The following is a 144,179-nucleotide window of genomic DNA, read 5'->3' as shown; positions in this document are numbered from 1 at the left end:
ACAGGGTCAGGAATCTGTGCCCAGTACATTGTGGACTGATCCCTGGCTTTGCAGACTAGTTTTGGGGCTGTGGAACGTCACCTGTCTTGCACGAAAGGAGCCGTAGCATGTGTGGGAGGTGGAGCAGTAACGACTAGATAGAGTTGGGCTCGCCTTTAGGCACACGGCTCTGGCTCTGGAACCATACCCCTGGAGAGAGGCTGGACTCTCTCCTATTCCGGAATTACCCAGGGTGAAAGACATCAGGCGGGTATGGGGATACTCATGAGCCCCCGGCTGAGCGCGCCATGTTGAAGAACTAGATGGTTGCCTCAATGTGGCTGCAAGTCGCTAAGAGGAGGTCTCTGACTGTTGTTTGTATGTATGCACCAAACTGCAGGTCAGAGTACCTGGCCTTCTTGTTGTCTCTGGGCAGTGTACTGGAAAGGGTGCCAACCGGGGACGCCGGTCTCCTGGGGGACTTCAATACTCACGTGGGCAACAATAGTAACCTGGAGGAGCTTGATTGGGAGTAAGAGCCTGCCCGATTTGAAGCTGAGAGGTGTTCTGTTATTGGACTTCTGTGCAAGTCATGGATTATCCATCATGAACATCATGTTCGAGCATAGGGATGTTCATAAGTTAGTTGTATATTCAAGATTGCAGCCGTGCAGATGCAGCAGCCCCTGTCTGTCCTGATAGTACATCGTTTTCTTCTTTTATTTCTGATGTAAGTTTACTGTGTTCATCTCATTTGCTTCGTCAGTTTCTGTCATGCATTAACAGAGCAGAGACACTCAAGGAACTCTGACTACTTTGCGGGCCCGCTACAACACCAGACTCGACTCCTCCTGCAAGAGGAGATTCCGCAAGCGGTGCGAGAGGAAGCAGAGGAGAGGCAAGCGCGAGGGCATCCGGGCTAGGCTAGCGGCGGACCCAGAGACGGACCAGAAGTTGTGGAGACATTCCTTCAGCTGACAACTCTGCAAGTGCTATCCCCAACTCCCAAGGTTTAGACTCAGCACTGCTGCTGACCACCAGCCTGCTGGCCACCAGCCCACTGTGACACCCCACATTTGCACCACTTTCCCACCAAAATTAGCATGTGCACGCGCCTTTCTGTCAGCTTTTGTGTGTGTGTGTTGTTTTGTTGGCGTGTCCATATGATGTCACAGACAGGCAGGAGAACAGGTAAACAGTAGAAAGCAGCAGGAACAGAGGTCTTTGAAAACTTTTCAGTGGTTTCTCCTCTGTATATAATTTCACTTATTAAATCTCTCTTTCAAACTTGGTGTAGATGTATTTGGAACTGTGTTATAGTGCTACTTAGGAGGAGACAGATGGTAATTAGTGACAGCATATCATTGCATCTCACCGGTTAAGGAGCTAAAATTAACGCATTCACACAGGTGTTGTATTCCCATCATGCCAATCAGACCCGGGGATGATAAAAACCTTTGTTTTCTGCTGAGTCATTTGACCCAGGTGTGACTGTCAATTGTACACATTCCCACTGTCATATGTTAGTGGGTGTTAACATTTTTTTTTGCAGTAGGAATGAGTCTTTGGTTAGCAGGTTAGCGCTGGCTGAATTTGAGTTATTAGAGCGGCAGCTTTAGCTGTTTGGTTAGCTGCAAGGGCAGCTACGCTGACCTGCAGGTGTTTGTGGGACATGCTATGGACCTGTTAAGGAAACTGTTACTGTTTAGCAGGAGCTACTGACCTCCTGGTATTTGTGGGACAGGTTCCAGATATGCTAAGACAGATGCTGCTGTTTGGGACAAGTGCTACTGACCTGCCTGTGTTTGTGGGACATGCTATGGATCAGCTAGGGCAGATGCCGCTGTTTGGGACAGGTGTTACTGACCTACTGGTGTTTGTGGGACTTGCTACAGACAGGTAAGGCAGATGCAGCCATTTGCAACAGGTGCTGCTGACTTATCTGTGTTTGTGAGACATGCTATGAAACCTGCTGAGACAAAATATCTTCTGTCTGATGGTCTGTTTGTATTGTATATGCAGCTGTACATGTCTTGTTGAACTGTATTGTAGCTTTAACAATTCAGTGAGTAAAAGCCTTAGAAGCAAAGCAGTCTATCATCCACCTGTCTTGTTCAAGCTGAACAAATAACCAATTGACCTTGACTGTGTTTAGGTGTGTAAACAAAAAGGTTGACAAACATTATAGAGACATTATAGAGACATTCACCAGAGACTGCTGCCCCTTTAAGAAGCAGCAAGGCAGCTGGCACACCTGTCTCCTCTTGCTCCAGTTGCCCTCAAAACAAACGCCTCTGACTATTCTGTCAGGGCCCAAGATAAATGTGACTGGTTGGTGATCCCGGACTTACACTTAATGGTGGCCCAGGATTAATGTGACTTTGCGGTGGTCCTGGACTATCATTTAATGATAGGCCCAGGATTAATGTGACTTGGTGGTGGTCCTGGACCAACACTTAACAACATCCCAGGATTAATGTGATTTAGTGGTGTTCCTGGACTAACATTTCACGATGGTCGAGTATTAATGTGACTTGGTGATGGTCCTGAACCAACCAACACTTCATGATAGCCTAGGATAAAAACACCTGGATAACCCCTCTTATTTTCAATTCACATGCATTAAGTTGCTTATCCTATTAAATATAAAATCTATTGCACATTTGTCTGTCCTGGAAGAGGGATCTCTGAGGTTTCTACTGTTTTTCCCCCTTTACAGGGTTTTTGGGTTTTATTGGGGAGTTTTTCCTTATTTATGTGAGGGTCTAAGGACAGAGGAATGTCACATGCTGTAAAGCTCTCTGAGGCAAACTTTGATTTGTGATAATTGGCTTTATAAATAAAACTGAATTTGAATTGAATTGAATTGAATTGAATTGAATTGAATTGAATTGAATTGAATTGAACTGAATTGAATTGGGATGAGAAGGGTTTAAGCACGCATCGCCAAGGTGTAGGTATGGTCAGCAATGTCAGTAATGTCAGTTAGTCAGAAAAATACCACCAGACACAGGCAGTTCCGATACAAAACATGTCAGCAGTAAGATGCCTTTTAGACCGCTTATCTTATTTTATCTTATAGAAGGTAGAAGGTAGATTTATTAGTCATTTTTTAAACAAAGTGTAAAAAACAAAATTTCATTTGTCTTTGACCCTGCCACATCTTTGGAATCGAAGGATAGGTTGATTAAAATCAGCAGCTACTCAGAAGATTCCATCCAGTTGCTTGGGCATGTTGCTGCTGGTGGCATCATTTAATTCCTACAGTGCATTTTTTTAATTTGCATCAGACACTTGTGTCCTTATGGCTCCCAACAAGGTCTGTCTATCCAGTGTAATAGTTTGATCCAGGATATTAGGGGTTAACCATATATCTGTAAAGATGGGCACAGAGTGAGCCTCAATCACATCTCATCCACATTATCCTCCCACAACTGGGCATCAGCCAGAAGAAGGCTTGGTAGAGGAACAGCTCTTGTTCCAAGTTAGGTCAGCCTCGCCCTGATGCCAGCTCTCCTCCTTTTCTTCATCTGGCGCTTTCGGGTTTGTTTCTCCCCTCTGGTCTGACTGGCTGATCGGCGTAAGCCACTGGTGGGGATGCTCTGCGGATTTGCTGCATTCAGTCCAAACTCCACACAACTTTCCCGATTGTGATAAGTAATTCTCTATTGTAGAAAGGTCATGCTTCAGCAGATGGGGTCATGGTGTTGAAAAAATAGAAAAATATAGCAAAAAAGTAGCAAGGATTTTGAGGAACTACAGGCTCCTGAATCTACATGCGCTGCTGTTGTCATAGCATATTTTATGTTATCTTAACTTAGCTTGGCTTAGCTTAGTTTAGCAGGAAGAGCTAATGGGTTAGGGTTAGGGTTAGGTAGCATCTGCTTTTCACACATTTTTTCCCAATTAAATACAACCCACAGAGGTTAAAGACATATAGTATACATATAATAATTCCCCAACCCCAAACAGTTTGTTGAGGAAGCTGCCTTTTAGTCTGATTAGCTTGGCTTAGCTTAGTTTAGCAGGTAAAGCTAGCAGGAAGCTGCCTTTTAGCCCACTTAGCTTAGCAGGTAGAGCTAACATTACCTCATGTCTAATAACATCCTTTTTTTTACACATACTTATTTCCCATTAAATACAACCCACAGTGGATAAAAACATAAATTATTCCCCAACCACATAAAGTTTGTGGAGGAAGCTTCCTTTTAGCCTGCTTAGTTTAGCTTAGTAGGAAAAGCTACCCTTTAGCCTGCTTAGCTTTGTTTAGCTTAGCTTAGCTGGTAGAGGTAACATTACCACAAGTCCTGTAACATTTGTTTTTCACACAGATTTATTCCCCATTACATACAATCCACAAATACATATATAATTTTCCTACCTCAAAACAGTTTGTAGCCTAAAGGAAGCTGCATTTTAGCCCAGTAGCTTAGCTTAGCTTAGCTTAGCACATAAGGCCATTTCTTTCTCATTAAATAGACCTAACAGAGGTTAAATATAAATTTAGTAATTCCCACACCCCAAATATAGTATCTCTGTGTGCAGTTACCACTGGAATAGCTTTAAAATGGGCAGTTTCTTTTTTCTTTATTGGGGGTTATCTGCATGGCGCAGGATGATTGTTTGGTTGTAATGTGAATCAAGGGGCATCACATACTTGGGGATATCAGATCATGCGTCTCAAGCATGCCCATTTGGACTGTCAGTTGGTCAGTTGACCTGGTCCGGCCTCCAGTCCTGTCCCTGACCCTTCCCCAGTTCCGGATCTGCCCCCTGTCCTTGTTCCTACACCTGTAACGCAGCCTCTTTGGCCATGTTGACTGGACCGTTAGCCGGTGGCTGTTTTTCACTTTTTGTTATGATGAATTCTTGGGGGGCCTGTAAGGTGACCTATGTTATAGAGACATTATAGAGACATTCACCAGGGACTGCTGCCCCTTTAAGAAGCAGAGGTCAGAGTTGACAGAAGGGGATTCTGGGGGATGGAGTTAAGAGGGCTTTGTTGTAGTCTCCCTGCTGGTTGACTGTGAGTTTGTCCTTAGCATGTGTTGTTGCTGTTTTGAAGTGAGAGTAAACTGACTCAGCTCAACTTAGCCTCTTCATCTCGTCATTCCTGCACTCCCACAATGCAACATTTATCCTGACCAGATCCCATTTCTCACTCACTTTCTCACTTTATCTCTGTCACAAAACACACACACACACGCACGCACACACACATACACACAAACAACCACTGTGTCCTTCCACTATCATACTGGAATGTATAACAAGGTCCCAAAGACCCAATGGACTTCAATGTGATTAATTAGTAGAGAAAGCCAGTTGTTGAAAGAGAGAGATGGTGCCAGAGAAGCAGCAAGCAAAACTTATGTATTTAGCCTATAAAGCAGTTTAAAACACAACTAGAGACACTTGGTCCCCTTTCAGTGCTGCCCTGGCTTTTCATCCAGTACCTTCTTTAGGTCTTTTGATAGCAGCGTTTTCACTAAAAGCTTGATTTACTAACTGTCTTACTCCTGTCTTGTTGTGCAACAGTAACTACACATCAGGGGGGTATACTACAAAGCAAAATTAGTGCCTTAGCGAGGTCTGTTGAGTCTAAAGCCATGGTTTCCTGTACTATAAAGGTCTGTCTTTTTTAACTTGGCTGGATCACCATGGTAACTTATTAACCTGGCTGGGAGCAGGTTATGATCTGAGTTTCAGTTTGAAAAACAGCTTTCACAGCTTCTCTGAGAAGTGGCACTTTATCAGTGTCAGCATATGAGCCGAAAACATTCTAAATACACCTGATACACCTCATACCATACTGTTACCACTTCTTATGTTTAGGATATGCTTGGTTCCCATTTTGCCAAAGTCCATTTTTACACTGCTAGTAGCCTATATTACAGCTGATACGCTGTTATTTATCACAGATATTATTCAATCCATAAAAATTATTTTACTTTGATTTGTCCAAAATCTAAAGGGATCTATATGTCTCCTTCTTTACGGGACAGTGTCAGACCTGCTTATAGTTCTTGATTACAATGTTTAAATCCACTACATGAAGTTTTAAGTTTCAGATCTGCAGAATGAGCAGCTGTCACATTAGAAATAATGGAGTGATAAAACAGCTGAAATAAATCGCCAACACTATCATTTCTGTCAGCTTTGCCTCAATTAACTTTTTTTTTATGTTTAGCAACAAAACACCAAAAATAAATAATAAAATAAAATCCAAGCTGAAAATCAATTTGAGTACCTTTATCCAGAGGTGTGAACCATGGTCTTTGTTCAGCTGACATGGAAGTGATTCAGTTGTTTTTCTTGTTTTGACATTTTTGTCTAACTAGGTTACTATTTCACACTCAACAAGAAAACAGGCCACACAAAATGTAAGCCTCTGCTATAATTCAGTATAGTTCATGCTGTAATCCTATAAACACACATAACTTCATGAATAATTATTCAACATAAAGCATTAACTTATTGAACCTGGAACATTTGTCAGGAATAAACACTGTGCTCCTTTGACTTTTTGTTTTTGTTACTGCCCAGAAGATTGTTTCTTTGTCCAGGCCATTGGTGATAGCTGCTAAAGAGTTATCATGTCAATCATTAACTCACAGGTCAGTGTTTGAGGAGAATCTATTATCTGCTGACAGCAATGGGGAAAGCAGCATTAAACTCAAAACAACAGCACTGAGAAAATGACCAGACTGAATTGTCATTGAACCCAAATGCACGGAACCTGGTATCAAAAGTCAAAAACACTTTTTTAAAGGCAGCAATAAAGTCTTTTACAAAAACAGAAGCAAAATTCAAAATCACTCCGAAGAGGAAAAGTAACAACAAAAAATCTTTCCGATGAGGTAACAAAGTAACAACAAAAAATCACTCGAATGAGGTGAATGAAAAAACTAGAGTTCACAAAATATCAAATGAAAATAGGTTTCAAACCTGAATCAATGAAATTGAGCAAGGAACAACAAAAACTTGACTTGGGCATAAACATGGCGCTGGTTCACTGGCAGACAAGACAAGACGAACTGGCACAGGACAAAGGGAGATGCAGACTATATATACACAAGGTAAGGGGAAACAGGTGGAGACAATCAGGGTGGGGTCGACAATCACATTAGTGGGAAAACACACAAAGGGAGGAAGTAGGTGACCTAAAACGAAAGGAGAGTTAGGATTTCAAAATAAAACAGGAAATCAGACAAAAAAACAACAACATAATTTCCTACACATGACAGAAAATGTAATGTCAGAGCTTATTTTTTAAACAATAGGCTGAGACAGTAAATTATGTAATAGAAAAAGTTATTTCTTACTTATGGATGTAATTTAGGTCAATAGACCTGGGTTTCTGTTTCTGAAGATTTAGATTACAACAAGAAAGACCACAGTGTACTGTGTACCTCATCCAAGGCAGCACTAGCCTCTACAATTACCATTTTAAGAAAAGCAAACGTGCAAAATGATTTACAGAATGTATAATGGGAATAGGCTACTGAGGGTTGTTCAGTGAATTGTACATTATGTCCAGCCAATCAGATTTAAATAAGTCACCTCATGAGCATTTGGGTGTAATTGTGCAAGTAACTGATTTTGCGAGAAAACATATTAATAGCCAGTTTATTAGCTCACTAAAAGTAATGTGTCTACATATCTGAGACAAGCAAAACTGGACCAATAAATACAAAGACCGATACCATGAGCAGCTAGTCCAAGCAGCCACTTTTTGTCTTGATGACAGCCTCCAGCTCTAAACATCTAAGATGCAAGAACTCATTATCGTTTTCAGGCACAGCCCCCTTCCTACACACATCTAAGGGGAATCCATAGCCATCACTGACTTACATGCGTTCTAATTTTTCTCTTAATTTGCAGTGCATTGAGCTCTCAGGGCCACCATTGTTATGAACCAAGACATAACGTTACTTATAAAGTGCTTTATAAATAGCCTCAAGGAACTATCTGCATTACAACCACAATTGTTCTGCCCTCGTTTGTGACCCTTTTGATACATTTTATTTAATTATAACAGTTAACTTTGTAGGTATGTTCCTGTGTGACAAAAAAAGAAACAGTGGTATCTTTTGTCAAGTCATGTCAGTTTTTACTTATATAGTGTCAAATCATACCAAAGGTTATCTCAGGACACCGAGGTTAGAGTTAGGGTTTTGTCTTTTAATCTATTAATTTCCTTGGAAATTTCCTGAAAAGAAAAAAAAATCAATTTGATACTTCTTAATGGGAAAATATACATTCCCTCGAAAGCTTCATTTAATACTAAATAAATGTTGATTCATCATTATTTTCTTATTTAATACTTGTTTTGTTATACTTGCACAACTGAATATGCAAACTTACTGACATATTTTACATTTTTACATGTATTTCTACATGTTGATATAAATAAGTATTTGAATATACAACTCATTTACACTGACAATTATTCAAAATGATGAAGCTGGAAGTGCACTGTACTGACTAAACATGGCCTCCTTTTTATGTAATTAGTATAAAATGATTTGTTTTTTTGACAAAACCTTTTGGAAACTCTGAACCTGTAAAATAAAATTGGGACATGCTCAGCTTTCAGTTCTTACTCAGTGATCATACACACTGGGATTACAGGAAATGCTCCACAGATAGTCATTAAATAAGCTCTCTGTGTGGCTCTGTCTCTTCTGATGGGGCTATACAGGACTCTAATGTTTATCCATATGACCCCAGCTGACTACAGCACAAAAGCACTTCCATCATCCAGTAACACCGCACTTCCTGGTAAAAGCCCATTATCAGGCCATTCATATGCTTTTAGTTCTCATCAAATCTTTATGGCAGCCGTTTGCTTTCTAATTGGAGCTTCACATGTACACATTCACATAAATGCAGTTTAGAATGCATACACTCACAGACACAAGCAACTTCAGCTTTCCAGTGAAAAGCTACAAGTCAAGGCATCTGAAACCAGACACCTCTTGTGGGTGTGTGTGTGTGTGTGTGTGTGTGTGCGTGTGTGTGTGTGTGTGTGTGTGTGCGCACGCGTGTGTTTGTGTGGCATGCCCCTGAGGCCTTGTGAGTCATGCTGTGATGAGTCTGTCAGTCATGCTGTGATAAGAGGAACTCAGACTGAAACTCTGTTGAAAGAGTTCCTCCAACTCATCTTGTGGTGGGCGGAGGACCTCTCCCATTACATGTCTTCCATTGTAACAGATGAAAACCCCAATCACCCTTCCCCAAAGGTCCACCTCCCTCAACCTCAAAAAAGAATTTAAATATTGTTGCTGTGGTTACTTGAGAATTAATATTCATGAATAAGCTGTTGACCTGAACTATGTTTGAGGTGTCCCAATGTACAATATTTATATAGTTCAAGCCAATCAGAAATATACATTTTCCATGGCCATTATGATAGATAAGAGACAAAATTGCCATTTACTCTAAATACCACACTAGATGCGTGTTTGTATTTTGTTTGTTTATATTTTTAGTTGCAATGGCCTTGGAGACAATGGTATAAAGCCAGCAGTCACATGACCCATAATTTCATATACTGGAAATGTTGATTCAAACTGCATGACATCAGTCAAGGAAGTCTATTGTAGATGTACAAAGTAATGGCCAGATATGAGCACTTTTTTGTTTTCAAGCCCATAAACCCCTGAAGTACAGGGTTATTTCCCGTAATGTGCTGTTTAGTTGGACATCTGGTTTACTTTGTGTGCTTTTGTTGATCTTTCAAATAATAGCAGCAAAATTCACTGGACAGTTTATTATACACAATGCCTGATAGCTAGCTTAACACAACACAAAAAGACAAAGGTCTGTTACTGTTCTTATAAAAATAAATTACAGACAGATGTGTGAAATTACAGATGTGTGTGTTTAAGTTTTGAGTTACCTGGAAATTGAACTTTGAAAAAGCTTGACGTTGACACATCACTGAACCACACTGTTACACTCAGTGTGATCGTTTTACATTTACTACCACAAGCAGACACGCTGTAGTTTATTTTGACTTGATTCCATGTTAACTCTCTGCCTCAAATACTTTAATCCTCCTGTCTGAGTAATGTTTGTTAATAACTACAATAGCCAGTTGTACAAGTAACTGAGATTTTTTTAAAGTGAAACTATATGTTTATGAGTTGTCAAAGATTTAAATCTTTAGTGGGAGCCAATGGCCTCAGACAGGCAGTATAAAGTGATAATGAGAGCACCACCTATTGGCACAAGAAAGGCAAAGTTTTACAGTAAGATGTTCAGCTCCTAGCACGTTGACTCGATTCATCTCAAAATGGTCTCAAAAAATCTTTAAGATGCTGATGATGCTTGAAAATGAATATTGAGAGTTTTCATTGAAAGGCGTTGCGGAAGTCGGGTGGACAATTTCGATGTTTAGACATGACATCAAAAACTGTTGTAACTTCACCCTAGATGGTCAGATCTTTACAAAATTTTACAGATTTGATAAGAGTCCAGGCCTGAAGACATCTGCTGTGCAATTTTGAATCTTAGTCATAGCGCCAACTATTGGTAGCAGGGAGTTACTTTTTTTACTCTTTGATTTTTCCCCTGTAGCAGGTTAACTTAATTGAGCTAATATCAAATTAGAATACTTGAAAGACCTTCATGATGCACAGAAGTTACACTTTTGAATTTTTATCAAACGTTGTTGCCAAAGTTACGCATTATTGGCCATAAAATTGGAAGAATTTTTTGAGAGGCAAGGCATGCACCAAAACTCACCAAACGTAGCACACACATCAGAAGTCCTCAGTAGTGTAGGTTTACCATGAACGCTGTTGCCATGGAGACCCAGTGGTGGCAGCCAAAAAGAAAGTTGTTGTAACTTCACTTTGCATCAACCGATTGGTCCCAGATTTCACAGTTGTGGTCAGGCTTCAGCCCTTAACACATCAACATGTCCTTTAATATGAGACTCACTGAGCCACCTACTGTGAACAGGAAGGATGCCTCGTACCACAACTATCCTTTGATTTTCATGAAGTTTACATGTTTTGTTCAACAAATGATGTAGACCAAAATGCCACAGATTTTGTGTGTCTAAAGGAAGTACTTCACCATGTGAAATATCTCCCTCAGGGGTCCAAAGTCTTCACATACTTTTTCCAAGTTTCACTAAAATGGATGATTGCATCACTTGAAATGAGTCCCTTGACTTGGGGGTGCGAGGGCCCGTTCATCGCTGCTTGCAGCTTTAATTGTTTATTGATTTTACCTTGTACTGCTTCATTTTACTGCCCTGATCTGTTTTTACTCTTGTATTTCTCCCTTATTATTCTCACTTCTTTTATCTGTCACATCATTTACAGTCCTCCAGGTCTGAGTTCATGTTGTTTGGGTTCTTTTGATGGTTCTTCTTGTAAAAGTTGGATTAACAACATCAGATGGATTTTATCATTATTGTTGTTGTTGTATGTATGTATGTGTGTATATGTATGTATATGTATATACATATGCATGTATATATGTATGTATGTATGTATGTATGTATATGTGTGTATATGTGTGTGTGTATGCATATGTATATGTTTACATGTATGAATATATATGTTAATATATCCTGTTGTTTTGTTTATCTGTCTGTGTTTGGGTCTTTCATTCTGTTTTTGCTTTCTGTCAAAGCACTTTGTAAACCTGTGTTTTTAAAGGCGCTATATAAATAAAGTTATTATTATTGTGATAATTCTCCCTCTAACTCCTGGAAAGGTGAAAGTTGCCTGAGGATAAGGTCTATCTGTTTTTTTACCCTGAGAAAGCATCTGACCACACCCTACACCTTAACCTCTCTCTTTATCCTTAATGTGTGTGTTTAACTACTATTCTATTGTCATGACTCTTTGAGTGTAGGCGTGGTTCCTCCTTGGAATTACAGTCATCGACATTGGTAAACACAGGGAGCAAATCCACCTTCAAAACAGAAGGGACTAGGGCAAGCATTACACCTTACTCGTAATCTACAAACTGATAGTAATATATAATAAGACTGACATTATTCCCAGTAAGGTATCAAGGTCTAACCATGTATGGCTAGCACTCTCACTCTTTTGACTAAATTTCCTTAAGGCTCAGACTCTCTCCAACAGTAGAGCTCGCAACTAAGCTGGGTGGGTGGGGCATCTTCTCTTCCAACACAAATAATTTAGAAGTAATCACACTCACATGCACACACACACACACACAAACACACACGCAGATGTAGGAAGATGTCTTATCATGTCCAGCAATGTCACTCAAGCTGCAGCAGGCAGTCAGGCAGACTGCAGGAGGCTTTAACCAAGAGGCCTGCTTGACGGGAACCAGTCATTTAAACACAAAGGAAAAAAGAAATAAGAAAATAGTGACACCCTTGCTTCAGCTGTAACTGCAGATCTATTCCTTCTTAACTGCCTGGAGGCATAAACAAATGAGGAGCAAGCAAATAACATTCAGTAATTCAGTAAAAGCTACAACCAGCAATGATTGGGCCCATGCATCTCTGTACACACCAGAGATACAGGTGGGACACTGGTTGGTTGTGCATTTCAGTGAAAACTGGACACTACACACAGGAGTTAGATGGAATTTCCTGCAGGGATTGCAGACACTGAAAATGGCCTATGGCTAATTTTTTAAAACTTCTAGAGAACACACATTAATGTTTTGTTCACACTAGTGAGTGAGACAGTAACAGGCTACAATAGAAGCCAGTGACATAAAGCATCACCCGACACTTGACGCTGCGGACGGTCTCCAAATAAATGTCGAGTTGGCTTCAACTTTTCTTAGCGCAGCCAATCATATGGGGTTTTTTTTAGCTATGTTGCTGTGTCACAGTTTTTCACTAAGGCACTGTCTGTCAAAACAAAAAACAAAATCAGGCACACAAAATACAAAATATCTTACATCTCTTGCAAAAGTAAACACCGCATTCAAAACTAGATAAACTCTTCTCAAAATGATACTTTACACACACAAACACCAGTAATTAGAGTATTCCCCCACCAGCTGCACATTGCTGTGTTAAATCTAAAACACTTAAAATATTTCTACTTTTCTAATGATATTTGCTAATTCGAAAAACACTACAGCTATATGTCATTGTATAGCATGCTGGAAAAATGAACACAAATGCAATGGGGAAACAAATCAGTTTATTCAATACTCAGTACACCTCTTCCTCTTTCTCCTCTTCCTACTTCTCCTCTTCATCCTTCTCTTGCTCCTCTTCCTTGTCGTTCTTCTCTTACTCAAATACCTCTTCCTCTAACTCTCCTATTTATGGTGTTTAAGTTCTAATTTTTGTGTGATCTGATTGATTACATGTTTCTTACCATGTGCCTTCTAGGTGCAGGTGAATGCTAATTGAGCATGGTGTTTGAGTAGGAGTGTTATAACACACAGTGTTTCATTTTTGATGTGTAGAGAAGTGTGTTTGGCATTTCACAATACATTTTACATACAAGTGCAAATGATTTCACTTCCTGCTGCCAGTAGGTGGCACTATGAATATAATAATATATTGGCAATTTAGATGATGACATAAGGCAGGGACCTCTACGGACATGAGGTGGGGCAGGTAGGAAAATGTATTCTCACATAGCAACAACTTACTGTTTTATGGCAAAACATGCAAAATGGCCACCATGCCATGGCAACGCTGTTTGACTAAAGCTCACAATCTTTTCAATAAAAAATTATTAAGTTTTTGAAATAGATGTAGTCAACTTTGTAGCAGAGGTCAATCAGAATAGACAACATGTCAATTCCTGTTGTCAGTAGATGACCTTATGACTATAACTAGTTATTTGCATCTAGATCTCTTCGGGTTGGGACTATAATCGAATATTGGAAGTTTAGACGATGTAAGTTGTAGTTTTAAACCACACATTTGTTAGCTTGCCACAGCATGCTTTTATGCTCAAGTATTATTAGAGCCTAGAAACTGTCATGCCCTGCTCTTGGTTAAGTTTCTGCTTGTCATAATTTCTGTCAGTTCTTGCACTTCCTGTTTTATTTTGGTGTCTCACATCTCCTTTCATTTCAGATCCCACATCCTGTCAAGTTTCCCTCCCATGTGATTGCCTGCCCTTCTCTGATGTGTTTCACCTGTGTGTCATTATCTCAATTGCCCCAGTGTATTTAGTCTCTGTCGTCCTCCTCCTCTGTGCCAGATTGTCTGTACCATCAGTGTGAGCATTCCAGCGTTCTTCCTAGTGTTCTTTGTGTCTTAATATTGATTCTTGCATGTTTTTGACTACTCTTTTGCCTGCCATTTTTGATACCTTTGCCTGTGGACTGATTAACCTTGTACTGACCTTGTTTGAATTGAATACCCTGAACTGCAACTCTGCCTGTGCCTGCTTTGTGGGTCCTTCCTTTGTTTGTGCCTGACAGAAATGATGAATGAGCATACAAAATGTCATAAATTGAGGTCATTCTTATCACAGGTGTTATGTCATTAAGTTTTGTAGGGGACACTAATGACCCATTTCATCATGAATAAGAACAAGATCAAAAAATATAATAATAATTTTACCAGGTGCATGTGTGAAGGTTAATTGATGTTAGCCCCCTTTAGCATTTGTGTACATTTAAAGCAGATATATGTCATGGATGTATTAAGTATTGAGAATAAGCATTTTTCTTGACTGACCAGCTGGCTATATTTTTCTTGTCATGGGTCTTTTACGTTATTGATTAATTACCAGGTGACACGATCAGCGTAATTTCTCATGGCCATTATAGATATCAGACAGTTAGTACTTAGATTGTAATTAAAATGTTAGATAGATAGATAGATAGATAGATAGACAAATAGACACATAGATACTTTATTAATCCCCAGGGAAATTCAGATGGTCAGTTAGCTGCTCACATTCCATTCAAGCAAACAATAAATACAGAAGGTTAGATGCCCAACCCCCAAATGCAAATCCTGCCTGTCTACAAACCTCTCATACAGTGGCAGCCAGCTGTCATCTGCACCCAGAAAAGATTGTCCAAGAAGGCCTGGGAAACTTTCAAGGAATGTTTTGATTAAACAATGTAGGAAGTTTTTTGTGACACCCATGGGGAGGACATTGATAGTCTCGCACACTGTATAACGGACCACATCAACTTTTCTAACAACAAACCCTGGATTACTGCTGACATAAAGGCTCTCCTAAAGAAAAAAAGATGGTCTTTAAGGATGAGCTAAAGAGTATAGAGAGGAAACCAAGAAGGAGGATCAGAGAGGGAAAAAACATCTACAGGAGTTGGATGGAGGATCATTTGCAGCAGAACAACATCAGCAGATTCTGGACGGGCCTCAAAACCATCTCTGCTCACAAGGAGCCCAACTCCCAGCCTGCACTGACCGAAAGAGGGTGAATGATCTGATCTTATGCTTCAGTAGATTGGATCAGTCTTCTGCCCCTCCTTGTGTCTAGTCATCCTTGCTGCAACCCTCATCGTGTACACCCCCTGAACAAAGACAAAGTAAAAAGTTATCCCACCTTTCAGCATGGTGTGTTGAAAAACTGTGAGCAGCTGTGCTCTAGTGATAGAGATGCAAAGATCACAACAGATCCTCCATCCTTTTGTCTCAAATGGGTCCCAAATGGACTCAGTGTCTGTTAGATGGTCTGAGGGGGAAACTATAGGGCAAAGTAATAATATAATGTGCAGCACAGGGCTTAAATAATTTTTCTTAAAATATAATGACTATATTCTGGACTTTTTGAATGCAGAAATGCAGAAATTTCACTAGAACATATATGAACACATGACGTCCAGGGGTTTATAAATTGATTACTACAGTGGCCAAGCCTATACTTAAAGCCACTGAAGGGCTGCCTAGACAGGCTACTGTTTGTCTGGTGAAAATAAGAATCCCCCTTCTTCTTGTCTTTGATCCAGTGAAACATGCAAGAACCCTCCAATCTGTGTCCATAAACATTATACAAAGAGCAATATTTCACAACTACAATCAGCATGACACAAGCTGACACTGAGGTAAAAAAAAAAACGTGTTCTCCATCTACAGTACCTGTCACTGCATGACTGGTTCCTACCTATAATGACATACCCGCGACATTGCAGTGACCCCTACAGGACAGTATAGCATCCTACATGCATTTCCCCAGGAACAGCTTCCATCATTGAATTAATGTGCCACAAATACTGTATGTGCCACATGAACATTTTAAGAGGTTACCTCTTCAAACAAAAGACACAAAGGAAGACTGAAGAGTAAATTCTGGCTGCATGCGTGTTGACTGAGATTACATTAAAAAAGGTAATTCACAGAACAAATATTTGAAAACAATAAAGAATATTTGAGAGTCTCACTGCATTATATGCTATTACATTTGAATTGTCATATAGAGCCTGTGTCTTCCTCTACATGTAAAGAATCAATTTTTCACATAAATGCATGCTTAAAAATTCACCAGATTACAGGAAATGAAGTGTATGACACCCAGAAATTGTTGGGGAAAGACCCACTGACCCCACCTTCATATGTGTAGAATTGCTGACACAGCATTCTGCCTTTCCTCAAGTACACACCAATGCCAAATTACCGCTCTCTGACTGTTGCATTTATTTAAAACTCAAAAGTATAACTTCTATTCACCTGGCTTTTTGAGTCTCCGCAAAGACTAATGAAAATGATATTCCAACTGATAAATGAAATCTGCTTATTGGTGTTCAATCACATAATACAGAATAAGGTTGGGAATGTCAAAAAGGTTTTATTTTTAAAAACACTGGACTAAAAACTTTAAAAACATGACATTTTGGTGTTCATCCAAACATCTTCATCAGTTGAAATGTTTGCAACAGGAACTTGCTCTGGCAAATAAATATGCACAATGAAGTCACATGACAAGCACATGGCAAGAGATCACATGAATTGTGGGAGATGTAGTCCACATGTGTGTTTCTGGCTGGATCCCAAGTCCCTTAAATTGCATCCTTGCTTCCCTCACTTGTGTCTTTTCCTTGGGGCTAAGACCCGCCCACCAGGGGGCCATAGAGAAATTCAAGGAAACCATGAGAGGAGATAGGAAATGAATACAGATGGTTTTAAGAGACATGAAGGTTCCTTTGAAATCACAGGTGAAGCAATGCAATTTCTGATGAAGGTGGCAGTTGATCAGCAAATTGGTCCACTGCTGGTTGTTTGGATTCACCAAGCATGATGTGATGCTCACATAGAACAGAGAAAAAGTCACAAAACTTTACAAAAAGCATATGTGTTCCACTACAGCAGAACTGCAGAACAGGCATTTTTCAGCAGCTGCTCTGCAGAGTAACACATGTCGCGACAGCAAGACCACTGATGTTTCTATTTCACTGATGAACGCAGGTATGTTTCAATGAGCTTAAATGTCATGTCATGTGCTGTGTTTAATGTTCATGATAGATGATGATGATATTGGGCTGTTTTGGTGTGCCCTCTGAAGGAGTTTTTCTCTTGGTTGCTGCAAGTAGAAAAAACTCTCATCCTCCCAGGGTGAGCGCTATGTTCAGAATTCTTAAAAGCAACTCAATAAACAGTAAATAACTGAATGTCCACACAGAATTTAGAATTTTGAATCCAAACCTTTTAGTGAATCTTTTCAAGCAAGCAATGAGCAGTTACAGAGCTCTGGATCAGAAATGCCTCTCCCTAGCCGATAACATCAGCTAGTCAGCCTGCATTCTGACAACCTGTCTTTCCCTGATCCAGTCTTTTATACTATTTACAATGAGGAAATATAAATGAAGGTAGAATCATCTTCTGGTTGGTTCCCCTCATTATCTGGCTCCCCTTTCAGCGTGGCATCATCTTTGGATTGGTCAAATTCAAGGGCAATCCCTTATTAGGAATTGTTTTTCTCTTCTGTGTGTCCTGTTGAACAAAATCATAGATACCACACATCCACGCCCTTTTGACCCACTTCCATCTCCTCCTCTTATCTCCACATATCAAGTTCTCTTCACATCATGCTCCCACTCTCACAACTGACCCTCAAGGTTAGATTATCATCCAGGACACTGATCATGCAGAAATATATCTTCTCTCTTATCCTATTTGAACATTATGTTTCATCTTTCTTTAAGGGGTGAACATGAACACTGAATCATATACTTACATACTCCAACATAATCCCTCTTTTGAACTCAGCTCACCTGAGTTCAACCTGTAAAACGAATACAACCTGTGGAAAAAAGTTTACACTCCCTCTTTTGAACTCAGTACAACTGAGTCCACAATCATAACACAGTAGTTAACTTGCGATGGAGCAGATATGTCTCCCCATCTCTGACATTGAAACCCTCATCTACTGAGTTCTCTTTTATACTTGTGAGTCCTCCCTAAATTCGTTCAGACTATCTTCTCCATCTATGCCCAGTAGGGAATGGCGTTCCTCAGTGAGGACACACATTTGTCCGTACGGCAGTGGAGGTCCATAGGTGTCCTTCTTTGTCAGGGCTGTCACAATAGCTTTTTCAGTTAGAGTATGAGCACAAGGAATACAGCAACAACCACAAAATGCTAAAGCAACCACAACAACTATGCAAGAAGTAAATAATGATACTATAATGTCCTTATACTTGCCAAGCATGCGATCCAGCCAGTCATCCAGGGGATTCCAGACACCCGAGTGCTCGTGCATGGTGGCTGAGAGGGACCTGAATTCTGAAAAAAATGAAGCAGGTTATAGACCACATGATTTACCTCTTTTCAGGTCCTCCCTCCTTTTACAGATTACACAGGCACTCGGGCCTCCGGGACGAGTGGATCTGGTTCCTAGATCTGACACACACAGAAGAATACTTAATGGATTGATGCATAGGCTTACACACAAACTATCATGTATTTATTTGTTCTCAGCTCCTTCCTCCGGACCAGTGGCACTCAGAGCACACTGGGAGAGGTGATACCAGTTGTTACCCTTTCCCGCCAGTTTAACTGCTGAGTGAGTTCTGGCTGTCACTTTAAAAGGTCCTGTCCAGAAACTCTGGAGGTCCTTCTGGTCCCTTCTCTGGTTCTTGTTCCCCTGTGGAGGTATTTTCTCCTGCTGATAAATCTGTGGGAATAGAGAATTCTGACACCAGAGCATTTATTTTCACATAATATGGCTTATACCCCATATTCGGAATTTCTCTTAAGGAGTGAGTTGGACCAGGTATTTCTCTGCCATGATATAACTCAAAGGGAGTCAAGCTAGTCTCCCTATTCACTGCAGCTCTCACTCCTAAGAGGGCCAGAGGCAGAGCTTCCGGCCACTTAAGCTTGTAAGTCATTACAATCTTCAACAGTTTGTTCTTCAATGTTTGATTCATTCTTTCCACCTTTCCCTGGGACTGAGGGTGATATACTGTCCCATATCTAAGCTTTAGTCCTAAAGCTTTTTCAACTTTCTCCAGGTCTTTGTTTTTAAAATGTGTTCCGTTATTTGATCGAATTAACTTGGGGAAACTGTGAGTGGGAATGTAATGGTTAATCAAACATTTGATTACTGACGTGGTGTCCTCTTTCGCTGTGGGATAGGCCTCAACTCACCTCGAAAAGGAGTCCACAATGACCAACATGTAACGATTCCCATTCTCACGTTTTCAACATGTCTGTAAAATCAATGGTTATCTCTTCACCTGGAGCTGTCGGTTCTGGGTATTTGCCAGCTTCCACACTAAGAGCTGGTCTTACGTTGCATGTTTGACACACTGCGCACTCTTTTACAACATTTCTGAGTGCTTCATTCTTCCTGTCAATCCAGCAATGTCGTAAGTCATGAATCATCTGTCCAATGTTCCTGTGATCAGATCCGTGAGTCTGTGTCAACATGCTATTAAGCCACTGTGGGGGCATTATTACTTGATTATTTACATGCCATATGTCTTGGCTCTTCTGTTGCCCCCCCTTTTGACTGCCAGTACTTTTTTATTTCTTCAGAAATAGCTCCTTGTGCTTTTTTAATTGTTTCCAGATTTACATTATCACTTATTGGTGGGTCTGAGGCTATCATTATCATATTTACAGTGTATCCTGCTTGCAGCCCCCAGTCTGGATGTCTGAAACAACACCCATCTGTGTACAACTCTACTTCTGGGTTAGTCAGCGGAGTTTCACTTAGATCAGATCTTACTTTAGTTTTATCCTGAGTTGCTGTTATACAACAATGTGGGGGTCCTTCCAGTATTTGATCTACCATATTTATACCCTGATGTACAAATGTTATGTGTGGCTGTGTCAGCGTTTTCAAAATTCTGTCCTGTCTTAATGGTGTCAGTGTGAATCCAGAGGATGTTACAAACGCTACTGTGGCGTGTGAGGTCAAAATCGTTAGTGGGTGATGCATGACGACGTGTACAATTTTTTCTAGTAGTTTTGCAACTGCTGCTGCATATCTTACACATGGAGCAGCTCTTTTTTCTTGTACGTCAAACAATACACTACAGTATATCAGCACTTTTCTTATCCCCCTTTGTTTCTGATAGAGAACACCATATGCAGATGCCTGTCTCTCAGAAACATCCAGAAAAAATGGTTGAGTGTAGTCTGGGGGTGCTAGGGACGTGGCCTGCGATAAATCTTGTTTAAGACAGATAAAATCAGAGTCTGCTTCAACTGTCCACTCTAATTTATTACTGAGATTACGACAACCTTGAGTTTTTACCATTGCACGCAAAGACTCAGTCCTTCCTGCGTAGTCAAGCACAAAATGTCTCGAGTAACCTGTCAAACCCAGGAAGGAGAGCATATCTTTAACTGTTTCTGGTCTGAGATGATTCAGGATAGAGTCCTTATGCAATGCAGAGATGTCGGCTCCTGTACCGGAGACTTCTCTTCCTAGGAAAGTGACTGAGGCCCTACAGCACTGAAGTTTAGATTTAGAGACTTTGTAGCCACATGCATGTAGATGCAAAAGGATCGATTTGGTGAGCTGTAGGCACACGTGGGGGGCTGGACATGCTATTAAGATGTCATCAACATACTGAACAACCAAACATCCTTCTGGAATTACTAGGTCAGGTAATTCCAGAAGGATGTGACCAGTCAGTAAGTGTAAGTGCCTGTTTTACCATGGGACCCAATTCTTTGGCTTGATGCCCTGCATAGAGGGCCAGAGAGACATGTGGCACAGCGGGTGTTGACATTTTGTACCAAGTATTTCCATATTCAGGTAATACGACGGCTGCTGCCACACCCTCTGGTCCCACATACAGGCCATCCGTTTGTATAGTCCATGTCTGACCCTCAACCTGTTCTTCAAACTCGGTGAAATAGATTAGGTCATCAGTTCTATCATAGTACAACGTGCAGTGGGGAGGATCAGGAGGGGGATGATAAGAGGTGAGGGAATGTATCCACGGGGCCCATAAGTTAAACTGATCTATCAAGGGATTGTTTTCTGTGTCTAACAAAACCCAGTATATGTCAGCTGGTGGTGCAGCAGCAGTATACGGGGTAGAGGCCCCCAAAAGCATCTGTCTGGGAGAGGTGTCGTAGGATGAGCCACAGCTGATGACAGTTCCATCAGGAAAATGCAACGAGGTTCCCTGAGGTGCACATTTCACAGCCACTCCAAGGCGAACCGATAAGTCTCTCCCATTAAGTTCACAGGACAGTCAGGTGCATAACAAACGAGTGATTCAATGTCTGATTCCCCACAGTCACAACAGTCTCTTCAGTGAACAGCAGTTTTTGCTCAGTGCCGGAAAATCCCAAAACAGAAACATAGGTGGCTGAGTGTCTGCAAGGTGGATCAGTCAAGGTTGAGTAGCGAGCTCCTGTGTCCACCATGACCCATTTGGTTTTCCCATTCACCTTTAGAGAAAAACAGGGGGCTGCCAAACCCTGTAGTTCTTCTGTCGGGGCATCCCTATTGTTGTGGAAATTGCCCCCACCCACTGGGAGGTGCTGGCCATCCTCCTGGTGCCATATGTGGGTTGGGTGCTTGTGAAGGTGCGTTTCCTCTTGGGGGACCTCCATTCCCTCCCTGCTGCTGACCATAGCTATTATACGGGCAGTTTTTAACCCAGTGTCCCGTGTCTCCGCAAATAAAACATCCCTTTTTGACCTCTTTCCCTGTCCACCTGTTCTTTTATTTCCTTTTTTATCCAGCCACTCCTGAGTGCCATTTACTCAAGAACACAGATGCTGACTCACCCGGTTGCGGGTGGAACATGAGATTATGTCGTTTGTGTGCAGGAAAGTGAGATTATGTCGTTTGTGTGCCGGGAACCGTGCTCTAAGTGCGTCTCCAAATACAGAAGCATACAAACTAAATGGGGTGTTATCTGCTACTAGTTGTGTTCTTGCCTGTCTTTCTATCGCGTCACTTTCCCAGGATCCACAGGAGTGGCCTAGAAGGCCTCTCATATCTCCCATGGTGACAGTCTGCCCTTGTGTGAGTTGTGAAACCTTGTTCAACCATGGCTGAGCTCCTTCCCTCAGGGGAGGTAACTGATTTACTAATGCTGTCATGTCACCCAACGAAAACTTTAAACTTTAGAGGTTTATATTTGGTGGGGAGTTTATTTGGGCCTTCTGCAAACAGGGGGAGCTACAGGTCTTGCCATCTCTTACCTGTATGAAATCCTTTCCCTGCTCTTTCCTTCTCCTTCAGCCTGTACGAGTTTCTTAACCCACTTCCTCTTATCCTTACTTCACTAATCTCCCCCGTTATCTCCTCTTCCTCATTTTCACTACTTCTGTATCTGCCTGGCTTCCCCTAATCTTGTCTGGCTTCCCCTAATGAACATACTCTCCACCTCTGTCATGTCTGTCCCTACGTTGTTTATCCTTTTATCTTCATCCTCCCACACTTCTAACCTTTCCCTTCCCACTGTCCTGACATGCTGCATTCTCATATCTACGTTTCTCCTGCTCCCACCTCTCCATTTCTGGGGCTTGGCTTGATGCGGACTTTTATCTGACTCTTTAGATGCGGACTTGTAGATTTATGTCTGTCCTGTGGTAAACGTCTCCCACTCCTCCGTGTGTGCTGGGTTATAGGGAGGAGGATTGTCAGCACAGGTGGTGTTACTGTGAGCAGGAGAAGGAGGGGGGAGGGGATTTTTTGTGTGAGAGACTGGATGTGAGACTGAGGATTAGGTTTACATATCCCATGTCCTGATCTAGCTCTTTGATTTTTTTTTTCTTAGCGTCTCTCTTTTTTTTTCGAAAACCTCCCTGCCTCATCTTCTTCCTTTTTCAGCATCTTTAAACTGCTCTTTTTTAGCTGTTGAAAGAGCAGTCAAGTCTGGAGAGTCTTTTTTATGTCATCCTTGCAGTCGTCATGAGGAAACCAACCTAGTCGTCTTTTTGTCCCGTACCAGTCCTCTAATTGTTTGAATATTTTTCCTTTCCTTTTTTCTGGTTGGCACACTGAGATGTTATGTTTTATTAATTCCCACTTCCCTTCCCCATGTTACAGGGACACCTGATTGTTTTTTCAATGTGGGTATATCAAATTCTGCTTTTTCACGATCAAACTCGCCTTCCATCATTACAACTTGTTGCTTTTGCTTTACAACAGTTATTTTATCTGGTGTTACACAAGGAAATATCTCATGAATGACTCCTGTAGGTCAATCGGGGCTGCTGAGAGACAAACTTCTACAGATTCTCCTAGAGAGAAAACTGCGGTCTCTCACTGGGTGTTTAAGATTCACACAGTATCCCGATCTTTTAATTCATGAAATAACTTTCCTTCCAAACCACCCAAATACTTAACCTTCTCGCAGATGTGTGTATGATCAGCATACACCAGGCCCTCCCCACAACCCTCTATTATCACACACACTTGGTGTAGGCTTTTAAGGCCAGAAGCCCCCTAGCACGTAACAAAAGTCTGTTCTGTAGGCTTTTAAGGCCCGAAGCCCCCTACAGGAACTCTCACGTGTAGGCTTTTAAGGTCCGAAACCCCATACGCCGTGAGGACCCGTGTACATGTACTAATAACACTAGAAAGCAGGTGTACATTAGGTCCGAAACCCCCTCTGTACTTCTAGGTTATTTATTTCCTACTTGTTGCTTGCTTTTGCTCAGATTACACTACAAAATACTAACAGGAGGAGGGATGAATCAGGTCTCGGAGGAAAATTTGTCAATGCCCAATGTGCACACTTTTGTGAAAAAGGTGGTGCTTACCTTGTTTGTGAGGATTGATCCTTTTTCTCCTCCAACCCGTTCACCTGCCTCCCGTATCAATCGTCCAGGCGCTGCTGGTTACTTTTTAAGAATCACGTCGGGGTCACCAAATTGAAGGAGTTTTTCTCTTGGTTGCTGCAAGTAGAAAAAAAACTCTCACCCTCCCAGGGAACCAGAATGCGTTTATCTTATTTAGGAGGTTCATTATTTGCATCTACAGGCTATTTATTTATTTTCTGATTGAAAATTATTTATTTAATAACCCAGAATGTGTTTCATGGTGTCTTTTGAACACTAGAAATTATTTATAGGGCCAAACCCCGATCAGGGATGATCAGCCTGACTTGTGACTGAATATAAATGAGAGTAGAAAGTGTTGTATGCTGATAGAAAGACTCTCTTGGACTTTAACTGTCTCCATTATAAAGATAGATAGATGGGCCAAATCGATTGTTTAAAAAAAATGAAGACAGTTGTTTTTTTTTGGCCCTTTTGTTGTTCTGTTTTTTGGATAGTGAATCAGGAGATAAATGAAATATCAAACTTGGGAGTCATAAATGTGACTGTAGTCTCTGATCTATCTTCACTCCGGTGTGAAACTGTCAATCAAGGACTGACGGGGGATTGTCAGCCGAAAGAAAAAAAAATCTGTTAAGACTGCTCTCAAGTGTCCTCGTTCACTCGCTGTTCAGAGGTCCCTCCTCGATCCTCAGTCCTCAGACTGAGCTTTCAGTGATTCAAATCTCCCATTATGGAAGTGATAATAAGAAGTAATAATAAGTAAACTCTAGTTATGTCCACTCTTTGCCAAAATAGAAAATTTGGTCCTATTCCTTGTGCTAAAAGCTCTGGGTTGTATACCAATGTCATTATAACATTAAGTGGGCAGTGTTTTTGGAAATGTTCCTTTATTTTCATGTCAGCATATTAGTTATCAAAGGGTTTTTCTTAGCAATTTGTGGTAACTCATTAAGGTGTTTACCCAACAGGTCCATGGGAGAGAAGGATTTATAGATCACTGACTTCAACTCAAGCCAATGGGCTAGCTATTTTATTGAAATCACAATTACATATGATTATTTAACATTAAAAAAGATGTGAGCATAGCATAGTCAAAGGGTCACCAAAACGACTTCAATTTATCCTGAGGGAAGCATGAACGTCTGTACCACGCTGTGTTTAGACTAACTATTCAAAGGGCAGGGAGACAACAAGACACAATTGCAAAGACCTGGAAATGTAAGACCTGAAACAAAACAAGTGAGTATCGCAATAAAACAGGAAGTATACGACAATGAAACATGAGGGGAACAAACAAGAAACTTGATTATTCTAGACAAGAAAAGACACATGTCATCACAATCCATCCAAAAGTCGTTCAGTCTGGACCAGAGCAAGTACCCAGAGACAGAAACAGGCTCCAACATCCACATGACATTAAGAACGACTGCTTGCAAGCACCTCTTGGCATTGCAACCTATTAACACTAAATTCAGCCAGATGACAAGTCCATGAAAAATGGTTAATTTAATTAAATATTTCACAATATATCAATTTATTTAATAATTCACTTATATTTTGCTAATATAAAAAACAATGCTAAATAATGTTAATAACTTTGATGTAACTTGGCTAAATGAGTGTTATAGAAAGGTTATAATAAACACTTTCCCTTTTTTTATCTTTTAGCTATCATTACAAGACATGGTAACCCAAGTTTATCAAACATATGCCGACGTATTATCGCCTCTAACCATCAGAAACAATTTCATCATTGGAGCATTGAACAACAACAAAGAGTCATCATGCATCCCAGGGGGTGTGGAGGTGCAATTAACTATCATTAAAAAACAAGTTTACAACAAAATATGACAGGAGAATATATCAGCAAGGGACTCTATAGATGTATCTGTTTGTGGCATTATACACTAGCATAGGTCATATAATGTCTGTCAAAGAACCAACAGCGTGCACCACGTAATTTACCTAATTTCATCTACAAGTGTACTTGAGTGGATAGACAAGACTACAACAAAAATAACATCAAGGGATTAAAAAAGCAAAACAGGGACTCAGTCTCCATTGGTTATTATTAACATTATTAATGTGTATCCTTAGGCTAGTCAAGATTCAAAGCAGTCATAATTAAGCTGAGAGAGTCTGTGTGGTTAATGCCCCAATCTTGAAGAACAGATTCTGCTGTCTTCTGGGGGCATCCACCAGCCTGTCTTCTGGGTATCACCCCCAATCCAATGGACAGACTGAAAGGATGAATCAGGAGATGGAGACGGCGCTCCGCTGCATGGCTTCGACTAATCCTGCCTCCTGGTCATCGCAGCTCTTGTGGGTGGAGTTCGCCCACAACACCCTTCAGAGTTCCGCCACTGGGCTCTCCCCCTTCCAGTGTGCGTATGGGTACCAGCCTCCTCTGTTTCCCGCCCAAGAGAGGGAGAAGGCCTACCCCTCGGTGGAGGACTTCATCCGTCGCTGTCGCCAGACCTGGACCCGGGCCAGAGCCACGCTGTTACGGGCCGCGGGTCGCTACACCTCGGCGGCTAATCGGCGCCGTTCCCAGGCCCCTCCCTACCGGATGGGTCAACAGGTTTGGCTGGCTACCAGGGATCTTCCGCTGAGGGTGGACTCCCGGAAGCTGGCTCCCAAGTTCATCGGTCCGTTCCCCGTTGAGAAGGTCATCAACCCCGTGGCGGTCCGTCTGAAGCTGCCTCGTGCCATGAGAATCCACCCCACGTTCCACGTCTCCAAGATCAAGCCGGTCCGGGAGAGCCCCCTGCAGCCTGCCTCTCAGCCGCCTCCTCCCCCTCGGATCATCGACGGGGCTCCGGCTTACACGGTCCGTCGGCTCCTTCGGTCCAGGCGCCGCGGCAGAGGTCTCCAGTACCTTGTCGATTGGGAGGGGTACGGTCCAGAGGAACGGTCCTGGGTCCCGGCTTGGCAGGTCCTGGACCACCAACTCATCGAGGATTTCCATCGGCTCCATCCGGACCAGCCGTCCCGTGCAGTTCCCAGTCGTGGGTCCTCCGTTCCTGTCTGTCCTCCTTCTCCTGTCCCTGGACCTTCTGGGTTGGGGTCCTCCTCCAGGGGGTCGGAGCCACCGCTGGGGGGGTGGTCCTCCTTCTGATGACGACGCCGACGACGATGTTGATTCAGCCGGGTCCGAGGAGTTCTGACCCTCCTTCCGGGCCCCCTCCGCCCACCCGGCTTCTGTGACTTTGGGTTTGGGATGTCATGGGCCGTCCCTTGGGGGGGGGGGTTCTGTCATGGTTCCTGCATTCTCCTCCTCCCCTTCACTGCCAGTATTTTTCCATTCACCTCACTCTGACCTGCTCTACCTGCCAGCCACGCCCACTGCTGCAGCCTGCTCTCTCCCACAGCTGCAGCTCATCATCAATCAGTCCAGTATTTAAGACACTCCAACACGTTCACTCACTGCCAGATTGTTCCTCTGCTATGCATGACTCTCCAGCGTTCTATTGCCAGACCTCCTGTTGCCGACCCAGCCTGTTCCCGACCAGCTCTCTGTGCCTGCCACCCTGTGTACCTACCTGCCTTCTGTCCCTGACCACGTGCTTCGCTTCGGCGTTCAGGAAACCTGACGGCTCCACTGGCAAAGACCTCCCCGCTCGACCACGACGATCCTCCTGCCTGCTCCTCGACGGTACCGTTGCATTCTCGGACTGTTCTCTCGGCTACGGATCCTCTGCCTGTCCCCGACTGCGGCCCAGCGCTATTCCCGACAACATTTCCACACGTGTTGTCGGCTCATCGAGCTACGGGGTTTCCTGCTCTCCAGCCACGGTTGGTTCCAGCTTCGTGTCTTCACTTCGTTGGATTCCCAGAGACATTGTTTGGGTTATTCACCCGAAGAACGAACTGACTATCTGTGAGCTGAGCTTCTATGTGTTGGTTTTAATAAAGGTTTTTACCAACTGTTTCTAAGTGTTGGCGTACTGCATCTGGGTTCATACACACCCCGTTTCAATTGCATTAGTTAAATATAAAATAACATCATCTGCATACATCAACATGTTGTGTTCTTCGTGTCCTATCTGTATTCCTTGTATATTATGATTGTTTCTTATTTTTTTTGCTAGTGGTTACATGGCTAAAATAAAATCAAGGGGGCAAGAGGATCCCCCTGCTGCGTACCTCTTAAAAGCCACTTAAGACCCTTAAGTGGATGCCATTTACTCGAGTCCTCGCATTTGGTGTTTTATACATCATTTGTAACCAGCTAAGAAATTTTTCATTGAAATTAAATTTTTTACACGTTTCAAAAATAAAAGGCCACAGTACCCTGTCAAAGGACTTTTCAGCATCGAGTATTAACATGAGTAGTTGTTGCCTCGTCTTCTGAAAGTATTTCATTATATTTATAGTTCTTCTCACATTACCACTTAAATGCCTGTCTGGGACAAAACCAGACTGATCTAAATTCATAATATTAGGTGTTAGAGCTTCCAACCAAAGCTCATTTAGTCACTGATTTAATATTGGATAACCATATAGATTTATTATGACTCACTGAGACCTGGCTTTGTCCTGATAAATACGTTAGCCTGAATGAATCCACTCCTCCTGGTCATATAAATAGTCACGTTGCACGGGACAATGGCCAAGGAGGGGGAGTCGCTGCTATTTTTGATTCAAGCTTAGCAAGTTTAACCTCCAGATTCGCAAATTGAAACAAACATCACGAAAATTTGAAAGACACTGGCGTTCAACCAAACTGGAAGAATCCCGTTTAGTCTGGCTGGACAGTCTTAAAGTGTATAAGAAGGCCCTCCGCCATGCCAGGGCAAACTATTATTCATCATTAATTGAGGAAAACAAAAACAATCCCAGGTTTCTTTTCAACACTGTAGCCAGGCTGACTCAGAGTCACAGCTCCATAGAGCCTTGTATTCCTTCGGCCCTAGGCAGTGACGACTTTATGAATTTCTTTAATGATAAAAATTATAACTATTCGAGATAAAATACATCACCTCTTGCCCTTACCTGACCTGACCCCGGACGCAGATAGCCTGGATATGGCAGCAAGGCCTGAAATCTATTTGGACCGTTTCTTTCCATTGACTTTCATCGACTCTACATCTAAGTCATCAACATGCCTGCTAGACCCCATCCCAACTAAGCTCCTTAAGGAAATTTTGCCCTTATTAGACAACTTTTTTTTAGATATAATCAATGCGTCTTTATTAACAGGCTATGTACCTCAGTCTTTTAAAGTAGCTGTCATTAAACCTCTTCTAAAGAAGCCCACTCTCAATCCTGAGATTTTACCTAACTATAAACCGATATCTAATCTCCCCTTTATTTCTAAAATCCTTGAGAGAGTGGTTGCTCATCAACTCTGTGACTTTCTCCAAGATAATAGTTTATTCGAGGACTTTCAGTCAGGCTTCAGAGTTCATCATAGTACAGAGACGGGACTTGCAAAACTTAATAACGATTTATTTATTGCTTCTGACACAGGTCTGGTCTCTGCTTTAATCCTATTAGATCTCAGTGCCGCATTTGACACCATTGACCATCAAATCTTACTGCACAGACTGGAAAATTTAATTGGCCTTAAGGGAATGTCACTGGCCTGGTTTAAGTCATACTTATCAGATCGTTCCCAATTTGTTCACATCAATGATCAACCCTCCGCACATACTAAGGTCTGCTTTGGAGTGCCACATGGTTCAGTGCTTGGACCAATCCTTTTTACTTTATATATGCTTCCTCTAGGCAACATAATTATAAAACACTATAAATTTCCATTGTTATGGTGAGGATACGCAATTATATCTATCTATGAAACCAGATGAAACGGATCAGCTATCTAGACTTCAAACATGTCTTAAGGATGTAAAAGCCTGGATGAGCCGTAATTTCCTGATGTTGAATTCAGACAAAACTGAAGTCATTGTTCTTGGCCCCAAACACCTCAGACGCTTCTTTTCCAACAATGTAATTTCTCTAGATGGCATTACCATGGCCTCTAGCACTACTGTACGGAATCTCAGAGTTTTATTTGATCAAGATTTATCTTTTGCCTCCCATATAAAACAAACTTCAAGGACAGCTTTCTTTCACTTGCGTAACATCGCAAAAATTAGACATATCCTGTCCCAAACAGATGCTGAAAAATTAGTACATGCATTTGTCACCTCTAGGCTGGATTACTGTAACTCCCTATTATTAGGTTGCCCCAACAAATCTCTTAGGTCTCTCCAACTGGTGCAGAACGCAGCTGCTCGTGTTTTAACAGGAAGCAAGAAAAGGGATCATATTTCTCCTGTTTTAGCTTCTTTGCTCTGGCTCCCTGTGAAATCCAGGATTGAATTTAAAATTAACCTGCCGGGGGACTTTCTCTGATACGCTGAGCTCCTTTTCCTTCTCTCAATGCCGCCATCGGAAAATCATGCATGTCTGTTAACTGCATTGCCATTTGCAAGCTTAGCTTTGCTTCAGTAGTTTAGCTTAGCCTTACATCTGTGATAGCCATGTGGTACTCTCACTACCTGGGGCTCGCAATTACAGAGCCTGGGTCTGTTGAATTGCACTACGCTAATCCTGTTGCCTCTTGGAAGCATTCCTGCTCCCTTGTTTCCTAGTTTTCCTGGATCCTGGCCGTAACCTTGACTGTGCCTGACCGTGGTGATAGCTGTGCTGATGCTGCAACCCTGCCTTTGGTTGTGCTCATGCTGTTACTGTACTGATACTGTGCCCCCCACTCGCCCTGATTGTGGTCTGGTCCTGGTTGCGCCGATGTTGTGATCTTGCCTGTGGACACCTCCCTATCAACATATGCATGAGACTGTTATCATCACCCTCAACATCATCATAGAGTGCAATTAATATTTTCACCTCTACCGTTATTGTAATATGACTTGCATCTGTTTCTGTTATTGCTGTGCCTTTCTCCCCCTCTCTCTTTCTCTTTCCTTTTTTGCCATGATTGTATTTCATTTGTTATTTACGACATCTATTGCTCGTCTGTTCGTTCTGGAAGAGGGATCTCTCATCATCCTCTACCGCTCTTCCTGAGGGTTCTTCCTTTTTTTTCCCCAAAAAAAAGAAGAATCATACAGACGTGACAAGGCGTCGGGCTTCGTGTTCTGCGACCCCGGCCTGTAAGACAAGACAAAATTAAATCGATTGAAAATCAGTGTCCATCTCGCCTGACGTGAGTTCATTCTCTTGACTCCACGAATGTATTTCAAGTTCTTGTGGTCTGTCCACACAATGAAGGGATGCTCAGCTCCCTCCAGCCAGTGTCTCCACTCTTCCAGAGCCACCTTGACTGTCAGCAACTCACGGTTTCCCACGTCGTAGTTCCTTTCAGCGGGAGAAAAGCTTCCGTGAAAGGAAGGCACAAGGGTGGAACTTGTTGTCCTTTTCAGATCGTTGAGAGAGGACTGCTTCCACCCCTGCGTTGGAGGCGTCCACCTCCACCACGAACTGCTGGTTGGGGTCAGGAACCGTGAGGATGGGCGCCGTTGTGAATCGTTCTTTGAGGTGATGGAAAGCCTCCTCAGCCACTGGAAAGGAGTCTGTGGAGACGTGAGGGCATGGAGAGGAGCAGCTATGGCGCTAAAGTTTCTGATAAACTGCCTGTAGAAGTTAGAAAATCCTAAGAATTGCTGAACCTTCTTGCAGCTATCAGGTGTAGGCCACTGAGCCACAGTGCTAACTTTAGCCGGGTCCATCTGTATCTTGTATTTTATCTATGACAAAGCCCAGAAAAGATACCGTGTCGGCATGAAATACACTTTTTTCTGCTTTTACATACAGTTGGTTCTCCAGCAACCGCTGGAGAACCTAACGATCATGACACACATGGGAGTCTGGGTCCGGAGAAAAGATCAAAATGTCATCAAGGTATACATAAACAAACTGGTTTAAGTAGTCCCTGAGCACATCGTTTATCATGGCCTGGAAAACAGCAGGAGCATTGGTTAGTCCAAAAGGCATGACAAGGTATTCATAGTGGCCATTAGGTGTGTTAAACCCCGTCTTCCATTCGTCCCCCTCTCGGATACGAATCAGGTGGTAAGCATTTCTCAAGTCCAATTTAGTGAAGATTTTAGCCTGTTGAAGTTGATCGAAGGCTGACGACATGAGTGGCAGGGGGTATCGGTTGTTAATAGTAATGTCATTCAGTGGTGAGTAGTGAATGCAAGGTCTGAGGGACCCATCCTTCTTCCCCACAAAGAAAAACCCCGCCCCAGCAGGTGATGAGGAAGGACGGATAAGTCCCACTTTCAGAGAGGAGTCAATATAATCAGTCATGGCCTGCTTTTCAGGGCCTGAGATAGTATACAAATTGCCCTTGGGTATAGGGGCCCCTGGGATCAGGTCGACAGGGCAATCATAAGGCCTGTGTGGGGGAAGGGATGTGGCCTTACTTTTGCTAAAAACCTCACCCAAGTCATGGGTCATGGTAGCAGCTAGGAACAGAGGACAAATCAGGCATGCTGATACCTGAGTCCAGAGTGACAGAACCAGTGTTGCAAACAATCTTCTCACCGGTCTTTCTGTTAGACACAACACAATGAGACTGACACAATGAAACTTTTCTGCCCAACTCAAGACCCTCCCAGTACCCCAGTCAATGTGAGGGTTGTGTTCTCTCAGGCAGGGAAAACCCAAAATGAGGGGATGTAAAGAAGAGTCATACAAATAAAAACACATTACCTTGGTGTGCTGTTTGTTCAAACAATATACCCTATGATGCAAAAGACAAGTAAGATAACTAGAGATAAAACTAAAAAGTATATTAAGTCCTTAGAATTATAAATACAACAGAAAATTGCATTATTAGCAGGATCCCATTTTTGTAAAAAAATTTTAATCTATAAACCTGTACCATACCCCATAGGTAGCCAGTGCTAAGAAAATATTTAGTGGATAAATTAATTTATTTTCCTCTAAAGTACAGGTACTTTACAAAATACTTGGAGGATAATTTCAAACATCTTTCCCCTAAGTACTCCATACTTACAAAAAACAGAGATAAAGGAGATAACTACAAATCCTCTAAATTACCCTGTAGGTAGCTAGTACTTACAAAAATACTTAGCGAGCAACTTCCTACATCTTTCCTGTATTTTATCCTTCTGTGGTACCCTGTAGGTACCAGGTACTTATAAAAGACTTAAGGGATAACTTTCAACATCTTTCGTCAAAAGTACCTTGTAGGTGTCATGTAAGTGTCACGTAATTACATCGTAAGTGCCACATAATTACATGGTAAGTCGCGGGCTGTATTATTATTAAAGTGCTACCTTTTTTTTTTTTTTTTTGCTTTTTACTTAAGATACTGCTCTGTGTTTTTGCTGTTTACTTATTACATTGCTCTGTTTTTGTCTATTTAATTATAGTGCTCTATATTTTCACAGTTGACTTATTATATTGATGTGTTTTTACTCTTTACTTAACCAATAATAAACAAAGTGCAATAAACTAAGTTAATAGAAAAAATGTCACAAAAACACAGTAAAATAATGAGTTAATAATAGAAACACAGAACAATCTAATAAGCAGCAAGCATCTACCAGTAGGGCTGGGCTATAAATCGATTTTATCGATTAATTCGAACTGCAGAACCAGATACAAACCACAGTCCACTGCAAAGTTTATTTAAAGACTGTTGCTACTAAATGCAGCAGCGACACCACTTTGTAGCAGCTGAGGGGGAAATGTGTCTCACTCTGAGATGCACAAGACCGCGTCAGCCCACAAACAGCTGGTAAAAAGCAATCGACATTAGTGGAAGCATTTTCCTGCTGCGTCCCGTATGATAGGACAGCATCCTGCTGCAAATCTGCAGTGTTTCCCTACAGTGTTAACGAGACTGGAGACCCCCCGCCAGGCCTAACTGTTAGCGAGGTTGGCGTAGGATGGCATAGTACACCGCATCTTTCCCCTTAGGAGGTGGAAGCAAACTTGCCTCCCAATTTCTGGGGACACCCCCGTTTTTCCATGCCCTCTCCTGGTGTCCTCCCGGTGTCCCATCTCTCCCGTGTCACTCTTGATTAGGAGCCCCCGACCATGCCCGTAATTTCCATGGAGGACCAGAGTTCACATCCTCCCCAATATACGCAGGAGTTTCTTTCACAGTGTCATCATTTTCATGTGTTTCAATGTTTTCTTCACAGTAATTTTCTTTTTAAAAGCCACTTTGGACCTGTCCACCACAGAGAATTGTCCCACAACTTATTAACACTTATGCCTCTTGTTGCAACATCTGCAGGACTTTCATTCCCGCTGCAATAAGAATGAGACTCTGGATCTCTCTGACTGGGCTTTCTACAAAAGGTTTCCACTGCTTAGCTAAACTCTTTATCCAGTGCAAAGTTATCACAGTCATTCCACATTTTCTCTTGATTCTTAACCATATGAAGATACATAATAACATATTGACTAAGTCTAGCTCAGATAAGCCGACCTGGCAAGTCTGGGTAACGTAACTTTTTTAAGTGGCGTTACTCTTGTTTTAGATGTTATCAGAGTTACCATGCACTCACCACCTTCAGGGATGACTTTCAGATAAGCAGCTGCGCAGTATGCACTTGTACTTGCATCACTGAAGACATAGACCTCTTTATTCACAGGTGCATTCTTATCTGTGAGTGCCGCATGATAACATCTGGGGATATTTATTTTTCTGATGTTAGGTAATTCCATGCACCACTGCTGCCAAAGATGTTATAATTCCTCGAGTAACTCATTGTCCCATTCAAGGGCAGGGTCCCACATTTATTGGAAAAGGCATTTCGCTCTAAATGTAAAGGGAGAAAAGAATCCTATTGGATCAAGAAGGCGCACAGCAGCTTGAAACACTTCCCTTTCTGTGTTTGTTTTGTTTTCCAGAAAATCCATCAAGCTCCTCAAATCAAAGAGTAAGTCATCCTGTTCAGTTCTCCATGTTAATCCAACAACCTATTACAAACCTATTAAGAACCATTATTTTTCACATCAACATTTCCACTTGCTGTGTTTCCATTTTTTTCATCCGACAGGTTTTTCAGCTCTGCAGAATTTATGCTCCATTTACATGGATTCATTCCCACATCTTTTAAGATACTTTTGGCTTGCATGGAGAGGGGTTAGGGTAAGGTTGCCAGCTTCCTGTACACTGGCAGCACTACAGATCGAATGGTTGCTGCCAAAATAAAGGGACTGGGGGATTTAGATTAGGGCCTGGCAATAAGCAGTCATTCAATGACTGACAACCTGTCGCATGGGAAGAAGCATTAAACACAACTCTAAGCTTTGTAGTTATACGCTCTTCATTAATGACTGCTCTGTGGGGAAGATAGTACATGGATTTATCAGTAACAATATTTTCCACAAGTTTTACTGTGCCCTGACCGATGTACTATGGATGACATCACTGTACTGATCATATAGTGGCACATTAGTTTGAAACTTCTAAATGAGCTTATCAGAATGTCTTTTGGCAAAATAATAAGAGGACATATCACTGTTTTGTGACGGTTACACACACACAATCCACAAAACACCACAGTACCACCCCCTCAACGGACGCCACCAGGCGCCCCACCAGGCTTAAGAGGGTGCAGGCAGTAAAAGTCACGCAGAAGGACTCATCCAAAATGAGCCCCTGAGGGACCCAGGAATGCTCCTCCAGCGTGTAACCCTCCCAGTCCACCAGGAACTGGAAACCGCACACATCGTGGCCGCACATCCAGAATCCGGGACACGGTGAATGCCATGGGGGTGAGGTGGCTGGAGGGCAGAGATCACTGGTGGACACAGGCTTGAGCAGAGACACATGGAAAACAGGGTGAATGTTCATCGAAGAGGGCAGTTTTAACTGCACAGATTGATAAAGATAGATTGACAGGATTGATAATCTTAGTAATCTCAAAGGGACCAACAAAACGGGGTGAGAGTTTATGAGACTCCATCTGCAGGGGAAGATCACAAGCGAGAGCCAGACCTGTTGTCCCAGACGATATTCGGGGGCAAGGGAGCGATGAAGGTCCACCAACTGTTTGTTTCTCTCCGCCATTGCGTTGTAGAACCGCCCGCACCCTCTGCCAAACTGATCAGCCAGAGGTAATCTGTAACCGCTGGAACCGCCGCCACCTCCTCCTGGTCAGGGAACAAAGGGGGTTGATAACCAAGACAAGCCATGAAAGGCGACATACCCGTGGCTGAGCAGGAGAGAGAGTTGTGGGCATATTCAATCCACGGTAGAAAGGTGCTCCAGGAAACAGGGTGGTGGGCAGCGATGCAACGCAAAGCCGCCTCCAGGTCCTGGTTGGTCCGCTCTATCTGGCCGTTGGTCTGAGGAAGGTACCTAGAAGAGAGGCTGGTTGCTGCGCCCGCGACTTGTAGAACGATCTCCACACCTGCGATGCAAACTGGGGACCACGATCTGACACAATGTCCAAGGGTAATCCATGTAGCTTGAAAACATGTTGAACTAGCACATGAGCAGTGTCGAGAGCTGACGGTAACTTTTGTAAAGGCACATAGTGAACAGATTTGGAGAAGTGATCCACAATAGTCAAAATCACCATATTACCCTCAGAGGGAGGCAAACCTGTGACGAAGTCCACGGCGATGTGGTACCAGGGACGACTAGGGATGGGTAGGGGGCACAGCAAACCAGCCGGAGGACGATGAAAAGCCTTGCCTTGAGCACAGACAGAGCAGGTCACCACAAACTCTCTGGTGACCCTCTCCATACTCGGCCAACAGAACCACTGACGCAGGAAGAAGAGTGTTCTTTTGGCTCCGGGGTGACAGGTGAGTTTAGAAGAGTGACCCCACTGGAGAACTGGAGAACGGGTGGACTCAAGAACGAAAAGAAGGATGGGGGGTCCATCTCCAGGGTCCAGTTGATCACGCTGAGCCCGTCCCACCACCTCCTCAATCTCCCACTTAGCAACGCCCACAACGCAGGAAGCCAGAATGATGGGATCAGACTTGCCAGAGTCGGAGGGGGGAGAGTGAATCCAGGAAAGGGAGTCTGCTTTGTTGTTGCGGGTGCCAGGGCGGTAAGAGAGGGTAACATGAAAATGACTGAGGAAAGGGGACCAGCGGGCTTGTCGGAGGTTAAGGCGCTTAACGGAACGAAGGTAGGCGATATTTCTGTGGTCTGTCCAGATGATAAAAAGGGAGCTCGGAACCCTCCAGCCAGTGCCTCCACACCCGCAGACCTAATACCACAGCCAGCAGCTCTCTGTTACCAACTTTGTAATTTCTTCCTGCTGGAGAGAGGCAACAAGAGAAGAAAGCACAAGGATGGAGCTTCTGGGTCTTGGGATCTCTCTGAGAAAGGACTGCCCTCACACCAGTGTCAGAAGCGTCCACCTCCACCACAAATTGCAGGGACGGGTTGGGGTGGATAAGCACAGGGGCACTGGTAAACAGTGACTTGAGTCGTGTGAAGGTAAAGTCCGCTTCAGGGATTTTAATTGAAGTGAGTCGGGTCAGAGGGGCAGCCACGTTGCTATAGTCACGAATGAAGCGACGATAGGCGAACCCAAGGAGGCGTTGCAGCTCCTTACGGGAGGAGGGAGTGGGCCACTCTGTGATGGCCAGGATCTTGGGGGGTCCCGACTGCAGTTGCCCCTTGGCTATGATGTAGCCAAGAAAGCTGACTGAGGGGGAGTGGAATTCACACTTCTCAGGTTTTACGAAGAGTCGATTCTCAGAGAGCCTCACGTGCTGCCTGTGTTCCTCCAAGGTGCAGGAGAAGATGAGAATGTTGTCGAGATACACAAACACAAACTGACCAAACATGTCTCTCAGGATGTCATTTATCAGGGCCTGGAAAACAGTCAAACCAAAGGGCATCACCAGATACTCGAAGTGGCCAAGGGGAGTGTTGAAGGAGGACACAGTAATGCAACAGCACTCAGAGGATTAGGCAGAACCATGGTCTTAATTGCAGTCCAAGGTCGGTACACAGGAATCAAAAACTCACGGCAAAGGTACAAAAGGATCAGGCAAAGCTCACAGGTCTGGAAATTGGTCACAAAGATCATACACAAGGAATCAATATACAAAAATGCTGGGTAGTTTGCTCACAGGGAAGACAAGATGAACTAGCACAGAGGGAAGGGAGAGCTTGGCTTATATACACACGAGGGTGGGGCAGCACGAGACACGGGTGAGGCAAATTAGGGTAATCACCAGTGGCGGGAAAGGGAACAAAGGGAGGAAGTAAACTCAGAGACAACACAGGGGAAGGGGAGAATACAAAATAAAACAGGAAGTGACGGACAGAAACCTCAAACCCTGACAGTCTCCTTTCTTGATGCGTACCTAATGGTAGGCGTTATGGAGGTCCAGCTTACTGAAGATTTGAGAGTGGCAGAGGGGCTCAAAGGTGGGGTTGATGAGGGGAAGAGGATACTTATTTTTGATGGTGATTTCATTTAGACCACGAAAATCAATACATGGATAGAGGGAAGAGTCCTTCTTTTTAACAAAGAAGAACCCGGCGCCTAAAGGAGAGGAGGAGGGGCGAATGAGACCCGCTTTCAGTGAGTCCTGAATATAGGATTCCATGGCCTCCCTCTTGGGACATGAGAGGTTGTAAAGACGGCTCATGGGAAGGGTGGCTCCAGGGAGAAGGTCTAGGGTAGTGAGGGGGTAGGGACAGGGCTAGCTCCTTGCTAAACACCGTAGCGAGGTCATGATACTCAGGGGGCACTGAGGACAAATCAGGTGGGACTGGAGGAGGTACTGAGTGGGAATGGGCCGGTGATGCGGCGAGGAGACACAGGGAGTGGTACTGGAAGCTCCAGCCCGTGATAGACAAGGTCTTCCTATCGATCTGGGGGTTGTGGGCCTGGAGCTAAGGTAAACCTAAAACTACAGGAGATGGGAGAATGAAAAACTTAATAGTCTCGTGATGGTTACCTGACATGCTGAGAGAAATGGCAGAGGTGCAATGTGTGATGGAGGCGATCAGCCTGCCGTCCAAGGCAGGCTTTTTAGGATTCTCCAGGGGCTCAAGAAAGAAGACCGCTCCTTTCAGCCCAGTCATCATCAATAAAGTTGTCATCAGCCCCTGAGTTGATTAACACTTGGGTCTGGAGGGAGTAGCTATTCCAATGGATGGTGGTGGGCAGAGAAACCTGAGGGGAAGAGCAGGAAGTGGAGGGAGAGGAGGTTTGGCTCACCAGTGCACTCTCTGTCACTGATGAGCCCTGTCTTTTGGCAGTGAGGGACAGTGGGTCATGTAGTGACCGGCTATGCCACAATAAATGCACAGGTTGTGGTTCCTCCTGTGTTGGCGTTCCGCAGGGGTAAGGCGGGCACGACCCAACTGCACGGGCTGCTCCAGGGCTACAGGGGGCGCACGAGGCTGGGAAACGGTCTGAGGGGCGCTAGGGACCATTGAAGGGAGGTGTTCTGCGGGAGGTCGAATGGATCTACGGGGTCGACCTACTCTATCCCTATATCTATGTCTCTCCCTGAGGCGATCAATATATATATCAATTTTGATAGTGAGAAGGATTAGACTCTGAAGGGATGTGGGGTCATCACGGGATGCTAATTCGTCCTTCAATTCCTCGGAAAGTCCCCGAATAAACACCCCCATAAGAGATGTGACCGTTGAGGTTCTGCAGGGATTCCATTACTCCGTGTAGCATATCCTCATGGCGTCCAATGAGAGCTCCTTGACTGGAGAGCGCGTCCTTAATGGAGTCTGGATTTGCTGAGTCCATGGTTGGCCAGATTATGTGAGGGGAACTGTGGGTGAGGGAGGACCCACGAGCAAACACATGGACAGGTTGAGGGAAGAACAAGTTGGGGGTTTTGTCTCAGCTATGTTAAGCATGGATACAGTTCCTTGAATAAGCCATCCAAACTTACTGTCCAGTGTAACCAGTGATTCAGAGAGGTGCTCTAATTTTTAAGACACAACTTCCCATAAATGATCACCGCCTATGAGGACTTCCAGTTCCTACATCTTCGTTCCACTTACCACAGTGTCGGCCAGTTGCATGCCTTTGTGGCCTTTCTGGCCTCTCATAATAGAAGAACACACTGGCAGTTCTTCTAAAACTTCTAGATCTACACTTTGGCCATTTCTGATGTTGCTCAATCTTAATTTGCCTTTATTGCAAGTGATTTTTTTGTGGAGAGCTGGAGTCAAATGTTTTGGTTTTAAAATCTCTTCACCTACTTTGAGGCAGGTTTACGGCCTGGGAGATATCTTGATGCATAAAGCTTCGCTGACTCCTCATCTAACAGACAGCAGGTGAGTTGTCATTTTACTGGAGTCCCTTTCCCGACAGTGGAGGTCTGGAGAACTGTTTCTTGTTAAGATTCACTGGGGGAAACTGAAATCATTGCATCTGCTGGCTCATTTTCCTGAGTGAATTCACTTCCATCATGGGACCACAAGGGCTTTATGATGTCGACGGTTACATATTTCAAAAGAAATGCCTTTGGTATGACAGTTCTTGGCAACATGTCTTCCAAAGCACACAAAGCATCTTCCCTGTCTTCTTAATTTGTCTTGTTTTTCAGGCACAAACTTCTAATTATACTGTTAAGACATGTGACTGTGTTTCTCACAGAAAAGGCAAGTTTGTCTGTCCATTTCATTGGAATCATAAAGAGATGATACTGTGATCATATTCTATCATTTGGTGCACATTTCCCATGCACCTGGCATTTCCTTTTCATGTTCCTTACTTGTGCTTTCCTTTGCGCTTTTGGTCATGTTTGCAATGCGTTCTTGGCTGTCCACCTCCTTCTGAATGAAGCTCATAGGTTCTTTAACCTTCCAGATATCATCCTCTTCAACTTGTCTGCCAAACTCCAAAGTCATCTCCTCAGGTGTAAGCTGCATTAGAATGGGGCACAACAGAGTGTCAGAGACAATTCCTATTGAAGCCAAACCACAAATCTGTACTTCTCAGTTATCGTTCAAATATCTGTGGGCTTTAATGTCACTGCCATTATTAACAGGATTAAGATTTATAAGTTTTGTTAAATGTGCATTAATCACCAAATCTTTTCTGCCAAATCTGTTCTGTAGCAGCTGAATGGCGTTATCATAATTGGCTTCAGTTAATGGCGATCCTGCAACAACATTAGTGGCTGTGCCAGTGAGATACCATCTCATTTTGGGCAGCTGTGGCTCAGAGGTAGAGTGGTCGTCCTCTGATAGGAAGGCCAGTGGTTAGTTCCCTGGCTCCTTCTGTCCTTATGTCAAAGTATCCTTGGGCAAGATACTGAACCCCAATTTACTCCCGATGCCGTGTCATTGGAGTGTGCATGCTTATGAATGGTTACTACCTAGTCGGTGACACCTTGTACGGTAGCCTCTGCCAGTACTGTGTGAATGGGTGAATGTGACATGTGCTGTGAAAGGGCTTTGAGTAGTTGAAAAGACTAGAAAAGTGCTATGCAAGTACAGTCCATTTACCATAAAACTGAATTTGTCTGTTTTTGTCAGACTGGGATTATTGTTCACAGCTATCTCAAGCTGTCCCCAAGAGTACTGCGATTGGCTGATGTCTCCTAAATCTTGTTCATTTGCAAGTTTTGGCAGTTTCACAGAATTACACATGGGGTCTGATTCATAGGACATTACAGACATTGGGTCCTTTACAGTACGTTAATTTATGCTTCCTCCCTTCCTACCTTCTCCAGTGACCCGGAAATCGTTTTCCTTCCGTCGTCTTGGAGGATCTTTTAACTGCACAAATGCACTTGGGGGAGGCGAGGATGGAGGAGAGAGGAGGCTTTTGGAGGAGCCCAGAGCGAGGATACACCGGTGTATCCTACACGGAAGTCTTTTATTGAGTGGCGAAACTAAGGAGCTCCCAGAGGGTCACAGAGATTCTTCATTTGCATTGGATCATATATTTGCTGCAACTCCTCACGCGTCTTATTTATTTACACAGTTTATTCTCTCAGCGCTCATTCTGCACAGTCACGAAAGAGATCTATAGATAATATCATAGAACACTGTCACATGATGAAACGTAGGCCTGATTTAATGTGCCATCTAATTATGTGTGATAAAACTAACAGTGAAGAGGTTTTAGGATATTTTAATTTTAAGTGTTTTGGCATCACACATATCAGCAGCTTATTTCACTTAGGCCTTTTTTGTTTTTGATTTTTTTAAATTGACGTTTTAATCAATGATTCATGGGTCAGGTCACCCTTTATTAGAACTAATCTACATGCCGACCCATTAACACGCATTAATCAATGACCTGAACCCGAACCACACACAATGAAACTGTGTGTTTCTACATGGTATCGGCATCAGCACAAAGACAACAAGTTCTCACCCATGTTTTATGTGATTACATCTCCAGTATGATCTTGTGCACACCGCTGATATCCTACAGAGGTTTGTTTATGTGATGTTAGTGTATATTTCATGTAGACTGTTCAGTGTGGACACAGAGATGCGTCCTTGATATTAAAACGTGCTGTTAAACAACCTTCGTATGTGCAGAGGGATTATGACAACAGAAGTTAATCTAAATATGTTGGACTTAAACACTTGTTCCTGCTCAGATGCAGAATAAAGCAGTTAAGCAGCTGATGATGAAGCTGCTGCTGTGTGACAGAGATAGAGAGAGAAGAGGAGGAGGAGGGGAGAGAGGAGGAGCTGAAGAGAGAGGAGAGGAAGAGGTGGAGAGAGAGGAGAAGGAGGAGGAGAGAGAGGAGGAGGTGATCGCACAATATCGCTGTTGCTTTTTTTAATTATTAATAAATTACTTAGAATCCTGCTCTGTCACTTTATGACCCGTCCGCACAAATTCTGCGATATTTTTCAATGAGTTCACCTGGAGGGGAGGGGTCATCACTAACACACATTCTTACACAGAGAGGCTGTGTGGTGTATAACTGTGCAGATAAATAACACAAGGAAACAAATGGCCAAAATAATTATAACCCTGATCCCTATATGAATCAGATTTTAAAGTATTCTTATCTCCCTGTCAGACGGACAGCTGATCAGCTGTGCAGCATGTCATCTGTTACTGATGCCACTTCAGACTGATGCTGTGGGACTGAGGATTTCCCAATTCACAGCTTCCCCTCGTCTCTCCTTGCATCTCCTCCTCAACTCCTCCGGGGACTATGACGTGAGGAAGGAGGGGAGTGGAGGATGCTTGGAGTTGGGTTAACGTATTGGAATGGACCCATTGTGTCTGCTTGCTCTTTCCTGCGTGCACATCTTATTTTTGTTTTCCTCAGTGTTATATGTTCTCTGTACTCTAAAACTCTTGAAACTTAATTTTCCAAATCATCCCTCTTTGTTTCTTTCTCCATTTCACCATCTATTTCGTCCAAGCTTTCCTCTTTTGAGATTTGCTGCTCCAAAAACTCCTCCGGTACATCAGTATCACTCCTTGATTTACCAAGTTTATAATCAGTCTACCCCATCATCAGTTTCTAGTTCAACAATGTCTTGATGACCAGCACTTTGACCTCCTCTGGTGACCCATTTAGTGTGATGAACACCTTACAGTTTGCGGTCCATGTTGATTGCATTATGTTCTGTGTCCTTAGGGGTTGTGCTTTCTAGCAATGTTTGTGTTTTTCTCATAGACTGTATTTTAAGATGAATGACTCACCCCCACTTATCCCCGCTATGCAGAAGTAAGGTTAAAATATCCAAGATATGGGCATTGCCATATGTCAAGGGTGATGTCACTGGGAGCCAGCGTCTGCGCAGTAGTAATATCTGTAGTGGGGGGAGTTTCCACCAATACATCCATCCAACTAATCGTGAGCAGCTCCATTGAATGCAAGTGCATGGATAGGCAGTCGCAGCTGTCAATCATGGCAGAAAAGCCCCCTTTTGTATTATTTAATAACTCATTAAAACCAAACAAATCATAAAAACAAACACTTGAACAAACATCAGGGCAATGACAACTACCATCAGTGACAGAAACCATCTTTGGGAAAAAAATTATTTGGCATGTACTTTGAGTTTTTAGTTTGGCCTATGCCCTATTCACTGTCATGGAGAGGCAGGTCTTCGGACCTATACTGCAGTCAGACACCAGAGGGCAATAGAGGATGCATAGTTACACTCTGGGAGGACTGTCATGTTGTCCATCTTTATGTAGAGAGTACTGCCCCACATTCTTTGTGTGACATGTGGAGACACTTAATGGTGTAAAAATGTAATGCATTCATGTTTTATGTCCCTTTTTGCTTGCAGTAGGTAGCTCAGTTAAGTTTCACTCTGTTAAGAGCACATGTAACAGCTTTACAACCATTTATCCTCTGAAGATCAAAGTCTGTAAGTATTTTTGTGTGTATGGAACTTCATACTGCAGCGCACATTCAAAAAGGCTAATTATGTGTTTTCTGTTAGGTTGTGTAGAGTTGTAAAGGCTGCTAACTGCAATTAGCATCTGCCTTTGATGAACAATGCTAAAATGAGCTTGGATGCTAACTGGGCCTTTATGGTTCATATTTGAGATTGTTTATTTACTTATGCAACAGCTTTATGCTGTATTGTGTTGTTTGCAATGTTATGTGTATGAGCTGTTTGTAATTTTATTGTTTCATGTTTTCACAGTTTTACAAAAGAAAGATATTCAAACTAAAGCCCTCAACTCAACTTCAGTTTCCTGGGTCTTATATTATGGATAAGATGTTAGCTATCTGCTAAGCTGTCCAGTAAAGCAAGAGCAGAACATAGAGTGTGTGGTTTTTCTTTGTGAGATGTTCATTCACATCGACATTGGATCCTGTCAGCTTCCTTCCTTGTCTAAGCAGTGCATTCTTGCTTTTCCAGCAGGTAAATCGGAATATTATGGCCGGTTTGTCACTGCTTTTTTCTCCAAGGGAGAGGATGGCATGCCTTGATGTCTGTGCTGTTGATTGGGGGGGGGGGGGGTCTCCTGTGTTTAAATGTAATTTATAGCAAACTTCCTGCAACTCTTCATCACCTGTAAGAGTTAGAGAGCAGTATAACTTAGAGAATGGGTGAAATCAAAACAGGGCGGTTAGGCTGGGGTACCAGGCCCCCAATATTCTAAATCTGCCCCTGTGAACATGATTTTAAAACTCATAATGTGTAGAATCTAAGCTTTCCACTGATATCACATATGCTCTGTTTAGACATCCAGAGGCTCCGCAGTGGGCGTGGTTACATCATCAATCTCTGCGCATTGACTCGCCAGGGAAACAGGAGTCTGAGCCAAACAGCAAGGGTTGCGAAGGCTTTGTCCCACCTCCTGTGTCCCGATTGGATGGAAATTTCAATGTCCATGTGTGGCTGGTCATTTTCTCATGGTCTCGTTTTTTTCCTCGGAAATTTGAACGCACACAGGGAACGAGACGAAGTGCGTGTGTTTGTTAACATGGAAACATACCCAAAAATATCAGAGTAGCAAGACAGAGCTCAGTACAAAGCAAGACCAAGATGGCAAAATTACGGTAAGCAGTTGAAGAGGCACTGGAATCATTGTTTCGAATGAGCTGCATCGAGACGCTGCAGCTGATCCTCATCACAAACAACTGATGCAGCAGGAGGGGGACAGGCAGGACAACGACCAGTGAGGAGATATTAGGTGCGTGAGTCTGAGTGAATTACATGTTCAAATTCAAGAATATAAATGTGTTACGTACCACATTGGCTATGTCTGCTGTTCAAGCCCGGATATTTGTTCACCAAAGTGACTTTGATGTTATTTTTATAAGAAACTGTGCGACGTCTCCAAAACCGAGTGAAACGAAAGGCGCTATGATCCGATACAAAGGTAAGATTTAAAGAAAAAAAAGCTGAATGTACTGTGCTGAATGGAATTAAACATGTCTATCTAAATGTGTAATGTGCCACATTGACTATGCCTGCTGTTCAAGCCCGGATATTTGCTCACCAAAGTGACTTTGATGTTGTTTTTATAAGAAACTGCGACGTCTCCAAAACCGAGTGAAACGACAGGCGCTATGACCCGATACAAAGGTAAGATTTAAAGAAAAAAGCTGAATGCACTCTGCTGAATGGGATCAAAAATGTCTAGCAGCTATAATATCAGAACTAATTGTACTACTTGCGTTTTCAGTTGCTGGAAGCGAGGAGAGCTGTCTTGACCAAAAAGGAAAATGGATATTTGGAGAAGAATCACAATAGACATGATATCTGATGAGGACGACTGCACCGCTGACAGGGAAGCTACGGATTGTGTGGCCACCATCCTTTAGAAGCCAGGAGCTCTCTGAACTATATGCTCTTCTTGAGGAGAGACTGAAGGGAACCTAAAATATGTAGCAACACACCACAAAAGGCTGCGTATCGTGCTGCCTTCATTCAGACCGGCACCGACAGCATGCGACCCAAAAGCAGCAAAGACTGCATTTCAAGCATCTCATGTAACAACTCTGCTCTGTTGTTTATTTTTGTTCTTTTGTTTATGAAATGAAGCATTACTATTTTCAATATATTCCTGGCAAATGTGTCTTTTATTCTCAGCTGATATTGTGACAGGTGTCTTCAGTAACTGTATAATAGTAATAATAAAAAATAAAGATACAATAATAATGATAATATACTAATAGGCTACTACTATTAATAAAATAATAGTAATAAGAGTAAGTATTATTATAATAGTAATATTAACGGGAGGGTCAAACCACCATACCCATGTCTCAAAGGTGACCAACGAGGGAGTGTTTTACTATCCAATCACAGGTGATTTTCATTTTGAAACGTCTGTGGTTTCATTCAATGGTTGTGTGGGAGACCAGCCAGGTCAGATGCCAGTGTTAGTCAAATGCTAATTAGAACCATTCACACCTCAGCTGTGCAGCGGGGTGTCTATAGTGCCCAAGTGTGTATTTACTGCATCAATCCACACTTTTTTTTTTTTTTTTGAAACACACTTTGTCCAAAGTTTATTCAGCCATAGTCAGTTTCAATCTTATACAAAATGTGGATTCTCTTCTATTGGCGGAACAAGCTGAGTTACAATGAAGTGCATGATGTCTATGGTTGTTCTTGTGGTAAATGTAACACTGTTAAGAACAGTATATCGTTTCAGTACAATGTGTGGAGCAATACATGTTAGTACGGGTTTTGCCTCTATGGTCCTAGTCACAAGTCTTTGCATCTCTCTGGTAAAGAATGAGTGTATCATATAGAATATCCGCTGTCATTAGAGAGACAAAGACTATCATTAAATTTGGGGAGCATGCACAGCTTAAACTATGGATATCAGACAATGAATTAGTCTGAGGAAAATTAGCGACAGATTGTAAGAAGTTATGCTTGAAGTGAAAGCAAATCGTTCTAATCAAAGCCAACATCAAAAGATGGGGGTGGCTCATATTGACAGGGGGGACTAGACACAGTGTTATCATGGATCACCCTTTCTCTTCATCGATAGGTTGATTTTGATCTAAAGGACTGCTCACAAAGCTGTCAAGTTATTTTTATTATTTTAGTTGGTCTTTATGCAGGCTGTACCATAGACAGGGTAGGTTTAGATTTGTTGAAAATGAGCACTTTCTCACCATGATGGAAGGAATTACCAATGCCTTGTCTCAGGGAGGTGGGATGCAGCTTTGTCCAAAGTGTGAGTGTCCTCTAGTTTCTCTGGGCTCCTCTGCCATGTTCCCTCCTCGCTCCACCTGTGTAGTGAGATACTATTAGTTTTCTTCATAAACAGTTCATGCAGTGTGCTGTAGTCTCAGATCACTATAACAATTGTCACAAAGTAAATCTTTAAGATTTGTAAAGGACAAAGAAAACATAAATGACGCATTCCTCAACTGTAACATAGACACATAAAGTGACAAACATCAACAAAAAACAATACCACAAAATTAAATCTTTTGATGTAATCATTCTAGTTTGTTTTGGTGCTACTGGAATTTCTTTCTAGTTGTGTAACCACATTTCCTCCAATTATTTTAAATGTTGTCTCATCAACATTCATTTCTCTGTACAGTTAAAGGTGATCGTATGGTAAGTGATATTTGTTTTACACACAAGAAGTCTCCTGAAAATTGTGTCTTTTGTAATAATGACATTGAAAGTATTTGACATTTATTTTAAGAATGCCCTTGGGTTAAATTATTTTGAATGGAAATGGAACAATTCTTTAAAAACACTAACTAGTTCAAGTGTCCTATTTCCTGTTTGTTACTTGACTGAATATGAAAATATGCTCGATTCATGTATGGAATAACCCCCCCCCCCGAAAAAAAAAAGAATGAAAACAGACAGAATGACGCTGTGGAACCGAGGTTCTCTCATTTCGCAGTCTGGCCTGCTCTCTCCTCCCATTTCTTCCTAGCCTCCGACGCTCGCACCTCCTGTGGATGGGATTAGGACGCGAGGAGAGAAGTCGAGTGAGGGAAGCAAGGAAATAGGTTATCATAATATAATGCAACCCCTGTCTTCTGAAAGCCTTCTCTCTCCTCGACTCCTCCGAGTGAATTTAAGCAGTTGATGTGTTTTTCAGCCCTTCGGTCTTAATCGATTTCCGGGTCAAATAAACGTAGAAAGAGGAATCAAACGAGAATATATGGACGAACCCTTAGTTTTCTCGGTCACGTGACGAGAGAGCAGGCAAGGAAGCAAAAATTGGCATGATGAAGAAGACATATTGCTTAGATGTATTATGTTTGTTGAAACGTAACTTGACTGCACGCTTTTCCACCCGAACTTAACCACTGCCTGTGTAGAACTAGCAACCGGAAGCTGTAATCAGCTGATGGCGGAGGAGCTGCAAGAGAGGTGAGCCATCTTCCCCCGGCAGGGAGATCCGTTCTAACGGAGCCCGGGCGAGAGGGATACTGAAAATCATCTGGGAATCCCGTTCTCATTTTAGGTCAGATAAGATAATAAGACGGCAGCACAACCGGTGTCAGTCGGGAGAAGAGGTATCTGGAGGACTCACTGGAATCTGAGCACCAAAACGGACTGAGGAATAAAGCAGTCCTCATCAGAGAGGAGGCTCCGAAACAAATACCTGAGAGGAAAACAGAAGCTAGGAGCGGGGGGGGGGGGGGGGGGGGGGTTCATATCGAAATGTTAACCGTATGTAGAAAAATATAAAAGTCGAGAAGATAAACATGTAGTACTTCCAGGGCGGAAGATGTAAAGTGTCAACAGTAAATATAAACAAACAGCCAAGTTACTTAAGCTAGCTGAAGTTAGCCGATTGGAGGTTAGCTTTCTACTGCTAACACAACGTTAGCTAATGGAAGGTAGTTGTACCGAGAGAGAACGGAGGTAAACAGACCTGAACAAACTCGTCGTCGTGTTCAAAACAAAATTTAACCTCAATATAGTGGTACGCGGCGGATGACAGCTGTTTGTGTTTTTTCAGTATGCCGTTATTAGCCTAATTAGCCTTTCGGCTAACGTTGCTATGTGTTATCTGCATTATCAGCCCAGCATAATAACATTACACTAGCTCACTAAATGTAGAGCAAAAAAGACAGTTGGCAGTGCTAACGCCAAGTGTTTTTTGACATCGACTCGGTGAAATATTTTGCAATGAAAGTCATTAAGTACTTCCAGGGTTGGTATAAATGTTAATGTTACAAGAAAATCTAGACATTCAGTGTAGTGTAGTACATTGGCAGAAAAGACTAGGACGCCTGGGTGAAGGAAATCAACTTCTTGAAGATGTTATCACATCGCTAGCCTTAGCCAGCGCTGTTCTAACACATGGCTTATTCGCGTTCTTAGCTGCATAGTGGATGGACGTTTTCAGTTTTGCATTATTAGACAATAACGATACTTTTGGCTCGTTTGTCTCAGCGGCAGCGGTCGGCAATAACTCAATCAAGAGGAAGACAGGGCCTTTTGTTCGAAGTTATTGGGTGTAAAGGGAGCCACAACTCAGCTAGGCAATACGGAGTAAATTATTAAATCGATCTAAATAACTAATAGTTTTATTAATATATAGCCTAAGTAACCACCTCTAAACACAAGAGAAGCTACGTAAAGATACTTTGAAATTAAAGTTTTGTCTTGTGTGTATATATATATATCTATCTATCTATATATATATATATATATATATATATATATATATATATATATATACACACACACACACACATATATATTCCATAAGACTATTTAAAGGAGACCACCGCATTGTCAGCTTGTATTATGTAGCTGTGTGTTTGAGGGCCCAGCGGTAAGCCTCTCAGCTGTGTTTTGGTTGCTGGTTGCCTCCCCTCCCCCAGTCTCGAGACTCTTGTTGGACACTGTTTGCAGAGTTTTCTCTTGATTTTACATTAAAGAAAGGCTGTGGCCTCAAGTCGCAGTCCTCTGGACTCAAAAGCATTTTAAAGTGGATGTAATGGAACTGATGTTCGCCGAGTGGGAGGATGGGGAAAGGTTCTCCTTCGAAGACTCGGACCGGTTCGAGGAAGACTCTCTGTGCTCCTTCATCTCAGAGGCCGAGAGCCTCTGTCAGAATTGGAGGGGATGGAGGAAGCAGTCTGCTGGACCCAACTCCCAACTGTCAAGATTAAAGGTTGGAGAAGGACATACTTTAAAAACGCACAAATTTCCATTCTTTTTAAATATTTAAAATAGTCGGTGTATTTTTCCTAAGGAGTGTAAAAGTGAACCAATGTTAACCAGAATCACTTATAGTTTGTTGACACATTAAATAAATTTGACTGTTGCTGTCATAACAGTTAAAAACAAGGACAATAAAGCTAAATAAGGTTTACTAAAGATATATAAATATATAGAAAAGGTGTGTAGACATATATCTATATATCAGTATATGTATGTATGTGAATACGTATATACATACATACATACATATATGTGTGTGTGTGTGTGTGTGTGTATTGTGAGTACACACACGCACACAGACACTTGTGTCTGTGAAATGTGACGACATGACCACAATACAGCACTCCAGTGATCTTTTTTTTTCTGTCTGTGGACATGGATGTTAGTGTCTCCCTGGCTAGCTCATCAAAAAGCCAGCAGGATTTTTGCATTTGATTTTGGGTCATTGCAGAAAAAAAGATCTGTGCCAAAAAATGTTTATAATACCTACATGTTTTGTTCAGCAAGATTATCTTCACAAATGAGCACCTCTTTCGGGAACTTGATGCCAGAAGTAAATGCTAATGTTAGGTTATAAATGAACTACACTATGTCCAGTCCAGGGGTTTTCTTGCGTTTGAGAACATCCTCTTTTGATGCTTTTTTATGCACTCCTTTTGCTATTCACAAACTCTTCAGAATAGGGCTGCATAAAGTAATTAAAATGAGCTGCAACATTGAAGTGATGTATAATATTGTAAATATGTGGTGTGCTCTATCAAAAGCAGCTGGAAGATGAAACCGCTCATTTCTAGATAAGGGAAGTGTGGATTTATGTCAACATCTCGATTTTTGGTCATTTGGGGTTTCAGTGGATCTTAAATAATGTCTTGGCATTCATAATACAAATCTATTATCCCCAAATTTAGCCAATATTTGACATTTTGACGATTATCTGTATCGGCGTATTATTTTAATGATCGCTGATAAAATTAATGAAAAAGTGCAAAGAAATTGTCAACATGGAGGAACTTTTACATTGTAAAACCTTAGGAAGCTATTTTTATTCATTCATTTTTTATTTACATTTTTACTGAACTTGAAAACTTGAAAACAAGTTGCCGGGAACTTGATCATATGATGTTGACTGTTTCATTTTTGGTTAAACATTTGCTAAAGGCATTTGAGTAGGTTTTGTGTTGGAGTTTGTTATATTCCAAATTCTAAATTTTATTATTATTGTAATTGCATATCAGTTCGAATATAGGATATCTTTCTCATTAAGTACTAATAATCATTATCGGTATCAGCTCTGAAAAACCAATATTGGTTGACCCCCAATTTGAAGTTTATAAAGGATGACAAACTAGCAGCCGACTCCTGACAGCTCCACTCTGGTCCTGCACCACTCTCCCTCCTTCCCCGAGGTTATGAATGTCGGCTTATAGTAACAAGGCAGGGTCTGGTGTTGTGTTGAAGACTTTTTCCCGGCTATATGTGTTACCCGTACCCAAACCTGACCCAAACCCTCTAAGGGACATTTATCAGAGGAGGTGGGTGGCTGGGGTGTGACTTTTTGTTTTTAAATTTTCATTTTACCCTTCCTAAACCTATAAATATATTTCCTAATCAGCCCCCCCCCCATAGTATTGGTAGTATTTATATATATATATATATATATATATATATATATGGTAAAACAGAATGAAACAGTTCAACCTACTGTTAAGTCACTCTTAAATATTGTAATACTTCTTATAAGGTAGTTGAGGTCAGTCAGCTCAGTGTTTTTACTAATGTGATAATAGAATCAAGGAAAATTAATGCACAGATTTCTTGTAGTGTTTTGCCTCTCAGCCCACTGACTGAGCTGATCTTCCTCTTTTCTGTGGTCTTCCTCAGATGGTCAGGTGATTCCACTGGTGGAGTTGTCAGCAAAACAGGTAGCATTCCACATCCCTTTTGAGGTGGTGGAAAAGGTCTACCCCCCTGTCCCAGAACAGCTCCAGCTGCGCATTGCTTACTGGAGCTTCCCAGAGAATGAGGAGGACATCAGGTGAGAGCACCAATAACCCAAATTGTTTTTCTTCACCTCCTCTTTGGGATGTGCTGATTGACATTCCTGTGAACTACTGACAGTGGAATTTTATGAATCCCTATCAGCCAACCCATTTACTGAGAGAAGAGAGTGTAAAATATTCTATGAAATGTTTACACACAGTAAGTCTCTGTGATAATCACTGAAAAGAAAATGCCCTGCACACTGACTCCAAATCACAAAACCTGGTTTGGAGTTGGTGTGCATGTGTCTCATTTCAACAATGCTGTTTTCGAATAGCCTTGCAATCTGTGTTATGTGTTTACTGCTGTATTATGTTCCTTCTGTTGTGTGTAGAATCCACAATTGAATGTGGTAATGTACAACTTTTTTTAAAAACATTTTAAATGATTCTAACTTAGTTATAAGTGAGTTTAAACTCTGATATTTTATTTTGCCAGTCGATTCATCATCTGACAAGGTTTCCCCCAAATGCTGAAATCATCATTTGGGTAATTAGTCAACTGGATACTGACTAAACCTCATGATAATGGGGATGTTAATCTGGAGGCTATATAATAAAATATAATAAAACCAAAAATGATATCTACCAATAAAACCAAAAATCATTTTTAAAAGGCCCAAAAGTTATCTTTCTTTGAAATTCTTAATTTTTAAAATAAATTAATAAGTAGTAAGTAAATAAATAAGTAGTAAATGTTTTTGGTGTCATTTGAAAGAATTTATACAACTTTAAACATAGCTCGAACCTCTTCTATTATTATTATCTTGTATATTTAGTGGCAACATTTCTCTTTAAGTATAGTTTAATTTATATCCCGAAACTGCGCTGTATTCCTTTTAAGCATTGCCATAATGGGGGAACTAATATGTGCACATTAGTTATATATAATAAGATGTAATCTACGTAAAGAGAGAGTGTATGTTCACTTGTAACATATTTGATTCCTGCAATGGTGGGATTGGATTGGATGGAAATGGCTAATGGCTCAATCGCAAGTGCAAAGAGTGAAGGTGAGCTTGGACAGCCTTGCTGGCAGCCTCTGGATAACAAGAAAGTGTTAAGACAGGACATAATTTGTTAAAATGTTGGCTTTGGGAGCATTAAATAGTGTTTTAACACACTGAATACATTTCTCTCCAAAGTCCATGGCCTTCAGGGTCTGGAAGAGGAAGCTTGGCTCAATTCTGTCAAATGCCTTGTTTATAGATATTATTAGCATAGGTTTTCCATTCTTTTGGGTAGCATCTAGTATATGGAGTAGTTGCTGCACATTGTCCACTCCATGTCTGATCTTTACAAACCCTGTTTGGTTAGCATGAATTAACTTTGGTATAATATCTAATAGTCTGAGGGCAATTGACTAGGATAAAACATTATAATCTACATTTAGGAGGCTGAGGGACTTGTATGAGTTCCACTTCTGTTTGTCATTCCCTGGTTTGGGGAGCATTGTGATTGTTGCTACTTCCAACGAGTCATTTTTCTATTTTCCAGAGCTTCTTTATTCATATTTGTAAGAGGGGTCAGTAATTTCTTAGAGGAAGGTTTGTAGTACTTAATGGGGAAACTGTCTGGTCCAGGAGCCTTATTTTTTTAGAGATTTGATGGCTCAGAGGACTGCTATCTCTGATATGTCAGTGTCAAGTTGTTTTTTTTAATCACCATTCTATAATCTGGGGAGAGGTATTCCTTCATATGTCTTTTTGCTCAAATGTTTTCGTCATACTGCTCAGTTTTATATAGATCTTTGTAAAAGATTTTAAATTCTACATTTACGGTTACTGAGTCATCAAGTTATCTACCGTCCCCTGTTAATATCGAGTGTATAAATGTGTCAGATTTCACCCTCTTAATTTGCCATGCTAATAATTTGTTCATTTTATTTCCCAAAATCCTGATGAGCGATGCTCACAATTTAAAGTCGATCTACACATAATATACATAAAAACGTAGGAAAACTTCTTCCAGTCGCACATATGTATTTGTGGAAGCAAACAGTTTACATATCTGGCTCAGTAAGCCTCCAAATGAGAGGAGAGCCAAAAAAAAAAATCCAGATTTACTCCAACACAAACTGAGATGAGTAATTTCTGGAAATTGGCTGACAGTACCTGTTTTTTAATTCAAGATTTTGCCCACATTTTTCGACATTTTCTGGACAAACACGATATGTCTGCATTCAGGAGCTTCTCCTCTCTCTGGTCAATGTGTTATATTTTTCTGTTTTATTTATTGTGGTTTTTCAGGAAAATATAAGACAACAGATACACATACAAAGTTTACATAAACAAAAACAACTAAGGCACAAAAAACTAAACAGAACAAAACAAATATTAAAAACACACACATCTCATATGATTCTTAGGTAGCAATTGTGTTGAGTGTCATTACATTGTTTAAATACATTCCTTCATGTTCTCAAATGTTCATATATCTTGGTAGGTGGCTTTCAAGAAATTTAGTAAATTGTCCCCATATTTGAAAGAAACTGAGTATTTTTGAACTTTTTTTTAGCGTAAATCAGTTATTCCATTTTTTTCCAATTAACATTTAGAGAGACTTTTAGACCAGTGTCTGACTGTTGGCATTCCAGTGCTTTTCCAGTCCAGGCTGTTGAAATACAGTATTTAACCTGAAATGACCATCGAGTAACAATCTTGTTTTTTTTTTTTGTATCTGAAAGATTCAGTTCAGGTGGAAAAAGCCCAAGGATGAATGTCCAAGGGCAGACAGGTAGCTTAATTGAGATAATATCAGATGTATAGTGCATGACCTTTTCCCATTTTTAAAAAACGATTTTGGGCAGCTCCAAAGACATTGAAATAATGTACCTTCTTCTAGACCACATTTAATACACAGATCAGAATGTTTTTTTATGAAAGCCATGCAACAGGAAGGAAGTTATATATGTATGAATAATCCATTTAAATTGCATTCACTTAAAGGTATAAATAGTCTGACTTTGTGCATTTTGGCAGACTATTTTCCAGTCATCCTCAGAATTTTCTTCATATGAGTCTCCAGACCAAGCCAGCCTCTTATTGTTGGAGGATTCTTTGGAGTTATCTACAATAAGTTTATACAGAAGGGAAACCTGGCTGTGACCTTCAAGATTGTCTAGTATGTTTTTTTCAAGGCTTGACAGAGGGGGTCTGCAAGGAGATTGTTTAAGTGCTTTGGAGGAATAATGTACTTTCTTTGCAAATTAGTGAAACTATAGAGCATATCATTTTCCTTATACAAGTCCATAATTTTGCTGACCACCCTTTATGCCCACGATGTGAAGCCAGGGGTCATCTCTACCTGGAGAAAATCTGTGGTTTCCCCATATCGGTGTAAAGCCATATATCTGACACTATATTTAAGTGTGCTTGTATTATGTACCAGACTATTATAGTGTTCCTGACAAATGGATAATCAGTACCTTTTAGTAGGTTTTTTAGTGTGTTGGAGTACAAGTACAACTGTAAAGGTAAAGAAGATGTAGTGACACTTTCAGTTGTGACCCAGGGTATTGTCGAGCCGTCTGTGAACCAAAACATGGGTGCTCTGATTTGTGCGGCCCAATAATACTAGAGAAAATTTGGAATTTGGAGTCCTCCTCTTTCATAGGGCCAATATAATAAGATGAGACTAAGTCTAGTGCATCGGTTTTTCCAAATAAAGTAAGTTATTATTTTTTTTCAATTTAGAGAAAAGGTTAGATGGAGGATGTAAAGGAATAGATCTAAAATGTTTGGTAAAACATTCAATTAAAGACATGGGCAGCTCCAACCATCTTTTTAGAGATTCTGATGTGGATAGTATGATTGGCTTCTAGTTCTCTGGAACTAATTCATTTATATCTGGGGTGACCTTTATCCCCAGATAAGTAAAACCGCAAGGTGAATTGTGAAAGGCATCCCCAAATGGTGGACTGTCTTTTTAAGGTAAAATAACTTTGCATTATTGACTTTATAGCTTGAGGAACTCCCAAAGGATTCCAATAGTTCTGTAAGTGTTGACAGAGACTGTGTAAGATTTTTTCGAAAAAGTATTATATCATCAGCAAAAAGGCCGATATGACGATCATAATTTCCAATTGTTATCCCTGTTATTAGCGGATGAGATTTCATTGTCATTGCTAGCGGTTCTATTGATAGTACAAACAACAAGGGTGAAAGGGGGCACCTCTGGCGAGTTCCCCTTGACAGACTAAACGGTTTAGAGATAAAGGTGTTGGTGAGGATTTCAGCGCTAGGATCAGAATATAGCATAGTTATCCATTTCAGAATATTTTCACCTAGGCCAAATCTTGGCAATATTTCACATAGATTCAGCCACTCCACCCTGTCAAAGGCTTTCTCCACAACCAGGGATAGAATGGCTGTGTCTGGACTTTCTTTTTCATTTTAGATAACATTGAGCACCCTTCTCAAATTATGAAATGCCTGCCTGCCTCTGATAAACAAGGTACAAGGTAGGTTTATTGTCATTTTTCTTAAACGTGGTTTGAGAAGAAATGAAAATGGAATTGAGGAGTCTCACAGCCTGGGGAAAGATGCTGCTCCATAGTCTGGTGGTTCGGCAGCGGAAACTTCTGTATCTTTTTCCAGATGGCAGGAGGGGGAACAGACTGTGGCTGGGCTGGGGTGGTTGCTGTCTTTCAGTATCCTTTGGGCTCTGTGCAGACACCTCACCTCACCAAGGTCACTGATGCTCTGTAAATGCGAACCAGTGATGTTTTGGGCAGTTTTAATCAACCGCTATAGAGCCCTCCTGTCCTGGTCTGTGCACGAACCATGCCAGTTTGCAATGTTTCCAGTCAGTATGCTTTCTATTGCTCCAATGTAGAAGTTAACTAGGATCTTGCTCTGGAATGTAGTCTTTCATAAGTTTCTGTAGGAAGTAGAGCCATTTCTGTGCTTTTTTTTAAACCTGGGTGGTTAACCTGGGTGTCCTGGGTGCACCACTCTGTAAAATTGTGGATTTCCTCCTGGTATGAGCGCTGAACGATGATTGTGGTGTCGTCCACATACTTTACAATAGAGTTCTCCTGATGTCTGCGAGTGCAGTCATGGGTGAACAGTGTTGAGCACTACTGCAGAGTAGGTGTGACTGCCAATTTGAACTCTCTGGGGTCTGCATGTGAGGAAGTCCAGTATCCAGTTGCAGAGTGTTGTACTGAAGCCCAGAGTGTTAAGTTTTCCAATCAGCTTCATAGGAGACATTGTGTTGAATGCTGAGCCAAAGTCAACAAAAGGCATCCTGATGTCGCTGTTCTTCTTTTCCAGCTGACTGAAGACTGATTCAGACCATTCTGATCTGCATGTACAAGTGTCGGCAAGAATCTCTCTAACCTCATTGCTGTAACTTTGGCTACAAGCTTAGTATCTGAGTTTAAAAGTGATATGGGCTAATATGATTCACATTTAAATGCTAATTTGATGGTGGCAAGGAGTTTGACCTGAATGTCTCTTTTAGCATGCTTAAGAAGGGGGGAAGCAGCCTATCTTTAAAGGTTTGTGTATATTAACAAGGAGCCCATCTGGGCCTGGTGCTTTTCCTCCCTTCATACATGCAAGGGCATCGTATAGCTTGGGAAATCAGGCTTGTCAAGAAATTTGTTTTGTTTGTAGACTGAGCTGATTTATAGAGCTTTTCATAGTATATTTTAAATGTTTCATTTATTCCATTGGGTCCATTGTAATGGTCCCATTAGACTACTCCAATTTTGGAATAATTTTTTCATTCTGGAGATATTTTTTTGCCAGGCAAGCAGTTTACCCGCTTTTTTCCAGTGGTCGAAAAATTTGTAACGATTGTTTAAGGCTTTCTTTAAAGATCGTTCATTGTAGTCTATCTTAGTATGGTTTATTTATGTTTAAGTGCTGCTCACGTTAAAGTATTCATATTTAAAATTTCACCTTCTAATACTTTTATTTCATTTTCAATTTCTAACATTTGGTTTTTTAATTATTTTGATTTAAAACTGGTATAGCTAAATATCTGTCCTCTAATATAGGTTTTAAAAGCATCCCATCTAATTAATGGTGAAGTTTCAGATGTATTAACCTGAAAAAACAATTCTGTTTGTGAGTCGATAAATTAAATAAGCTCCGGGTCTTGCAGCCACTTGGTATCAAATCTCCACCTAGGAGGTCCATGCAATTCTTTTCTAGTTTTATATTCTAAAGATACTACAGCATGGTCAGAAATGACTATGCTACTGTAACTGCATTTCTCAATACTTGATAGCAAGGTCCTAGAAATCAAGAAAAAAATCCAATCTGAAAGTCTTACGCGTAGTTTAATACCAAGTGAATTCTTTCTTTTTTGGATTATACTTCCTCCAAACATAAAAGTGCAAACTCATTCATATAGTTAATAATTACTTTCCTTGATGGGAGAAGTCAATATTACTGTTTTGATCAATATCAAACCAACCCCAATATCAAAACAACCCCAATATTGACCCCCCCCCCCCCCATAATAATTTCTCCTTACAGTGGGGCAGGTGTTAGGAAGCTACCACTTACACACAAACACAGAGACATGTTTCTTCGTGTGTCGCTGTGTTCTCCAATACAAAGATGCATGTTAACAAGAAGATAACAGATTTAAGCCTTCAGAAGTTTCAGGTTTAAAACTAACCCCCCCCCCCCCCTTCTCTTTCTCTCTTTCTCTCTCTCTCTCTCTCTCTCTCTGACACAACACACTAACACACACACACACACACACACACACACACACAGGCACAGACACACATATAATAAATATTCATAAATATCTCTCTCTCTCTCTCTGCTGTGAATATCATGTTTAGATTTTTAACATTGCTTTATTAAGAATCCCTCTGTAAAGTTAAAGCTGCAACATGAAAATGTCCTAAATACACACACACAGCTGACTGGTTGACTGTGTCTTTGTCCCTCCTTGTCCATCTTTATACAACTTTTTTCTTTTTCTTTTTTTTCTGTGACATATTTGCCTTTACTACTTCTACTACTACTACTACATACAGTAAATGTATAGGTGGAATTTGTACTCTGATCTAATAGCTACTGCTATTTATATTAAGTCTAGAGCTGCAACTATGGATTTTATTTGATAATTGAAACACCGTCTTCTCCACCTCCATTCCTGTAAACAGTCCCCCGGCACAGCAACTCGCATAATAATCACGCAACACAACAAAATGATTATTTTATTAGTTTCCAACACATTTGATAATCGATTATAATCGATTTTCTAGATTTGTTGTTAAGTTCTCAGCGTGGAAGCAGGCTGTCAAATTTTCTGGAGAAATTTTCTAGTTCAGTCTACTATTCTGTTATGACATGCTATGTACATTCCTTTGTAAGCATAACAGCTACAGGACTCAGACATTTTCAGGCTTTTGAAAAAACACTTTCAGCAAGACACTATCTAAAAGTACAATGTTCCTCATCTTTTATGCATTGTTCATTCACCTTTACTGCAATGCCATGTTGCGGCAGCTTTTCAACATTCTATATAAATTCTACTTTTTTACATTATTGCTGTCATTAAACTTTTCAGTAACATTTGTACTGAACAAGCCCACTCCCACTTTACTAAGTACTCAAACTGCTTTGTCTCATTATAATAAATTTAAGCCAACAATGGAGTGTAGTATCAACTCAAACCTCAACACATTCCGCATCTTTTTACATTTTTGGTATTATTTGACTTTTCATGACATTTGTACTCATAATACCCATTTCTATTTATCCCTTCTACTTCACCTCATTCTTACACATTAAAGCCAGCAATGCAGTGTAAATTCAGTGTGTCACTGAATCCTCCCTAATATGATGGTTTTTTTTTTTTTTTTACTTTAAATACATTTTGACATCATCTAAACAGGATAGATGAATAAACAGGACTTACCACTGTGGAGATACTCAGTTTTGTGATTCACCTGCCAATTTGTTTCTCTTTATCTTCCCTTCACATTTTTCTTCTTTTTCTCTCTCTTCCTGTCTCTCTCACTGCCCCTGTCCATTCTCTGTGGGTCCTCTCGCCCTCTCTTTGCCTCTGTCCTCCTCCTGCTGCAGGTTGTATTCCTGCTTAGCTAATGGGAGTCCCGATGAATTCCAACGTGGAGAACAGCTCTACAGGATCAGGGCGGTCAAAGACCCCCTGCAGATTGGTAGGTTTGGATGTACCTCTTATTGTACATAGATAGGCACAGCTTTCATTCCTATTGTAAACTATAACAGCATCGATTATATTTTGCTCAGTATGGCATACCAGTCAACTACACTTCAAGAAGAATTCCAGTATTTTTCAACCTGGGCCCTATGTTTACATGTATTGATGTGTGAATGATTCGGACTCAACACGGGTCTTGGAATCGCTCCAGTAAATCAGCTGAGCTGCGACACATCCTCATCAGTTTTAACGTAATCCTGTGTGGGGCAATTGCATATGGCAAAGTTTCGCCCATCAAAAGTGTTTGTTTTTCTCATTGGCATGCTCATATTATTATATTAAGAGTCGGAGATGATAGTAACTGAGAGTAACCTTTGTGTTAACCCAGAAACAGTCTTGTCCAAGTTGAAGTCTCGCAGTGAAATCTTGATTTACTGCTGTGTTCTATGAGGATGCTGGCGGATGTTGCTATGAAAGGGTGGCGAGTAGAGTTTGTTGCGTTGGAGTTACAGGTATCCAGGAGATATCAAAGAGCAATGATTAATGTTTGTGCATTTTCTAATTGTACCAACAACATGTTGTTGATGTTGCTATGAGAGAGCTGGAGTGTGGAGTTGGTTGTTTACAGAGAAGAACTACAGAATAGTCGTTATCAAGGTCATGGTTGAAGATTTTGCCGATGTCACTAACATGGATGAGCAGTTTGAGTATGATGGCCACCCCTATCTCTTTGAGTCAGAACATACAGCTGAAGAATTTAGAGAAACTGAAGACCAAGCCAGACAGCGAGAGGGGCAAAAGGCCAGAGAAGCAGCTGCGTCCAGAAATTTGGTGGTGTTTGTGTGTGTGCTGTGAGCCCATGGCTACAGCAAAAGAAAGCCTTTGTTGCCAAGAATGGGATTTGTGAAACACCATTGGCTGTGATGTTTCCGGAGACGAGACCACAGAAAGTCCCCCACGTTGTAGCACTGCAGTGGAGGATTTTCCCCTTCTTTATCAACTGGGCTGAACTAGAGACTTTTTTTCATGCGCCCAAAATAAACTGGAAGAGGCAACCAAGACCACAGGGACCAAACAGGCAACTATCTGTTGAGTAAGTGCTGTAAATTTATTTACATGCAATATATATATATATATAGATATAAAAACTGTTTGTGGGTCAACACCAAGGTTACTCTTGGTCACTATCGTTTCTGACTCTTAGTATAACAATAAGAGCACGTCTGAGAAAAACAAGCACTTTTGAACGACAAAACTTTGCCATATTCAATTGCCCCACAGGATTACGTTAAAACTGTTGAAGATGCGTCGCAGCTACTGGCTCAGCTGATCTACTGGATTGATTCCAAGACCCGTGGTAAAAAAGAATCATTCAAATATCCAAACATGGAAACATAGAGTGAAAAATACCAGAATTCCCCTTTAAGCTTGTAGTTGTGACAGGTACCAGTTGAGTAACGTTTGATATTAAGCCATTCCATTCACTTCCGTGGTATCTATAAATTGTATATTGTATAGTTAGTACATTACAAATTTCTGTAACAGCAGCCCATTTCAATAATCAATACATGGTAAATTCATAAAATTTAGTGTGTTAAATAAAACAGTACAGAGTTCAGAAAGTGTTTTTATGTCCTTGTCCAACCCATTCCTGCTGTTTTCCCTAATTCTGTGTTTGTCTGTCTCCCTGTGAATTTCACTGTTACACCAGGCTTCCATCTCAGTGCTACAGTGGTTTCCAGTCAAGCTGGTCAGTCTAAAGGGGCCTACAATGTGGCGGTCATGTTTGACCGCTGCCGCATTACTTCCTGCAGCTGCACCTGTGGTGCTGGTGCCAAATGGTGTGCCCATGTGGTGGCGCTCTGCCTCTTCAGGATCCACAATGTGAGTTTATGTTTCCACAAACAAATTCTATAACCATTTCATCACATCAGTTGATACTCTTTTATCAGCAGAAAACCAAACAAAAGTATTCATTGACCACAGGATGTATCAGACACAGCATCAACATTAGAAGAGAAGGAAATGGGTCAGTCTTGACAGAAAATTGACAACCACACAAAGTTATGGTCAGGGGAAATACCAAAAAAAATGAATAATTGGATAGCATGGGTTTTGGTCATACAAGATAAGCAACTTAAAAACATCACTTTGACTCTCGCTTTGGATTTATGATGGGCAATAATGGTTTTTTTTAAGGAACCTTTAAAGCTATATAATGATCATTTATTTAAGAACAGGACTAGGTTAAAACCTAGTATATGGCTGGACCGTGTACAGTGGTTCCCAACATTTCTCCTTCAGGGACTTCTTTACTTTAATTTTGATTTAGTTATCTTTGCAGAAAGTTATGAAATACTGGCCTACTGTTCATTTTATACATTTTTTAAAGTTTTTAGCACCCCTTAAAATCAAGAAGGCCTTAAGATCCCCAGGTTGAGAACCGTTGGTGTAATAAAAGTGTTGTTGCAGTCCAGTCCAAAGTTCATGTAGCCTAAATACATGTTTAAATGGAGACCAGTACACCTAACGTTGGACACAGTCACACAGCGGGGGAGAGCTGTTTTGTCTGGAGTTGTATCTGCTGACCATTTAACACATCTTCCCTTGTGAATCGTCCTGTCGCCCCTGATAACCAATCAGAATTTTTTTGTCATTATGGCAACACTAACATGTAATATTCACTTCAGTTTCCATCAGTGTCGGATTTTCTTCTTCTCTTATTAAGGCTCAGCGCTACCCGTTCTGACTCTGTAACACGTATTATTTAATAATGCTTTAAATGTAAGGCTCGTGTCTTACAGACACAGCTGCTGCTCAAACAGACTGATGAGATGATCCTCTCTCTCCTCAATCCAAAGCTGGAATAATGACCGCGGATAGCTTGTCAGGTCTCCAGTTTGCTATTTCCACCATGCTGCCATTCTACAGTGGTTACAGAAAATGATAATTAACTTTATAGTAATCCAGGACTGTCAGCATCTGTCAGTCTGTCCACCGTGTCCGCGCCTGTTATTTTGAAAGAGCAATGACTAGTGGGGAAACAGAACGTTACATCATCAGTCACACTGAGCAGTGGTGCAAACTCACCCACTCACTCACTCACTCACTCACTCACTCACTCACTCACTCAGAGTTTCCTATTTAAACGGCTGGCCGTACATGCTGCGATACCTGGTACTTTTTCCAAATGTAAAACTATAAAAAGGCAAGTAGAGTAGAGTAGAATAGAACCAGTACAATGTAGTGGAAACACGCCATATGAGAGCGTTGTTTAGAGGGAACTGTAAGCCTCTCTGGCTGACCTGAGCTTGAGATACAGCGAATATGATGCCTGGGAATGTTAAACTTGTCTTTTATTTTAAAGAATGCGCACAGATATAATGTACTTGTTAGCTAAGGTAGTCCTGCCGTCTTGATGCTCCTAGACCTGTCTGCTGCCTTTGACACCGTAGACCATGAAATTCTCCTATAGCATCTTGAGCATTATGTAGGCATCACAGGCTCTGCCCTCTGCTGGTTCAGGTCCTACCTGGCAGAGCAGACCTTCTCTGTGCGGTTAGGCCACATTTCCTCCAATGTGGCCCCGCTGACCTGTGGAGTCCCTCAAGGCTCCATCTTGGGTCCTATCCTTTTTCTTTTGTGTATGCCACTTGGGGGTGTTTTTCAGAAACATAACATTTCTTTTCATTGCTATGCGGACAATGTCCAAATTTACATCCCACTAAGGTCGCCAGGCAAGGATTCTATTCAGACTTTTCATGGTTAGCGAAGTTAAATTATGGATGAGTGCAAACTTTCTCAAACTTAATTAATCTAAGAAGGAAATCATCCTGTTCAGAGGAAACACCTCCACAACCTGCTCTACTGATATCCTGGGCCCTCTGAGTTCCAACTTTCAGTCCGTCGTTAGAAACCTTGGTTTTATTTTTGATATTTTTGATTTGATAAGCAGATCAGTGCCATTGTAAAAACAAGCTTTTAACAACTCCGTCTTTTAGGAAAGACCAAGTGCTATTTTTCAAAGGTCGATCTTGAAAAGACTGTCCATGCCTTTATTACATCTAGATTAGATTACTGCAACTCCTTGTACACTGGCTTGGACCAGTCATCTATCAACTGCCCTTAGCTTATCCAGAACGCTGCTGCTCGACTCCTCCCTGGCAAGAAAAAGCGCGACCACATCACACCAGTTTTAGTGTGCCTTCACTGGCTTCCGGTCCGCTTTTGCATTGTTTTTAAACTTCTTTCAATCGTTTTTAAAGCCCTCGATGGTCTTGCCCTTCTGTACCTGTCTGAGCTCTTGCATCGTCACTTCCCAACCAGACCGTTAAGGTCCTGTGACCAGCTGCTGCTGGAGATCCCCAAAACCAGACTGAAGACTAGAGGGGACAGGGCCTTCGCAGCGGTTGCCCCTAGACTCTGGAACAGTCTCCCCCTCCATATTTGAACCTCCCAGACCCTAGAGGCTTTTAGATCTTCCCTAAAGACCCATCTTATCTCCCTGGCATTTCATAAAAGAGCACACAAATCACAGGCACTGCAGTTTTTCTACTTTTACTGTTTTCATTTCGCTGTTTTAATTTTATTGTTTTTTTATTGTAATCTATCTGTTTATTTACTTTTTATGTATCCTATGTACAGCACTTTGATCGACTGCTGTCTTCTTAAAGGTGCTTTATAAATAACTAAACTTAAACTTAAACTTAACTTGTTAACTGAGGTCACTGGGTTACTGTTTCTCATTATAGTGTGTGTGTGTGTGTGTGTGTGTGTGTGTGTGTGTGTGTGTGTGCGCGTGCATGCGTGTTTGTGTGCATGCAGGCATCAGCAGTATGTTTGAGAGCTCCAGTTTCTGAGTCTTTGTCCAGGCTACAGAGGGACCAGCTTCAAAAGTTTGCTCAGTACCTCATCAGTGAGCTGCCTCAGCAGGTAACATCCACCTGTACCAGATGTTAAAGGCAAAGTTTAGTCTTTTCAATCTAGACCCAATTTTCCCATATTTTTGTAATTGAGTGACTAAAGAAAATAACAGTTTTTGAAATAGGTCCAGTATTGAGCGAGTGCGAGAATAAAAGCTGAATCTCTGTAGGGATCATTTCCATAAATTGTCAGACACTTAGAATAATAATCTGAGCTTTTCAGAGATAAAACACTTTTAACTGAAGTAAATTGACAGTGTGAAAATGCCCTGAATTGTTACATGCAACCTGTTTCTCTCTAATACTGGACCAGTTTCAACATATTTTAAAGTCCTTTAGACGCAAAAAATGAAAAAATAGAAGAAAAAGGGTCTAGGCTGAAATACACAAAACTTAGCCTTTAACTCAAATAACCAAAATATTGAACAAAATGCAAGTATGATACTTAAATGATTTATGCTGCATATATGTCGAAGCAAGTTTGTTATTCATTCAGTTTTGTGTCTCCAGATCCTACCCACAGCTCAACGGCTGCTGGATGAGCTGCTGTCCTCTCAGTCTACTGCCATCAACACTGTGTGTGGAGCTCCAGGTATAGTGGAAGTAATGACAATGGATTGTTGTCAATCTGTTTTCATTACCTTGAGCTGTCCTGATGTGCAGTCTGATATTATTGCCAAAGGAGAACTTTTTATCATTTCAGTCAAACTTTTCTCTGGAAAAAGAAAGTGAAAGCTTAAACTATCATTACATGATGTGTGTAGACCCGACAGCAGGCCCTTCAGCGTCTGATCAGAGCACCTGGTATTTGGATGAGTCGACCCTCAGCGACAACATCAAAAAGACTTTGCACAAGTTCTGTGGGCCCTCGCCTGTTGTCTTCAGGTACACACTGCCTGTCTTACAAAATGGTTCCTTAAGCATTTCTGGGAGGCTTTAGCAGGAATATTTTACATTTTAGGATTATACCCAAACACTTCACGAACTTTCACATGCTGTCCAGAAACTATTAACAATATAAAAAATAGCTTCATCTTCTTGAGTCTTTATTTTTACTCTATTATTTTACTTTCACTCCCTCTTTCTTTTTGATTGATGTCCATCAATGTTACTTGACTAAAGTCAGTGCTGTGTGTTTGTGTACCACAGTGACGTAAACTCCATGTACCTTTCGTCCACGGAGCCGCCAGCTGCTGCTGAATGGGCATGCCTACTAAGACCTCTAAGGGGCCGAGAGCCAGAAGGAATCTGGAACCTTCTGTCCATCGTCAGGGAGATGCTTAAGAGACGAGACAGCAATGCAGCCCCACTGCTTGAGATTCTCACTGAGCAGTGCCTCACCTATGAACAAGTATGTCCTTACACGACCCAAGCTTCAGCTGCTAAAAGTAAACCACTGCAAAGTTTAAAAACTACAGACGTGAACATGTTGGTGTTTAAGTAGAGTTGAAAAGTTAAAACTGTTCTTGTAGACATGGCATCAGACTTAAAAGTATACTATGCAGGGTTTTTGTAAAAGAAAAACAAACTACAAAGACTCACACGGAAGTAATCTCTCAATTATTACTTACAACCCAGTAGAAGTGTGTGGGAGTGTATGAATCTGCAGAGCCCCTACCCTCTGTCAGCTTTTACTCTTCTTTTGCTGTGACCTTTATGGCCTGCAGCCTTTTGGTAGTGTTATATAGTCCTCAGCCAATAATGCAGGCAGGGCACAAAATACAATCTGCATATACACGGAAGTGCACGTAAAAATTGAGCTGTGTACATATTTTTGAACTCTACATACACTGGTGCAGGTAACCTGGTACAGCCACCAGTTCTGATGCACTGACTATAAGACTCATGCAGCAGACACTTCAAACCCTCTCACGCCACTATTTCTGGACACTATTCACATAGTGAAAAGCAAATTTATAACTGATAACCTCACAGCATGAACAGAGGACACTAACAGCACACAGAGAAAAATGACGGAGCAGCAGAGAGCATCAGCACGACTTTAAAAAACAGTGGCCAGGATAGCTGTTGTAGCTGCATCACAGTGAGCACAGTTTTTATCAGACACTCACTCCAGATCGTCTTCCTGCTCAGTTTCACCTGAAGTTGGCAGTAGTGGTTAGCTCATCTCCCAGCCCTAGCATTTTTCTGCTGGGGGCTTACTTCAGGATAAATAATATATTTTAGTATAGATAACATATAATCAACATTTTTTCATTGGTCTTATGGAGCACACCTATTTTCATAACTCATGAAAAAAATGTCATTCATTTTAGATAAGAACATGTCTACATTTTTTGCAATGAGACCGAGTGGTTCAAATTTAAAATACAAATGTTTCCCTGCACTTGACATGCTTGACACACGGCCTCATTTTGAATTTTACTGCGTCTTCTGATTTATATGAATACTTGCGCGTATCGATTATTTTTTTCCTCAAATAATCTAATGATTATTTTTTTTGACTAATTTATCAGTTGTTCTAAAAAACAAATTCCTTTGTCTAAAAATAATTATATAGAAATAATTATCAATAACTTGTCTTATTATTGTTAAAATTATATTATTCGGTCATCCCAAAAAACAATAATAATAGATGAATATTTAAAAAAAATGTCAAATTTCCACATCACTGCTGTGTTATGATATTAATGATAAAGATAATATTAAAATTATAGACTCTATATGTCAGATGTCTGATAAGGAAAAAGTACTGGACCTCAAACTCAAAGCATTGCTGTGACACATACATTAATTAAATCACTGTATATCATAGTAATTATTTCCCTGAACTGGGGAATTATAAGGTTAGCTTTGACTTTAGTACATGACTTGTAACTTAAAATAGTTATGACATGGATTTATGCCATCACTGGTGTAATATGGAGTTTAGATCATCACTGGCGAATGCAAGGACGTAACTTTGAGTTGAACATTGGGGGGGTTGAGTGACACAGGCTGCATGAGCCGCTCAGGTAGAGAGACAGATCACTAGTGAAAATATAGCATAAATCACATTTACAACTAGGTTTAGGTTTAGGTTTATTCGTCCAAAGAACACACAGAATAACAAACTATCAAAGGTTTTAACCATAAACCTCAAAGCAATAAGACAACTTTACGATACAACACACCTTACAATCCAACAGGATTGTATAATGGACTTAACCTTGCTTACATTACAGCAAAATGTCATTTTTTGAACTTGCTAACTAAATTTTATATTCTTTGCATTCTTTGCTTTACTGATGATTATCAATACACTAGTGTGATTATCTCATTGTCTCTGTGAATTAGCCCATTCTGTGTGGGCACTGCCCTACTTTACGTAAAAGCACCAAAAGTTTGTTTACGCCTTTGCCTAACCCTATTTACTGACACAAAAGACCCAGCATTGTTTTGTCTTTTTTTGTTTACATTTTTTTTACTGTGTGCGTGCCTGTGTGTGTGTACGTGTGTGTTTAGGCTATAACGTGTGGATCACTGTGTGTGTTTGTGTGCGGGGAAACACTGGGCTGGTTTCGGTTCGGTCCGGCGGGTTTTTAGCAGAAACACGGCCACTTTGGACTCTGATCTTTCTTCCTATGACGCTCTTTTCAGCATGTAGTATAGGCTACACTCACACACACACGTACACACACACTCAGGCGCGTTATGCAGGTGTAACATCCAATTGGGTCCGCACCCCGCACTCCGAACCCGGACGAATTATGAAGAACACGCCGCCGTCGGCTCGCCTCAAACACACTAGATCGTGAGATTTCCAGACCACTATATGAGTGTTGCCAACTTTCTGGTAAAATCAGACGACTGTCCAAACTCTCTGGAGACTTTTTTTATTTAAACTTTCTTGTCAAAGCGAGCGACGAAGCTGAGCGAGCCGCCGTAAGCACCGCCCGGTCCGAGCAGCGTCTGCCCCGCAGCAGCAGGCTGTGTTAAATAACAGCTAAGAGACACAGCACAGCAGAGAGGAGGACTAACTTTCATTCATTCAACATTAGACCACGAGTCAAATGGGGGCGCAGACCAGTCACTTTTTTTTTTTTACTGCCATTGAGAAAATCTACCACATTGTCGTGTTTATAATACCTAACATTCATTTTAAATAATTATGATATGATATTGGGGGGGTTGTGGTGGCTGGTTTAAATTATTGGGTGGGTTGCAACCCACCCATCCCCCCCATAAATTACGCCTATGGGCGAATGTATTTTTGCATAAGTTTGGGGCGAGAAAATGACTGCAGTGATATAAAGATGGTGAAAACAGTCACAGATTATAACAGCATTCTCGGACTGGAACAACAGTCACAGACTGTAGCAGCAGTCACAGACTGTAGCAGTAGTCGCAGACTGTAACAACAGTCACAGATTATAACAGCAGTCACAGACTGTAGCAACAGTCACAGACTGTTGTAGCAGTCAACAGTCACAGACTGGTGCAGCTGTAACAGATCATAACAGCATTCTCAGACTGGTGATTCTAAATAATTTCGGTGGGGAAAGGATTAACATAATTTTCAAATAACCGAAATAACTGACAGATATACTGATATAAAGACAGACTGATGTAAAGATTGTGACAACAGTCACAGATTATAACAGCATTCTCGGACTGTAGCAGCAGTCACAGACTGTAGCAGCAGTCACAGACTGTAACAGTAGTCGCAGACTGTAACAACAGTCACAGATTCTCAGACTGTAGCAGCAGTCACAGACTGTAGCAGCAGTCACAGACTGTAGCACCAGTCACAGACCGTAGCACCAGTCACAGACTGGTGCAACAGTAACAGATCATAACAGCATTCTCAGACTGGTGATTCTAAATAATTTCGGTGGGGAAAGGATTAACATAATTTTTAAATAACCGAAATAACCGACATGGGCAAGATTACATCGGTTAGAGGTTCTGAATGTCCGTTTCAAGTGATTTTTGATTAATTGCCCATCCCAAATATAGATCTCTGTTACATTAATGACAGCTTACTAAGTTTTATATATGCCGGTACATTGTGCTGGCAATGTGTCAGACCTCCAACCTTGTATAGAATTTATATGTGGGCTTTCAATAAAAAGGCAGTCGTTCTACTGTTCATTCGTTGACACACACCTCACTTTATTGTCTAACTGCATGTGTCTAGATCATCAGCTGGTGGTATAGTGTTCGGACCTCAGCATCCCACAGCAGTGCCAGTGGCCACACTGGGCGCAGCAACGGCCAGTCAGAAGTGGCAGCTCATGCCTGTGCCAGCATGTGTGATGAGATGGTGGTGCTATGGAGGCTGGCGGTGCTCGACCCCACGATGAGCCCCTGCAGGTTAGACTGGTGACACCAGACCACACACTGCTTTTAGAATAAGAAAGTGAATGAGAATGACTGTAATGAATGAGAATGTGTTGAAATACTGTATCTGCCATTTATAGCAAATTGAACTGAAGACATATTTAAGCTAAGGGTAAATATTAAGTAGAGACTGAAAATAATGACTGTGTATGATGTCTTCCAGGCGTCTAGAATTGGCAGGCCAGCTCAAGCAATGGCACCTGAAAGTTATAGAGATAGTGAAGCGGGGACAACATCGCAAGTCCCTGGATAAACTGTTCCAGGGCTTCAAGCCTGCTGTGGAGTCCTGCTATTTTAACTGGGAAGTGGCCTACCCACTGGATGGCATCACTTACTGCAGCGCTGATAAGAAGAGTGCCACAGTCTGTTGGTCCAGGGCAGTGCAGCACCAGAGAGGAGTCAAAGCTGTTGCAGGACTGGGGGGAGAACCTCTTGAACCAGGGGGGGGGGGCAGAGCTGAATGCGGAGCTGGGGGAGATTATAAAGGAAGAGGAAGTGGTCATCCACAGGAGGTAGCAGTGCGACCCAAGGAGACCATACTGACCAAGAGGAAGGGTCTGTCAGTGAGTGGAGGGGGAGGGATGCTGGTTCGTCTGGGAGGGAGTGTCTCTTTGGCCCTGGAAGATGGAGGAGGGAAGTGCATGTATAAAGGGCCAGGCTCCTCCTCTGGAGGAAAGCTGAAACTAACACAAGGAGTTGGGAAGGGGGCATCTCTGGGAGGTCCTGGAGGAAGTGGAGGGTTAGGAGGGGGTAAGCATGCTAGTGCCAAGCGGAGGACCAGCAGTGAGGACAGCTCCCTAGAGCCGGATCTGGCTGAGCTCAGCTTGGACGATGGTTGTAGTCTGGCTCTGGGGGCTGAGGCTAGCAACACTTTTGAATTTCTCCCTCCGCCACCAGAGATGCTGCCCTCCCCAAGCCCACTGCTCCGAGACTCACGCAAGTACAGCAACAGCAGCGGAGGGAGCAAGATGTTTGAAACAAAGCGTGTCAGCCATGCCTCAGCTGTTCTGCCCGCTGCAGAGTCTGCTCCACCTTGCTTCCCTTCCAAAGAGACAGTGTTAGTTGTTATGGACATGCCCTGTGCTGCAGAGAAGGAAGCAGAGCTGGAAGTGGAGCCTGTTCATAACAAAGATGAAGATGTAGACTCAGCTGGCAGTAACCAGCCTTCCACCTCAACTGCCATAGCAAGATCAGGTAACACTCAAACATCTGCCAAGTCACCACGGGGCTGCAGAGAGGGGACGTCTGCTGGAGCAGCAGCAGGGAGTGGGGCAGAAGCTGCAGGTGGACTAGCTAACCAAGGAGCTGAGGCAGCAGGCGGAGCTGCAGGAGGAGAAACTGTTGGTGAAGATGACTATCAGGCATACTATCTGAGTGCTGCCTCAGAGGAGGGAGCAGACAGACAGCTGACAGACAGCCACCAGGAGGAGGAGCCAGACATCTTTGCAGGGATGAAACCGCTGGAGCAGGAGGGACGCATGGAGGTAAGGAAAGACAACCAAGTGTTCTCCAATGGGCGTGAATTTCTGGTACAGGCTGACAGTGTCAGTACTGTAATTTGATTGGTGCAACATCTGTGTGGGTTGAAACAAAAGACTAGGCCAACATTTGCTGTGATATTTGTAAGCTATGACTTCTAACAGCCTGGTCACGTGTCACACCATTTCTCGATCCATGAAGGGAGACAGTTCATGGTTGCAGCTACAACCCAAAGGAGGACTAATCAAATGACATTCTGCAATGGTTGCACAAGTGCACAAACTACAAAAGGTTTTCATCTAAAAAGCAAAACAAAAACATGATTATTCCATACATTAACAGAATTTGTTACGTTTAAATCAAAGTGATCGTCTTCCGGTGACATCATTGGTGGAGTATGGCAGCATAGAAACAGAGCTCTCTCGAGCAGAGCAGGAAAAAAGTGACAAGTATAGTTATTAGTAAGGTTGTCATGATTCTTATTTCATACTTTATTTAACTCAATACCATTACCCAGAGAAATACTAGATACAATTTTTAATACCAATGGCTAAAAATTAAGAGGCATTAATTTTTTTTTTTAATGTTTTTTTTTTTTTTTTTTGCCTTTTATGCATTTATTGGGTAACAGGTCAGTGTATGCATGAATGGGGGAGAGAGAGGGGATGACATGCAGCAAAGGGGCGAGGCCGAAATCAAACTGCAGCAAGGACTTAGCCTCTGTACATGGGGCGCCCGCTCTACCAACTGAGCTACTTTTAAGGCACCCCTTAAAAATATATTCAGTGAAGATTAGAACAATACAACCAATACAATCAATGATCAATGACAACAATGTTTTTAGGTTGTCTAGGGTAGTGCAAAAAAAAGAAGAAAGAAAAACTGCAACAATGACGTGCATATGCAGTCTGCTACAGCCCTGTTTATTTTCTGTGCTTCTGGTGAGTTGGCACCATATTTTGGTCACTGATAAAAAAAAAAAAAAAAGAGTTGGTAGGTTAGGCTGTGAGTGTTTCAGTCTAGCTGCAGGTTGACTTTTCTCAGTTTCAGTCTGGGACTTTAAGAGAAATATAACACTTCTCAAACACAGATAATTGTGTTAACTAGTTAAATTAACACTGTCGAATAACGTTATAAATGGGCAGGACTGATAACATTGACTGCCTAGCTCGCACATTAATGGAAGTGGGTTTGTTTTTAGTTGTTGTTAATCAGCTAACTTAACAATAGCATAACAGACAGCTTATTTGGCTGTCGGCTAATGGCTAATAATAAAGCAGCTACCATTAATGTGTGCTGCTGGCCAGGTTACCGTTTATTATAAATGTTTAATACTCCAATGATGTTGAAACGGGAAGTTTCCTGACCTCTCTTAATCCCTCATAAAGACCAACTGGCGCCACTTTTGAGTTGAGGGTGTTGTGGACAACAGCTAATGTCACCTGCTAGTGAGAGAAGGAAGGTAGAAGGTAGATTTATTGGTCCTTTTGCCCTTAATCCTGCTATATCTTTGGAGTTGCAGGGTGAGTTGATTAAAATCAGCAACTACTATGAAAATTGCATCCAGTTCCTTGGGCATGTTGCTGCTTGTGGCATCATTAAATTCCTGGAGTGCATTTTTTGAATTTGCATCATAGTCTTGTGTCCAAAGGACAGTCCATGATCTGGGATGTTTAACCATGTCTCTGTGAAGATGGCGCAGAGCAGTCTCATCTCCCGTTGCTGAGTGAGCCTTAAGAAGGGGCTGTAAGCCTGTCTCTGCTTCAAAGAGGAGGTGAAGAAAGTACTAATGGTATTGATAATATTGCAAATGAGTATTATCTCGAATACTAAATTTAGTATTGATTACTATCTGAGTATTGTTTAGTATTATTTTGACATCCCTATTTATTAAATGCTAAAATACAAAAAGCAACATTCCTAAAGAATGTGTGCAACCTCTAGACAGAAGAACCCTGACAGACAAGAAGCCTCAAATAAAAGGAAGAAAAATGTAACACAAAAAGCTTTGCTCGCTTGAATGCTAGCAACAAATGTCAGTCAGAGATGAATGTACTAGAAAAGTTGAGGAAATTCTGTAAGAAAATCAAGATGGACATAGTCACACTAAGATGTCCCTTGAATGACTGGAACAAGCTGTCACAGACATAAGAGACTAGGTGGATGGGCATGAGCAGAGAATTAAAAATACAGAAGAAAGACTTACCACTGCCAAAGTCACAGCAATGCGTCACCAGAGGCCATTACAGTACCAGCTTCACTGTGACATGGATCTGACATGAAAAAGTACATGGGAGCTACTCAAGAAAAGACCTGTTTTTCATCTAAAAAAAAAAAGGGACATACACCAAATAAAAGAAACCACAGCTGAATCAATCAGTATTTTGGACCATGGTCCAGTCACAATGAAAATTGATTGAGGATTAGATGATCATTTTAGGTAGTGAAGGTTTAATGTCTCATTATTAACAGATACTCACATTAAACAAGAGTTACAAATGGAACTAGCTGAGTACTTTGCCATAAAAAATGATGATTGGAAAGTGAAATAAATATATTAGATAGGTAATATGGACAATATATAAAAGAAGACACATTTAAAAAGTTAGAGGAAGTTAAGTTGCAATTGCATGAGGCACTAACATACAAGGCAGAGGGGTCTCTTAGGTTTACTAATAGAAAATAAAGCTAATAAAGCAAGCAGACTGCTGGCACTTCAACTCCAGAAAACCCAGTCCAGACTCACAGTTCCTAAGATCAGATACCCTGAAACTAATCTTACTGAGACAAATCTTCAGAGAATAGCAGTTGTTTTTGCAAAATGTTGCAAATGATTAACACTTATAGTATATAAGGGCCAAGTACACAAATCTAAGAAAGAAATAATTAATGAATTTTTCAGACCCCTCAAAATGACAACATTTTTCAAAGATGTAGCAGCTAAATTAGTAACACCTATCACAGAGGACGAAATTAAAGAAACCATTTCTAAATTGAAATACAACAAATTGCCAGTAGTGAACTGGTTTCCGAAGACTATTGACTAAAGCTGCAAGCAGCCATGAAAGGGCCCTCGTACCCCCACGCATGTTGGGGTTCATTGCGGGACTCCGACTGACACAGTCACTTATCTGTGTGAAGGTCAGATAATGCATGCAGAGACACTGGTACTACTACACATGGTGTAGTGCTTCCAGCATCCGCTACGTGGCAGTGGAGGGGACACCATTTCCAAGTCATCTAGTTGTACATCATTTACAGACCAAACCAGATAAATATCATGTAAATCCAATGATAATTGTCCCTCAAGGGTTACTTCCTGTTGCCAGTAGGTGGCACTATTATGACTAGTGAAATTGTCATACAGATGTGTTCAGGGCAGGACCCTTATCAAACTATCGACACTGTACACCGAAGTTACAACAATGTCCTGTTGTATGGCGAGACATCAAATTTGTATGCCACCGAACAGGAAAAAGTGTTGCGAGAGAATGGACACACCAGTTCTGAAATCAATGAGATTAATCCAGTTGGACAAGATGGCAAAAATGAGCACAAAATCAAAATGTCTGACTTCCAGTTGGGTTTGGGGGATCAGTCCAAGAGGCTTTTTTGTGCATCTTGGCATGATACATGAGTGTAGTGAATTTTATAATAGTAGGTGAAACTTTATGTGAACTTTCCATAGGGGCTGCATGTTACGGGGTGCTGTGAAGCAATTTTGCCACACCTGTTTCCAAAAACACCGAAATATGAAATTTTTGGCCAGTCCGGATGAGCGTACCAACTTTCATGAGTTTTTGAGCAGGTTTAGACCTCCAAAAATGCGATTCATTTGGGAAAACAAAAAAAAAAATTAAAGCTGCAAGCAGCGATGAACAGGCCCTTGCACCCCCACACATGTAGGGGTTCCTTCCAGAACTCCATCTGACACAGGTGCTTATCTCTGTGAAAGTAAGATTATGCACCCAGAGTTTTCTCCCTGGAGTGAGAAATGTCACATGGCATAGTATTTCCAGTGGCCACTAGGTGGCAGTGGAGGTGACATAATTTCCATGTCATCTTAGTGAACATCATTTATAGAACAAACCATGTAAAGTTCATGTAAATCAAAGGATAATTGTGTTGCAAGGTATACTTCCTGTTGCCAGTAGGTGGCACGTTGAGTATCATGGTTAACTTATATGTTAATGTGTTCAGGGCTGCCAAAGCATTGCCATGGCAAGAGTGGTTATTGAAAATATATGATCTTCACAAGGAGGCATCATGAAGGTCTTTAAAGCAGCTTTTGTTGCGAAGTTTGAGCTGAATGTGGTAAACCTGTAAGAGCATGCACCTAAAAATATAACTCATGTAACTTTACGTTTCCAGTAGGTTGCAGTATGCCAATAAGTTAAATAGGCAATGCAGATGTGTTCAGGTCAGGACTCTCATTGAGCATGAGAAATTTGGGGCAGATTGGACAATGTCTGGCTGAGTTACCACAACTTACTGTGTCATGGCGACGCAGTGACGAAGTGAAAAACCTAACCACGCCCACATGTTGTGATGAAAACTCAGAAACTGAATAACTTTTGATGTCCCAGGATCTTTCTTTTTAGTGAAATTCGGAACAAGGAGGCAGAGAGTTTCGATCCTTTAGTTAGATATTTCATATGCGGTAATACATCCTGTGGCCACCAGGTAATGTACATCATCTTGGTCTACAGATGATGTAGTATAGTTGTGTGAAGAGGCTTACTTGCCTTCTTGCTTTTACCAGTTGGTGGTGCTGTGATTATCATGCTTAATTGACACGTTGATGTGTTTAGGGCTGCACCTTGATCATACCTGTAAAATCTGAGGGCCAATCTGTTGATGCAAAGTGAAGTTACAACAACTTCCTGTTTGGCGGTGAAGACCATGTTGCCATGGCAGTGATGTTCAAAGTTGGAAACCAAGCCACGCCCACATACTGTGACGAAAACTAAATTTTTTAAATCAGTTGTTGTGTTACAGGTCTTAAGGAAGGTCTAAGTACCCACATTTAAAGTCAATTGGGTGAAATCTGTAGGAGATATACATCAAAGAACACGTGATTTTCATGTCATTTCCTGTGGTCAGTAGGAGGCGCTATAAGAAATGGTAATGCTTATCATGTAGATGTGTTCAGGGTGGGACTGTCATCCAACATGTGAAGTTTGGCGAAGATTGGACCATGTCACTCAGAGTTATAAACTACTTCCTGTTTACTTCCTGGTTTATGGCGAGGCATGGAAATGTTTGGCCCATTCACGAATCACGAATCTAATAACTTTTGGTCCCAGGCCTTTTGAGAGGATTTTTAAATTTTGAAGTCCATCGTATGAAATCTGTAGGACTAGTTCGAAAAGTTATGACCCCTGTGAAACGCCAAAAATGCACCAAAATTGCACTTTCAATTCCAAATGGCCAACTTCCTGTTGGGTTTACAGTATGGCTCCAAGAGACTTTTTCATCCATCTTTGGGTGTTGCATGTGCCTGCCAATTATTGTAGTTGTAGGTGCAATGGCCTTTGAGGGCTCTTCTGTAGAAAGTGTCTAGGGGGCACTCATGAGCCATTTTTATAGGTCCCAGCCTGAGACCTAAAAAATATCGACAAGTTCATCAGTTTTGACAAGGCTGCAAAGTTTCATGAGTTTTTGCACATGTTAAAGCCCCCCCTAAAAGCAAATTCATTTCAAGGAATAATAATAATAATTAAAGCTGCAAGTAGCGATGAACGGGCCCTCGCATCCCCAGGCAAGTCAAGGCTACAGGGACTCAGTGATGCAATCATCCATTTCAGTGAAACTTGGAAAAACTATGTAGAGACTTTGGACCCTTGAGGAAGATATTTCACATGCTGAATTACTTCCTTTGGACACACAAAATCTGGCATTTTGGTCTACATCATTTGTCGAACAAAACATGTAAACTTCATGAAAATCAAAGGATAGTTGTGGTACGAGGCGTCCTTCCTGTTGACAGTAGGTGGCTCAGTGAGTATCATATTAAAGGACATGTTGATGTGTTCAGGGCTGCAGTCTGACCACAACTGTAAAATCTGGGGCCAATCGGTCGACCTAAAGTTAAGTTACAACAACTTCCTTTTTTGCAGCCACCACTGGGTCTCCATGACAACAGCATTCATGGCAAAACCTATACTTCAGAGGGAGGCATCATTAAGGGCTTAAAGGTTTTGTCACCAGATTTGAAGTCAATCGTATACAATCTGTAGGAGCATTCCATCAAAGAAGAAAGCATCTAATTTCCATGACATTTCATGTTGCCAGTAGGGGGCGCTAAAAGTAATGGTAATGGTTGTCATGTAGATGTGTTCAGGGCAAGACAATCATCAAACATGTGAAGTTTGGTGAAGATTGGACCATGTCCCTCAGTTATAAACTACTTCCTGGTTAAAGGCGAGACATGGAAATGTTTGGCCCAGTAACGGCCACACGGTGTAACAAAAACTCACAAATGTAATAACTTTTGATGTCCAGAGCCTTCTGAGAGGATGTTTAGATTTTGAAGTCAATCGAATAAAATCGGTAGGAGAAGATTGGAAAATTCAATTCAAAATGGCCGACTTCCTGTTGGGTTTAGGGTATGGGTTTTTTGTAGGTCTTGGGCTGTTACACATGCCTCCCAAGTTTGTAGCTCTAGGAGAAATGTACTGTAGGGGCTGCTTCATTGAAATCTGTAGGGGGCGCCACAAAGCTATTTTGGCACATCAGTGCAAAAAAAAAATAATCATATCAAATATCACATTTTGACATCTGACGTGTGTGCTAAGTTTGGTGAGTTTTGATGCATATCTTGCTTCTCAAAAAGTGCCTCCAGTTTTATGGCGAATAATGCGTAACTTTGGCAACAGCGTTTGATGAAAACTCAAAAGTGTTATTTCTGTGCATCATGAAGGTCTTTACAGTATTCTAATTGGATATGAGGTCAATTAAGTTAACCTGCTACAGGGGAAAAATCAAAGAGTAAAAGTAACTTCCTGCTACCAATAGGTGGCGCTATGAGTAAGATTCAAAATTGTACTGCGGATGTCTTGAAGGCCTGGACTCTTATCAAATCTGTGGAATTTTGTAAAGATCTGACCATCTGGGGCGAAGTTACAACAGTTTTTGATGTCATGTTGAAACATCGAAATTGTCCACCCGACTTCGTTATCCCCTTTCAACGAAAACTCTCAATATTTATTTTCAAGCATCATCAAGGTCTTAAAGATTTTTTGAGACCATTTTGAGTCAACCTACTAGGAGCTGGACATCTTATTGTAAAACTTTACTTTTCTTGTGCAAATAGGTGGCGCTCTCATTATCACTTAAAATTGTCATATAGATGTGTTCAGGGCGGGACTCCCATCAAATATGTTAAGTTTGGGTCATATCAGACCATTTACAGCAGAGTTACATACCACTTCCTGTTTACTTCCTGGTTTATGGCAGAACATGCAAATTAAATGCCTCATACAGATCACACGGTGTGATGAAAACTCATGATTTGAACAACTTTTGCTGTCAAAGGTCTTATGAAGGTAGCCATAACATTTGAAGTCAATCTGATGAAAGCTCTAGGACAAGTTCTCAAGATCACGACCCCTGAAAATGGCCAAAATTACACCAAAATTACAACTTCTAATCAAAATGGCTGACTTCCTGTTGGTTTTACGTTATGGCCCCAAGAGACTTTTTTGTAAGTGCTAGGGTGTTGCACAGGCCTCTAAAGTTTAACAGCTCTAGGTAAAACGTGCTGCGGGGGCTGCTTCATTGGAAATCAGTAGGGGGCGCAACTGTTACATTTCCTCCCACCCACACACGAGACCATTAAAATATCAAATTTTTCACCAGACCTGATAAGTCTGCAAAGTTGCGTGACTTTTTTAATTTGTTAAAGTCCTCAAAAAGGCAATTTATTTGAGAGAATAATAATAAGAAGAAGAATAAGAAAAAGAATTCCTTCAGTTTCAAGAGGGTCCTCACACCATTCGCTGCTCGGGCTCTAATAATAATAATATTTCCTTCAGTTTCAAGAGGGTCCTCGCCCCTACGCTCACGTCGGGGCTCCTTGCTGGACGCAGACTGATGCGGCCGTGTCTCTCTGAGAATGGGCAACACTGCTCGCAGCAGTGATAGGTGTTTCCTCCATGTAGTGCTAAGGCTGGAGATGAGCTAACTAACTTTAGCAGGTGTGTGTGTGTTGTGTGTGTGTGCGCGTTGTGATTTGCAACTGACAGCACTGTTGAAACTTGGGTAAAAATGACAGTGTATATATTTCTCCTTTTTCCTGATGATCTACATCAGTCCCTTAATGTTCGTAGCTTTAGATTTACCGGTCTGCGGGAGCTCCTTTGTTGGAATTTTCTAGGGGGCGCTCAAGAGCCGTTTTTGCACATCAATGCCAAAAAATCATATCAGATATCACAATTTAGGATTTCTGATGGATCTAGACACATTTGGTGTGTTTTTGTGCATGCCTTGTCCCTCAAAAAGTGCTATCTATTTTATGGCGAATAGTGTGTTACTAAGGCAATAGCGTGTGACGAAAACGCAAAAGTTTTTTTTCTGTGTATCATGAAAGTCTTCTCAGTATTATGAGTATGAGGTCACTGGGGTTAAGCTGCTCTGGAGGAAGAATCAAAGTTTAAAAAAAGTAACTTCCTGTTACCACAAGGTGGTGCTGTGACTGTGATTTAAAATTGCACTGCAGGTGTTTTCAGGCCTGGCCTCTGATCAAATGTGTGGAATTTTGTTAAGATCTGACCATCTGGGGTCAAGTTATGACAGTTTTTGATGTCATTGCTCCAAGAGGATTTTTTGTTCGTATTAGGATGTTCTTTGTACCTCCAAATTTTCATTCCTCTACATGAAATGGTTTGCCGGGGCTGACATTTAGGGGGCGCTACCGAACTCATTTTTTGACACCTATACAAGACACCTATAAAATACAAAAAATTTCACCAGTTCCCATAAGTGTGCAAAGCTGAATGAGTTTTTGAGTATGATAAAGCCCTCAAAAAAGCAATTCATTCGGCGAAATAATAACAACAATAATAAACGGAGCGACTACAATAGAGTCCTCACAACCTTGGTGCTCGGGCCCTAATTAAAGGCGCAAGCAGCGATGAACGGGCCCTCACACCTCTGTGCATGTTGGGGCTACTCACTGGAAGCTGACTGATGCGGCCATGTCTCTCTGAGCAAGGGCAACACTGCGTGCCGCAGTGAATTAGTACTTCTTCCATGTAGTTCTAAGGCTGGAGATGACCTAGTGTGTCTAGTGGACAGCTATAGAAGGCAACTATTTCTAAAAACCCTCAGCATCATTTCCTGCATTATATGGTCTGTGAACAGTTTTTCTATCAGCGCATTTGGGAAAAATATGAGCCGAGGTTGATTTGCTCCATTTTTTCTGTGAACCCCTGTAACGAGGATAAAAAGAACAAGGAAGAAACCTCAGGAAGAGTGGCAGACGATGATGAGGGATTCCTCTTTCAGGACGGGCAGACATGCAATAGATGTCGTAAATAACAAATGAAATACAATTGTGGCAAAAAAGAAAGAGAAAGAGAGAGGGGGAGGGGGAGAGAGGCACAGCAATAGTGGAAACAGATGCATGTCATATAACAATAACGGCAGGTGTGAAATTATCAAATGCACTCTATGATGATATTGTGGGTGTTGATAAGAGTCACATGCATGTATTGATACAGAGGTGTCCAAAGGCATGATCACAGCATCGGCGCAACGAGGACCAAGACCACGATCAGGGCAAGCGGGGGGCACAGTATCAGTGCAGCCACAGCACAAGCACACCTTAAGGCATGGCACTCAAGCACTCAATGAGGATCCTAGAGTCACTGATGAGCAATTACGACTTAACTATGAATGCCAGAGAGCAGTAACAGAAAAGAAAGAGAGAGGAAGCAGAGCCAGAGTGGCAGGTCTGAACAGACTCAAAACTTCCCCCAATGGATTGGGCCGAAAGCTCTGCCACCTTTCCCTCCTCCCCGTCAGTGTGACGGGGATTTCAACTGAGCACAAGAAACTTGTGCTCCAGGAATATACCCACTAACGAAACTAGGGTCACTAATCAGCTATTATGGCTTAAGTATAAAGGTCAGAGAGCAGTGTTAGTCCCCACTGCTCTCTGACCCCTATAGAGAGTCCCCCGGCAGGTTAAACCTATGTCAGCCTAATCATGGGCAGGTCCGGGCAACCTTAGCCAGCCCTAATTACAAACTTTATAGGAAGGTCTTAAGTCTACCCCTAAAATGGAAACAGTGTCTGCCTCCCTAATTGGAACTGGAAGATGGTTCTATAAGAGAGGAGCATGGTAACTGAAGGCTCTGGTTCCTACCTACATTTGGAAACTTGGGGAACCACAAGTAATCCTGCACTTTCAGAGCGCAGTGATCTTGAGGGTTGGTAAGGAACTATGAGTGCGACAGGTAGGATGGAGCCTGTCCATTTAGAGCTTTGTAAGTAAGGAGGAGGGTTTTAAATTGAGTCCTGGATTTTACAGGGAGCCAGTGCAACGAAGCTGAAACAGGAGAAATATGGACCCTTTTCTCGGCTCCCGTATAAACACGTGTAGCAGTGTTCGGCACCAGTTGGAGAGACCAAAGTGATTTGTTGGGGCAACCGAATAATAGGGAATTACAGTAATCCAGCCTAAAGGTGACAAATGCATGTACTAATGTTTCAGCATCTGTCTGGGATAGGATATGTTTAAATTTTGTGATGTTATGTAAGTGAAAAAAAGCAGTCCTTGAAGTTTGTTTTATATGGGAGGCGAAAGATAAATCTTGACACTAAACTACCGTCCGTAACCCAGTGGATGACTCAAAAGGATTTACACAATGGAATGAATAATGGCAAGTTTGCAACTGAAAATTGAAACTTTTACAAAGGTTGGCTCAAGTAAGATTGTATTTGGGGGTTTAGTCAAGAAGAATGGGTTGTTGCAATAGACTGTATTATAATGAAATATCACTCAAACTTTTACTATTGTTTTCATCTGTAACTGATCTTGCCCTGTAAATGCTTCCCCTCTTTGCAATTCTCAGTTTTCTATTATTGATTTAACTAATTGAATTGTTTTGTATTAATAATTTAACTTATTTAATTGTATACTTAAGTGTATTGCTTATGTTTTTTTTGTTTGTTTGGGTTTTGTTTTTGTTTTTTGTTTTTTTTAATTATTATCATTTTAAAATATATTATAAATATCACTCAACCTTTATTTATTTATATTTTACTTATTTTAAGAGGTCTTATGTCAGGAAATGTTATGTTATTTGGAAAAAAATGAAACACTGAATAAAAAGTAAAAAAATAAAATAAAAAATAACTAAATAAGTAAAAGTGATGACCATGTACCTAGAGAATGGACTACTGTGTACAACATATATTTAGTGGCACAGGGTCTTTTATCTTGTGTTCACACCTGATCTAATGCCACTGGAGAAACATACTTCCAGGCCATTTAGCACAGATGTGAAAACCCCACTTTTGTTTTACTAACCTGAATACTGTCTGTCTGTCTGTGTGTGTGTGTGCGTGTGCTTGTGCTTGCGTGTGCAGGTGCTGTTTGCGTGTGCGGAGGCCCTACATGCTCATGGCTATAGTAATGAGGCATGTCGGCTGGCTGTGGAGCTGGCTAGAGATCTGTTAGCCAACCCTCCAGACTTGAAAGTAGAGCAGCCACAGACAAAGGTAGGTCCAGTCACAGGTCCCAACACCCTGCAACACATTCTCCAATGTGCTTTTACTTCTCTTCGCTCCTTCTGTTTACAGTCTTAATCTTACAAACTCATCAGTCAGTGTCTTGAAATGTGTATCGGGATTTTGAGTCTTTCTTCATGAACGAAAACCATTGTTACTGTGCCAATTTTTGTTTTGCGCCCGTTTCTTTAGGAGACACAAATTTTAACTATTCACAAAAAATAATACTTTTAAAGTGTGAATCTCCTTCTCAGAAGTAACTTTTTTTTAAATTTGCTGACATAATTATTATTTCCCCTAATTCAGGGTAAGAAGAGCAAGGTGTCAACGAGCCGTCAGACGCAGGTAGCTACCAACACACTGTCAAAAGCCGCCTTCCTCCTTACTGTTCTAAGTGAACGACTGGAGCTCCACAACCTGGCCTTCAGCACCGGCATGTTCTCCCTGGAACTCCAAAGACCACCAGCATCTACCAAAGCTCTGGAGGTCTTTCACTTTTACATAAGTACACATACACATTCTATATGCACAGATACTTGAAAAGTCCTAAAAGTAGAGTAGAGTAACATTTATTACTATCTCTGCCAGGCTATGCCTGGCGGTGATCATCTATTTGGTTTTCTGTGATTGTGTGTATCTGTCTATTGGCAGCTTGTCTTGTATAATACTGGACCTGTCAGCCTAACATTTTGTGTGTAAATCTATGCAGTGTGCACGCATTCATTTGTGTCAGCATTTTCAGACGGATTATAGATTATTGACTTTTGGAGCTGCATCTCTCTCTCTCTCAAAGCACTATTACAGTATAAATACAGTGAATGAAATTAACAACAGATCACATAAATAACAAATTAGTAAAACTGCAAAATAGGTATTTAAACTAGTAAAGAAAATAGAAAAATATATTTATGCAGTACATCTATCGACACACATATCACACATGTGTCTCATACATTAACCTACAAACATGTTTTGCATGTGTGTGTGTGTATATATACACTGCCTCATGCCAAATCCAAGCAAAAAACCCATATCAGATTACAGATTTGTGTGGTTGAATAAATAAAACATAGCGGGACTCTATTCGTTGTTGATCAGACAGACTATCCTTTTTGGCTGTAGCTTACTAAATTTGGAACTGGTACATTTCAGGCCAGTTTCCTGTTGCCAGTAGGTGGCGCTATAAGTATAAGTGAATTGGACATTTGACATTTGGAGCAGATAGGAAGTTGACATTAGCTTCCTGTGTCATATCATAATATCGAAATTCATTGCGGCGTTACTGCTACACCATTTGACGAAATTTAAAACTCTTCACAATTTAGCATAGCCAACTTATGTAGATTCTCTTGTCCAAATTTAAGGTTGATCAATTGAAATCTGTTGGAGGAGTTTGTTTAAGTATGAGGCCAGGAAATGTTGGGGAAAAAACGCCTAAAAATGTATGTAAAATTCAAAATGGTTGAATTCCTGTTAGGTTTAGGGCTTGGCTCCAGGAAGCTTCTTTGTAGGTGTATTACACATACCTCCCAAGTTTCATAGCTCTATGTAAAACATACCGCGGGGGCTGCTTTGTTGAAATTTTCTGTGGCGTGCTACAGAGCCTTCTTGCAACACTAAAGCCTAGAAAATATCATAGCAGATACCACATTTTAGGACTTCTTATGTGTGCGTGTGAGTTTCCAGTGTTATGGTGAAAAATGCATCACCATGGCAATGGCGTTAAGTAAAAATGTAAATGCCTTGTATCTTATTATCATTTAAGTCTTCCAACTATTCAGAGCAAATTTGAGGTTAATTAGGTTAATCTGCTTAGAGGAGGACATTAAAGTGGAAAAAAATCTAACTTCCTCTTACCAGTAGGTGGTGCTATGACAATGATTCATAATTGCACTGCGTATTTGTTCAGGCCTGGACTCTCATCAAATGTGACCAGCTGGTGTCAAGCTACAACAGTGTAATTTCAGTACAATGTCAAAACATCACAATTCGCCGCACTGCAACTGTAACACCATTGTACAAAAACTCACAGTCCTCACAATTAAGCATCATCAAAGTCTGAAGGCTTTTTTGTCCAAATTTGAGATTGATCTGGTCAGCCTGCTGAGAACAGAACATGAAAGTGTAAGACATGTCATCTCCTTTTGCCAGTAGGTGACACTCTGATTATCACATAGAATTGTCATGGGCAGGAGTCTTATGAAACGTGTAGTTTTGGGAAGATTACAGTCATGTCAAAAATATAGGACACCCTATGACAGCCTGTGTGTTTTTTTTAACAATACTAAGAGATTCAAGTAATATAACTACACTATTAAGAGATTTTTTAAAAAACATTCTGTAAGATTTAATATTAAATAAATAAATGCAATTTCTGGTGAGAAATAAATTAGGACATCCCCACATTTAATCCAATTAAAAATGGCTAAAATCATACACAGGTGTATCACATCAGGTGCACATGATTAAAACATCGTTACTCAGCATTGTGAAGGAGGCTTGCCCTATTTAAACCTCATTTAGTTTGGTGTGCTCCTGACTGAAGTGAGAGTGAACAGCATGGTAAGATCGAAAGAGTCGTCTGAGGCCTTCAGAAAGAAGATTGTAGCAGCTTATGAGTCTGGTGAGGGATTTGAAAAGATCTCAAAAGAATTTGAAATCAGCCAATCCACTGTCTGGAAAATAGTTTACAAGTGGAGGACATTCAAAACAACTGTCAACATGCCCAGGTCTGGCCGTCCAAGCAAGTTCACCCCAAGAGCAGACAAGATGCTAAAGAAGTCTCCAAAAACCCTAAAATGTCATCACGGGACTTACAGCAGGCTCTTGCTACTGTTGATGTGAAAGTACATGCCTCTACAATCAGAAAGAGACTGCATAAGTGTAACTTTAATAGGAGGTGTGCAAGGAGGAAATCTTTGCTCTCAAAGAAAAACACAAAGGCTAGACTAAAGTTTGCCAGAGAGAACGTATACAAAGACCGGGACTTCTGGAATAGTGTTCTTTGGACAGATGAGTCTTAAACTGAATTATTTTGACACCAGAACAGAGAACATGTTTGGCGTAAACCAAATACAGCATTCCAGGAAAGGAACCTCATACCAACTGTGAAGCACGGTGGTGGAAGTGTCATGGTTTGGGGATGCTTTGCTGCAGCAGTCCCTGGCCAGCTCACCATCACAGAATCCACCATGAATTCTACTGTGTATCAGAGGGTGCTTGAGGAACATGTGAGACCATCTGTAAAAAACTTAAAGCTAAAGCGAAACTGCACCCTGTAACATGACAGTGACCGAAAACATACCAGTAAATCCACCAAGGACTGACTGAAAACTAAGAAATGGAGAGTCCTGGTATGGCCAAGTCAAAGCCCAGATCTTAATCCCATTGAGATGCTGTGGGGTGACCTGAAACGAGCTGTACATGCAAGAAACCCCTCAAACATCTCACAGCTGAAAGAATTCTGCGTTAAGGAGTGGGGCAAACTTTCCTCAGACTGATGTCAGAGACTGGTAGATGGTTACAAGAAGCGTCTCACTGAAGTTTTTTCAGCCAAAGGGGGTAACACTAGCTATTAGGGGGTAGGGTGTCCTAACTTTTTCCTCAGTTAGAATACGCATTTTTGTTGATATCTTTTGTTTAATGAGTAAAACAAGGTTACTTTTTGTTGTTTACCTGCAATTGAATCTCTTTATTTTCCAGAGATAAATAAAAACAAAATTAGGCATCAATATGTGAACATTTCTTAACAAAGAACTGAACATTTAATGGGTGTCCTAATTTTTACTTTTACATAACTGTAGGTAATAAACATAGTTATAAACCACTTTCTTTTTCGTGGTAAATTATGTAGTTTGACACCACACCGCATCCACGCCATTTGATAAAAACGCTTCACAATGAAGCATCTGCAACATCTGTAGATGCTTTGTACCAAATTTAGAGTTCATACGATTAAATCTGTAGGAGGAGAACATTAAAGTAAAATGCCTGGAAATTACAAAAAAATGATGAGGTGCTACATCTGCCTCTCAATTTTTGTACGTCTAAGTGGAATTTAGGTAAGGGGTAGGGTTGCCAACTTCAGGGTGGAAAAATAAGGAACACCTTGTGGCTCCATCCCAGACCGACACAAATCAAGAGGGGGATTGGGGGCCCTCTCCCACGAGATTTTTGTGTCTGAGACCTCATTTCCTGCATTCTGGCAAAGTTTCACGCACAAATTTGTGTTTTTTATACATACATACAAGTTTTTTTAGGTTCCCCAATATTGTGTTTTTTTTTCTTTTCAGTATACACTGTCTTGTATGAACCCACTTAAAGATGCCATCACAAACTTACTTAGGCTAACCTGAATAATCATTTAGCCTATGTGTACTATTATTTCCTTGAGCTTTTGATTTTATCCTGAATTGTGTCAGTTTTTGAAGTCTGTTTTAATATGGGTTAGTAATTACTTTTCAATAATCTGTTCTATATGTTCTATAATGATGATTGTGCTATCAGCTTGAAGATGGTTAACAGGTGCATGTGATTAGGGGTATGGGCGATATTAATAGCCACCTCTGTATGTAATGGTCTTGCATAATGACAGCTGTTCTGTTGGAGATAATCGCTGGTGCAAGACCGTTTGTAAAACTTAACTTTGTTTTTTCCTCATGCCTATTTCTCATTGACAGATCCAATGAGCGATGAAGCAGGCACAGATACCGACATGCAATGGGATTTAAGGCGTTTCTACATAAATTTATGGCTCACTGTGGGAGTGGAAACATGGCTTGTGCATGTGTGCGCAGCTCCATAGTGACTGAGATAGCCTGTGTTAAACAGAATCAGACGTATGCAGCTTTCTAACTTCAGCAGCTTAACAGTCGGGCGCCAATGGACCTTCGCATAACTTGATACAGCAACAGTCAGCGGTTCAAAGAGAGCGTGGTGCTCCTGTTCAGTCAGATTAGTTTACCTTGTACACTTTTCCTCCTATTGGACCGACCCATGTGTTGTCAGTTATGTCATTGTCATTATGTTCTGTTTACAGACCGCATCTTTCTTTTCATGGACGGATGTAATGACATTTTTAAAAAGCAGGCATCTGAGTCTCTGTAACTATGGCAACTATGCAGCTGGGTCTGTCATTCAGTGTCACTCTCTCTTTTATTATATAATATTTCTTCGTTATGTCGCGTGAAACTATTTTGGTTTTATCATGCTCATGTCTTTCAAAGCATGTGAAAACATAGTTTATGAGTTAGAGTAGGGTGTTTACAGAAATATGGGACAATTTGCGTCCGATATTAATTCAGTACGGGACGGCACATTTTACCTTGAAATACGGGACAATACTGCATTATACTGGACGGTTGGCAACCCTTGGTGGGGGGCTCTGATTTTGAAAACTGGACTGAGTGGCAGAGTATGGGCTGGTTTAATTTCTGAAGCTTTGAAAATACGTCCACTAGTCATGCTTTCTATCTTTTTTGTGTGGGGTTTCACAACTATGTACAGCTGCAATTCCAGAAAAGTTTGGGATGCTGTGTAACATGTAAATAAAGACAGAATGCAGTGATTTTGAAATCTATTTTGAGCTATACCTATTTGAATACAGTCATAAGATAAGATATTTGATGTTTGATGTACTTTGAATGGAAACAGAAACACATCCAGTGTGAATGCACAGTCAGTAAGTGTTTTAAGAACTGAAGACAATAATTGTTGAAGTTTTGAAGTGAAATTCTTGCCCAGTCTTGCTTGATATATGCAGTTGCTCAACAGTCTGGGGTTTCCATTGTTGAATTTTACACTTCATAATGCCCCACAATTTTTTAATAGGTGACAGGTCTGGACTGCAGGCATGGCGGTCTAGTAGCTGTACTATTTTACTATATTGCTGGAAAAAGCAGGGATGTCCAAGAACAAGACATTGCTCGTGTGGCAGCTGATGTTGCTCCAAAAAAATTTCTTTTAGTACTATTTAGTTGTAAATTTTACAGTATGATATTATGATGGTCAATATAAGAATTTATCAGCAGTCAAGTAAAACTTATTTGAAAACCTGCATGGAAGCCTGTCCACGATTTCAGCCATGCTAATCTAAATGTGTCCTGGTAAATGGATGATCACAAAAGAATAACATTTCTGACTGACTAATTGATCATTTCGGCCCTAATCCCATGCCATTTTTGAATCCCAAAATAAACTATTTCACACCCTTAGTATTTTTTTGGACTGATATGTGTTATGGTGTTTACATGCTGCATATTTTTATTTTATCCATTACAAGCAGGTTAGCCATAATAGAGAATCTCTGTAAGTTAGTATGAATAGGATTGTCTCTAAAATGCTGAAAATGTAGGTAAACAACAGTTGTTTTTTGAGAATGGCTGCTTTGTTCCTACATGTCAAATGTATCATGCGTATACTTGTATACAGAGTGGAGAAATTATGTCTAGCACACATACTCATTGTGTTTGTGGGTTTGGGTTGACCAGGTGAAGCTGGCCTACCAGGAGTCGGAAGTGGTAGCTCTGTTGAAGAAGATTCCTCTGGGCCTGGTGGAGATGTCGGCCATCAGAGAGAGAGGCGAGCAGCTTAGAGATGGAAACTTCTGTGATTATAGACCTGTGCTGCCTCTTATGTTGGCCAGCTTCATATTTGATGTACTGTGTACCCCAGGTGAGCACCAGTTATTGTTTGATCCCTGGATTTAAACCTTTAAAATCTAAGTTTAAGATTTAAAATGTTGAACTGTACTAACTTGGATATGTAGTTTTTGCGTTAAATTTAACATAAAGGAGATGCCTTCAGTTTTTTGTCTTGTCTTGTCTTGTCTCGTCTTGTCTCGTCTTGTCTTGTCTTGTTTTTAAGATTGGTCTAAAGCCAAGCCATTTAGTGTTCATAGATTTTTTGGATATAAGTGACATTGTTGATATTTCTTTAAAGGTTTTTCTTGTCGGCTCAAGCTAAATTTTTAAATATTCCATTTTGAGTAATATTACACAAGAGTTTGTGCATTCAGGCAGTAAGCAGGCTTTCAACTGATTTGAAACAAAAAATGTCAGACATGCAACAGAGGTCCCCATCTAGAATCAGACTAATGTTACATTTAAATTATACAGTATATATCGTATATATACACTAATATATATACTACATATATACACCCTTTCACTCTTTTTCATATTGTTTGTGCAGTTGTGTCCCCAACAGGCTCCCGTCCACCAAGCCGCAACCGTAACAACGAGATGCCTGGTGATGAAGAGCTAGGCTTTGAAGCTGCTGTTGCTGCACTTGGTAAAATTATTCTTGTCCTGTTCCTTAATCAAAGTCTGAATTAGATTCAGTCTCTTTTTATCTTCTCACCACTTCTTTCATGTCCACTGTTTTTGTCTTTACTTTAAACCATATACTGTTCACCGACACACTGGTATCTCTGCTTGTCGCCACCCTCTGCATGTGTGAAGGTATGAAGACCACAGTAAGTGAGGCGGAGCATCCTCTGCTGTGTGAAGGAACTAGACGAGTGAAAGGTGATCTGGCTCTGGCTCTCATGATCACCTATAAGGATGACCAGAGCAAGCTAAAGAAGGTAGCTATCACTACTGTTGTAATTCTAACCATTTGATAATAAATTGGAAAGTTTTTTTGTTTTTCCTGAACAGTTCTGACTGATAACTGAGATGTGTTCAGATGTGCCAGATGCCCGCTGGCTTTAAAAATAGGACAACAGATCAGGGGTGCGTGGAGAACCATTATCTAATGTTTCTAGTAGGGATGTCCTGATCAGTTTTCTTGCTCCCAGTCCCCATCAGAGCCATCTAATATTTCTTGCCGATACTGAGTCTGATCTGAAACTTCTATTTTCCTAGATAACACAGCTGCACATTGCACATCTTTCTTAAAGTTATTAAAATCGATCCAATGTATACCCTGTGCTTGAAACTATGAATAAACAAATAGCTCACAGTAGCCTATTTTCACAAAATAAATTATAAAATAACCCTCCCTCTCATTTTGGCCTAACTCGAGGGAGTGTCTGTCCCTTTAAGAGAATTGCGTCAGTCAACTTGTGTCTGAATTATTGTCACAGAATGCAAAATATTACCTTGTTGTTTAAAGCAGTGTGATCCATGGTAAATCCTATGTTAATTTGGCATAATATTCAGTGGTGTGATGTAGGGCTGGGCAATATTGCTTTAAATTGATTTAGCGTTATTTTAAGGCTATATCGTGCTAAACAATATATATCTTGATATTTTTCTCAAATATCCTTTAAACTAATGTTAACTACTAAAATACAAAATAATTTAATGAACTGCCTTTACAATAAAGTAAAAGTGGCTACTGTCATACAATAAAGTTAAAACACTACTGTTATATAATATTTAATGAAATATAGTTATAAGGACGTTAAATATAGTACTTTTATAATGAAATTTTTAAAAAGTATTGTTATAATTAAATAAATCAAAGCGAGACCCATGGAGCTTTCATTTTAAGGACCTGGCTCGTCTCGGGCTGGATGTGTCAGTGTTTTTGCTGTGGACTTGAAGTTCTGGTCAGCAGTTGGATGTTAGCGTTAGCAGACCGTTAAAAAGGATACCAGAACGCCTTTGACATTGAGGATTCATTCACTGTGATCATATATATTAACAGTATTTGCAAATTGCAGTAGTGCATCTGGTTGCAAAATGTGACTAAATAGTCATGGTTTTTTGCTTTTTGCTTTTCATTCAGCTTTTTGCATGAAGGAGGGATATTCCTCCATTTCCCCTATGTTCTATTCTATATGATATTTTGTTTGGTTTCTTTGTTTTTACACAGCTCAGTCATTGTATGTTTCTGCTTTTTAAATGAAGTTTGTCAGGATATTCTTAATCTTATTTTCATATTAACACTTTGAAATAATGGAAATTAAGCTAAGAGTTTGTAATTGGAATATATAGTAAGCAAGTAAGTAAATTTTGTTTTTATAGCACTTCTCACAGAGAGGACTCACAAAGTGCTTTACAAATGATAAAAGAAATACAAAATACAATACAATATAGAATGCAATCAATCAACAGAACTGCAATCAGTTACAGTCATAATAATAAAAATAGACATATAGTCACAAATGTTCTGCAATATGCATATATGAGGGATTTACAATCCCATAAAATGAAGTAAAATACTTACCATGTTGAAAAAATATTTTTTTGCATAGATAAGAGACATAAACTAAGGTTCTTCTTCACCTGAATTCAGTGCATTTCCTGTGAACATGTTTCTGCCCTTGTATTTTTTTTCTTATAGCAGTCAGTTTTGTGACATGCTACAGCGTTGCTGTTATGGTTATTGAGTTGACAGATCTAGACAAGGTTGGGGATTAACGGTAACGTGAACTTGCATCAGAGTCCTTATGGCTCCCAACAATGTCTCCCCATCCAGTGTAACTGCTTGATCTGGGATTTGATAAACAGCTTGTTTTTCTATCAGCAGAGCATGCATTTTAACACAACAGTGCCACTATGGTTGTGGATATAAATCTTGAAGGTTCAGTAAATGGATCTTGACAGTAGAATTTCATACAAGAATTCTTTAAAACTTCACAGCTCATATTTCCACAAAATGTAAGGCATTTTAACCATCAACCTGAAATCAAAGATAATCCCTTACTTATATCTTATTCTGCCACTGGGGGGGCTGAAAACAAGGAAAACAAGTCTTTAGAGGGTGAAGTCAGATAATGAAAAAGCTTATATAAACTTTAAGTCACCTATTTATGGGAAAAAACACCTGCGCCCAGAACATCTATAAATTGTCTCCTTACTGAAGATGCAAAGAAAGGAAAGAGTAGAGTCTTTGGCTATATCAGGTATTGGTAATGCTAAGGGCAACGCGCAAGAAAATAAGTTGTTAAACAACTAACTCCAAGAATTTTACACAAGTTTGTACTCTTAGGAACAGTCGAGTAATGTACCCCAATTATTGGAAGAATTTTCTTCCTCATATTAATCTCCCAGCATTATCTGAAAAACAGAAAAGTCTTCTCACAATGGCCCCATTAGAAGAGATGATGTAATAATGCCATTAAAGATAGTCACCTGGACCTAATGGGTTTTGCAGCTATTTTTTTATGGAATTAGCGGACCTACTTTTAGAATTGTAAGTTGAAATGTTCTTTCATTCATTTTATACTGCAGAAATACCTGCAGCTCTTTGGGAGGCTTATATTTCACTTATATTAAAAATGAAAAATGTTCGGAGTCTTGTTCCTCCTTAAATGTGGACCAAAAATTTCCTTCTTAAATTATAGTTACTTGTTTAGAGGACCTCTTGCCCATACTAATTAAAGAATACCATAAAAGAACTAAATTCAACTAACAATGTTAGACATCTCTTAAGTGGTTTTTTTGGACAAAACTCTATAGATGGTCTAGTGCTTCTCTAGACACAGAAAAAGCATTTGACTGAATTGAGCGTTTTTTATATTTTACACATTAGAAAAATTTGGTCCTGGTAATAATTTTGTGAAATGGGATAAAGTCTTATATAATGACCCTCAAGTTGCAGTTATGACTAATGGGTTCAGATCAAAGAGCTTTTTTACGAATAAAGGGACTAGACAGGGCTGTCCTCCGTTGTCTCTCCCTTTTGCATTAACAGTCTATCCTCTAAAGTAAAGACAAAAACAGTGGACGTGAAAGAAGTGGTGAGAAGAGAAAAAGAGACGCCTTATATATATATATATATAATATATATATATATATTATATATATATATATATATATATATATATATATATATATACACGTATATACGTATATAATAACAAAAATGCCACAGGGGGGTGAATAGTTTTGCACTTTACTGTAGATCAGTTCTATAAACCTGGCTGCCTTATCTGAATTATGTTGGACCTGATTTTTCTACTATTATTTTGCAAGGAGTTGCCTGAACCTTCTTGCAAGATAAGATTCACCAGCAACAAAAGCTGATTCCAGTAACCGTCTACATAAGATTCTTGATCTGAGCTGTTTTTTGCTTGTTTTTGTTACTAGTTTCATGTGTCTGTCTTCTACTGTTATTGTGTAAAATAAGAAAACTCAATAATAAACATACTGTTTTTGCTATACTGTCTTCTGTAACCCAGAGTGGAGTTTAGGAAGAAAAGTTTTTTCATCCTGTTTCTTTAATGAAGACTTTTGTCTCTTTCCTGTGTCACTTCTTGTTTCTCTCTCTCTCCTCCTTCCATCCTCAGATACTTGATAAATTGTTGGACAGGGAAAGTCAGACCCACAAGCCCCAAACTCTAAGCTCCTTCTACTCCAGCAAGCCAGCTGCTAGCAGCCAGCGCAGCCCGTCCAAACACACTGCCGCCAGTCAGAGTGGGGTGAGCGGGGCTGCTGGGGGTGTCTCCAAAACACACACCCTCATCTTCATCTGCAACCACTTTGCCAGCCTCTTCTTCTAGCTCATCCTCTGCTGCGGCAGTGGCTGGTGATGAGGTGGCACAACAGGCTGATCTTAACCGAATACAGAACAGTTCAGCAGGAGAGAGCACTGCTGAGAACAGGGAGCATGGTGAGAACCTCCACTCCTGCCACCCCCTTTCTTGGTGCTTTGTCTTAGTATACTTTAGACCATCCACAGCAGCTTCATATACAACCCCAATTTCAAAACAATTTAGACGCTGTCAACTTTAAATAAAAAATAGAATGTAATGATTTCCAAATCCTTTTCCACCAATTTTCAATTGAATACAGTCTAAAGACCAGATATTTCATGTTCAAACTGAAAAAAAGTTATTGTGTTTTGTAAATATACAGTCATTCTGATTTAATGCAATGTCAAAAAAAACTTAATATAGAATAAAATATTCCACAGGTAAAAAGGTTAATTGCTTACAGGTGATAATCTCATGATCGGCAATGAAAGGAGGGATGAAAGGATGAAAGGCAATTTGGAAATCATGAACTTGGTGTCCTCTGGGCTAAAGAGGAAAAGGACCATCCAGATTGTTACCAGCTCAAAGTCCAAAGCCAGCATTTGTGATGGAATGGGTTGTATGAGTGTCCATGTCATCATGGGTAACATCATGGGTAACTGTGAAGGCACCATGAATGCTGAAAGCTACATACAGGTTTTGGGGCAACATATGCTGCCATCCAGATGACGTCTTTTCAGGAACGTCCCTGCTTATTCCAGAGAGACAATGAGACACATTCTGCCCGTGTTCCAACAGCGTGGCTTTGTCCTTAAAGAGTGCAGCTATTAGACTAACCTGCTGCAGTCCAGACCTGTCTCCCATTAAACAAATAGTATGTAGTGTATTATGAAGTGCAAAGTAAGGGCCTAGCATTTTTCTTCAGCAGAAAACAGGTGGCAAGGTGCTCGAGAGCTTCATCTGATGGGTTCATAAAAGAGCGCGTTTTGTCTTTTCTTTTTTTTTTAACAACGTGTTGCATGTGGGTTTTGTTTCAATGACAATACCTCTACATTAGCTTTAGCTATTAAGCTAACATAATGCTACATTAACAGAGGGAAGACTACACAGTGAACGACAAGCTTACAATGGTGCAGTGATGAAAGCGTAACACATCAAGAAACACCCAGTGTCCACCGGCTGATCTGCTCCTACAGACAGCCCCCTCTGTCACTTTTGTGACAGTAGCCTTGCTAAAAAGTTCAGAGATTTTCAACTCGAAGCACAGGGAGTGGGTGCACAGAAAAGACAGAACGCTCTGAAAAAAAAGGAGGGCGCAGCGCTTTTTTTTCTGGGCCACCGCATGTGGCAGCAGATGCCTGCCTCTCATAGGGAACTATTGAAGAACACAAAAAAAAAGGTAGGTGGGCACAGGCCCTATAACAACAGAGACCCCAGACTGTCAGGCAACTTAAGTCATATATCAAGCAAGGGAAGTAATTTGACTTTCAAAACTTCAACAGTAACTCTCCTAAGTTCCCAAAAACTTACTAGTGTTGTTAAAAGAAAAGGTGATGCCACACAGTGGTAAAAATGCCCCTGTCCCAACTCTCTGGAACGTGTTACAAGCATAAAATTCAGAATCAGTGTATATTTACAAAAAAAAAAACAAACAAGATCTTTCTCAGTCTGAACATTAAATATATTGCCTTTGGACTGTATTCAATTGAAAAAAGGTGGAGCACTATTTGCATTTGCATTTGTCATTGCATTACATTTTTATTTACATTTTACACAGCATCCCAACTTTAGGAATTGTGGTTGTTGTTATCAGATATTCTGGCTCATTGGGGAACAGCCTTTCAACAGTCTTACTAGGAGCCAGCCCATGTATTACTTTAAAGGTAATAAGAGAATCTTCAAATCAAATATAAAATTGATATTGACTTGAGTTTAGATTTTTTGACTTGGTTTACATTTATGAAACTTAGATTTCCAATGTCACCATGCATTAGGTAATCAAACTATGCTAACACATTTTCTTTCCCTGCAGTGTCAGATGGTCCTTCGTTATCAAATAACCAGCAGAATGAAACTGCTCCATTTAAGCTCGAGGCCACAGTGCCCAGTCGTCTGGCACTGGGGGCACGCTGTGGATACAGCCAGCGCTGCTGGGGCTCACCTGTCCGGCAGAAGAAGAAACACACTGGTAAACTCAGAAATGTCAATGTTCTTTAAACAGAACACAATTTACTGTCACTTTAACCTCCACATAAAATAATCAACAAGCACACACAATGAAGATGTAAATGTGATGTGCATGTTGTTTGGACAGGCATGGCAAGTATTGACAGCAGTGCCCCAGAGACAACCTCAGACAGTTCCCCCACACTCAGCCGGCGGCCGCTCCGGGGCGGCTGGGCAGCAACATCTTGGGGGCGGGGCCAGGACAGTGACAGCATCAGCAGTTCATCCTCTGATTCACTCGGCTCCTCCTCCTCCAGCGGCTCTCGCAGGGCGGGGGGCGGGGCCAGGGCTAAGAACACCGACACCAGCAGGTAAGCACAGACTTCCTCTTCATCAGCTTACTAAGACATATAAAGGTACACTAGCCATGTTACTAGAATTACCCACAACATATTGAATTGAAATATAAAGCCTGACTGCTGACAGAAGTCTACTTGGGACCTCATCAGACATCACACAAGTCAACTGCCTGTCAAGCCTTGGTCACTAGCTGGGTATTTTATGAAGGAGGCTGAAGCTGGATTTACACAAGGTCTGAACAATATGGGAAAATAATATAATTGTAGTTGTTGTTTGTAGACAAGTGCTACAATTCTGTATGGAATAAGTTGAGTAAGTTCTTATCCTCTGTATTTTTACTATACACAAGTAATAAATCATTCTATGATATGAGCAACACAACATTGGGTTTGGTCAGCATACACACTGTTCTATCGTGCATTTTAATGTTAAAACTACATGAACTGATGCATGAATTGATATGAATAACATGTCTTTGTTGAGCTATTGAATTGTAAAATCTTGCAGTCACAGTAGAACATTCTGACCTTGTAAACATCAAATGTAACCATGATGACTTACCCCGTATTAAGTATTAAAAAAAATTAAGTTAAAACCTACATACATTTAAAACTACTTGACAGTTCTACTGCCAGTTTCCTCTCTGCTTCAATTGCCAACACCAACACACCTGAGCATCTGTGTGCTCTGAGCACATCCATAGTTTCTCTCTGTCTCTCTTTCTCTCTCTCTCTCTCTCTCTCTCTCTCTCTCTCTCTCTCTCTCTCTCTCTCTCTCTCTCAACCATGCACTTACTCCACTGTACTAAACTATATCCCAAAGGAGCTACGTTACTCACACAACAATGTAATATATAAACGTGGACTGCACATAAATGGTAAATGGACCTACATTTTTACAGCACTTTTCTAGTTGTTCGACCACTCAAAGTGCTTTCTCACAACTTGTTATATTCAGTGATTCACACATACATTCATACACTTGTGGCTGAGGCTACCGAACAAGGTTCGACCTGCTACTTTTTTTTATACATTCATTTCATACACAATCACACACTGATGGCACAGCCTCTAAGAGCATTTTTTTTTGTTTGTTTCCAACCCTCTAGTTGGTTAGATTGCTTAGCATTAGAACAATGACCTTTTTAAAAGAAATCAAAGTTGATGCAATTTGACAACTACATCGGATTGCACTCACTAGAGCTCCTTGTGTCCAGTTAACCAGTCAGCTTTACATATGTACTCAGATAAATCCAGGAGTATTGGGATTCCGTTTATGAAGTTACTTGAATACTTATTTTTTGTAAAACTAACACACAAGTAGACACAACTCTACTATACATACTTACAAATGTAAAATGACAGTTGATATGACAAATATGAAGTAATAGTTATTATACAACTAATATGAAATATAATACTAATCAAAGGTGCGCGAACAGGTTAGTGTTAAATAACTTAAGATATTGATTTAGGCATGTTAGCTGAAACCACACAATATAAATTGTTAAACTAAATTTAGATTAGATTTGATTAGATTAGATTAGAAAGTTTTATTCATCCCCAATGGGGGATGAATAAAACTTGTGTTGTTCCTGAGTTTCCACCAGGAACAACTCGCACAGGCAACACACTATGTACAAAAACAAATGTAAAACACACAAATAACACCAATAAAAAGCTATTTGAGACTTCATCTTCAGCTGAGACTACATCTAAAAGTATTCATTAAAAAATTCAACAGCTCTAGAAGAAAAGACCTTCAGAAGAACACTAAGGCATCCTGAATTGCCTAGCTTCTGAGTCCATTAACAATACACAGTGTAATGGATGGCTTTCAATACACACAACTGTTTTTAGTGTAACCCCTTTTCGCTTGCTACAATGGTTTCATGTGAGTCTGGAGTAAGGCCAATAACCAAGCCAGCCTTTCTGATTATCTTATTGATCATGTTTTTATCATCTGTAGTGAAGTTGCCATTAGGACACGAGCTAAGATTCTCTGATAAAAGACATGTCAAAGAATGTAAGCTTCCTTCAAAAAGAATAACCTTGACTTAACCTTCTTGAGTACAACAGCAGTGTTCATACTCCAGGTTAATTTATTGTGCAGGTAGACACCAAGATATTTGTACGACTGGACAGTTTCTACCTGCTGGCCCTTAATTACCACTGGGGAGACCTCCTCCTTCCTTCTGAAGTCAATAATTAAACATCCATACACTGCCAGTTTGCAGATCGTCTTACAAACAATGCAAGTCCTCAGATGATGGATGGGACAGGATTGTGTGAACAGCTTTATCTGACTGCCACACAGCACTACCAACACTGTTTTCTGTAGTAATTTATTTATCAGTGTTGAGCAAGTTACTTTTAAAATGTAATATATAACTTTTTGTTACCCTTATTTGAAAGTAATAAGTTATATTACAGTATTACTATCGATGTAGAGTAATGCATTGCACTACTTTTGCACTACTTTCACCAAAATGACTTCCTTGGTGAGACTAGGCATTATAAAATGTCAGATGGACATGTTGTTTAACAGAAGGTATTAAAAGCACACATGATCAAGTTTATTGCAGTTCATTTATATGTCCCTGCTGTTTCCAAACAGACTTTAGGCACAAAAGCTGAACATGACATGTTTCAGATGTCATTAATCATTACTTAACATTTCTCCTCCTGTTTATTGCCTTAAATAATTCTATATATTTGTCCTAAAACATTCAGAGATTAATTTATTATTTGTGTTGGCTATATATATTATCAGATGGCTTCTTGCTTGTAGGTATTTATAAAAGTGAGCATGTGGAAGTTTAAATATTTTTTCAATATTCCCATGGGTTTTCACCCCCTTATTTGTGATCACCTGGCTAAATCTGGTCAATTCTATGTTGGCCCATATTTTGAATGTGTCATCTATCAAACTTGATTGTAAATTTTGGTATTTTGCGATTCAAATAAACCCAATCTTTTTGAAATAGTTTTTAGAAGTTTTACCTACGCTCTTATTGTGCTTATACAAATGTTATCTCTCTTACCACCAGTTATATCAGTTCTTTTGGAAAATATGAGTTTGTTTAATGATTTCTTGTATTGAAGTTATACCAAGATAAACCAAAGTTTTGCTTGATTTTATCCATTATTTCCATAACTGACTGGGTTCCATTTGTTTAGTAGAGAATTATATAATTTCCATGCATTGCCATTTTGTGTTATTCATCTCCAATCTCTACTCCTTGTATATTTTGAATAATCAAAAGATACTAAATATTCTCTTCTATTTTTTTCTACTATAGGGTACCGGTTACTCCTGTTCTTGTGATAGATGTTTTATATATCATTTGTAGCCAACCAAGCAATTGTTAATCAAATTCAAATTTTGCAGTAGTTCTTTTTTGTTTCGTTTTTGTTTTTTGTTTTTTTTGCTGTGGAGTGAGTGCCCTTGAGTTTTATGATAGTTTTTTTATACAAGCTGGAGTTGATGTGATGCAGCGGCACTAGGACAAAGAGAGACTCCTTATTGTAAGGCAATATCTTCTCTCTTCTGCTTAGAAATGGTGAATTTACATCACACAGAAACTTAATCAGATACTGTGGCTATTGTTTGATATCTAGTGTTGGCAAAACGTATTTTTGTGCACTTACGACCCATCATTAGCACTGTTAGCTTGTTTAATATGTGAATAATAAGTGAATGCCATTGTCACACTGAATGTCCCTCTTAGCCTATTCTAATTTTATATATCTAAAAAATAAAAAAACTGATCATCGAATGTTCGTATAGAACAGCCAAATCTGATTCAAATTGCAAAATTCTGAGTCAGGTACAGCCTTAACTACAACAATAGACAGATGTGCCATACTACATGATCAGGCCATGTCCTTATTTTAAATCCTATACCCTGCAGTAACTGTGTTAAGATTCTTTTATTAACTTTGTGATACCGGGCGATGGTGAACTACGAACCTACTTTTAGAACTGAAGTCACATTCAGGTAACTTCCACATTTCTCTCCTTCTCATTACCTACCTACATTCACTGTGACAAAGACCTGGGTTCGCAATGAGAAGAAGGCATGTGATGAAAATGTATTTGCTAGATGTGTGTTGCTGAAAAAGAAAATATTACAGAGCCCATCCTTAACTTCCATAATGTTTTCTCTACTCTCAACAAGGTACAAGGTAGATTTATTTGTCATTTTGTCAATGTGGTTTAAGAAGAAATTAAATTAAGGTTAAGGCTTCTCCATTAGAAAATTAAGTAGTGAAATCTGATTATTCACAGCTCAACTCTTGTGGTGTCAAAGAGTTTTATCTGTAGCTACTGTACCCCCAATGTGTAGGTAGTTTTTTTTAAGGAGGTGCACATCAGCCATGGCAAAACCATGTGGCCACATCATGACGCCATAACATACAACTATAAATCCACCTCATTAAAAGTGATGTTCATTGCTTGAAGCCTGACTTAAGCAAAATTACCAAACTGACCTGTAATTAAACTGTTCCAGAATGCTGATTTAGACCAAATGTGAACAGTCAAGTCAAGTCAATTTTATTTAGAAAGCCCATAATCACAAATCACAATTTACCTCAGAGGGCTTTACAGCATATGACATCCCTCTGGACCCTCACATCCACTATGGAAAAACTCCCCCCAAAAAACCCTATATCAGGGGGATGTGGTAGAAACCTCAGGATGAGCGGCTGAGAAGGGATCCTTCTTCCAGGATGGACAGACATGCATTAGATGTTGTAAAATAAATTAAATTACAGTAGATAAGATAAGATAGTCTTTTATTAGTCCCACAGTGGGGAAATTTGCAGTGTTACAGCAGCTATGAGGTACAGGATAAGCAGCAAAAGAACAATACAATAGTAAAAAATAATTACAAATATAAAAATAGTAACATAAAGTTACAAGGTGCCAACAACTCAACAGTCTCGAAAAATATATGTATAATAAATATGTACAAACAAATATGTACACCAATCGCACATGGAGGATAACAAAATGATGACAAAATGATAAATAGGAGAGAGAGGAAAAGAGAAAAAGAGAAAGAGAGGGGGAGAGATGCCCAGCAGCGATAATGTTAACAATGACAAAACAACAATAGTAATAGAAATATATATTATTGTTAGTAGAATTTGGCATTGAATAGACTCAGACACAGGCACAGCCACAGACAGGACCACAGCATCAGCACATCCATGACCATGATCAGGCGTAGCCATGATCCGAGAAATCTGCGAAACAAGGGAGCACAAACCCTCCAGAGAAGAAGCTGAGTTAGTGACATGCAGTAATAGGAAGTGAGTGTTTGCAGATGAAGAGAGAGAAAGAGAAGGAGAGAGGAGCTCAGTGTATCATAGGAGGTCTGCCGGCAGACTAGACCTATGTCAGCCTAATTAGGGGCTGGTCCATGGCAAGCCTGAACCAGCCCTAACTATAAGCTCTGTTGGAGAGGAAAGTGTTAAGTCTACTCTTAAATGTGTAGACTGTCTGCCTCCCGGACTGAAACTGGAAGATGGTTCTACAAAAGAGGAGCGTGATAGCTGAAGGCTATGGCTCCCATCCTACTTTTGGAGACTTGAGAAACCAGAAGTAACCCTGCATTTTCAGCACAGTGCTCTTGAAGGATGATAGGGAACTATGAGCTCTAAAAGATATGACGGAGCCTGACCATTCAGAGCTATGTACGTAAGTAAGGAGCAGATTTTAAATTCAGTTCTGGATTTTACGGGGAGCCAGTGCAAATAAGCTAATACAAGAGAATTATGATCCCTTTCCCTTGTTGCTGTTAGTACAAATGCCACAGCATTCTCAACTTCAACCTTAACTTTATCTGTCCCCAAAGGGTAATTGGTTTTGCAGGCATAAAAAAGGACATAGAAAAAATACAAAAGAAAAAATACAAAGACAAGGTAACAGACATTGAAGATAGCAGCCCTGGAGAAGCAACAGTTGTCCCTGTCTGACGATCCTAGTAGCTACATTACACACAAGAATCAAATGCTGAGTCAACATGGTCCATTCTGGACCAGTTGGAGAGTCTTTATAGACTTGTTGGAGCAATGTGATAATAAAGAATTACAATGATCCAGCCTAGAAGGAACAAATGCATGCACAGTTTTTTCTGCATCTGTTTGAGACAGGATATGCTTAATTTCTGCAAAATTATGTAAGTGAAAGAATGCAGTTTGTTATATATGAGAGGCAAAAGATAAATTGTGATCAAATATAATTCTGAGGTTCCTTACAGTTGTGCTGGAGACCAAGGCAAAGCCATCTAAAAAAATATATATTCTTAGAAAAAGAGTTTCTGAGGTGTTTGGATCCAAGTACAATAACTTCGGTTTTGTCTGAATTTAACATCAGGAAATTGTGGCTCATCGAGACTTTTATGTTCTTAACACACACTTGTAGTCTAGATAACTGATCAGTTTCATCTGGCTTCATCAATAAGTATAGTTGTGTATCATCCGCATTAAATTGGAAATTACGGAGTGATGTTTAATAATGTTGCCTAGGGGAAGCATAGATAAAGTGAAAAGGATTGGTCCAAGCACAGAACCTTGCGGCACTACGAAAAAGAATTTAGTATACAAGGGGGATTGATCATTAATATAAACAAACTGAGAACGATCTGATAAGTATGATTTAAACCAGCTCAGTGCCGATCCATTAAGGCCAATTAAATGTTCCAGTGTTTGTAGTAAGATTTGATGGTCGATTTTGTCAAATGCAGCACTGAGATCTAATAAAATTAGCACGGCTACAAGTCCTCCTGATCAATAAGTCATTAGTATTTTTAATCAGTGCTGTCTCTGTGCTATGATGCACTCAAAATCTTGACTGAAAATCCTTAAACTATTATTGTGAATTAAGTCACACAGTTGATTAGCAACTACTTTCTCAAGGATTTTAGAGAGAAAGGGGTGATAAGATATTGGTATATTGTTTACTAAAACCTCTGGACTGAGAGTGGGATTTTTTAGAAGAGGTTTAATGACAGCTACTTTAAAGGACTGTGATGCATAGCCTCTTAATAGAGACATTAATTATAGCTAATAAAGAATTGTAAACTAAGGCTAAAGCTTCCTTAAGTAGCTTGGTCAGGATGGGGTCTAACAGGCAAGTTGTTGGCTAGGATGAGGAAATTGTTAGTTGGTGAAGGTTGATTGGGTAAAAAACAGTCAAAGTGAATTCAAGGCCTTACAGCCGTATCTAAATTTCCTCTGTTTGAGGTCATTTAGGTTGAGGGCAGGAGTTGATGGTTTTTTTCTCTAATAGTTATAGTTATCTCATCAAAGAAACTCATAAAGTCATCGCTTGAGGGCTAGGGAAATAAAATCCTCTTATAGAACCGTGACTCTGTGTCAGCCTGGCTACAGTGTTGAAAAGAAATGGATTGTTTTTATTTTCCTCAATTAATGATGAGTAATAGTTTGCTCTGGCAACGCCACCAAAATTTTGTATTTTGGTGGTGTTGGAAATGGGTGTGGCAAAATGACTTTGCAGCGCCCCCTAGCGTGTAGCCACATTGGCCAATTTCGCCTACAGTTACAAAATTCAGTACACTTATGTCTCATGCCCAGATGCACAAAAAATCCTCTTGTACCCACCCCCCAAACCCGATCTGCCTGAAACATCATAGGTTTGATAGGGGTCCTGCCCTGAACACATCTGTATTAAAAATGCATTAGTCGTGATAGCGCCACCTACTGGCAACAGGAAGTAAGCCTTGACAGCTAATTATCATTTGATTTACATGATATTTACATGGTTTGGTCTACAAATCATTCCACCAGATGCTAACGCTAGCTTAGCTCTCGATCACATGCAGGACATCATTGACTAACAGCAGAAGTTCCATCCCGACGGAGCTCACATTGTAGCAGAGGAATTCAATCATGCATGTTTAAAGACTGTGCTCCCCAAAAATGTACAATATGTACGATGTTCCACCAGAGGAAAGAACAATCTGGACCGTGTCTATTTCAACCTGAAGAATGCATACAGACCAGTAGCCTTCCCCACAACCTAGGCCTGTCCTACCACCTCTCACTGCTCCTTCTTCCTGCATACACACCCCTCAGACGCAAGACAAAACCAGAAATAAAAACTATAAAAACCTGGCCTGTGGGAGCACTCCCACAACTGCAAGACTGTTTTGCACACATCATGGGACATATTTGATCAGCAGGATCTGGAGGAACACACTGAGACTGTCCTAGCTTACATCAAGAACTGCACTGACTCTGTCACTGTTGACAAACGCATCCGGGTCTACCCCAACAAGAAACCCTGGATGTCAAGGGACATACAAGCCCTCCTGAGATCCCAGGACTTGGCCTTCAGGTCTGGTGACAGAGAACAATACAACATGGCAAGGGCAGACCTAAGGAGAAGCATCAAAGCTGCTAAAGAGATTTACAAGAGGAAGGTGGAGGACCATCTCTCACACATCAACCCATGGCAAGTGTTTGGTGCTGACGCCTCCCTGGCAGAGGAGCTTAACCGTTTCTTTGCTCGCTTTGAGGCAAAGAGGCCCCAAACAGTCCACCAGCATAATCTCATCACTTGAAGTACTTCATGTGAGCCAGGTGCTGAACAAGGTGAATCCCAGGAAAGCAGCAGGACCTGATGGAGTACTTGGCAAAGTACTCAAAGCTTGTACTGACCAGCTCTCTGGAGTCCTCACCAGGATATTTAACCTGTCCCTGGCACGAGCTACCATCTCTTCCTGTCTGAAGTCGGCCACCATCATCCCTGTACCCAAAAAAGCCACCAGTCAGCTGCCTTAATTACTACAAAACCATAGCACTAACATCTGCAGTTATGAAGTGTTTTGAAAGGCTCATAGCTGACTACATCAAAGCCAGCCTCCCTTCCAAATATTTATACTAATCTATGTCTGAGTGTGTCTGCTAATCAATGACTGTGTCTGCTGTTCAAATATGTGAAAAGTGCTTTTTTTAATTTGCATGTCCTCTTATGCTACTGCATCTGATCAGACGAAGCACTCGTAATTTTGTTGTACAATGACAATAAAGGCATTCTATTCTATTCTGTTCTATTCTATTCAAATGATGTACACCAAAGTGACTTGGTAATTCATGCGCCCTCCAGTGCCAATTATTGGATGCTGGAAATACTACACCATGTGAGATATCTCACTCCAAGGGCCCTTTCAACGCTGCTTGCAGCTTTAATTTTCTTAGTTTCACTATTTTCTTCTTAAGAGGTACAGTGGAATCAAGATTTAATCGCAGTGAGCCAGCAGCACTATCAACAAGATAATCACTTTGGGACTTAAGTTAGTATAAGCATTCTCAGTTAATGCTGATTGAATCAATTCCTTAAATTTAGCTGCAGCACTTTCAGACAGACATCTATTATAGTAACTTGCTGAGTGGCATGTAATCAAGTAATAAGAAATCAAAGGTTATTAAATAATGATCAGACAAAGCAGGATTCTCAGGGAAGACTATTAAATCATAAATTTTGATGCTGTATGCCAGAACAAGATCTAGGATGTGGTTAAAACAGTGAGTGGGTTTATGTACACTCTGAGGCTATCATTATTAATGTCCGCATGAATATTTAATTCACCTACAATAATAACTTAAACTAAACTTGAACCCAACTCTGAGAATTCAGATAGAAATTCAGAGTATGGGGCGGTAGTGCAGTACACTATAACAAATAGTATTGGCCGTAAAGTTTTCCAGGTTGGGTGTGAGAGACTAAGAAAAAACCCCTCAAATGAATTATAATTTAATTTAGGTCTAGGATCTATTACTAAGATTGAATCAAATCATATAAATCAATAAATGTGAATCAAACCGGAATGTGAGTATTTATATGACAGGGAGGAGTGGGTTCATTCAGGCCATCAGGACACAACCAGGTCCAGGGGAGGGGGAGACAGAAGAAATCAATATGATTATTCAATATCAAATCATTAACTAAAAGAACTTTAGATGATAAAGATCTGATGTTAAAAAGTCCACATTTAATTCTCCTGTTATAATGTTCTCTTACAGTAGAGATGTTAGTTTTTATTAGATTTTCAAGTACAACTCCCCTTTTTGTTTATTTTAGATTTAAATAATTTAAGTGGTCAGGGGACAGAGACCATTTTTATTACACTATGGATGTGTGACTACACATGAGGAAGCTCAGAGAAGCTTGTAAAACAATATGTTCAGGGCTTTGAAGTACAGACCTCTGTCAAAAGCACAGCTCACAACAGTTCACAATGAGACTTTTGAGGCACAAACATTAAATTTATTTTTATCAAAGCCAAAGAGATAGTAATAATATAATGCTGTTCAGCAATGTGCTGCACCAGACAAAATTAATTCCTCAATGATCTTGGTTTGCAGGAAATCTTGGCCATTTTGTCATCTGACAAGTGATAAATTGGTTGTCATATGATGGAAATAGTTTTAAAACTCTTTAGATGTCTGCTGCTCTTATACTTTTAGTAAATTGTTAAATTAGTTATATATGTAACATCTAAAGAGAGAGGAAATTATAATAGCGTTACTTTTTTTTTTACCAATCAAAGGAGACAGATAATAAACATGAGTGCAACAGAAAAGTCAAACACAGAGCGGCCTTATGATAACAAACACGAGGCCTCTGGAAACAGTACAGTCCAAATGTAAAAAGGCTGATGAGAGATAAGGTAAAGCGTAGTTGGAAAAATGTTTAGGCAGTTCGTTTTTTTTCAGTTGAACTTATTCCTACTCACAAAAAAGTTCAAAGATACGAGTAGAATTCATGAGACATAATTAAGATATGAAAACAGACACCCTAATAAGCTATCTAAAGCTTGTCAGACACAGATCAGTGCATAGATTATACTGTAACATTTACAGCTACAAAACTCTTTAGACTATACAAACACCTAAAAACTTCACCCTATAATGCTAGCATCTCAGTGGTCCCAAGACATTTATTCCATCAGTCTTAAGCACCATGCCTACTATATAGGTAAGATACCATAAATAGAGACATATGGCAAGTGGACATAACAGTACAATGTAAATGGATTTTGAAAGTAACTGGTTTAGAAGTCCCCGGCCAATAAGGCTTTGACATATTTTTGTTATAACTGCTGCCTAAAGCTCTTTTGTAAAATAGATAATGACAATAAAGACATTTTTGAGCATCTTTACATGACCACAATAATCCGGTTACTGGGAATAATCAGGTAATGGTAATGATATGATTTGACATGTTTACAAGCGCTTCAGTCATGCAATAATCAGAAAAACCTAGTGTACATGATTGAGTCAATTAGTTGGATTTCTATCCAAGTTCATGATGTAAAACCCAAACTTCCTGTTATTTTAAAAAAACGTCTTGTCTTGTTTTCGCAGCTGGTCAGGGCTGTTCTTGCTAAATGGTGCAGGCTTTCTTCGCATTGTCTCTTTGAGTAGAAAACGACGACAAGCTTTTCTACACTAAGCATCTGCTCTTGGTCTCAGCGTAGTTCTTCCTCCCCTCGCACGGAAAACCCATGCTTGCTGGAGTGCATTCGGAGTAAGAACTAGTGGGAGTGTGTGGTGCTCAAGGAGTTCTCTGATACAGAATGGAAAGAGAATTTTAGGATGTCTCGGGGTGCATTTGTGAAGCTTTTTCTATACTTTCTCCCAACCAGGAGATGAAGGATGTTCAAATCCTTCATTTCATTTAGCATGAAGTAGGGCTAGGCAATTATACCTAAAATCAGTATAATAATTAATTGAACATTTTACCTTGATTACCATTAATAACTTATTATCTTGCTTATTGCTTTTTTTTTGTTTTGTTTGGTTTTTTGTTTTTTACCCTCATAGTTCACTGACAGTGTCATTTGACCATGGTGTGTTTGAGCTTAATAAGTATATGATGCATATGACTTCAGCCTCTGCTGTGTGCTATTAATCATTTTACTCGGAAATATTTTTTTGGTGTAGGCCTACTTCTTCTATAGCTGCCAACAACATGACAACATTCCCAGTTAGAGAAAGGGTGAAAATAATGCAATGTGCCTGTGGCCCCAGGCCCCCAGATTACTACATCTGCCCCTGGTAATAATACTGAGAGCTCAGCACAAGCAGCTGCATGAGACACGGAGCGATGCGTCCTGATTTTTCTAAATAATTCCATCCAAAGTCTGAGTAAACCTGAAACTAATACAAAGTAGAAGTCTAAAGAAGTCACTTTCCATCTCTGAATATTTGTCTGTGGTGCTTTGAGGAGAAGCTCCGCTCTGTTTGTCTGTCTGTCTGTCTCACGTTTCATGCTCATGAAACGCCGCAGAAGCACATACACTCACCGGCCACACCGGGTTGGACCCCCTTTTGCCTTAAGAACTGCCTTAATCCTTCGTGGCATAGATTCAACAAGGTACTGGAAACAGTCCTCAGAGAGTTTGGTCCATATTGACATGATAGCATCATGCAGTTGCTGCAGATTTGTCGGCTGCACATCCATGATGCGAATCTCCCGTTCCACCACATCCCAAAGGTGCTCTATTGGATTGAGATCTGGTGACTGTGGAGGCCATTTGAGTACAGTGAACTCATTGTCATGTTCAAGAAACCAGTCTGAGATGATTCGAGCTTTATGACATGGCGCGTTATCCTGCTGGAAGTAGCCATCAGAAGATGAGTACACTGTGGTCATAAAGGGATGGGGATGGTCAGCAACAATACTCAGGTAGGCTGTGGCATTGCAACGATACTCAATTGGTACTAAGGGGCCCAAAGTGTGCCAAGAAAATCTCCCCCACACCATTACACCACCACCACCAGCCTGAACCATTGATACAAGGCAGGATGGATCCCTGCTTTCATGTTGTTGACGCCAAATTCTGACCCTACCATCCGAATGTCGCAGCAGAAATTAAGACTCATTAGACCAGGCAACGTTTTTCCAATCTTCTATTGTCCAATTTTGGTGAGCCTGTGCGAATTGTAGCCTCAGTTTCCTGTTCTTAGCTGACAGGAGTGGCACCCGGTGTGGTCTTCTGCTGCTGTAGCCCATCTGCCTCAAGGTTCGACGTGTTGTGCGTTCAGAGATGCTCTTCTGCATATCTCGGTTGTAACGAGTGGTTATTTGAGTTACTGTTGCCTTTCTATCAGCTCGAACCAGTCTGGCCATTCTCCTCTGACTTCTGGCATCAACAAGGCATTTTCGCCCACAGAACTGCCACTCATTGGATATTTTCTCTTTTTCGGACCGTTCTCTGTAAACCATAGAGATGGTTGTGCGTGAAAATCCCAGCAGATCAGCAGTTTCTGAAATACTCAGACCAGCCCATCTGGCACCAACAACCATGCCACGTTCAAAGTCACTTAAATCACCTTTCTTCCCCATTCTGATGCTCGGTTTGAACCGCAACAGATCGTCCTGACCATGTCTACAGCCCTAAATGCATTGAGTTGCTGCCATGTGATTAGCTGATTAGAAATTTGCATTCACGAGCAGTTGGACAGGTGTGTCTAATAAAGTGGCCAGTGAGTGTATAACTTGGTTGTCAAACACTCAGTTGTATTCTAGAGTCAAAGTCGTTCACTGCATTACATGATTGTTCAACACTTCTGCTTTCGCCAACACATGTGCAGATGTCAAACAACAAAAAGAAACCAGATTAACAATAAACATGCGCCGAATAAAACAGACTATTGGACAAACGTGTGTTTATCGGATTTTTCCTAATCTGATAATGGCTTTTCTCCTGATAAACCATATTGCATTATGCTGTTTACATGACCACTTGAATAGTGAGATAACTCCTTAAATCAGATAATGATTGTCTTTTTTGTGTGCATGTAAACGTTCTTGCTGTTATCAAACCCATTCCATACTTGTGAACCCCTGCCAACCACACTAAAGCTCGTACATTTAAGTTGACATGTTTTTCCCCCTATAAGATGCTTTTTTTCTGGTCTCATGTATGAGTTGAAAACTCAATTGGAATGAGGTCACCTATGTTGATGAGCATAAATACAACATTATACACTATGCAAGCATTGTGAAAGATACAACAATCAGTTAGCTCCAGTAGACTGTAACTATGAAAAAGAAGGCCAGTAGGAGCATTTACCAGGGACCATGGCACTAATTACTTTCTTCTATAGAGTCTTTAATGTCACAAGATAACTAGGAAAGGTAAAGTAGTTTATATGAGGCTCAAATAAAGACTTGTATAAGGTTAAAAGTGCCTTTGTGAAAATAAGAGCCTCAACTTGAAGAATAAGCCAATATGTTCTGATAATTTCTTTGTCAATTTTTCAATTTGACATTTTGCAACCCCAGGAATCTGGTGGACTTCACTCTCAATAACCTCACCATGTATTCCAATACAAAATCTTCAACATTGATTTCTATTGGAACTTAAAATAATGAAGTTTGTCTTGCTTTTATTTAGGGATAACTTGCTGCATTCAAACTGTATATCTACTTTAATCAGTTCCTTATTAACACTTTTTTTGCAGATCATTTAGATTTTTGTGTGATAAGAATAAATTTGTGTCAACAGCAAATAACACTAATAATGCTAGAGGAGTTTCTTGAGTAGCAGCCTCAAAAATGGGTTCTTGGGGGATGCAATATTTGAGGGATTTACTTTGAGATTTGTGACCCTTTACATCACACAAATTGATCCTTCCCATACATATAGCTTCCAAACCAAGTGAGCGCTGTGCTTCTGACACCATAATAGGTTTTTTGAGACTTCATATCCATCAGTCAAAAAGATTGACTTTTTAAAAAATGCCTTTAAGTTATTGCCTGAACGAACCATTTGGTTGGCTTATTTTCTATGAGCATTTTAGTAGATGGAGATAAAATTGCTAACATTATCCGATATAAGAATCAGTAATGTTAAGATCATTGCTGGCATTTCTGACATGGCATTTGATTTTGGTGCCAGGAAACACAGTGGTTTTAGGACCTTAGGTGAGGACTTTGTTAAGCACTTTCCATGATTGCTTTTGATCACCCTGAGAAGCTTCAATCAGCACGGTGTAATCTTCGCATACTCATTGGTATTTCATATGTAAACTTATTTCTGTATTTTGTATCTGATTATTTTTATGTAATCTTGGGCTGTTCAAGTAACACTCAACAACACAAAAGAAAGTTTGTTCTTTTTATATACAGATTTTAGAAATCTATAGTAAGCCATGATTTATGATTAATTTTTGATTTAGGATGTGAATCATCAATCATTTTAGCAAGGGGAGAGCGGTCTGTAGTACCTGAAAATACTATACCTCAATAAAAGTATTGCGAATATTTGTAATTATGTGATCAATAACTGACCTGCTGGATTCAGTTACTCTAGTAAAGGTATTTGTGGTGGGGGGAAAGGATGAAGAATTAAGAGAGTTAATAAATTATTTTCAGCATCTCATCTCATCTCATCTCAGCACCCTCATCTTTCTATTAATTTCATACTGGAGAGGCTTTAATGAGGATGCTTTAAATGCAGTGTGCATCGTGTGCCACTGGAGGTCAAGACAAGACTGTGAGCAGCAGGTCAACAACAGCCCGTGTTGTCCCTGCAGTAGCAGAGACACCAAAGGGACAAAATCTTATTTTCACATCTAAACCGGTGAATTAAGGGATTATTTTGACCAAACCAGAGTTGATGGGAAGGGGGGTTAGTGCCGCACACCATATTCCATATAACCCGGTAAAATTCTGTGAGGTTTAGCCAATATCAAAAAATGTATACCAAGCCTAACTGGGACTCGACGGTGAGCTGATTAGAATTTGGTGTTCAACGGTCAAGGTCACTATGACTTAAAATTTCAATCTCATGAACGCAATCTTTGAAGTTGACCTCAAGGGAGTTTTCTCCACTTGGACTCAAGATGAACTGATTAGAATCTGGTGGTGGAAGGTCAAATCTCATAAAACATGTTTTTGGCCATAATTTAAGAATTCATACACTCAAATTTGCACACAAACGTCTAATAGGATATAGTGATGAAGTTCTGAGATTTTATATCCAACTGGTCAATGGTCAAGTGTCACATCATAATATTCTGCAAAAACACCTTTCTGGTTAATACTCAATGTCATAAGATAAGATGCCTTTATTGTCATTGCATCAAAAATACATCGAAATTGTGTGTGCCCCTCCCAGCAGTGCTTAAAAATAATATAATCACACTGAAAACACATGCACATAAAAAACAGTCATAAAACAAGGGCAGGGGAAAAGTGCATTAGTATAGAATATAAATATGTAAAATAAATAAATTGACATGTATTGCACAATTCTCAGTAAATGGCTTGCAGAGTCATTATGTGTGTTGGTTGAGAGAGTGGATGGCCTTGGAAAGGAACTGGAAAGGAACTGTTCTTAAGTTTAGTGGTTCGTGATTTTATTGACCTGTATAAGCTACCTGAGGGAAGAAGGTCAAATAGGTGGTGTCCGGGCTGAGAAGAGTCTTTGACAATGTTTCTTGCTCTGGAGTGGTAGCTGGCATCAGCAATGTCCTGGAGTGAGGGCAGAGGGCATCCAAAGATTTTTTGTGCTGCTGAGCAGCCTGCATACCACACCATGAGACAGTATGTTAAAATTCTCTCTATAGCACAGCAGTAGAAGGCCACCACCAATTTCCCAGACACGGGGGGGGTCAGCTTTGCACATCCTGAAGTCCAGGATAAGTTCTTGTGTTTTCTTTGTGTTCAGTGACAGGTTGTTTGCAGAGCACCACAGCATCAGTCTGTGGACCTCATCTTGGTAAGCCAACTCATCATCCCCCGAGATAAGTCCAGTCACAGTCGTGTCAATTATAGGTGAACAGTCATATGTAGGAAGAGAGTACAGTAGCAGGCTTAGCACGCAGCCTTTTCAGGAGCCAGTGCTGAGTGTGAGGGTGGAGGCTAAGTCAGGAACAGAAAGGGAGACATTTGGACAGATACCAAACTGGTGATGCTAATCTTTGGTGCCCAAAGATTGTCTTGCAACATGACTGGTGCTCAGAGGCATACAACCACATGGTGGTATTTCTAGTTATTTATGGAATGTAAGAGTTTTTCTTGAAAACAAATCTATTTTTTGTCTCTTCATTTTGAAAATTAATCTTAATTCACATGTCATATATTTCTCTGTGTTCAGGTACAAAGGGCGACGTCCAGAGTGCCATGCCCCTCATGTACCCAACCAGCCATCAGAGGCAGCAGCCCATTTTTACTTTGAGCTGGCCAAAACGGTGCTGATCAAAGCTGGAGGAAACTCCTCCACCTCCATTTTCACCCAGCCGTCAGCCAGCGGGGGCCACCAGGGGCCCCACAGAAACCTGCACCTCTGTGCCTTTGAGATTGGCCTCTATGCTCTTGGCCTACACAACTTTGTCTCACCCAACTGGCTGTCCAGGACCTACTCCTCACATGTGTCCTGGATCACTGGTGAGGGGTAGTGTGTGTGAGAGAAGAGTTCGACAGAAACTTGAAGACCCAGATTTTCAAATACAGCGTCCCTTCTTTCTTTGCTTTCCTTCCTGCCCACATTCTGTTTACTCTTTCTTTTCTTTAGGCCAGGCCATGGAGATCGGCAGTGCTGCCCTCAACATTTTGGTAGAGTGCTGGGACGGTCACCTCACCCCTCCAGAGGTGGCATCCCTTGCTGACCGAGCATCGCGGGCCAGAGACCCCAACATGGTGCGGGCGGCAGCAGAGCTGGCCCTGAGCTGTCTGCCTCACGCTCATGCCCTCAATCCTAATGAAATCCAGAGAGCCCTGGTGCAGTGCAAAGAGCAGGTACTTTGGGAGTATATTTATAGTTTAGAAGGACCTACCTAAGGACCTTTAGAATAATCGATAAAACCTGTCAATGTGTTTGTTGTGCGCTTGGTCCCAAGATGAAAAGATTACAGCTTTTTTGTTGTAATTTTCAATGTAAATTTTTTTTTTTGTTGATTTGTTTAGTAATCCAGTTAACTGGGTGGGTGAATGAATGAAAGAATTAATGAATGCCAAAAAAAACCCCAAAGCTTTGTTTTTTTCTGTATAGAATAGAATAGAAGAATAGAATATTCCTTTATTGATCCCCCATTGGGGGAAATTTCAAATGTTACAGCAGCATGAAAAAAGAAAAGTGAAATGTAACAAAGAAAATAACAATAACAAATAACAATAAATAAGTAATAAAATAAGTATGTACATAGAGGAAATAAGGTATGTACACATAATAATAAGTAAGTAATAGAATAAGTATGTACACAAAAGATGGATTTGAGAATAGAATTTACAAAAATTTGTTGTGCAAATTATTCAGCCAGTGATGCTGATGTTATAGAGTCTTATTGCAGATGGGATGAATGACCTGCGGTAGCGCTCCTTCTTGCAGGGTGGATGTCGCAGTCTGTGTGAAGTTGTACAACAAAATGTTGCTATAAGTGAGGTGTGACCAGGGGAAAGAGAGCCAAAGTAAAATTGATAAAACTAAACTATGGAGGACAGTAGTAGTAATGAGAATCATAAGAATAATTTAAAAAAAAGAAAAAAATGGAATTGAAGACTGTGCTTATCTTAATCAAAATGGAATCTAATGCTGGCTTTGAGGCTGCAGGTTGAGCAGAGACAGGTTAATGATCATGTCCGTGGGGCTGTAACAGTAACCCATGCCTGTGAAGAAAGTGGTGTCTGAGGAGATGCTATGGCTGTTGATAAGCAGCAGCTGCCAACCACATGGAAGGCCCACCCCCTCAGGCCAACAGTAGGTCTTAGCATCAACATGGGGAAATGGCACATCTCTATTTGAAAGAAAAGGGATAAAATGCAAAAAGATTCAGACTGAATTTCAGCTTTGGTTTCAAGCAATGGTCACAAACCTAGGCTGTACGTATATAAAGATGGACGGTGCGCCCCTACGTACATTTGCTCTGCTTTAGTAAAGTTAAAATATCTGAGATATGGGCATTGTCATCTTGTGAGGGTGACATCATTGAGAGCTGGATTCTGCACAGTTGCGATATCTGCATTGGCAGAGTTCCCCTCCAAAACACCCATCTGACCAGTCGCAAGCAGCCCCATTGAATGCGAGTGTATGGATTGGCACACACAGCTGCCAATCACCACAGATAAGTCGCCTTTTGTATAATTTAATAAGTCATTAAAACCAAACTTATAATAAAAACAAACACTTGAACAATCAGGGTTATGAGAACTACCTTCAGTGTCAGAAACCGTCTTGTGGAAAAATTAATTACCATGTACTTTGAGTTTTTAGTTTGGCCTATGTCCCTTTACTAAAATTGAGGGGCGGGCACTATGACAAGGTACAAGGTACAATGTAGATTTATACTCATTTTTCTTAAATGTGTTTTAAGAAGAAATGAAATTAAAGTTGATCCAAAACCCTGCTGCATCTTTTTGGCATTGAAGGAGGAGTTGGATCTCACGGCCTGGGGAAACAAGTTGCTCTGTAGTCTGGTTGTTCAGCAGCAGATACTTCTGTATCTTTTTACAGATGGCCGCAGGGTGAACAGGCTGTGGCTGGGGTGGCTGCTGTCTTTCAGTATCCTTTGGGCTTTGTGCAGACGCTTCACTTCTGTGAGGTCAATGATGCTCTGTAGATGGGAACCGGTGATGTTCTGGGCAGTTTTAATCACCCGCTGTAGAGCCTTCCTGTCCTGGGCCATGCGCTAACCATGCCGGTTCGTGATGCCAGATGTTAGCTGATATCCATTCGTTGCCCCCTTTCTGCTTGAAGCCTAGGACTTTTTGTGCTGATTCAGAGTATATGGTCTTGATAGTATTCCATTTATTGTCAATGGTGGGTTTTCCTCGATTTTAGAGGAAGCATCTAGTGTGTTAAAGCAGTTTCTGAGTTCCAATACAAAGTGGAGTTAAGCAATGTCCAGTATCTTCTGTCGCTAACCTTGTCGGACCAATTTCTTTAGTGTGAGCTTGATGGTGGCAGCGTTAAGTAGTGGTCGCTATAGGCATCTCCACCTCAGTATGCTCTAACATCTTGAAGTGACCTATGCCACTTACCATTAATGACTGGAACAGAAAGTACAATGAGCTTTCTATTGCTCCTTTGTAGAAGTTAACCAGGATCTTGCTCTATAATTTAGCCTTCCTAAGTTTCCATATGAAGTAGAGCCTTTTCTGTTTTTTTTTTTATTTTACTTTATATTTTTTTTATTAAAGATATTTTGGGGGGCATTTTTGCCTTTAATTGATAGGACAGCACAAATGTGAAAGGGGGAGAGAGAGAGGGGATGACAAGCAGCAAAGGGCCGAGGCTCGAATCAAACCCATGGCCGCTGCAGCGATGACACAGCCTCTATACATGGGGCGCCCGCTCTATCCACTGATCCACCAGGTACCCCTTCTGTGTTTTTTTAATCTGGGTGGTGATGTGTGATGATCAAGATAGGTTCTAAGTGACAGTAATTCCAAAGAACCTACAGCTGTTCACCTGCTCCATCTCAGCTCCACTGATGTAGACAGGGAGGTGTGTCTTTGCCTCCTTCTTACTAAAATCAACAATCAGCTTCTTGGTTTTACTGACTTTGAGCAGTAGATTGTTCACTGTGTACCACTCTGCAAAATTGTTGATTTCCTCCCGGTATAAACTCTCATCGTAGTTTGTAAGACGGCCAATGATGGTGGTGTCATCCGCATCCTTCACAATAGAGTTCTCCTGATGTCTGGGAGTGCAGTCATGGGTGTACAGTGTGAACAGGAGGGGGCTGAGCACACAGCCCTGGGGGGCTCCGGTTTTGAGCACTAATGTAGCGGAGGTGAGACTGCCAGTCCTTATTCTCTGGGGTCTGCATGTGAGGAAGTCCAGTATCCAGTTGCAGAGTGTTGTACTGAAGCCCAGAGTGTTAAGTTTTCCGATCAGCTTCATGGTAGAGATTGTGTTTAATGCTGAGCTGAAGTAAACACACACCATCCTGATGTAGCTGTTCTTATCCTCCAGGTCAGGGAAGACTGAGGAGCAGTAGATTCGGCATCCTCTGTGGACCTGTTGGTTCTGAAAGCATACTGGTGAAGGTCCTGGTTGGCAGGGATGTTGTCTTTGATGTGCTGGTGAACCAGTTTCTCAAAGCACTTTATCAGGAGGGGTTGGATTTTTAGTAAACATCCAGGAATATTGCCGGGGCCTGCAGACTTGTTTAGATTCACTCTCAGCAAGAGTTTTCTCACATCTGCTGGGGTCACTGAGAGGGGGCAGTCCTCTGTAGGCGAAAACTTCACAGCTGAGTCCTTACTGAGAAGGTCAAAGCGAGCGTAAAATGTGTTCAGCTCGTCTGGCAGCGTGGCTTCATGGGAGCGCTCCTGCTTTTGTAGCCTATGACATTTTGAATCACCCTTCCACATATCTTTAATGCTGTTGCTGAAGAGGTCCCTCTCCAGTCTCTGCTGATGTTTCCTCTTAGCCTCCTTGATGCCAGCTCTCAGTCGTGCTCTGGCGATAATGTATGCCTCCTTGTCCCCTGGCTGAAAGGCAGCTTTTTTGCTCTGAGAAGAACCCTCACCTCCCCATTCATCCAGGCTTTCTCATTGGGGAATGATCTCACCGTCTTTGTGATCACCACGTCATCAGCACATATGCTGATATATGATGTCACAGAAGAATTGATCTTCATATCTTGAGTGAGAGCATCTTTGAACATTTGCTAATCCTTGTGCTCAAAACAGTCCTGTAGAGTTGCTGTGGCTTCATCTGTCCACACTTTAATAGTTTTAACTGTTGGTTTGAGCCTTTTTATCAGCTGACAGTATGTCGGCAGGAGGAGCAGAGCAATATGATCTGACAGGCTAAAGTGAGGGCATTCGAGGGCTTTGTAGCTGTCAAGAATATTTGTATACATGTGGTCCAGGATATTTATTCCTCTGAAGGGGATCTAGACATGCTGGTGGAATTTAGGTAGGACAGATTTGAGGTCTGCTTGATTAAAATCACCAGCTACTATGAAGATTCCATCTGGTTGCTTGGTGATGTTGCTGCTGATGGCATCATACAATTCCTTCCTGCATTTTTTGAATTTCTATCTTGGGGTATGTAGTGCACTAGAATAAACAGAGTTATGACAACGGAGGTTCAAAATGCTTGAGCGTCACGCACTCATGGAGGCTTCGAATAGTTCCCAGAAGTGTCTGGCGTGCCATTTGAATGCATTATACGAAGAGACAAAACTCAGATTTTCGCTAAATAGCAGTCAATAACCACATTGATTTACAATATACAAAGAGCGCATTGTCTTTAGTTTCATTATTATATTGTTTTTTTTAAAGTAAAACGTCCTTATATTTGAAGATTATTAGGAGATTCACACATTTCAGCAGCTCAAGAATCAGAGGCAATCGAAAAAAAGTAACTGAGTGCCAAATAAGGGTTGAATATGATTAAAGTACAAATATATAAATAAATACATATATAGTACTTTTATGTATAAAATGTATATTACATATTATAAATATGAGTGACGTGGATATGACATATATGGTTATGCTGACATATTTTAGACTTACCATGGCAAAGGAGCAGGTTGCTGGTTATTGCTTATATATATATATATATACACATGTGTATATCATTTATTTATTTTATCTTTGTCTTTCTTACCGACTTTTACTGCAATTAATTAATTTAATTAATATCTAATAAACTAAGAAACATAAATAGCACATCAAGCAGTTGGTATATGTACTTCTCTTGTGGTGTCCTCCACCATGTTTTGCTGTGCTGCACAGGGACGATCCAGGCATGTAGAGAAAGGCCAAACAAAGAGCACACCATTGACAGGCCTTGTATATGGTTTAATAAAAATGAGAATGATTTTCAGGATGAGGGTGCTGTCTTAGTGCAGGGAGTCTCCAGGCTCCATTGAATCCTGTGTAGCTCTTTTGCTGAAAGAGAGAGGGAGAAAAGGACAGGAGAGAGGGTTAGACATACCTTTATGGGCCTCTGTGGAAACCACTTTGAGAGATGAGGCATGTTTTTTCCCCAACTTCAGTTATGAAACTGTTAGTTGTGTTATTATAGTGAATTACTCGCTTAGAAATTAACTATTGCTGTGCTAACCTCAGCATTTGTCTATAGTATTTCATATGATAGGCCTACAAATATTGGTCCTTTTTTAATAATTTATCAGAGTTTGATCCTTTGTCAGCCTGCCTGTCCCTGTGTCCAAGCTTTTTCCTTTGTTTAAAAAGGTCTAGGCTACTTCATTGTTCTATACTGTCATCCTACCGTGAATATAAGAGAGTGATTTTAATGCAAAGTGTAAACCACTGCATGTGAATGCATGAATTAGTCAGATCTGCGCTCCAGAGGAGAGCCTTCATTAGGCTGTGTAACATTGCCCTCTACGGGATTTATACGTTAATGAACTGTATTAAACTAGAGCATTCTGTGTTTTTATAACCCGCTTCGAAATAGTTCCTTCAGCACCCCGTGCTCTTATTGTAAGTTACCAATATACCAATAAGAAGATTACATATATAACAACAAAATAAAAAATAAAATAAAATACAGTAGTGTAACAGTAGTATTCAGAATAATTCCCCATTAAGCCTAGTACTTTTCATTTTTTAAATGACTTACCCTGTGATATCACTCAGGTCTTTCAGCTTCCCTCCCTTTGTCATCAATGGAAAATCAGCTGAGCTGAAACATAATAAAGACAAATGGAATAATCAAAATCACAAAGCTAAAAACATTCACCCTTAAATTACATTTCCGTTTACAGTAATTTTTTTTATATTGTTTATTAATCTCAAATATGCACTCTTAATCCATATCAATACTTATGTACCATAAAATAGCACTCTGCTATCAAGCACCATGTTATCTTTAACAAAGCTGAGCTGTAAAACAAATCACACAAGCCTTTTCTAACACGCTGTTAGCAGCTAATCTGCAATGGTCTGGCGAACTGTCCAGGGTGTACCCCGCCTTCCGCCCCCCACGACCCTTACGAGGACAAGCGGTTACAGAAAATGACTGATTGACTGTTAGCGGCTAATGATATGTGTTCAGTATATACAGTACAGTTTATTAACGTTATCTTACTCTGTTAGCATATCTGTTATTGCTTTGTAAATGTACTAATATTTGGCGACAGTTAATCCAGTATCATGCTTTAATGCACATCTTAATTCAGTTAAAATATGCTGATATTTTCAAAAAAAGATTCTTTAGATGTCTTATCCTGTTAAAGCCCATCACAAATGGTCTTCTCTGCTGTAACTCCATTGCGCCGCTGCAATCAATGCTACTTTCGGGAACTATTGAGATGCTCCACGTTCCGCCATTGCTGTGAAAAAATGGTCCATGGGAGCAAACAGAGATGACGCGACTCTCTCTTAAAGGGCTCTGGGGGTATGTATATATAAAACTCAACATCTGGTAAGCACACTCCATTCACTTTAACTGCGTTTAAACACCAAGCATCATTTATATAAACACAAAGCCCTCCTCCTCTCCTCCCGGAGTCTTTATTCAGAGCAGTCTGCTCTTGACAAAGTCCGCCCATCTAGTGCAACAGCTTGATCTGGGATGTTAGGGGTTAACCATGTCTCTGTAAAGATATCTGCAGAGCAGTCTCTGATCTCCTGTTGCTGAGTGAGCCTCAATTGCATCTTATCAATTTTATTCTTCTGCAACTGCACATTAGCCAGAAGAAGGCTTGGTAGAGCAACAGCTCTCAGTCTAAGTCGGGTCAGCTTTGCCTTGATACCGGCTCCCCTCCCTCTCTGCGTCTGGTGCTTTTGGTTTCATTTTTACCTTTTTGGTTTGACTGGCAGCTTGGTGTATGCTGTTTGTTCAGATCCTCTCATGGTCTGCTGCATTCAGTCCAAGAACTACACAACCTTTCCTGATGTCGATGAGTGCTCCTCTATTGTAGGAAAGTCGTGCTTCACCAGAAGGGGCCATGCAGTTGAAAAAAATAGGAAAATGTCACAAAAGTATCAAGAATTTGAGGAGCTACTGGCTGCTGCATCAGCATGCGCTTCCGTCGTCATAGCAAGAACAAAGCAAGACAGAGAAAAACCTGTAATGCAGTCAGACACAAGGGGGCGATTGAGATTGAAAATAACATGTCTGAAAAATATGTCTGTAGTACTTTTTCGGCTGCTCATGTAGTTTGCTGTAGGCCAGTCACAAAAAAACAATCTGAATTCTGGTGAATCTGTGTATGCTTGCTCATATTTTGTCCCTGTATGTGGTGTGAAAGTCATATCTGAATTTAGTTCTGGCACCACAAAATGAAATGAATCTCATAAGCTTAATCTTTTTCTCATTTCAGAATTTTATTGATTGCAGTGACAAAATCCAAATTGCAGCTGAACACTGTTGCCCATTTGTTTCTCTTGTTGTGCTCACAAAAAGGTATTAAACTCCCTGACTGTCCCTGTCTCCCTCCAGGATAATGTGATGTTGGAGAAGGCCTGCATGGCAGTTGAGGAAGCAGCCAAGGGTGGAGGTGTTTACCCTGAGGTTCTATTTGAGGTGGCTCACCAGTGGTACTGGCTGTATGAGCAGTCAGTGGGTGGGGGCACAGGCCAACAGCGGGAGAGCTCTGGGCGCTGTGGGGCCAACGGGGGCTCGGGCAGGAGGGCACCGGAGTCTAGCTGTGTTGTCCTTGACACCGGCGCCAATATGGAGTCTACTGGGGTGGCAACAGTCACAGCCTCAGTCACTGCAGCAGCTGTTGTACCTGTCATCTCTGTGGGCTCCACCATCTACCAGTCCCATGCCATGCCCGGGCAGGCCATGACTCACCCCCACAGCCAGGGCCTCCACCCCTACACCACCATCCAGGCCCATCTCCCCACCGTCTGCACCCCCCAGTACCTGGGACACCCTCTGCAGCATGTCCCCAGACCCACTGTCTTCCCTGTAGCTGGGGCTGCATATGCACAGGTCAGAACTCTTCCTCATACAACCATCAGACTTTCTGTAGAATTTCCTTTTGTTTAAGAAATACATGCAGTAAGAAGGTGTTCACAGCTGCAGTTTGAAAGTAAAGATTTGTTGTTGTCTTTAAAACTACATAAATCAGTGTAGGCAGTAAATGTTTGAACAATTTTTGAAATGCCAAACTCAAAAAAAAAAAATTCTCATCACTTCTAAATTAATCTGCTGATTATTTTCTTGATTATAATCAATTGGATGATTAGTCAACAAAATACTTAGACATAACTTATTCAGTAATTTTTTTTTAATGTGACCATTCATTTTTTGTCTATGAACAATTTTTTAAATTAGGTACTTGAAAAAGAAAAGATGAAAAAGCCAAAAAGTTTGGAAATCATAAAAATTAGCAAAAAACCCAAATAGATTCTGAGATTTCCAAAACTTGCCTAACAATAACAAGTCAATCACTATACATGATGGCTTATATATGTCAATAACTATGCATGATAGACATATTCAGACCGATCTTTAGAGCTGTTTTGCTGTGTGTGTGTGTATGTATTTCTTCAGGGAATGCACCCAGCCTTCATTGGTGCACAGTACCCATTCTCTGTTGCCACTGGCCCCCAGCCACCTATTGCAGCCACAGCTGTGACATTCCCTGGTGTCCCCGTCCCATCCATGACTCAGATTGCCGTCCATCCCTACCACGCTGATACTGGCCTACCTCTCAGCACTACTGTAGCAGGTCAGGACTACACACTGTGTGTCTGTTTTGTGGGCGGTGGGTGTGTGTTGGTCTATGCTTTAACAGTCACATGTGCCTATCATGCTTTACAGTAGGCAGTGTCCACTCCGGCCCAACCATCCAGGCCATACAGGGAGCATCCCTTCCCTCCCTTTCCGCCCAGCCAGGCTCATTGGCCAGCACTCCTTTCCCAGCAGAGGATGAGCAGCACAACCAGCCAATCAGCCAGCAGGGCCTGCATTACCTGCATTCTGCCTACAGAGTTGGTGAGCAGTCTGTGTTTAATAATTATACAGCCCTAAATCCAAAGGAGGTGGGATTTTTAAGCTGATAACAATGTAGAGGGTTCTTTTCCTCTTTGGCCCAGAGGACACCAAGTCCCTGATTTCTAAAAGCAATTTGAAAAAATTACTTTTCAAATTGCTTTCCACTTTCTCAGTCCATCTCAGATAAGCTTGGGTCCAGAGAAGTCACCTGTGTCCCTGGATGTTGTTCATTTTGGCTTTCACTTTGCATGGTAGAGTCTGAACTTGCCAATGTAGTCATATCCTTTATACAATCGTGTTGACTTTTGATGCACTGCTGCCTGAGGGGTCAAAGGTCATGACCTTTTCAGTTTTTCAGCCTTACCCCTTATGTGTAGAGAATTCCCCAGATCTCTGAATCCTTTGATGATATTATGTATTATAGACAGTGAAATCACTAATTCTTTGTTATTGTTAATTGGCCTGGGAACGCCTCGGCCCCAGGAAGAGCTGGACGAAGTGGCCGGGGAGAGGGAAGTCTGGGCTTCCCTGCTTAGGCTGCTGCCCCCGCGACCCGACTCCGGATAAGCGGAAGAAAATGGATGGATGGATGGATGGAATTGAGAAATGTTTCAAACTGTTGGACTGTTTGCTCACAGTTTTTCACAAAGTGATAGTCCCAGCTTGTGAATGGCTGAGCCTTTCGAGGATGCCCTTTTCATACTCAGTCATTATAATTAACCTGTTTACCTGAGAAATGCTCCAAACAGTTCTTCTTTAAGTGCTTCACAACTTTCCCAGTCTTTTGTTGCGCCTGTCACAACTTTGAGTGTATACAAAAGAATAGACACGAAACAGTTTTACAATTAGATATCTTGTCATTGTACTGCAGTCAATTGTCAATGGGTCAAAAAAGATTTGCAAATCATTGCATTCTGTTTTCCTTTACATTTTACACAATGTCCCAACTTTTTTTGGAATATGAGTTGTATTTTACTCTGACCAAAGTGTGAGCTGAACAAATTTGATCTCTATTGTTCTTTTGTGTGAAGGCATGCTGGCATTAGAGATGCTGGGCAGAAGGGCTCACAATGACCACCCAAACAACTTCTCCAGGAGCCCACCTTACACCGAGGATGTCAAATGGCTGCTGGGACTGGCTGCGAGGCTAGGTAAGCCTGCTCATGGACAATAATGAAGGACCAATTTGGTTGTTATTGGTTAGTTGCCTGATTTATGGGATGTTGGGGCATCCAGTATATACTTGAGTATGACTAGAAGCAAACACTAGCAAGGGCTGGAGATAGCTTGAAGGTGGCCTACTGAAGATAGTAGCAGACAAACTAAAATAACAATGGCTTTTAGTAACTGTGAGTATGGCTATGACCACTCAACAAAGCTCACAGTCACAGATTCATTGTGTTTTTCTCTGAACTCCAATACATAGGATTTCACTGAACTAGAAATGAAACAATGGCTATGAGGCAGAGTCGGGATCAAATCATTGTTTTACAAAGTCACAAGTAAGTCCTAAGTCAAGACTGATACGTTTTAAGTCCGAAACTTTGAGTTTTAGCCCTTAACACATCAGTAAGCACTCTTCACCAAATGCAGTGACCATGACAATAATTTTAATGAACAGAATAAGAACATAAAACATTTACAAAAATCATAAATGCTTTTTATTTATTTATTTTTTCAATTCTATTTTCGACTTTTGAGCTTCAAGTTTGGCAAGCTGTTCTTTTTTTATCGTTGACCACTGTGTTGTTTTTGTATGCAAACGAAACTTTCTTTGATATCCTTTTTCCAACTGGTGCTCAGTGACATAACTTGAGTTCTTTATGATTCTCTATGGCAACTTGCTGGTGGATTGGTTTAGACAAAGTGGATCTGGGGAATTGAGTGTCAGCTAAATGTAAAACGTTTGTTGATTTAGGAAATTAATTGATCCATCACACACTTTTTATATAATGTACTATTTGGGGCGGCTGTAGCTCAGAGGTAGAGCGGGTTGTCCGCTAATAAGAAGATTGGAGTTCAATCTCCGGCTCTTCCAGTCAACATGTAGAAGTATCCTAGGGCAAGATACTGAGCCCAGAATTGCTCCTGATGGCTGTTCCATAGGAGTGTGAGTGCATGTGAATGCACGCATATGAATGAGCAGGTGGCACCTTGTACGGTAGCCTCAGTGTGTGAATGTGTGTGTGAATGGGTGAATGTGACATTTAGTGTGAAAGTGCTTTGAGTGGTTGAACATCTAGAAAAGCACTATACAAGTGCAGGGCCATTTACTATTTAGGAGAATGTATTAAGTATGCTTAAGTCAAAACTGTGACTCAAGTCTGACTCATGTCCATGTCAAGTGACTCGAGTCCACAGTACACACATCCGCAATAAGGTAACATTTAGACAGTAAGCTATAAGGGTGTTTGAATGTTTTTTCATTATAGGATGAACAGTGTAGAAAATTTTTTTTATACAAACCAATACCAATTTCAGGACACTGATATGAAAGAGGCCCTATTATGCTTTTTCAGAAGGCTCTGCTCCTCCCAGTTTCATTGTTTACTTAGCTTGCTGATCAATCAAAGCAGACTTAAATCTTGTCACTTCAGAATGTTGCCTCAAGTTAAATTTAAACCTTAATTGACAGTGATTCTTTTCCCTTTCTTTATATCTGCTTCTTCACCTTTCTTCCCTCTGCCTGTTCATCCTGCAAGGAGTCAACTATGTGTACCAGTTCTGTGTTGGAGCAGCAAAAGGTGTCCTCAGTCCGTTCGTCCTTCAGGAGATCATCATGGAGGCTCTGCAGAGGCTGAACCCTGCCCACATCCACGCCCACCTCCGAACACCTGCTTTCCACCAGCTAGTCCAGCGTTGCCAACAGGCCTACCTGCAGGTAACACTCCTCTCTATCTATGCTGCATTCATAAAAAAGTATATGGCAGTGGCACAGCCAGAATTCTCCTTCCTAGGGATGGCCAAATGTGGCCAGTGTGTGAAAGGCCACAAATGTGGCACGACAAAACCAGAACCTCGTTTGAGTTTCATTGTTTACTTAACTTGGTGTCATCACAAGGTAAGAAATTTAGTATGCATAGAATGTGCACCTATATCACTGTGACATTTCCACACACATTCTAAGTAGTGCACCAATCACAGTAGAGTGTGTGAGAGAGAGAGCCAGCTGTGGCCAAATGTGGCCACAATGTGTGCAAGGCCACAAATGTGGCACGACACAACCAAAAGCCATTGATAAATTTCAGGAACTTGAAACTGCAGTTGCAGTATATAGGCTAGTGGAAAGTGATGTCATTATGGAGAGTTGATAAATTGTGCAATGATATACTTTGGTTTCTCCTTCAGTTAATATTACTAATTATCTAATGCACATAGACTAATATCAGTATAGTATCATTTTGAACTCTAAAACAATCCTGCTACATTCATGTTATGAATCTATTAGAGATTCAGATTCAGAAAAATCCATTGTCTGTTGTGACAAAAAAATCTTCTTAGATGGCTCAGCATGCAGTGCAAAACAAACTCAGACAAAAAAACACACAGCATGTGTTCCTAAAAACAGAAGAAATACGTAATATACAAATAGTTTAGACAGAATAAAAAGTGCAACTACTGTGTGCAAAGTGACATAGTGGCATAGTGCTTATGTAGATGTAGAGACCATTACCTTTTATTTAAGATATTTATGGCAGTGGGAATGAAGAGATTTTTATAGGTGTTTTTCTTGGCCAGGATGTCTTTATAGTGGAAGCCTAATGGTAGTACCTGAAAAGACGTATGCAGAGGTGGAGTGGGATATTTTGTAATATGACTGGCTTTCCTTTCAACTGCTTGGGTATTGACAGTGGAGTTTGGGTTTTACCAGTTATTTTACTTGTTTGGTTAATGATCTGTGAAAGCTTTGCAATGAAGTCAAACCACGATGTGATCTTAAAAGGGAGTACAAATTTAATGAGTGACTTGTACACAGCTGTTGAAAATGTCCTTTCCCCACATCAAATTCTCTAAAATTCCTCTGCAGCAACAGGCATTGTTGTGCCTTCTTGTATACTGAGTGGATGTGTTGGGAGAAAGACAGAAGGCTGTCAATCTCTGTGCCTAGGTACTTAAAGGCCACCACCTGCTCCACTGCCTGGCCATTCAGCCTCAGGCGTTCAAAGAGAGGGTGGGGGCAGTGAGATCTCATCCTTAATGTGAGAAACCAGGGCCATGTCATCTGCATATTTAAAAAGTGAAATGTCATTGTTATTGTAAGTTATATTGTTTGTGTAAATGGAAAATAAAATAGGGGATAAAACAGCCCTGGGGGACCCCAGTGTTTAAAGTCATGTTTTTGGATTTAAAACCATTGACTGCCACATACTGAGGCCCTTTCTGAAAGTCCTTTATCCATAGTATCAATGTAGGGTTGATCTGTAATGCTTGAAGGTGGTTGCAGAGGGTGTATGAATCCAAGGCTTGTTGTTGGGTTACAGCTAAACCTATTTTGATGGAATGGCAGTGTCCACACAGAAAGTCAAATAGGAGGAAATAGAGTCTGTCAGTGGGCTTAGTTCCCCTTCACAGCTTTGGAAAAATATTTCCCAATCTGTCATCTCCATGCAGCCCCTTAATGTCTCAACAGAGTCCTTATTCCAGAGTTTAATGGTTTTTATTTGTATATTGTCTGTTTACAGTTTTTGTCTGTATTTTGGTTGCAACAGAATGACATTATGGTCACAGCGGCCAAGTGGTGGGCAGGGCTTTGAGACATAGGCACCCAGTATGTTACCAAAACACAGATCCAGCATTATTGCAAGTCTGGTGCGTGATGACACATACTGCTCCAAATTTTGGAATAATGTAGTGACATCACACTTGTTAAAGTCCCCGAGCAAAAACACAGGCTTTTCGCTGCTCTGGTTTACAGCTCTGTTGTAACAATCACCAATGTGTTCTACTGCAAATGTGTTGTCAGGCCCAGGGACATATGCTAGAATAACTGTGATCTTTGTAAAGTCTCATGGTAGGTAGTACGGTCTAAATGACACATACGTGATCTCATGGTGCTTGGTGCTTGACTTTGAGGTTACTGTTGTTTACAGCCAAGTAAAGTCCGCCCCCAAATCAACTTCCGTGTTTGCCTGGGGTCTTTGTCAAAGCGTACAATGTTAAATCTGTCCGAAACAACATCGGTTATCTTATCTAATAACCATGTGTCCGTGTAGCAGATGAAGTGGTTTAAATAAGGATTCATTAATGAATTCATTTAAATTATTAATTAATTAATAAATCAATACCAAAATACATAACTTTAACTCATAATGCAACATTATGACTCAGAAACATATGAATCGGCATAAGGAGTAATGGGACTTCGGCTATCAGGAAGCTTACATTAAAAATTACAGTTTATAAAATTGTAGTACCACCCATTAAAATAGAAAGGTTGATAGCCCATTTTGATTTTTTTTGGTGGTGGGGGGGGGGCATGCAAACTTGGCTTGAGTTTGTTTCCTCCATCTCTCTCCTCCATGAACAGCTGGATCATCCTGACACCTCATGTGGGTGAGATGAGATCACCAGCTCATCAGGCCTCGTTTCATTCAAAGTCTCCTGTGGCACAGTCTAGCCTGTGCCTAAATGCCGATTAAGAACCAAAGCACAAGAGAGACTGTGCAAACTCCTTTGGTTCTTAATCGGCATTTAGGCACAGGCCATTCAAAGGTTCTCCCTTTCAAGGTAGATTAACACCAGCTCACAGCATCTCAGGGCTGCAGCACAAGCAGGCATCCACCACCCCCTCACCCCACCTCCTCAAAGGAGGAGGGTAAGATGCAAAAGCCCAAAAGTCAAAAAGTGCAAAAAACCCAAAAATGTCAAAGTCCTTCGACTTCACTGGGGTACTCTTATGACAAAGGGGTGTGGTGCTTGACTGTCAAAGTGGGAAAAATACACTCCTCCCTTTTATCACTCCTACTGTTTTAATTGTCTACATCTAATTTCTTTCGAAAGTGTTGATAAAGTTCACTACAGGCACTCAAATCTTCAATGTTTGAAATCACTTTCCTTTGCTGATCAATACCAAACACTTATAAGAAAACCAAATAATTATTTGGCAGATCATTAACTAAGTAAAACAGTATTAACCACATTTAACAAACATAAAGAATATGTGTAAAAATAAGTGTAATACTACAGTGTCAAAACAATGATATAATTAAAGGTTATTAAAAATCCTATTTGAGTAAAGGTATACAAGTGTTAGCATCAAAATATAACAAAGTATGAAAGTACTTAATATGACCAAAGGTCTATCAACAAAACGAATTATTAGAAAATCACAGTTCACATGATTACAAAACGATATAGCATCTGCACACAACAGTGTGAAGGAAGGATAATTAAGCTACAGATAAAGGAGATGCAAGTCTGTATAAAATGTCTTTCCATTCATTGTGTAACATTGCTGCTGGCAGAGGGTTACAAAAGGTCACATCCATCAATACACACACACACACACACACACACACACACACATGCACAGCTTGTGTTTGTGAGTTTGGCCTCAAAATAGGCATGTAAGCAAAGTTCCAGTCTGTAGGTATGAGATCACCACACAACATTTCAAAGTACATTGTACTTTGAATATGAAAATCAGTTAATGTGGTCTTCTCTTACAGTTACGCAACAAAAGCATTGGTTACGCAACAAAAGCATAAATTGTTAGTTCCTATGATGCAGGGATCTCCTGATGTCCCCTTCAGTCTTTGCAGGAGCTCAGTTGACAGCTTCTTGCCCCAGATGAGTCTTAAGTTCACTCAAACTGTCGGTCAGGCAATAAAATCTGTTGTAATTTAGTTCTGCTTACCAGAGTCATAAGCTCAACAGGGCAGTTAGGTCCATTAGCTGACCCCAAGGCTCATCCAAGGAATCTCCAAAAGAAGTTTCCGTTTTGTTAAGGAATTTGAATGTCTTCTTATTAAGAGTTGTCCTCATCATCCACTACACAGAAGAGACGACTTTGACAGTAGTCGGAGTCGTGTTTGATGAGTGCAGAAAGTTCTGTCATTTTGTTTGGTAATGACCGCACATTAGAAAGGGTTATTGCAGCTAGTGGCAGCCTCCTACCTCGTCTCCTCATTCTGTTGTGAATTCCTCCTCTGGATCCCCTTTTCCTCCAAATGCACTTGGTGTAATAATTTCTTAGTAGAGACAGAGGTATTCCATTAAGGAGAGATGATGCGCATAGATCCAGGGAAGCAAGCTGCAGATCCAGCAGAGTCTCCTGTGGATAAGTGATACTTCCTCCATGGCATTTAATGGGATCCTGCAGTCCAGATCACAAATGTTGGTTTGAGGGAGGCAATCAGGTGCCAATATTTCGGCGTGGTTGTCATACTTGTTGCAGTTGATTTTGATGAGTTTACAGAAAACACAAAACAACCATAAAAACATACAAACACACAGAAAGCCGCACGCCACGAATAGTGCCCTGCCTACGCCATTTGGGAATTTCTGGGCGATACTGATAGTGGTGTGTAAAATAACAATTAGGCCAATAGCTGAATAGTGATGCTTGGTTGTTTATGTTGTTTATTTCATTTTCTTGTTTTTTATTTTCTCTTTTGTGCCATGGAAACAAAGCAATCGACATTATGAAAAAAATACTGAACAATTTTAAAGTCTTTGGTCATGAGTCTCCTCATGTCTGTTTTGACTACTTGCCAACTCCCTGAACCATACAGCAGAATAGACTTGACATTACTGTTATATAACAGCATCTTGATTTCAAGGCTGTATTGTTTGGATCTCCAGATGGAACAGAGTTGGGAGAAGGCAACCTGAGCCTTTCCTTGCCTTGCTTTGATGTCTTTTTGGGTCCTGCTGTCCTTACTGATAAGGCTGCCCAGGTAGGGACTCAAGAAGTTCCTTATCACAAGAATGGGTGCTGTGGGGCTGGTGTTTACACACATAACCTTTGTCTTGGAGGTGTTGATGTTGAGTCTGACCTGTCTGGCAAAGTTGTTGAGCCTGTCATATTTAGCTCGTAGGTTGGGTTGGTTGGTTGAAAGGAGAGTGAGATCATCTGCGAAGTCAACACAAAGATGTGTTAATGTCAGCCTTCCGCATCTCAGCATGTATAGCGTCTACTACACTACTTGAAGAACATATGAGAATTTAACAGTTGTTTACAACAATCTGTACAGCAGTAAACATCTCACTACAAAACATCTCTACACTTGTACACCTACACATTTCCTGTTCAGGCATAGGGAGATGACATCCCTATTCTAAATCCCAACCACAGAGCTCTATTTAGTTGAGCACGTCAGCCCGATTAGAGTCTGTGAACAAATCAGGGATGTGTGCAGCAATCCGGAAACATGCAGCTACCTGACACAATTTTATTCCACTCAGGAATAATAAAGCTCTGCGACTTAAACACATTTTGTGTCATACATCCAAAGCTCTCACTTCTGTGTTTTAACTATTCAGCCTAATCTATATTTAAAAGGCAGCAAACCCCTTATCAAGATATTCATAAATACAACCCATATTCCAAAAAACTTGGGGCAATGTGTTCAATGTAAATAAAAACAGAACACAATGATTTGCAAATCCTCTTTGACATATGTTTATTTGAATACAGTACAACAGAATATTTAATTCTCAGTCGTTAAGTTGTAGCATGATCAAAAAAACACCTATAACACTCCACAGGTAAACAGGTTATTTGGTAACGGGTGATATTAGCATGATTGGGTATGAACAGGGCATCCTCGGTTGGCTTGGTTGATCAGTCAATCAAGTCTCAGACTTGGTGTCCTCAGAGCTGAAGACGAAAAGAACCATCCAGATTGGGGATGGGGATTGTTAATTTTTATTGATATTAATACCATTATCATGACTCCTAAACTATCTGAGTCTTTATCGATCCCACTATCGATATATTTCTATTATTTGGTGGAAAGATGAGGCGACAATATGTTTTTGGCAGAACTAGTTTTGCTTTTATTGCAAAACTGTATTAGTCAAGTTTCACACCAGAAACTACTTTTTCTTTTTCTTGACGTCAAATTTCAAAACATCATGATGACGTTTTATTTACCATTGCATAATAGTCATTTTATTGAGCCAACCTTGAACACATCACAATGAAATCTTATGCAACGTTATATATTTTTATATTTATTTTGGGTATGTTTCCCACCGCTGCTTTGAGTGGATTATGATGAAGACACTGCTGGCTGTGGCAGCAGCAGCTGACAGAGTTGATGGAGTTTTTTTCAACCTGAAGAAAGTCGAAGGTTCTGCATTTAGCTTATGATGCAAAGTGTTGATGTACTTGGCCATGGAGGTTGTGTTCCCTCATGCAAGAAATCATTTTGCAACATAAATTGCATTTCGCTTCCTTCTTATCTTTTGCTTTGGTAAAATGCAGCCAAACTTTATCTATCCTCGTAAGCAACTGACAACCAGATTTCTTTGCTTAGTTGGCTGGCAATTCAATTGTATTCAAAAACTTAATTGGACACGATGTATGTGGACGAGTGATTGTATTTAAATGACATGACTCAACTAGAAATGTAATGTTACATTATAGGATCCACTGGACATGACAGCAGTATTGATAAAATCATGATTGATTTTCGAGTTTTGAAAAAAGCAGAACCAGGTCCTTAATAGAACAGGGTTTCGATCTCCATGAGTGGCACATTATGGAGCACAAAATACGACAACGGAGACCCCATTGAGACACTGAAGTTGTTATCAAGCAAGAACAAGAAAGAAGTTAAAACAAATTCTTAAATCTCTCTGCCTTTCCCTCCCAATCGTGGCACACGCCAGTGGTGCCCCCTCTCACCTCTACTCTTTGTGCTAGCTATAGAGCCCCTGTCTATAGCTCTGAAATGTTCCACTTTGTTCTCAGGCATACACAGAGAATGTATTGAACACAGATTGGCATGGTATGCAGATTACCTGTTACTATACGTACAAGATCCAGTAAACTGTGTTCATCAAATAGTGAATCTGTTTAAGACCTTCAGAGTATTTTTAGGTTACAAACTAAATACAAACTAAGAATGTTTGTTATCCTGTCAATCAGTTGGCCAAATTTATCCTCCCAGGAGCACTACCTTTCACCTATCTCTCAGTTGCTTTAAATATTTAGGTGTCAACATCTCGCATTCTCTTTATGAGAATAATTTGATGACATTGACTGAACAGATTAAACTGGACCCTCAAAGATGGTACATGTTACCTCTCGCCTGTGCGCCAAATTGAAATGTTAAAAATGAACGTTCTACTTCGAATCCTATTTCTTTGTCAGACTCTTCCTCTTTTTCTCCCCAGGTCTTTTCTTAATGCCATTATAGTATTTATTTGGGGTGGTAAGCCCCATAGGATTCAAAAAGGGCCAAACAAGGCTTGGCCTTACCCAACGTGTTGCTGTATTACTGGGTCACCAACCTCCAGAAACATAAGAAATTGTGTCATTCCCCTGACATCGATTTGTGTATCATAGAAGCCAACTCTTCTCTTCCTGCATTACATTTTGCTCCTTTCTTAGTATTTCCTTCCTGACACACTAGTGACCCTGTTGTAGTTTCCTCACTCAAAATCTGGAAACAGTTTAAACAACATGTTGGATTAAAAGTTACTTCTGTTTTCACTCCAATTTGCAGCAATCACTTATTTCTACCCTCTACTCTTGATCCAGCTTTTAGGTTATGGAAGAAGAGGGGGCTTGTTTCCTTTAATGACTTCTACTTTTATGAATTGTTTGGAAGTTTTAAAAATGTCGTAACGAAATTCAGCTTACCAAATCAGGATCTGTTTTGATACTTCCAATTATGCAACTTTGCAAGAGCTCATTTTACATCCCTTCCTAAGACGCTTGAGAAAACGGTCAGAGGATATAATGACGTCCCTACAAGAAAAACAATATTTCGTCTATTTATAATCATCTTCTCTTCTCTGACAAAGGAAAAGGGAACTGTGGTTCAAGTTAGATGAAAACTGGTGGAGGGATGCACTGCTCAGGATCAACTCAACTTGCACACGTGCTCCGATGAGCCTTATTCAACTCAAAGTTGTTTACAGGATCCTTCATACCAAGGCCAAGCTTAAGGGTGATTTCTGTATCAAGTGCTTTCTCTCTGTCTCCAGTAGATCACACACATGCATTTTTCTCTTGCTCAAAGCTTATCCCTTTTTGGGCGTCTTTTTTTGACACCCTCTCTAAAGCACTTGAGATTCCCCTAACCCCATGACCCCTAATTGCTATTTTTTTGGTGTGTCTCCTCTTGAATGCAGGTTTACCAAATACTAAGCTGACCTTGTTGCATTCATTTCACTCATAGCTAAACATTGTATATTGTTACAGTGGAACAGCTCCACCCCCACCCCCCCGGCACAACTTCTTGTTTAAAGGACTTGATGTCCTTTTTACACTTACAAAAAATTTTAGGCGGTGTCCCTGGAGTGAAGGGTGAGCAATATGTTGCTTCTTGAATAGTTTTGGGTAAAAATAATAGCATTTTGACAAAAATGTCAAGTCTGTTTAATAAACTTTTTTTTTAAAGAACAAGAAAGAATTTAACTTTTAAAACTTTTTTGGAACCTCTGTTCAATAGAATATGGGTCAAAAGAGGTTTGCAAATCATTGCATCCTGTTCTGTGTATGTTTTGAATGGTGTCACAAATTATGGACGCGAAGGAAATGCACAAGGTAACCTTTGCAAGTTATAGGCTGAATGATCAGCTCTCATTTAAATGAATAGGAATCCATGTTTGGATTCATTCTCTATCATATAATACATTTTTATTGACCCATTCAGTGCTGCTCTATCTCAGTGCTATCTGATCTCTGAATTGTCCTCATCCAGGCTGCCTGTACAATCACACCTCCCTCTCTTTTTCTGCAGTATATCCACCACCGGCTCATCCACCTGACGCCTGCTGACTATGATGACTTTGTCAACATTATTCGCAGTGCTCGAGGTGCTTTCTGCCTGACGCCGGTGGGTATGATGCAATTTAACGACGTGCTGCAGAACCTGAAGAGAGGCAAGCAGACCAAGGAGCTATGGCAGCGCATCTCCCTGGAGATGGCGACCTTCTCCCCCTGAGCAGCACGCTCATGGGGGAGACTGTATTGGGCCTGGATTGAGTCCCATCCAGCAACCACTCAGCCTCCAACATTACTACTGCCATTGCACTGAGTGGGCTGTGCTCAAGCTGTCAGGTTCTGTCTGGGACCCTGCTCTGTGCTATGTGGACTCAAACAAACACAGCACACAGGCAGTACAGTCAGCTCTCGTACCCCCAACTCCCACAGACTTTCTTTTTTATCTGTGTCTGTCCACCATGGTTCATGTTTGTGTAACTGTGGAGTTCAAATGTCCTTCCTTTCTTCATCTAACTCGCCTCTTCCATTTACCTTCAACAAAAGACATTGAGTGGGATCTCTCAATCACCATCCTCACTTCATTTCCAGTATTTTGTAGTTTTTTTAGTTTTGTTCTAATGAAACCACTGAGTGCAAGTGTGAATTTTCATGCTGCAACATTCCTGTCCAGAGTGGTAGTTGCTGTGAGACCTCTATCACCAAAAGCTTATCACTATGGATCTGAATCTTTGCAGTGTGAAAGAAAAGGAAGTTTTGCAAGGAAAAAAAGGGTTTAATATGAGAAATTATATTGTGAGTACGGGTGAGGATTTTTCAGTATTTTGTTTAATATTTTTTGATACTCTGTATAGAATATTACATGTATGCAGAAAGGAACAGAAATAGAATGAGAGAATGTGCTGTTGTTGTGTGGGATCCGCATTTACATTTCAGCCTGCCCGGGGATTGACGTGAAAACAGCTCCAGACCAAACCAGAGGCCAGTTAACCACAGCCAGGGCCAAACAGGGCCATCCAGGATCACTCTCCTGTACATACTTGGGCACAGAATGTGTGCAGGGTGTGTATATATATATATATATAGATAGACAGATAGATAGATAGATAGATAGATAGATAGATAGATAGATAGATAGATAGATAGATAGATAGATAGATACTCTAGGAAGGACTAACTTTGGCGGACACCTCCAAAGGTCACTACTTCAGAATCCAGAAGTTTATTACAGTTGCCCCTGAAATGAGACGCAGCCATGGTTTGGCTCTCCCTGCTTGAGTCCAAACACTCACCCACACCTGTCAAAAATTAGATAAGAGTGTTTGAATGACTCCTCTTTTTAATGTGGTTAGCTCATAGACATGGTGCTGTTAAATGTTCCATCTCTGTCCAGGCAGCTGCTGTGGTTCTTAACCTGCCTCTCTGATTGGCCCTGGACCACAAAGGTGAAGGTGACTTAGTAGAAAATGTACTGTGATATTTTTGTATTCCTCAAAAAGTGTAGCTTGATTGAAAATCTGTATGTGCTGATTGCAAAAGGTTATTATTTAGAGTGAAAAAAAGGTAAAAGCAATACTAAAAGTGTAGAGTTTACTTAATAAAGATAATTCAAAACACTAACTTGCTGTGGCTGATGTGTGGGATTCAGTGGGAGTTCTCACTCTCTCTCTCTCTGTCGGGGTCAACAGGTCAAACCTGTTTCTGGTCCTGGGGCTGCCTGCATGCTCACAGATCATCAGTCAGTTAGGAGCATAATAGCTAAAGCTGTCATTTCTGTCCTTAAGCACTTAGAAACAACTTGTTTTTATGTCAGAAATGTGCAAAACTGGAAAACTAGTAGGACAACATAGTTTGATTAGATTTTCTTCAAGAATTATGTCTACACACAGCAGATTCTCAATGTGAGTTTATATATCAGGCTCCTCCTATATTCCTCCCATTTATACCTGCACAGATGGCAGAAACTTGCTCCTGCTCTGCTTCCTGTTGGTTCACTGTTTAAGCATATTGCATGGTGGCTGACAAGGGTAAACGCGCTGCATATAGAGAAATGCGTTGCATATACCAAAACGAGTGTATATACAGAAACGCACTGCAAATACAAAAACAAATGCTTAAGGACAACGGCACAAATATAGAAACGTGCTGCAAATACAGAAACACACTCTATATATGAAAACAAATGTAAAAAGGAGAAGCTGCATATCCACTCACACAGTGGAAGTGGATATGCTAAGTGGATATATTGACAGATTTGATCTCATTTCTTCATGAATGAAATGCTGTCAAAACACAAACAATGCCTCATTCTAATCGCAGTTTGTCTAAAAACAAGCTATAACCTCATTTTCATCCAAAATATCTGTCCACCAAGCCGGACAATTTACATTGGTCATTGGGCTGTCAGACGAGTGCTTAGGGACCATATATAAAGTGCAACAATGGAGCGCGAAAACATTCAATAACCTAATTTTTATACAGTGCAATAGCACCAAATTTACCTCACACATCAATGGTCTACTAATTAGGACTGGCTCAGGTGTCCTGGACCAGCCTATAGTTACAGTTAGTTATAGTACATAGGTTTAATCTGCCGGGGGACTTTCTATGATATGCTGAGCTTCTTTTCCTTCTCTTACTCCTGCCACCTGAAAATCACACTTCTGTTTACTGCATTACGCTGCTTTGTTAAGCCTTGTATCTATGATAGCTGTTTGTTAGCTTAGCTTAGCCTCAGTAGTTTAGCTTAGCCTTGCATCTGTATTAGCCATGTGGGACTGTCACTACCTGGGGCTCGCAATTACATAGCCTGGGTCTGTTGAACTGCCCTACACTAATCCCGTTGCCTCTCCAGAGCATTCCTTCTCCCTTGTTTCCTAGTTTTCCCAGATCCTGACCGCAACCTTGGCTTTGCCTGATCGTGGTGATAGCTGTGCTGACGCTGTGACCCTGCCTTTGGTTGTGCTCATGCTGTGGCTGCACTGATACTATACCCCCTGCTCGCCCTGATCGTGGCCTTGGTCCTGGTTCCGCCGATGCCGTGACCATGCCTTACCTCCCTATCAATATACGCATGACGCTCTTATCGACACCCACAATATCATCTTAGCGTGCATTCAATAATTTCACACCTATCGTTATTGTATGACATGCGTCTGTTTCCATTATTGCTGTGCCTCTCTCCCCCTTCCCTCTTTCCTTTTTACCACAATTGTATTTCATTGTTATTTACGACATCTATTGCACGTCTGTCCGTCCTGGAAGAGGGATCCCTCATCATCCTCTGCCACTCTTTTTCAGGAGTTTTAACTAAATAACATGTTATTATAATCATTAGGAGTGATGGACAAAACTTCAAAATGAACACCCAATTTTAAATAAACCATAATTTTCCTGTAATGTGAACTAGAATCTGTTTTTCACTGTGAACTTGTCAAATGAAAAAGATCTAAGCATCGACACTCAATACACAGCATGGAATTAACCTCATGGTGCTGGTGCTGTGCTTTGCTGATGGCCATAATATATGCTCTAAATCTGAGCTATCTTAAATAAGTAAAGTAAGTAAAAGTACTTTTGAAGTGTCCTTAAAACCTTCCTTGAGCCTGTTGACCTGTATTCAGTGTCAAAGTAATGAATCCCAAGACCAATATTTTCTGAAGAATCTGCTTGTTTCACAGCACTATCAAATCATTGTTTTGAATGTTGAAGTCCACTGGAGAGGTGACAGAACTGATAATGTAAAAGAAAAGTGAACACAAGACAAAAGAGACTGTTTCTCTGTCAAGTTGCTTTGGATATGTCTCACAATCTTTGTCTTGTTGACGAAACTAGGATAATGATTTAAAGAATACATATTTTAGCCCACAGTAGCACTGCTACAAGGGCTAGATACAGAGAATGCAGTTTTTGTGTTTTGGAAATGAATGTTGTAATACTACCCTTACAACTAAATCAGTATTTTACACCATGCCAGCATATAATCCTCAAAGAGGTGTACTGGTGAATGAGCAGGTATTCTGTCGACCATTAAATCTTTCATACTGTTTTAAATACTGTTTGCTGTTTGCTCTTCCAAATCTTCAAACAGATCTTGGCTGTGCTTCATCTGTGTTCATCACAACATCACCTTCTTGAATGTTTCCCTTTACCATGTGCCATTGCTGTCTGACAGTGATGTTATGGAGATACACTTTCCTCCAACGGCTCCATGACTGCTCCGCCAGGTACTGCACTTGACGCCATCTTTTTTGTCCATATATATCCTCTCTGACAAACTTGCCTTGGGGAGGTGGTGCAGTGGTGGCCTTCATGGTGATGAAGTGGTTAGGAGTGAGAAAGATATCAAGATGATACAGCTTGCTGTTACTAGGTAACAGATTCCTTTTGCTTAGTATCTTTATTTCATCCTCATATGCTTGTGTTCTGCATCTTGTTGTTCACTTACTGTGGAGTATGCATTTAATTTATCTTTCAGAAGTCGCCATTACAGACGTGCTACAGTGCTGACAGCCTGAGACCAGGATGAAAACTTTACCAGGTGCTCTGAGAGACTCACTTTTTCAACAGTCCTTGTTTGTAATATTTGACCTTTTCTTACTTCTGCATTTTCTGCACTTCTAAATGCATTTTTCACAGCTTCTAGAAAAAAAAGTGGTCTTTTTGATGAAACTCGCCTCTATTCAACTTCAGATTAATCAAGAATGGAACAAGGTGCAAACAAAGGGTTTTTTTTCCATGACAAAAAAGAGAGTTTCTTCTTTCATTTGAGCCATTTGGTGTTTTCAGAGTCTTTGTACAAAATATTCTATGGGTCTTGAAAGATGACTCAAAATGGCCAGAAAAGCTGACACAAGCCACTTTCCATTATATAATAGGGCTGGCACTCAAAGAGTTAACAGACTATCTACCACAGTCCTTTAAAGTAGCTGTGATTATACTATTACTACTATAATACTATTCTAAAAAAGCCCACTCTCAGTCCAGAGGTTTTAGCAAACTATATACTGATATCTGGTCTCCCCTTTATCTCTAAAATCCTTGAGAAAGTAGTTGCTAATCAGCTCTGTGACTTTCTCCATTAAAATAATTTATTTGAGGATTTTCAGTCAGGATTTGGAGTGCTTCATAGTACTGAGATGACATTAGTAAAAATTAATAATGACTTATTGATCACCTCTGATAAAGGACTTGTCTCTGTACTAATTTTATTAGATCTCAATGCTGCATTTGACACGAATGACCTTACTGCACAGACTGGAACACCTGATAAGCCTTAAAGGAAAGCTTTAAAGCTGGTTTAAATCTTTCTTAAATCTCTTATCAGATCATTCTCAGATCTTTCAAATTAATAATCAATCCTTCATGCATACTGAAGTCTGTTTTGGAGTACCACAAGGTTCTGTGCTTGGACCAAAACTTTTCACTTTACTTCCCTTAAGCAACATTATTAGAAATAACTCTGTATATTTCCATTGTTATGCGGATGATATGCAACTGTTCTTATTGACGAAGCCAGATGAAACTGATCAGTTATCTAGAGAAAAGTGTGTGTTTAGAACATAAAAGTCTGGATAGGCTGCAATTTCTTGATGTTAAATTCAGACAAAACTAAAGTTATTGTACTTGGCCCCAAACATCTCAGAACCTCTTTTTCTAAGAATATATTTTTTTCTAGATGGCATTGTGTTGGCCTTCAGCGTATCCATAAGGAATCTCTGAGTTAAATTTCATTGAGATTTATCTGTTGCCTCTCATATAAAACAAACTTCAAGGACACCATTGTTTCACTTGCTTAATATTGCAAAAATTAGGGATATCCTGTCTCAAACAGATGTGGAAAATGATTGGCTTCTAGGCTGGATTATTGTAATTCCCTAATATCAGGTTGCCCCAACAAGTCTCTACAGACTCTTCAACTGGTCCAGAATGCTGCAGCACGTGTACTAAGGGGAACCAAGAAAAGGGATTATATTTCTCCTGTTTTAACTTCTTTGCACTGGCTCCCTGTAAAGTTCAGAAATTAATTTTAATTTCTTTTCCTTACCATCAAAGCTCTAAATGAGCAGGCTCGATCATATCTTTCAGAGTTTATAGTTCCCTATTCAAGAGCACTGTGTTCTGAAACTGCAGGGTTACTTATGGTTCCTACCATCTCCAAAAGTAGGATACAAGCCAGACCCTTCAGCTACCACGCTCCTCTTTTGTGGAGCCATCTTCCAGTTTCGGTCCGGGAGGTAGACACCATTTCCACATATAGGAGTAGACTAAGACTTTCCTCTTTGATAAAGCTTACAGTTAGAGCTGGCTCAAGCCTGCCTTGGACCGGCCCTTCGTTAGGCTGACATATGTTTAGTCTGCCAGGGGACCTCCTATTATATACTGAGCTCCTTTCTCCTTCTCTCTCTGTCTTCATCTGCAGACACTCATGTCCTATTACTGCATATCACTAACTCAGCTTCTTCTCCTGAGTGTTTGCACTCCCTCATTTTGTAGATTTTCCATGGCTGTGCCTGGATCATGGTCATGGTTGTGCTGATGCTTTGGTCCTGCATTTGGCTGCGCCTGGATCGTGGTTGTACTGATGCTGTGTTACTACCTCTGGCTCAGCTTGGATCATGGTCATGGTTGTGCTGGTGCTGTGGTCCTGTCTGTGGCTGCACCTGTGTTGTGGGTCTAGGTTGCACTAAAGCTGTGACCCTACTTGACACCAGCTTCCACTTCTACTGACATTATTATTAGTCATGCCTCCACTATAAATATACACAACTGTAGATGATAAAATTATATATTGAAAAGAGAAAGAAAGGGAGGAAGACAGAGGAAGAGAGACGCACAGCATCAATACTGGTAACAATAACATAACATATAACAATAGTGGTAGACATAAAAATAATACATGTAATTTATGATAGCATGTAAAATATTGCATTACATGATAGCACATACTATACTGCACTACATGATAGCATGTAATACATTTCATGCTATCATAAATGACATTTATTATTGTTATGTCTTCTACTATTGTAACCATTATTGTTGCTGTGCATCTCTCTTCCGCTCTC

At 40.7% G+C, this 144,179-nt stretch overlaps 1 protein-coding gene and 1 long non-coding RNA gene across 2 annotated transcripts; both read left to right on the top strand.

Annotated features, from left to right (window-relative positions):
* Window positions 1-45,455: 45,455 nt before the first annotated feature.
* LOC121954247 lies at window positions 45,456-46,444 on the top strand. Its single transcript, XR_006106558.1, has 4 exons — window positions 45,456-45,687; window positions 45,818-45,876; window positions 46,026-46,082; window positions 46,183-46,444. It is a non-coding gene; the product is annotated as an uncharacterized LOC121954247 (long non-coding RNA).
* Window positions 46,445-48,667: 2,223 nt separating this feature from the next.
* Window positions 48,668-138,195, top strand: LOC121954428 (zinc finger SWIM domain-containing protein 8-like). Its single transcript, XM_042501922.1, is given in 28 exon segments — window positions 48,668-50,593; window positions 50,596-50,616; window positions 52,548-52,701; window positions 60,766-60,860; window positions 62,574-62,746; window positions 65,687-65,794; window positions 66,295-66,376; window positions 66,549-66,669; window positions 66,934-67,135; window positions 70,925-71,100; window positions 71,291-72,611; window positions 84,202-84,333; window positions 84,649-84,828; window positions 90,831-91,014; window positions 91,534-91,632; window positions 91,803-91,927; window positions 95,582-95,740; window positions 95,742-95,904; window positions 97,800-97,955; window positions 98,082-98,304; window positions 115,437-115,726; window positions 115,854-116,077; window positions 123,708-124,205; window positions 124,770-124,947; window positions 125,040-125,213; window positions 126,245-126,364; window positions 127,916-128,094; window positions 137,132-138,195. Coding segments are annotated over 28 exon segments (5,895 nt in total). The 5' UTR covers window positions 48,668-50,439; the 3' UTR covers window positions 137,336-138,195.
* The last annotated feature ends 5,984 nt before the right edge of the window (window positions 138,196-144,179 follow it).

This window comes from Plectropomus leopardus, chromosome 15, assembly GCF_008729295.1.
Source record: "Plectropomus leopardus isolate mb chromosome 15, YSFRI_Pleo_2.0, whole genome shotgun sequence".
NCBI lineage: Eukaryota > Metazoa > Chordata > Actinopteri > Perciformes > Serranidae > Plectropomus > Plectropomus leopardus.
Note: the sequence above shows the minus strand (reverse complement) of the source record. Positions and strands in the feature narration are given on the sequence as shown.